The sequence below is a fragment of the Haliotis rufescens genome, unplaced genomic scaffold (assembly GCF_023055435.1).
Source record: "Haliotis rufescens isolate VD_foot unplaced genomic scaffold, xgHalRufe1.0.p SCAF_18, whole genome shotgun sequence".
NCBI lineage: Eukaryota > Metazoa > Mollusca > Gastropoda > Lepetellida > Haliotidae > Haliotis > Haliotis rufescens.
In genome coordinates this window covers 10,879,893-10,984,899 of record NW_025963868.1, presented here as the reverse complement: position 1 = coordinate 10,984,899, position 105,007 = coordinate 10,879,893, and the positions used below count along the sequence as shown (strand labels likewise).

At 43.0% G+C, this 105,007-nt stretch overlaps 4 protein-coding genes across 9 annotated transcripts; 3 read left to right on the top strand and 1 right to left on the bottom strand.

The window, feature by feature from the left end:
- Window positions 1-5,956: 5,956 nt before the first annotated feature.
- On the bottom strand, window positions 5,957-15,563 carry LOC124119125. Of its 2 annotated transcripts, XM_046481535.2 has the most exons (5): window positions 15,393-15,563; window positions 12,231-12,315; window positions 10,480-10,773; window positions 9,385-9,690; window positions 5,957-8,221 (listed from the first exon to the last, which is right to left on the bottom strand). In XM_046481535.2, exons 2-5 carry the CDS (start codon window positions 12,313-12,315, stop codon window positions 7,977-7,979), a joined length of 930 nt encoding a protein of 309 aa, XP_046337491.2. In that variant the 5' UTR covers window positions 15,393-15,563; the 3' UTR covers window positions 5,957-7,976. The 2 variants fall into 2 exon arrangements, with proteins under 2 accessions (XP_046337491.2, XP_048254162.1); XM_048398205.1 differs by lacking the exon at window positions 15,393-15,563 and having other exon boundaries at window positions 12,231-12,376.
- Window positions 15,564-16,999: 1,436 nt separating this feature from the next.
- LOC124119118 lies at window positions 17,000-71,532 on the top strand. The gene is made up of 5 exons (XM_048398204.1): window positions 17,000-17,422; window positions 31,881-34,171; window positions 35,303-35,326; window positions 37,346-42,680; window positions 70,428-71,532. Exons 2-4 carry the CDS (start codon window positions 32,071-32,073, stop codon window positions 42,613-42,615), a joined length of 7,395 nt encoding a protein of 2,464 aa, XP_048254161.1. The 5' UTR covers window positions 17,000-17,422; window positions 31,881-32,070; the 3' UTR covers window positions 42,616-42,680; window positions 70,428-71,532.
- On the top strand, window positions 29,529-30,299 carry LOC125381600. Its single transcript, XM_048398668.1, has one exon. The coding sequence runs from the start codon at window positions 29,529-29,531 to the stop codon at window positions 30,297-30,299; it is 771 nt and encodes a 256-aa protein (XP_048254625.1).
- On the top strand, window positions 51,128-97,542 carry LOC124119133. Of its 5 annotated transcripts, none has more exons than XM_048398200.1 (4): window positions 51,128-51,466; window positions 58,881-61,724; window positions 62,848-62,871; window positions 64,891-71,532. In XM_048398200.1, exons 2-4 carry the CDS (start codon window positions 58,985-58,987, stop codon window positions 70,332-70,334), a joined length of 8,208 nt encoding a protein of 2,735 aa, XP_048254157.1. In that variant the 5' UTR covers window positions 51,128-51,466; window positions 58,881-58,984; the 3' UTR covers window positions 70,335-71,532. The 5 variants fall into 5 exon arrangements, with proteins under 5 accessions (XP_048254157.1, XP_048254156.1, XP_048254159.1 ...); XM_048398199.1 differs by lacking the exons at window positions 62,848-62,871; window positions 64,891-71,532 and adding exons at window positions 88,966-88,989; window positions 91,000-97,542 and having other exon boundaries at window positions 51,138-51,466; XM_048398202.1 differs by lacking the exons at window positions 58,881-61,724; window positions 62,848-62,871; window positions 64,891-71,532 and adding exons at window positions 86,739-88,380; window positions 88,966-88,989; window positions 91,000-97,542 and having other exon boundaries at window positions 51,144-51,466.
- The last annotated feature ends 7,465 nt before the right edge of the window (window positions 97,543-105,007 follow it).

Below are 105,007 nucleotides of genomic sequence, written 5' to 3'. Positions count from 1 at the left end.
ACTGTAACCGTGAAGAATCGGGGAGACAATAGGTCTTCAGCAACACAAGCTTGCCGTGAATGGCGACTATGCTTGTCGTAAGAGGCGACTAACGGGATCGGGTGGTCAGGCTCGCTGACTTGGTTGATGCATGTCATCGTATCCCAGTGTTAATGATGTCAATAACTGAATTGTCTGGTCCAGACTCGATTATTTACAGTACTAGCTGAATTATTGCTGAGTGCGGCGTTAAACAACAAACAAACAAACTACATTAATTTCTTAATCAAAGAGTGAGTTGGATTTAACACCGCTTTTTACAGTAATCCAGTTACGAGTATATCACGGCGTGTCAGCTTATTGTGGGAGAAAAGCCCGATGTGATGCAGGTCTCAGACGTTTACCACTTCGATGAAACCCACGAGCATAGGGATGGTGCTGACAAACCTAGAAACATAATCGGGGCGAACCGGGATTCGAACCCACAATCACAGGTTTCTGGCGTGGCCAAGGGACGCAACTCTGCACAGCGACTGACGTGTCCCCATCAAATAATACCACATACAAGTTGAGAATCGGAAAAAAACATGATTCTAAAAAAATCAAAAGATCTGATTTAATTGTTGCAATCTCAGCACCAAGTTCAATAATTTCAAAATATTCGACACCAATAACCCACATCACAAACTTAATAGAAAACTTCAATCCTTGATCGATGACATCTTACGTTTGCTGAGAAAAAAGTATGCGAAATTTTGGGATCCCCATGGGCCACCGGTGGGACAGGCTACGCTCACCCCTTCGATACATCTGTATCATCACTAGACCGCCTCCGTGGTCTTGTGGTAAAGCGTCCGCCCGGAGAGCGGAAGGTCCAGGGTTCGATTCCGGGCCGCGTCATACCAAAAGACGTTAAAAGATTGTACTTGTTGTCACCCTGTTTGGCGCTCGGCATTAAGGGGCTAAATCAAGGACTGGTCGTCTCGGAGTCAGCATACTGTGTCTGAGTGGGGTATTCATGTTAAACTGCGGCATGGTATCTCAGTGAGCTAGCACTATAAATCGGCATCAGTCCGGACTAGTACAAGCAGCCACACACACACATACACGTGCATGCACGTCGCTATATAAGTGTAATAATCTTGGACGCGACGTTAAACCCAATTTCACCTCACCTCATCTGTATCATCTGTATCATCACTGTTGATAGTGATTCGTTAACACAAGCTCATGGTATTGTCGGAATCGTATAATGGACTTTTAGTAGAGATTTCTTAAGATTATGGAAATGGGTTTTGTCGTTTTTATTAAGCACTGGGTACCCTGCAACCTATGTTGCTCGTAAGACGCGTCCAAATGGATCATGCTCGCTGAGTTGGTTGATAGGTCTTCAGCAACCCAGGAATGCCGTAAAAGGCGACTATGCTTGTCGTAAAAGGCGACAAACTGGATCCGGTGGTCGGGTCACTGGATTGTCTGGTCCAGAGTCGATTATTTACAGACCGCCGTCATATAGCTGGAACATTGCTGAGTTCGGCGTTAAACAACAAACCAACCAACAGTTATCGTATTCCGACGTCGTGGAGCGTTGCTCATATCAATCACTGGATTGTCTAGTCCAGACTCGAGTATTTACAGTCCAATGGATCATTGCTGAGTGCCGCGTAAATCAACAAACAAAAGTGCATAGGGACAGAGATTCCCAGTCTTTAACAATAGAACTTATCTATATCCCGACAGGAAATGAGTCCTCGATAAAAGGCGCGACTTCCATTCCTATGTCTGTAAACTTCCGCTGCACTATCTAGAGTGACGTCACATGTTTTCGCACACCTGATTGGTGGGTACTTTAGCGGCCTTTGCGTGAAAGAACAGCTGTGTTTCGTGCACAATTCTCAACATATTTCTTGCAGGTTGGCACTAAACCTCCAAAAGTAAGTTTGAAACCTGTTAATAAAATCTTAATGGTTGTCAAGTATTACACATTTTTATCAGAAATGTTCACACTATTCAACTCTTCGTTTTCGCCATGACAGCGACACCGACATATTGAATGATTTGTTTTCACTACTTTAAATGGAGTTCTGACAGGTCATCTTCCCGAGTCAAGGGAGTTAACTGACTGTAAAAGTCCAGTGTCCACCCTTGTCGAACTGGGCTGGAAATTCTAGGCTTGAATGGCTATTACGAGTTATGCAGGTATCAGACGTTTACCACTTCGGTGAAACCCACAAGCACGGGTATGGTGCTGACAAACCTAGAAACATTATTGGGGCGAACCGGTATTCGAACCCACAATCATAGGTTTCTGGCGTGCCCAAGGGACGCAACTCTGCACATTGAATCGCGGCGTATTAGGCCATCCGTGCCCCCGTCAGGAAAATAAGGGAACATTCACCCGCTGAAAGGGTAAGCATAAACTCCGAAACGTTGTGTTCCTCAGAATAAAGAAGGGTCATCCAAGACGGGTGGCCCAGTCGTCTAAGGCGCCGCGATTCGCTGTGCAGTGTTGCGTCCCTTGGGCGAGCCAGAAACCTATGATTGCCCCGACTATGTTTCTAGGTTTGTCAGCACCATACCCGTGCTCGTGGGTTTCACCGAAGGGGTAAACGTCCGAGACCTGCATCACTTCAGGCTTTCCTCCCACATTAAACTGACACGCCGTGATAAAACTGGAATACTGTTAAAAGCGGCGTTAAACACAACTCACTCACTCACTCACACGCGTTGGACGTCCAATCGCCATGTGTTTTGGCTTGTGTTGACTTGTGAGGATGTCACTTCAGTCCTTTTATGAGTGCTTTATTAAATTCTCCACTTTCTTTGGTTTGTCCTGGTTTGGTCAGTGCATGGCCAAACACGTGGATGTAAACAGAATAGTTTGTTTGTTTGTTTAACGCCGCACTCAGCAATATTTCAGCTATATGACGGCGGTCTGTAAATAATCGACTCTGGACCAGACAATCCACTGATTAATATCATGAGCATCGATTCACGCATTTGGGATCGATGACATGCATCAACCAAGTCAGCGAACCTGACCACCCGATCCCGTTACTTACGACACGTATATGGGTTGATGAAGACCTATTCTACACCGGATCTTCACGGGTCCAGTTTATAAGAATATGGTGTGAACATATAATTTATGAACTTCTTTTTGAAAGAATTTTCTGTTTAATACGTTCCGGTTTCATTTTTCCTTTCGTTGCGTCGTATGTTTCCTGGTGAGTTATTGTGTATGAAAGACATGCAACTGTGAAGTGACAGAAGGGGACATGACCACGGTCACGGAACATGAGATATACTTAATTAACTGCAGCCACGCTGACCACAAGTTCTGCAGAGAAGCTATGTCAGTTGGAGCGCTGCAAGTTTACGACATGTCCGTGTCCCTTTATGGTCTTAGATAATATGCTTGTTGGTTGTGTTACACCGCTCTTACCAGTATTCCAGTATATGACGGCGGTCTTTAAATAATCCAGTCTGATTCCAGTACATGACGGCGGTCTTTAAATAATCCAGTCTGATTCCAGTACATGACGGCGGTCTTTAAATAATCCAGTCTGATTCCAGTACATGACGGCGGTCTTTAAATAATCCAGTCTGATTCCATTATATGACGGCGGTCTTTAAATAATCCAGTCTGATTCCAGTATATGACGGCGGTCTTTTTAAATAATCCAGTCTGATTCCAGTATATGACGGCGGTCTTTAAATAATCCAGTCTGATTCCAGTAGATGACGGCGGTCTTTAAATAATCCAGTCTGATTCCAGTACATGACGGCGGTCTTTAAATAATCCAGTCTGATTCCAGTACATGACGGCGATCTTTAAATAATCCAGTCTGATTCCAGTATATTACGGCGTTCCTAAAATAATCCAGTCTGATTCCAGTATATGACGGCGGTCTTTAAATAATCCAGTCTGATTCCAGTACATGACGGCGATCTTTAAATAATCCAGTCTGATTCCAGTACATGACGGCGGTCTTTAAATAATCCAGTCTAAATTCCAGTACATGACGGCGATCTTTAAATAATCCAGTCTGATTCCAGTACATGACGGCGGTCTTTAAATAATCCAGTCTGATTCCAGTATATGACGGCGGTCTTTAAATAATCCAGTCTGATTCCAGTATATGACGGCGGTCTTTAAATAATCCTGGCTAATTCCAGTTCATAACGGCGGTCTTTAAATAATCCAGTCTGATTCAAGTATATGACGGCGGTCTTTAAATAATCCAGTCTGATTCAAGTACATGACGGCGGTCTTTAAATAATCCAGGCTGATTCCAGTATTTGACGGCGGTCTTTAAATAATCCAGTCTGATTCCAGTACATGACGGCGGTCTTTAAATAATTCAGTCTGATTCCAGTATATGACGGCGGTCTTTAAATAATCCAGTCTGATTCCAGTATATGACGGCGGTCTTTAAATAATCCAGTCTGATTCCAGTTCATGACGGCGGTCTTTAAATATTCCAATCTGATTCCAGTATATTACGGCGATCCTAAAATAATCCAGTCTGATTCCAGTACATGACGGCGGTCTTTAAATAATCCAGTCTGATTCAAGTATATGACGGCGGTCTTTAAATAATCCAGTCTGATTCAAGTATATGACGGCGGTCTTTAAATAATCCAGTCTGATTCCAGTAGATGACGGCGGTCTTTAAATAATCCAGTCTGATTCCAGTACATGACGGCGGTCTTTAAATAATTCAGTCTGATTCCAGTATTTGACGGCGGTCTTTAAATAATCCAGTCTGATTCCAGTATATGACGGCGGTCTTTAAATAATCCAGTCTGATTCCAGTTCATGACGGCGGTTTTTAAATAATCCAGTCTGATTCCAGTATATTACGGCGATCCTAAAATAATCCAGTCTGATTCCAGTACATGACGGCGGTCTTTAAATAATCCAGTCTGATTCAAGTATATGACGGCGGTCTTTAAATAATCTAGTCTGATTCCAGTATATGACGGCGGTCTTTAAATAATCCAGTCTGATTCCAGTAGATGACGGCGGTCTTTAAATAATCCAGTCTGATTCCAGTAGATGACGGCGGTCTTTATATAATCCAGTCTGGATCAGGACCCGTGAGGATCCTGTGTAGAATAGGTCTTCAGCAACCTTCAGTTAAAGGCGACTAACGGGATCGAGTGGTCAGGCTCGCTGACTTGGTTGATGCATGTCATAATATGCCAATTGCGTGTATCGTCATATAGCTTGAATATTGCTGAGCGCGGCGTTAATCAACAAACAAACAGTCTGGATCAGACAGTCCGGTGACTAACATCATGAGCATCGATTTGCATTGGGATACGATGATATGCATCAACCAAGTCAGCGAGTCTGACCACCCGATCCTCGTACGATAAGCAGTGTTGATGAAGACCAATTCCCCCCGGATCTTCAGGGGGAATAAAGACAAGTATAAGTGAACGTCGACATGGATCCCAATTAAATCCCTACACGAATCCTACATCTACATGGAAAACTTTGCAATTAAAGGTTGACTATAGCGCAGAGATTATGTGTTATGTAAATTGCTGCAACAGTCTGGATTTGCCCTACTCATAACAGATCGATGCTCATGATACCACTATGCTTGTCGTAAAAGGCGATTAACGGGATCGGGTGGTCAGGCTCGCTGACTTCATTGATGCATGTCATCGATCCCAATTGCGTGGATCGATGCTCATGATATCAATCACTGGATGGTCCGGTCCAGACTCGATTACTTACAGACCGCCGTCATATAGCTGGAATATTGCTGAGTGCGGCGTTAAACAACAAACCAACCAACCTACTCATGATATCAATCACTGGATTGTCTGGTCCAGACTCGATTATTAACAGACCGCCGTCGTATAGCTGGAATATTCCTGTGCGGCGTTAAACAAACAAACAAACAAACAAACAAATACTCATAACAACCCCAAGATATTTACTGGAACAAAAAAAGGAACTCACAATCATGTCTCATAATGTGTCCGAACGTGTTTATTCACATGTTGATATAATATTCCAAGGAAAATCATGAAAAAGAAAAAGAAAAATGTGACCAGGTGATGATGATTACTATTGATATATTGTGTTAATATATCTTAATGTCTCACATTGGGCCTCATGCACACCTTACCCTGATGTTCGGAGAGTAGCGATGGGGAAATCGTCTTCGTTGTAAGTTTGCGCGTCAGACCCGGGTTCGATTCCCCACATGGCACACAATGTGTGAAGCTAATTTCTGGTGTCAGTTGTGATATTGCTGCAATATTGCTAGAAGCGGCGTAAGACCATACTCATTCACTCACTAACAAGTACTCTTAAACAAGTAGCTACTATTAACTATAACTATACTCACTCACTCATTCACTAACAAGTACTCTTAAACAAGTAGCTACAATTAACTATAACTATACTCACTCACCCACTCTCTAACAAGTACTTTTAAACAAGTAGCTACTATAAACTATAACTATACTCACTCACTCACTAACAATTACTTTTAAACAAGTAGCTACAATTAACTATAACCATACTCACTCACTCACTAACAAGTACTTTTAAACAAGTAGCTACAATTAACTATAACTATACTCACTCACCCACTCTCTAACAAGTACTTTTAAACAAGTAGCTACTATTAACTATAACTATACTCACCAACTCTCTAACAAGTACTCTTAAACAAGTAGCTACAATTAACTATAACTCTACTCTCTCACTCACTCACTCACTCACTAACACGTACTCTTAAACAAGTAGCTACTATAACTTTAACTATACTCACTCACTCACTAACAAGTACTCTTAAACAAGTAGCTACAATTAACTATAACTCTACTCACTCACTCACTAACAATTACTTTTAAACAAGTAGCTACAATTAACTATAACTATACTCACTTATTCACTCACTAACAAGTACTCTTAAACAAGTAGCTACTATTAACTGTAGCCATACTCACTCACTCACTCACTAACAAGTACTCTTAAGCAAGTAGCTACTATTAACTATACCTATAATATTAATCACTCACTCACTCACTCACTAACGAGTACTCTTAAACAAGTAGCTACTGTTAACTATAACTATACTCACTCATTCACTAACAAGTACTCTTAAACAAGTAGCTACTATTAACTACAACTCTACTTACTCAGTAACAAGTACTCTTAAACAAGTAGCTACTATTAACTATAACTATACTCACTCACTCACTCACTCACTTACTAACTAACAAGTACTCTTAGCAAGTAGCTACTATTAACTATAACTATACTCACTCACTCACTCACTCACTAACAAGTACTTTTAAACAAGTAGCTACTATTAACTATAACTATACTCACTCACTCACTAACAAGTACTCTTAAACAAGTAGCTACTATTAACTATAACTATCTCACTCACTAGCAAGTACTTTTAAACAAGTAGCTACAATTAACTATAGTCATACTCACTCACTTACTAACTAACAAGTACTCTTAAACAAGTAGCTACTATTAACTATAACTATACTCACTCACTCACTCACTCACTCACTAACAAGTACTTTTAAACAAGTAGCTACTATTAACTATAACTATACTCACTCACTCACTAACAAGTACTCTTAAACAAGTAGCTACTATTAACTATAACTATCTCACTCACTAGCAAGTACGTTTAAACAAGTAGCTACAATTAACTATAACCATACTCACTCACTCCCTCACTAACAAGTACTTTTAAACAAGTAGCTACTATTAACCACTTACATATTCATCAAAGTGGTTATGGACGCTCGTACATTTTAACAGATTACTTATTCCTCCGCAATAACTCTTACAATTTATGCTGACATTAGTAAACTCGACGCAAAAGAAATAATTCCATTTTCAACATCTTCGTATTAACGAGTCAACGCTTGACCCATAAGGCTCCTTCGCCGCCCGGAACTTGACGAATGCCTTACTATCCACGTGACAGAGAAGGTTGTGCTCTCTACGGCTTAGGTGCGTGCATTACAATGTTAGCTAAAGGAATCTCCTCAGGTTTCTCCTCAGGAGTCTCAGAGTTCCGGCGCTTACGTCTCCTGTAGACGATTACAGTGATTACAATGGCGATGACAACTACAATCGCAACTGGAATCCCAACTGCAATCCCAACTGTACTATCCGTGTCCCCGGGAGAACCATCTGATGAAGAAGTCACTGCGGACTGTGTGGAGGTTGTCGGCATGTCAGTACCTTCAAGGGAGTAATAGGAAATATCATTGGAGGTTAGAATACTAGTAATCGTTTGTAACTATTCGATATTTGCACACGTGTATTTTAGCGATTCTTAATAGTGATTGGTCAGCTAAAGCCCTAATACGTCACAGCGCTTCATTGCCGAGAACAATATGATATGACGTCATCCATTGTTCAAGAGGTCACAAAATGATTGCAGACGTCATCTGAACAATAGGCTTCATAAGCTTTTCTTCATTTTCTCTCTTACACTGTCAATGAGTAATATCTGGAATTATCTACTTGAATCTCGGAATTAAGTCTCTTGCCAAAGGCTCGACCGTGAAGATCCGGGGTTGAATAGGTCTTCAGCAACCCATGCTTGCGTAAAAGGCGACTATGCTTGTCGTAAGAGGCGACTAACGGGATCGGGTGGTCAGGCACGCTGACTTGGTTGATGCATGTCATCGATCGAAATTGCGTGGATCGATGCTCTTGATGTCAATCACTGGATTGTCTTGTCCAGACTCGATTATTTACAGACAGCCGTCATATAGCTGGAATATTGCTGAGTGCGGCGTTTAACAACAAACAAACCATACCGAAGCCAAAGGCTCGAGATTAACACAATTCATTCACTTGTGACAGATGCTCCGGAAGTCCTCGAAGCTCGTTGGCTATTCTCTCAAGACTCTACTCAGTTGGGATGGATTTAATGTTCTGGTGGTATTAGCATATAACCGAAATAATTAACATGTTTATTTGAGGATGCAATTATAGATATGGAGTGCTTGGAATGATGCATTGTGGAACTAGCACAATACGAAAGTGAGTGAGTGAGTGAGTTGGGTTTAACGCCGCTTTTAACAATATTCCAGTTATATCACGGCGTGTCAGCTTGCTGTGGGAGGAAAGCCCGAAGTGATGCATGTCTCAGACGTTTACCACTTTGGTGAAACCCACGAGCACGGGTATGGTGCTGACAAACCTAGAAACATAATCGGGGTGAACCGGGATTCGAACCCACAATCATAGGTTTCTGGCGTGTCCAGGGGACGCAACTATGCACAGCGAATCGCGGCGCCTTAGACGACTGGGCCACCCGTGCCCCCCACAATACAAAGACAGAACAAAGTTGTAGACACCAATCGTTCTTGCCCTGTGATGACATTTGTTCTTACCTTCAGCCAGCTTGTGTATACCCTCACAGGACACGTTCCTACTGCTACTACTACACGAGTAGACCAGACTGACCTCCCCGAAATGTGAGCTTGTCACGTTGAACTGTGTGGTCTCATTGAACTGTGTGGTCTCATTGAACTCTGTGGTCTCATTGATGAGAGTGGTGTTGATGCGTCCTGTCGTCAAGACAACCAGAGACGACTCAGAGCAGTAGCGTCTTGAAAGGCTCACTGTCAGTATTAGTTTATCTCCCTCATTGAGTGAGCTGGTGTTGGTGTCGCTCGTTATGTTACACGTTGGTGTCTCTGAAAATTATCATGTAAATAATGAACGAAAACGTGAAACAAACAAAACTCACCTTATAAACTGAATACTTAAACCTATATTAACATTGTCTGAATCTTCTTATTGGCATCTGGTGAATTCAGCAATGTATTAGAAGCAAGTTGATGATTTATTGTGGATGTAACAAGTCAACAGTTGAGAAAATGTTCCTCATTCATTATTTCAAGTAGACTGTATGTGATCAGGATTTGTTGGTACCTGTGATGCTTCTAGTGAGTGAGTGAGTGAGTGTGTTGTTAAACGCCGCTTTTAGCAGTATTCGAGCAGTACCACGGCAAGGGACACCAGACACAGACTTCACACTTTGTACCCATGTGGGGAATCGAACCCGGGTCTTCGGCGTGACGAGCGAACGCTTTACTTACGCCACTGTCCCCTTATTTAGAGAGACACGCTTCCATAAGTTCTAGGTATGTATTTTATTAACTTATAATGTAATTAAGTGAGTGAGTGAGTATGGTTTAACGCCACTTTTAGCAATATTCCAGCAATATCACGGCGGGGGACACCAGAAATGGGCTTCACACATTGTACCCATGAGGGGAATCGAACCCGGGTCTTCGGCGTGACGAGCGAACGCTTTAACTACGCCACCTCTCCCCCTTTTTTAGAGATACTCGGTTCCATAAGTTCTAGGTATGTATTTTATTAATTTATAATGTAATTAAAGCACTATTCAATACTTATGAGACAAAATAATGACCTTGGACTATGTTTATGATTGAGTTGAAACGCCAGTTCATACTTACTGACAACAGTCACGTGACAAGTCTCAGGGCGTGGATTATTTGTACCGTTCACACATTTCCAGTCACCCCCATGGGACTGCAGAGCACTGGGTATAGTGAGAACACTGCATGTATTGGTGATGACAGATGCGTTACCATGTGGTATACACTTTCCATTTGATAGATCACACATTGCTGCAATAGCTCCACCGGGTGTTAGGTAGGAAGTGGCATTATAGCTACTTTCAAGACAACAGGTCAGATTCACCGACGAGCCCAATTCAACGACTTCTGGACAGCGAAAACTGGGTGTACCTTTGTGAAAATATGTCCAGATTTGACACACGCTATTTGGAGACATTACCGCTTGGATAGTACACTGATCAGTGTAGCAGGGTGTCGCTGATTTTACGCAGGCAAAGCTGACAAAGCTACAAACTCTGGGCCAACTCGACCTCTATAAAATAATTTATGTTATGGTCTACCTTCGTACGGAAGCCTTTTAGGGCCATTTGTTTTTTTAATTTTTTTCGATACTATCTTGAAATTTCAAGATATTAAGTTGAAATTTCAAGATACTAAGTTGAAATTTCAAGATACTAAGTTGAATACTAATTCAAGATACTATATTGAAATTTCAAGATACTAAGTTGAAATTTCAATATACTATGTTGAAATTTCAAGATACTAAGTTGAAATTTCAAGATACTTTCTTGAAATTTTAAGATACTAAGTTGAAATATCAAGATACTAAGTTGAAATTTCAAGATACTTTCTTGAAATATTAAGATAATAAGTTTTTAACATCCTAAGATGTAAAAATACGTTTGAAGTGAATAATCTTGAATTATCAACTTCTCTATCTTGAAATTTCAACTTAGCATCTTGACATTTCAACTTAGTATCTTGAAATTTCAACTTAGTATCTTGAAATTTCAACTTAGTATCTTGAAATTTCAAGATAGTATCTTGAAATTTCAAGATAGTATCTTGAAATTTCAACTTCTCTATCTTGAAATTTCAACTTAGTATCTTGACATTTCAACTTAGTATCTTGAAATTTCAACTTAGTATCTTGAAATTTCAACTTAGTATCTTGAAATTTCAACATAGTATCGAAAGAATTAAAAAAAACAAATGGCCCTAAAAGACTTCCGTACCTTCGTGCCTTAAATAAATCTTTATTATGCTTAGTCTGTATATATATATATATATATATAATCAATAGAGGATGGGTATATAATGAAATATGGGATGGATAAATTATATTTTAAATGAATATATGATGAGAGGCATTTAGACGTTGGAGTACTAAGTAAGGATAAGATATATGGATGGACAACTTCTTTATTACAATTAGGAACCACGTTTCGGTGTAGGTTCTAACACCGTCATCAAGCAAGCACCATATATCTTATCCTTACTTTCTATAAAGTGGTTCATTTTATGGGCTCCTTTCGTCCCTTAAATAAATCTATATAATACGTAGTCTGTTTGTATTGGTTTGTTTGTTGTTAAACGCCGCACTCAGCAATATTCCAGCTATATGACGGCGGTCTGTAAATAATCGAGGCTGGACCAGACAATCCAGTGATTAATATCATGAGCATCGATCGTTAGTCGCCTCTTACGACAAGGATAGTCGCCTTTTACAGCAAGCATGGGTTGCTTTAGACCTATTCTACAATCAATAGAGTATGGATATATAATTTATGAAGGGGTGGATAAATTATATTTATATGAATATAAGATGAAAGAAGAACATAACCTACAGTTGACGGTTTTCATCAAAAGGGAAATCAAGATGAAAGAACGCATGTATCCATCACATCGGCTGCTCCTATGGGGAACTGACATCTGTAAACACGAAGGTCAATGTGGTGCACATTAAAAGCGGTAATAGTTTTTTTGGTTTGTTTTTTAACGCCGCAATATTCAAGCTATATGACGGCTGTCTGTAAATAATCGAGTCTGGACCAGACAATCCAGTGATTAATATCATGAGCATCGATCCACGCAATTAGGATCGATGACATGCATGAACCAAGTCAGCGAACCTGACCACCCGATCCCGTTAGTCGCCTTTTACGACAAGCATGGTCGCCTTTTACGGCAAGCATGGGTTGCTGAAGACCTATTCTACCCCGGAATCTTCACGGGTCGGTAATATGAGTGAGAGAGCGACGTTTAACACCGCTATTAGCAATATTCCAGCAATATCACGGCGGGGGACACCAGAAATGGGCTTCACGCATTGTACCCATGTCGGGAATCGAACCCGGGTCTTCGGCGTGACGAGCAAACGCTTTAACCACGAGGCTACCCGACCGCCCGAGTAGAAGCAGAAGTAGTAACAGAAGTAGCAGACGTAGTAACATGAGTGACAGAAGTAGCGCTATCATACAGCTGAAATATTGCTGAGGGCGGCGTTAAACAAGAAACAAACAAACAAGAAATAGCAGAAGTAGCGACGGGCAGCACAAGGAGTAATAGAAGTAGTAGCAGAAGTAGTAACAGAAGTAGAAACAGAAGTAGCAGGAGTAGCAACAGAGGTAGCAGAAGTAGTAACAGAAGTAGCAGGAGTAGAAACAGAAGTAGCAGGAGTAGCAACAGAGGTAGCAGAAGTAGTAACACAAGTAGCAGAAGTAGTAACAGAAGTAGCAACAGAAGTAGTAACAGAAGTAGCAGACGTAGTAACAGAAGTAGCAGGCGTAGTAACAGAAGTAGCAGGAGTTGTAGCAGAAGTAGAAACAGAAGTAGTAACAGAAGTAGCAGAAGTAGTAACACAAGTAGCAGAAGTAGTAACAGAAGAAACAGAAGTAGTAACAGAAGTAGCAGAAGTAGTAGCAGAAGTAGCAGAAGTAGTAGCAGAAGTAGTACCAGAGCAGTAGCAGAGTAGTAACAGAAGTGGTAGCAGAAGTAGTAACAGAAGTAGCAGAAGTAGTAACAGAAGTAGTAGGAGTAGAAGCAGGAGTAGCAACAGAAGTAGCAGGAGTAGCAACAGAAGTAGCAGGAGTAGCAACAGAAGTAGCAGAAGTTGTAACACAAGTAGCAGGAGTAGCAACAGTAGTAGCAGCAGTAGCAACAGAAGTAGCAGGAGTAGCAACAGAAGTAGCAGGAGTAGCAACAGAAGTAGCAGGAGTAGTAAGACAAGTAGCAGGAGTAGCAACAGAAGTAGCAGAGGTTGTAACACAAGTAGCAGGAGTAGCAACAGTAGTAGCAGGAGTAGCAACAGAAGTAGCAGAAGTAGTAACAGAAGTAGTAGGAGTAGAAGCAGGAGTAGCAACAGAAGTAGCAGGAGTAGCAACAGAAGTAGCAGGAGTAGCAACAGAAGTAGCAGGAGTAGCAACAGAAGTAGCAGAAGTTGTAACAGAAGTAGCAGGAGTAGCAACAGTAGTAGCAGGAGTAGCAACAGAAGTAGCAGGAGTAGCAACAGAAGTAGCAGAAGTAGTAACAGAAGTAGCAGAAGTAGTAACACAAGTAGTAGGAGTAGAAGCAGGAGTAGCAACAGAAGTAGCAGGAGTAGCAACAGAAGTAGCAGAAGTTGTAACACAAGTAGCAGGAGCAGCAACAGAAGTAGCAGAAGTTGTAACATGAGTACAGAATAGATAGAACTGGTGACAAGAGTAGCAGACGCTGTAGAAGAAACATACCAGCAGAGGTAGTAGGGCAGTGAATGAGTGGAGTGAATCTTGTTTTACGGTGCAGTAAGCAGTATACTAGCTGTGTCACGGCGGGGTGTAACGGGGGTGAAGCCAGTGGTTGAACCATGTTTGCGCTGGGTTCGATGACACATGTTCGATTACAAATAGCCGAGACTTGAAATATGTGAGCCTCTGTTTATCTTCGAAATTCATTCTTCCAACTTTCCCAGTTTCCAAACATTCGTAACCGGCGTCCTGGGGGGAAATGAGGTGAGGTGAGGTGAAATGGGGTTTAACGTCGCGTCCAAGATTATTGCACTAATACAGAGACGTGCATGCACGTGTGTGTTTGTGTGGCTGCTTGTATTATAATAGTCCGGACTGATGCCGATTTATAATGCTAGCTCACTGAGATACCATGCCGCAGTTTAACATGAATACCCCGCTCAGACACAGTATACTGACTCCGAGCCGACCAGTCCTTGTTTTAGCCCCTTAATGCCGAGCGCCAGACAGGGTAACAACAAGTACCATCTTTTAAAGTCTTTTGGGATGACGCGGCCGGGGATCGAACCCCGGACCTTCCGTTCTCCGGGCGGACGCTCGACCACTAGACCACGGAGGCGGTCGTCGGGGGAAATGATGCAGCTAACCAGCTTCAGTAGCTTAGACATTTGTCATGTCAATTGATTGTGACGGCATGGTACCCAAAGATGTCACAATGGTCTAAAAGGCAATGTAAAGCAATTCTATTTCCTCACAGCGATATCTACCGTGTAAGTCTGTCTTGGCCACACAAAATTATACTGTTGCCTATACAGTAAACTACGGATATAACGAACTCAAAGGGACCACTAATTTGAATTCGTTTTAACCGTAGTTCGGTATAAGCATATATACAGCATATATGCAGCAAATGAGTGAGTGAGTGAGTATAGCTTTAAACCGCTTTTAGCAATATTCCAGCAATATCACGGCTGGGGACACCAGAAATGGGCTTCACACATTGTACCCATGTCGGGAATCGGGTCTTCGGCGTGACGAGCCAACGCTATAACCACTAGGCTACCCGACCGCCCCTGCAGGAAATGAACGGGACCCCAACACAGTTCGTTATATCCGTCCGTTCGCAAAAGGGTTTCATTATAAACGTAGCTTAATGTATTTTCCATCAGGAGCAAGTGGAAAATTAGGAAATGTAGGACCAACATTAATAACAGTATCTGAAGGTGTACATGCTACAGAAATGCGAGATGTGAATATTTGAAACTTTATGAAAGGTATACATACATCAGGTGTTAACGGTGACAATACCAAGGCTCCTTTTCTTGCAACAGCTGCAAACGTCGGGTAAATCTGAATTTGTCCACTAAATATTCGATCGATAGTGTAAAATATTTCCTGGTTATTTACTGTTCATGGTACATTGTTAACATACTTCACACTCTCTGTTATCAGCTGTCTGGCACTTTCAGTTCACAGTGACCCGTTAGGAAATAGGAAAACATCGCCTCATGTATAACTGAATGTTATTCGGATGTGATAATGACAATGTTGTATCAGCAGTATTTTAATTTCTGAGGTTACTGCACGAGTCGAACTGTAGTATGGTTTGGTTGGGTTTGTTGTTTTACGCCGCACTCAGCAATATTCCAGCTATATGACGGCGGTCTGTTAATAATCGAGTCTGGACCAGACAATCCAGTGATTGACATCATGAACAAAAATCCACGCAATTGGGATCGATGACATGCATCAACCAAGTCAGCGAGCCTGACCACCCGATCCCGTTAGTCGCCTTTTACGACAAGCATAGTCGCCTTTTACGGCAAGCATGGGTTGCTGAAGATCTATTCTATCCCGGATCTTCACGGGTCAGGGTATGATCGTGTTTTGGGGTTGAGGTTAGGTGTTGGGTAGAGATCGAGGTAAGGGGTTATTGGTAGAGGTAAAAGTAGATGTTTGTTTGTTTGTTGTTTAACGCAGCACTTAGCAATATTCCAGCTATATGACGGCGGTCTGTAGATAATGGAGTCTGGACCAGACAATCCAGTGATTGACATCATGAGCATCGATCCACGCAATTGGGATACGATGACGTATATCAACCAAGTCAGCGAGCCTGACCACCTGATCCTGTTAGTCGCCTCATTTACGGCAAGCATGGGTTGCTGAAGACCTATTCTACCTGTGATCTTGACGGGTCATATGATATAAATAAACAATCATATTTATTACTGAATATAAAAATATGATCGTTTTTTCACATCCTGTTGTAACCAATTTTTACAGAAAACTGACTTATTGCTAACAGTAGAGTTGAACTGCAAGGCATCATAAACATGTTTAAATATTAATTCTTGACATATATCACATCCGCAGTGGAGCCCCACTGCGCAATAAAACTTTTGGGAAAAGGTAAATGCGGAAGTTAAAACGGCTTACAAACTAACACGCATTCATGTTTTAAACTGATAACATTTGTACATTTCATACCTGTGTGCAAGCAAGTCCAGACCCGATTACTTACAGCCCGCCGTCATATAGCTGGAATATTGTTGAGTGCGGCGTTAAACAACATACAAAAAAACGAACAAACAAACACACAAGCTAAAAAACTGGATGTGGGTGTGGGTGTAGTTTGTTTTTCTTTGATCTTTTTTTTCGTGTGTGTAACTGTGTGTTGAAGGGGGTGGGAGGTGGGGGGGGGGGGGGGGGGGGGTGTGGGTAGTTATGGAGTACATCAGTAATGTACGTTTTTCTTCCGACCTGTTTCAACAGTATACGTGATAGTGAGGACGTAAGTGGCTTATGAGGAGACATTCAGAGGCTCTTGGTGTCGCATATGCACTCAACGGCTTTTTGAACGAGATCGGACCGTTCTGCGCAGTGCTGGTGCAGACCCACAGCTATATATTTAGCACAGTTTTGTCCCAGCTGCATGCCGGTTGTACAGTGTGGTTACTGATAGCAACAGGCTGCGACTACCGCGTGACATGCACCCCTTTCTGTTTCGACAGATATTACTTCCTGGTCGTATTGACTCGGGGCTCACCACACACAATAGACAGCTGCTGGGCGATTCCTCTCACATCAAACAGGGGCTGTGTACTCGCGGGCAGATGACCACGGAGTAGGCTGACCACTGTGTCGGATTAACGAGACTGATTAATGAGTGACTTCGGTAATTCGTTGCAAATTAGGTGTGTCGGAGTCGGAGTGCGAGACTGTCGGAATAACGGGTCAAGATGGGACTGATCGGCTCGGTTCCCGACAGTCGTGGCGGATAAACCCGATTGTCGGATTAACGTGACTTGAATGTAAGTGGATTATACTTATTTGTAATCATCACATGATCACTATTCCATGTCGGCTTGCATTTGGGATTAAATAGGACAGTGTGTAGTCTGATATAGACGCAGTCCCGGTGTAACTTGATAAGGACAGTGTAACAGTGTGGCAGTACTAATTATGTTTGTTGGGTGCCGTGTTACAGAATGGCGAAGTTCAGCAGGAAAAAAATAATTAAATCAAGGGTATTGTAGTGATCGTAGGTTTCCGGAGGTCTTCGGAAAGGTTCGAGTTGGTCGTCCCGTGGCTGACCGCGGGAGACCCCAGATTCAGTGAGTTGTCAGCCATCGTTGTGAGTAAACCAGGTCGAGAACCCAGCTCAATGCAGTATTGACTTAGATACTGACTTGACGAACTGACAGCCCTTGTACGTGAGTAGAAAACAAGGTTTGTGAAACCGAGATATCGTTTTCACAACAGTGGCGCTGTGAACACATCGAATTTTCTCGGGAAAATATTTTTTTCCGAATTCGTCGACTGCTCGACATTGCCCCCACGCCGTCGCCATCTTGCTTTTCTTGGCTACAGTTGGTTGGTTGGTTTGTTGTTTAACGCCGCACTCAGCAATATTCCAGCTATATGACGGCGGTCTGTAAATAATCGAGTCTGGACCAGACAATCCAGTGATTGACAACATGAGCATCGATCCACGCAATTAGGACATGCATCAACCAAGTCAGCGAGCCTGACCACCCGATCCCGTTAGTCGCCTTTTACGACAAGCCAGCATGGGTTGCTGAAGACCTATTCTACCCCGGAATCTTCACGGGTCTTTTGGCTACAGGGACAAGAGGGATATTTGGCTAAAGTTGAATGAAACTTTAGCATTTTGCGACGATTGGAAACATTTTTCGCCCGGTTAGTACCGTGCGACTTTGTAGTAGTAATTTCTTTTCACAGCCTGTTCCGTATCGGCTGGTAAATTTATAGTTCACCGCACGTGGAAATCAGCGTGCGTTGATCAAGTACGTCCGTTTTCGTGGCTGTGCACAATAATTAATAATTAGGGAACAGTAGCGTATCAGAAATTTATGTTCTTATATCAATTTTGACCCTTTCACATGCGTAGTTGTGTGTGACAATTGGTGACAGCTCGTAACGGATGTTTGTTGACATTGCCTCGAGAGTGTCACCCGTTTTCGTCACGGACGTATAAGTTCGTGAGTTGGTATGTCATAACAGTGAGTGAGTGAGTATGGTTTTACGCCGCTTTTAGCAATATTCCAGCAATATCACGGCGGGGGACACCAGAAATGGGCTTCACACATTGTGCCCATGTCGGGAATCGAACCCGGGTCTTCGGCGTGACGAGCGAATGCTTTAACCACTAGGCTACCCGACCGCCCCTTATGTCATAACAAATAGCGTAGGTGTTTAGTGTAAGGGGAAGTAGGAATAGTATTGTTATTTTCATTAGGATTCAGGGCAAATAGTTGTCTGGATATATTGTATTATTGTTCATTGCTCGGTGTGATTTTCCAAAGTATTCTACACACTGTTGGAAGATGGAGGATAAGGGGGTGAGAGTCAATTATGCCACTTGGTCTCAACTATGTGAAATCCAAGGGATTGATATAGGACTGGCGCAGATGATCATAGACCGGAGAAGTGTGGTGGGCAATCTCATCCTGGATGATGTCCGCAGTTTAGAGGGATTTGATGACAGTGACGAGGTGGTGAGCCAGTTAGACTTTGCCATAAACCCCGAACATGGCAACAGGCGAAGGAACCATACCGAGAGGATGGAGGATCAGCATGTGCAATCCATACGACTGGATGCAGGAGGGTGGAGATGACCAGGCCGAAGGGGGAATGTCACAGACCCAGACACATCCGAGGGGGTGGGAAGTTATGGAGAGACTGTTGGACCATCAGAAAAACATGGCAGAGGCTCAGGAAAGGAGACTATCAGAGATGCTGGCAGCCCAGGCTGAAACTAGCTTGCAGATGAGTCGGGAACAGATGAACGAGATAGCTAAGCTCCAGGCTGAAACTGGCTCGCAGATAGTCAAGGCTTTCGCTAATAGTCAAGGCTTTGGCTAATTTGGCTCCCACACTACAAGGCCCGGGAAAGAGTAACTCGGGCCTGCAGCAAGACAGGCCGGCACTTATGAGTCCGTCGCGGGAAATAGTTTCCAGTATCCAAAGGGGACCGCGGGTTCACCCGGAACCGAGGTTGGACGACAGCCCACAAAGACAGTACCACCCTTCTTCAAGAGCAGAGGGGAGCGAGTATAGTGGGGAGGCGGTTTCTCCCGGGAAAGCACCGCCAGTAAAAAATGAGCCTGTAACGCCGATCCCACCGGTGCCGAGGGAACAGGACTACAGATTGCCGCCACCTGTGGTCTCGACTTACAGCACTGTAGGGGGTGGAGAGGGGGCGCGAATCAAGGACACACAACACAAGCAATTGTTGCAGAGTGTGGATTATCTGACCACGGAGCAGAACCGGAAACATGCTCGAGGATCGCCACAGGGATGTACTCCCCAGTTTCAACTACAAAAACGGTTTGAACGCAGTGAACTTGCGGAGACGGCACAGATACGATTCCCTACCATGAGGCAAGAGGGGGGAGAGACATAAGATGACTGGGCGCAGCTATTATTGGCCACGGCTGTGGTAGCTTTCAGGGATTCTCCAGACCAGTTCATCGATCGTCAGGTGATAATGCGTCTCTGCCATGGATGCGAAAACAAGGAGGCTGGACAATTCATCTCTAACATGAAACCAGGGACCCTGGAGGTCGCCATTGCAAGCTTGTGCCAATACCAGCATAACACACAGGCAGTGCACAGCAAAAAAAATGCAGTTTCCGGTATCCGGATACCTGCCGGATACCACCGGACACTTACCCAAAACGCGTCCGGGTATCCGGTGGCAGATACCTTGCCGGATACCAGATCCGTGGTATCCGGCATGGACACCTCACCTGAAAGTATGCCACCTGGAATCCGGGTATCCGGCACCGGATACCTCACCGGATACCGCAATCTGGGTGTCCAAGGATCCGCACCGGATACCAAGAATCCGGCACCGGATACCTCATTCTGAGTTTCCAAAAACATGTCACAATTTGGGGGTGCATTTTGTTCAATTAAGTGTGAAACATCTAAATATATATTGGAAACTAACCATGAAAATTGAACATTGCTGAAGGTATCCGGCAGGTATCCGGATGTAATTTTTCGAGATGTCTTATTTCTGGTAAATAATGTTAGCCTGGGCATATCAGATAGCTGTAGTAATATTCTGTGTCATTTTAGTTGTAAATATCCCCTTAAAGTTGAGATCTATGGGCATGTACTTTTGGAGAAGACAATTTTTTTCAATTTCATCTATAATTCTTTTTAGATGTTAAGCTGTTTAATGAACAAACATCAGTTCTAATACATGTATGATGATATCCTTAAATTTCATGTTCAGACTTCCAGATTATTCTGAGTGAAAGTATAAACTCATCGACTGTGTGGTCACTTGGGCCTTTGGTCCTAGTGAGATGATAATATGATTATTTGTAAAGGTACAAGTACTTGTTATGAGCATACCAGCTTCATTTAAGTTTGAAACACAATATGCCTCACTCTGAGGGTGACATGTACCAGATTTCATCTCACTACAGAGAGCTGTTCCTCAGTTACTGTGAACATTTTTACTGAAAGACATTGAAAGCTAATTTGACCTTCAATATCAGTTGCGACTATTTCAAAAACAATTGTAAAGTGCTTCATTCAGTGTCTGTCTGTAAAGTAACCACTAGTGCATTTCTGTATGTAATGAGTCAACAGTTGAATGTTCTTTAAGAAGCATACATTGTTTACCCACAAAAGATCCACCATGGTCGCATCCATATGAATGCCAAGTTTCGATCAAATACATTGAATGTTTTTCGAATTCTGCCCCAGAAATGAACCTCATCCCCAATTGAGTCTATGTCCAACTTGATTCCATTAAAAAAAAAAAAAATAAAAAAATTAGAAAAATCCCAAAATTTGAAAGGCACCACTTCAGTATGTGCATGATAGCTTTGCCAAGTTTCGATCAAATACACTGAATGGTTTTCGAATTCTGCCCCGGAAACGAACCCCATCCCCAATTGAGTCTATGTCCAACTTCATTCCATAAAAATTTTAAAAAATAAAAATTAGAAAAATCCCAAAATATCAAAAGGCACCACTTCAGTATGTGCCTGATAAGAGTTGCCAAGTTTCGATCAAATACACTGAATGGTTTTCGAATTCTGCCCCGGAAACGAACCCCATCCCCAATTGAGTCTATGTCCAACTTCATTCCATAAAAATTTTAAAAAATAAAAATTAGAAAAATCCCAAAATATCAAAAGGCACCACTTCAGTATGTGCCTGATAAGAGTTGCCAAGTTTCGATCAAATACACTGAATGGTTTGGGAATCCTGCCCCAGAAAAGGAAATGATTACGGACGGACAGACAGGCTGATCACTATATCCCCCGTATTATATGCCGGGGGATAAAAAGTAAGTGTATGACCTGTTGCCAACTTCTATCCCTGCCCTAAGGAAGAGTTTGGCCATTAACAATTTTTTTGTCTGGCTGTGACATTGACCTTTGACATAGCAGATCAATGTGTTATTCCAAAGATGTCCAAGCAATGCATGGTTTTATACGATAACTGTGGCTATCAAACTGAGGCAAAATATTGGAAAATCCCCATTTACACAGCTGGCTAAAGAAACAAACAACAAACAAATTATCAATTTCTTTTATTTATATGCATATATCACACATTGAACAGTGTTCATATAATGGTTCCTGATGCAGTATGCACTTTCCTCCTATTCTTCAATACTCATAACAGAGCGGGATAACTGTTCGCTTGAAAGCATCAGCAGACCATGCTCACCAGTTCAGAGTTACTTGCCCTCAAACATCCTTTTCCTTCTATATTGCCATGGAAAAACAGGAACCAGGATGAGGGGAGGCCAGATGGGCTCTATCCCTGTTGCATTGTGTTAGTAGAATTGTGAACATTCTATTTGGTGTTTGGGTCCACATTTATAGACAAGTAGTCGCAAACATCATTCCTTTCAAGTGATTACCACATGGCCAAAGACAATAATTTCTTCAACGTCCTTGAAGGATCCCACTCCGACTTGGCATTGGTTGGTCTTCTCACATTTGCCTGACCACCCTTTGTGAGTGTGTCCCAGTGTCAATTGGCATATAACTTCTCGGTAGGCTCCCATTGAAATAACAGGACTCTCCTCATCGCTGTCTGCCAATCACTTCGGATATCTGGAAGGGTCCTTCCAGACTGTCAACCTGTGATCCGGGTATCTCAAGCTGGACTTCAGTTTCTGCAAAATTATGTATAAAGATTGTAGCAAAAGAAAAGAATTGTTGCAACATGTACTTACAGATAAAAGGCAGCAAATTCACTTAATTTATCATCTTTGAGTTTTGTTATATACCAAACATTTGAGATATATATTGTTCCATGCTGATGAGTTGAAACAATCATTAACTGACATCTCTTAAAAATGTTCCTAGCAACCTATGCTTGCCATACAAGCCAAAGTAATAGATGAGGTAGCAAGTGGGCTCATTGAAAGCTCGTAATCGTACCCAATAACATGGGATGTTGTCCATAACAGTCATCATCGGTGCGTCTGGATCGAGCTCATAACATTAATCTCTGGTTTGTCTAGTTGAGATTTGAGATTTGATTAATTTATAATCCTTGTCATTTAGCCGAACTATTGCTGGATGTGGTGTTAAATGAGTGAATTGGGTTTAACGCCTCTTTGAACAGTATTCCAGTTATATCACGGCATGTAAGCTTGATGTGGGAAGAAAGCCCGAAGTGATGCAGGTCTTACATGTTTACCACTTTGATGAAACCCACAAGCAAGTGTATGATGCTACCCTCGATTCAAACCCACGACCATCGGTTTCTGTCAAGCCCAAGAGATGCAACTATGCACAGCAAGTTGTAGTGCCTTTGATAATTAGGCCATCCATGCCAACAGGTGATAAAGAACAAGCAAACTGAAGAAATATTTGCAGAATAGCTACATGAACATGATGAACCAAACAGAATAATTTCAAATGTTTACCACTCACTGCTACTCTTCTCTTGTTCCTCATTGCTTCCCTTTTTCCATTGATGCTGTGCAGATGACTGACTCATTCATTCATCCAGACATTCTGCAAACATAAGTAGCATTCACATTAGAGAAATATCCAAACTGTACATGCTGTACATTGAATTCAATTGAAAAGGCCCCAGTTGAGTTTCCAACTTAGAACTGTCCTTATTAAAATATTTCATCCCAAACATTCAGAGATAAAACATAACCCCATATTTAACAACTGTCAAACAATTATTTGACAACAAAGCCAGGGTCATTCAACATACACTTTACATAAGGAATCACTTGTTGCAAAAAAGATCCTCGCCAAGGTCAGAGTCATTCCATGAAATATTGAATGATTAAGTTATGAAGCTTATACAAAACAAGGACATAACAGTGTAATTATAACAATATCCTAAGCGTAAAAAAAATAAAGTCTTTGGTGGCCATTATTGCAAATTATAATCTGTATTAGCATCCCACGAAAGTTAAGAGTTAATAATCGTTCCTAGATCTTGGTACTTTTCTTCATTATCTATAAAAAAGCGGATCTAATTTGGATCATCTTGTTTTGACCACAAATCCATTACGCCTCTTATGCTAACAAACAGTTGACCATAATACTAAAAAAAGGACTCTTGGCGTTTACGGTAAAGTATGTAGAGCAGGAAAATATCTACATAAATCCGTTCCATAAGATCTCTGCACAGAAATCATAAGGCCTCGAAGCCCTGCTACGTACCTGGCAATGCCAATCGCCTTTCCAAATACTGTTGACTTCCGCGTTGTGGATGGCTGAGAGGAACTTCGGCCGGCATTTCCGTGGTGGAGGTGAATGAGAACAATGTATCGATACACGAGGTAAACTTATCGTAATCAAGAATCACAGTGTATATCGATACACGAGGTTTGTTTACATCCATGTTCTAAAATGGCGCCCTGGACCGTGGGGAATATGGGTAAAATGGCTTGTTCCGGGTTAACACTAAGCTGGGCCCCGTCTCTAATATCACATTATTGTTTGGCGCAAGTTGACGACGCGCATAGGGAGCCGGGAACCAGGTTAACACGACATAAGCTGGTTCCCGGCTCTCTATGCGCGTCGTCAACTTGCGCCAAGTTATATTAGAGACGAGGCCCAGCTTATACACTGAACACGATCGGTCATTTCGTCAAAACTGGCCAAATATTGAGATTGCAGCTGAGGTCATGCTGGCAGCTGAAGTGACACATTAAGGTAAGGAATATGTGAATATTACAATGATCACGTATTAAAGTAATTTACCACATGTTAGCCTGTCACATGTGACACATTAACTTTTATAGCCAACATGTAAGTAAATGTATAATTATATTTTTATATGACAAGTAGCCTGTCCATCATATGTTAGTATTTGCTTATGTATATAATGTAGAAATATGTTTACTTTAACTGGATAATTTGTATGCTAATGTGACTCACTGTCTTATTTCATATACTCCCTGTACTCTGTGAGAATGATTAATAGCCTCAACATATTTTTCCAGATGTGAAGAATCAAGAACAGCTTTAATAACAGGGAAGTTTTGCATCAGAGATCATCGTGAAGTGGAAGAAAAGACATTTTAAGGGTATGAACATTTTCACTTGAACTAGTTGAACAATAACCATGATGACAACTTTATCATGGGGGAATTTTTGGTGGTGGGGTAGCCTAGCGGTTGAAGCGTTCACTCTTCGTGATGAAGACCCAGGTTTGATTCCTGCCACATAGCTGCGATATTGCTGAGTGTGGCGTTAAACATCAAACAAAGCTAACAGCCGCATACTTACTCACGTGGGGATTCCAGGTTGAAGTTAGTCCCCATCAACATGATCAACCTATGCTAGTTGTGAGAGATAACTTAATGGGTGATCAGGCTCCCTGACTTGGTTGATCCATGTTATTGTATCCCAATTGTGTGGATCGATGCTCATGATGTCAATCACTGTATAGACTGGTCCAGACTTGATTATTTACAGACCGCCGTCATATAGCTGGAATATGGCTGAGTGCAGAGTTAAACAACAAACACCAACATGATTCTACAACCTGCTCTTGTGGATACCATTTTGAAGATCCTACACATAACTTCTTTTCGGGTCTTAACTATTGCAATATGTTCTACTACATGTGTTTTAAACATATATTTTTTTTATAGTGAACTGGATTTGCAAACAAGCCGATGGCTTATCTAAATGATGCTGAAATACAAAATAAGTATTAATAAAATACTAATTCTATACTATTGCAAACTATCAGTTGAGCAATAATGTAATCATCTGATTATAAGTAGATAATGAAGGAGAAGTCCATATTGATTAAATCTACCAGATTCTGAGATAAATGCACGTATTGATTGATTTATTTCAATGTTTTCTTGTACATAATTTTCAACAATTCCATATAAAGCTTTCTTATATCATATCCATGCTGTATAATAATACCTATTATTTCTAATAATAGCATAATTTGGACACACAAATAAGTAATGAATGGTATTTTTATAACAGGTCCCACACATGCGGGATAGGTCATTTGACATGAATCAGTTTTATGTGAATTTAAATCACTACAAGCTGATCTGAGTCATGAAAGGATATGCCTTCGATTCTGTGAAAATGGAAATGCTAAAACATCTCCCAATATTAACCATGCTATTACAGAATCTGTTCACTTGTTTTTGTATGTAAAATATTTTTGAACGATTACATCCATCTAATGATTGTTTGTATGTGTGATATGCCAGTAGAGGTATATGTGTACAAGCATGTGCATACACATAAAAAACATTATGTTTGTTTGGCTAGGTACCAGTATATGAATAGGTTGTTTAGTGCGACTTGTATATTAGCATCATCATAGTTTCAACAGACAGTTTATGTATATCAAATGTTAAATGTCTTTGTAGGGAGAATTGCATATCAAAACTGTCATTATTTTATTACTTATGAGTAGAACTTTTTAAGTATCTGGCATGATACATTTCCTTGGTCCACAGACACATGTTACCAGTAAACTGACTTGATAAGTAGCATAACAGTCAGTGTGGTTGGAAACTAATTAAGCCGTCACTACTCAATTAAGTAATTAACAGACAATTGCAAGTGATAATACCCACCTGACACTAATTGCCCTGTTAATCCCTAATCCACCATGAGTTGACATTGAGCTCATCTTGCTAATGAGCTGTTGTGAGCGTAACGAGATGATAAACATCAAAGGTGGGGCAGGCTTTGATCAAGTGTTCTGTAGAAGAGATTATGTCACTTGTTTAATGTTTATTTAGGATTAGCTACATCCCTTGATGCGACCAAGACCATACTTGAGGTTATCAGACAGTTTGTCTGGATACAGCCTGATGTCTCAACTGTACTTATTGGATTCTGCCTTGTAGCAAACTATGTGTGTGACAAGGACTTTGACCACTCTGTGCAGATGCATAACAATGCATAATGAACTTGGGGTATGATTCAATTATGTCACACAAGTCAAAGATAGGTTCCACTGTATTTAGAAACAGACGATAGATGCAATACTGTGTAACTTTATAACAATCAAATGATTTACAATTACCCTTGAAAAGTTCCAAAACCAAATAGAACTACTTAAATTATGATAACACTTGACCAATATATTTGGCAGTTTTTGCCGTTATTGTTAATCTGAATTAAAGATAGGATAAATGATAAAAATATGATAATGCATATCACACACAAGTGTGTATTATACGCAAATAAATAAGTCTTGTATACATTGATTAATTGGAAAGGGTCCTAATTGGGATTGTTCACTAGCCAATATATTAGCAAATATTCCCATGGGCGCTTATTAGATTGAGGCGCTTATTACGTCAAATACTTTAGTTCTGTTTTTATGTATAAGAACCTATTTTATGCAATTTGCATTGCCTCGTTTACCTTTCCTTATGTTTTGATGTAATGCAAACATTTGAGAAAAATTCAGGTGAGCCTGCCTTATGGCACTACAGGAATTGTTTTCAGAAGATCAATTACAATTTTGTATTTTCTGTACAATTTACTGTTTGCTATGGCTTTTTTACATTGGTTAACATGGTTTGGTTAACAGTTGCTTGATAAATTGTCATTACCTTACTCATTGAGAAACCAAATTTTTACCCTTTGTCAATATATGTGTGTTTCTTATATTTTTAATAACAAGCTTTTAAAGATGTTATAAATTGTTTCAGGCACCTGGATTTCACAATGACACCAGATCAGACAAGTCATACAAAGGACTCTCCGGATGATGAATAATCCTCCCCAGAACAACTAACAGGTTCACCTCAGAAAGTGATGATTCTGAATGAATAATGCCACATCAGTGTGATTCTGTAGGTTGTTTTATTACGACATTAATCAAGTCTAAAGGAATCAATACCACAGCAGTGAGACTGTTTATGTGGTGTACACTGACGCTGACTATACAAATCTGAATGACTTTTGTGGTTTACTGCACAAACATAATTGACTTTAGATATTCTTCTACCTTGAAATTCTTCTGAGATTTGACTAATTTGTTTATTTAGAAAATGGCATTGAAGCATCTGTTTCTGTTTTTTGAATGTTCTTGCAAACACCTCTGGTTACTGAACCAATGAAATGTCATAAAATCAATAAATATGATTTTTTATCTTAACAAGTTTTTTGTTTTGCTTCTTTAAAGAAATATGATATTGATCATTCATAACATAGGTGCTAACATATATCAAATATACTAATGCCCTGAATGTTTTCCTACAATTAATACAGCTCACTGAACGAAGTTTTTAGTTCCATGTCAGTAGAAAAGTTACATTGATATTTTTATGTACCAGTACTTTATTAGGTGTTTTCTGTGGATGCCATTAGTCTTATGCACCCATTTGGGTTAATGATATTCTGTTTCGAACTTCAATGAAACTCGTCTGTCAAGATGTAACAAGTATTGATACAGTTCCAAAATAAACTTTTAATCTCACCAGGAACAAAGGCCCAAGTGAGCACATAGCCAATGACTTTCATTTTTTTGTCAGAGTGAGTATGGTGTTATGCCACTTTATGAGCAAAATTCAAACGATATTATGATGGGTGACACCAAGCAATGTACCGATGTGGTGAATCGAATGCTTCAACCACTAGGCTAAAACAAACTGGGAATATGAAGACGATATGTAAGGATACCATCATACCAGGACTGAATGCTTTTCATTTAATACGCTGAACATCCAAATTGAAATATATATGAACTTGAAAAATGTTTTCACCAAAAGTACATGCCCATAGATCTCAACTTCAAGGGGATATTTACAACTAAAATAGCACAGAATATTACTACAGCTATCTGCTATGCCCAGGCTAACATTATTTACTAGGAGAAAGACATCTCGAAAAATTGCATCCGGATACCTGCCGGATACCTGCCGGATACCTTCAGCAATGTTCAATTTTCATGGTTAGTTTCCAATATATTTTTAGGTGTTTCACACTTAATTGAACAAAATGCACCCCCCAAATTGTGACATGTTTTTGGAAACTCAGAATGAGGTATCCGGTGCCGGATCCCTGGACACCCAGATTGAAGTATCCGGTGAGGTATCCGGTGCCGGATACCCGGATTCCAGGTGACATACTTTCCGGTGAGGTGTCCATGCCGGATACCACGGATCTGGTATCCGGCAAGGTATCTGCCACCGGATACCCGGACGCGTTTTGGGTAAGTGTCCGGTGGTATCCGGCAGGTATCCGGATACCGGAAACTGCATTTTTTTTGCTGTGGTGTATGGAAGGGCCCGTCGGGAGATACGACAGGTCGCTACAGACACATCACTACCACCAGAAACACGGGTGAAGGTGGTTCAAGCCTCGAGTCCCAAGTCATCGGGTAGTTCTGGTGATTCTGGCACAGAGAGGTGGGGGGGGGGGGGGGGGGGGGGGAAATGTCCCAATGATCATCACACCGCGAGAGGGCAAGGTGTGCCTTGTCTTTCTTACCTCCGCTGTTGTACTGAAGCCCCAGACTGTCACACGGGTAACGGGACGATTGGAGAAAAAAATAGAACAATACATCGTGGAGCCTGTCCTGGGAGTCCTGGTACACGCCCTGATACCTCGGACCATACACCAGGGGGGAGCAGAGCCAGTTGTGTGCCTCATCAACGCCTCTGATAGACACATTAAGTTCTTCCACGGTCAAAAAGTGGGTGTAGTGTCTGAAGCTGAGGTTATTGTGCCGGAATATGAGACAACAATGACATGGTGTAGAATGGATAAGAGTCCGTATCAGTGCAGAGTCAAAGGGATAGGGGATCCAGTGGAAGAGATGGGAGTGCCAGTGGTCCCACCTCGTTTGACAGACTTATTTGAACGTTCCAAGGTTCATTTGGAGGATGACGATAGGCGCCAGTTGGCAGAACTTCTGATTGAATTCCATGACGTGTTCGCCCGGGACGAGCTTGACCTGGGTGACTTCTCAGCCAGAGAACATTCCATAGACACCGGGGATGCCAAGCGGTTGAGACGCACAGCTCTCGGTTTTGCAGAAGAAGAGGAGGAACATCTCAAGAAGATGCTGAAGGGAGGCATCATCCAGCCTTCAAGCTCGGAGTGGGCCTCGGCGCCAGTGTTAATCCGCAAGAAATGTGGAGGTGTGCGCTGGTGCATAGATTTTCGCTCGCTTAATGCCAGGACTCGAAAGACGTCTTCCCTCTGCCCTTGATCGACGAGTGCCTCGACACATTAGCAAACAGCACTTGGTTTTCGAAATTACTTGCCAACTCTGCCTACTGTCAAGTCAGGATTAAAGAGGAAGACAGGAGGAAAACCGCATTTGTCACGAAATACGGCCTCTACGAGCACATAAGGATGGGTTTCGGATTGTGCAACGCTCCAGCCACCTATGCCCGGGTGATGTCACTTATACATGGAGGGTTGAGTTGGGACATAGTCCTAGCATTCTTAGATGACGCAGTGGTAAATGGCATCACCATCCCTCAGCACTTTGAGAATCTACGGACTGTTTCGAGACGATTCCGAGAATACCGCCTAAAACTGAAGCCAAAGAAGTGCGAACTCTTCCAGCAGAAAATAGAGTTTCTAGGGAGAACCGTCAGTCGTGATGGAGTGGAGGTGAACAACGCTAGTCTGGGAGTAGTCGTGGAATGGCCAGCCCCTAAGACGACAAAGGAAACAGAGAGCTTCCTGGGATTTGCGAACTACCACAGAAACTTTATCAAGGGTTATGCCAAGGTAGCGGCCCCTCTGTATTCAATCACTGGGAAGAAGCCCTTCAACTGGGGACCAGATCAGGAGATTAGCTTTGAAACCCTCAAACAGGCTCTGTTGTCTACACACCTAATTAGGAGGGAGGGGTGGTCACAACCTCCTCACCTCAGCCTACACCCCATAAATTCACCAGCTTGTCTAATGTACTGGAGGGTGTTGGCATTGCTCATGAATGCACTCACCCCATCCCAGGTTGACGTGTTCCGGACTTTCCTACTGCCCGTGGCATCCAGAGCCATTCCAAAACCCTTGGAAACAGCCTCAAAACCGGAGTCCTCGGACAATTGGGACCAGGAACTTTCCAGTACCGGTGAAGAGGTGTGATTTCTCATGGATCTGGAGCCCCAGAGTGGAAAGAGACGGGTGAGGGCACTGTACAGACAATCGTGTCTTCCGACTATACTTGGGGATGGGAGTCCAGCATGTCACCCACAGAAGAGGGCACAGCAATATCACGGCGGGGGACACCAGAAATGGGCTTCACACATTGTACCCATGTCGGGAATTAAACCCGGGTCTTCGGCGTGACAAGCGAACGCCTTACCCACTAGGCTACCCGACCACCCCAGTATCCATTTAAGGTTTCATAATATATACAGTAGTTACTGAACATCGAATATATATCTCGATAAATATAATCTATATACTGAAACCAACATCATAAATCGATTAATGCAAATAACTTCTGGTTGCGGGTTCTGAAATGATGTGGGTATACACATCAGGCCTATCTTATAATCGTCCACCTACGGGTCATTGCAATTGACCCTTACTTACGGGTTACATTTGGAGGTTGACCAATCGTTGGGGCATGAGTGAGTGAGTGAGTTGGATATAACGCCGCTTTTAACATTATACCAGTTATATCGTGAAATATATAGCTGTACATATATTTTTATATCTTAATACAATTGCATGATAATGCCAAAAGAAATTATGATGATGAGGATCGTGATGACGATGATGATGGGGATGATGGTAATGATGATGATGATGTCCTTTCTATTTACTTCAGAACTGACGACAACTGTAAAGTCAGGGTGCAGTGATAAACTATGGCTGGCTGAACAATTGGGAGTGTGTGTCAAAGAGAGTAGAACTAGCCACTGACCGAAGACAACTTTGAACAATGGACTCTTCAGGTGACACAAATAGGGAAGAGAGACCTGAACCCCTGACATGATCCACGACTGAAGAGAGACATAATGAGGATGATCCTGCCGATGAGCACCATGGACAGAACAACAGATAACCTGACTGGTGAAAGTGATACCATGGACAGAACAACAGATAACCTGACTGTTGAAAGTGATACCATGGACAGAACAACAGACAACCTGACTGGTGAAAGTGATACCATGGACAGAACAACAGACAACCTGACTGGTGAAAGTGATACCATGGACAGAACAACAGATACCCTGACTGGTGAAAGTGATACCATGGACAGAACAACAGATAACCTGACTGGTGAAAGTGATACCATGGACAGAATATCAGACAACCTGACTGGTGAAAGTGATACCATGGACAGAACATCAGATAACCTGACTGGTGAAAGTGATACCATGGACAGAACAACAGATAACCTGACTGGTGAAAGTGATACCATGGACAGAACAACAGATAACCTGACTGGTGAAAGTGATACCATGGACAGAACAACAGATAACTTGACTGGTGAAAGTGATACCATGGACAGAACAACAGATAACCTTAATGGTGAAAGTGATACCATGGACAGAACAACAGACAACCTGACTGGTGAAAGTGATACCATGGACAGAACAAGAGATAACCTGACTGGTGAAAGTGATACCATGGACAGAACAACAGACAACCTGACTGGTGAAAGTGATACCATGGACAGAACAACAGATAACCTGCATGGTGAAAGTGATACTATGGACAGAACAACAGACAGCCTGACTGGTGAAAGTGATACCATGGACAGAACAACAGACAACCTGACTTGTGAAAGTGATACCATGGACAGAACAACAGATAACCTGACTGGTGAAAGTGATACCATGGACAGAACAACAGACAGCCTGACTGGTGAAAGTGATACCATGGACAGAACAACAGACAGCCTGACTGGTAAAAGTGATACCATGGACAGAACAACAGATAACCTGACTGGTGAAAGTGATACCATGGACAGAACAACAGACAGCCTGACTGGTGAAAGTGATACCATGGACAGGTCAACAGACAACCTGACTGGTAAAAGTGATACCATGGACAGAACATCAGACAACCTGCATGGTGAAAGTGATACCATGGACAGAACAACAGATAACCTGACTGGTGAAAGTGATACCATGGACAGAACAACAGATAACCTGACTGGTGAAAGTGATAACCTGGACAGAACAACAGACAACCTGACTGGTGAAAGTGATACCATGGACAGAACAACAGATACCCTGACTGGTGGAACTGATCCTATGGACAGAACATCAGACAGCCTGACTGGTAAAAGTGATACCATGGACAGAACAACAGACAACCTGCATGGTGAAAGTGATACTATTGACAGAACATCAGATAACCTGCATGGTGAAAGTGATACCATGGACAGAAAAAAAGATAACCTGACTGGTGAAAGTGATACCATGGACAGAACAACAGACAACCTGACTGGTGAAAGTGATACCATGGACAGAACAACAGATAACCTGACTGGTGAAAGTGATACCATGGACAGAACAACAGATAACCTGACTGGTGAAAGTGATACCATGGACAGAACAACAGATAACGTGACTGGTGAAAGTGATACCATGGACAGAACAACAGATAACTTGCATGGTGAAAGTGATACCATGGACAGAATATCAGACAACCTGACTGGTGAAAGTGATAACCTGGACAGAGGAGTGGTAAACCTTGCCGAGATCGAGAGAAGAGGTCACACTGTCCATAGTGCCAATCTGTCTTCTGACGATCAAGCCTCTCCCCGCCAAGCAGTCATTGAAATTGGAGAAAATAGTTTGACCGTTATTGACCCTGGGTCTTCTGGTTTAACGGTCATAGAACCAAATCAACAGCCCAGAGAACGATGTCTCACCAATACCAATCTTCCAATATCAAACACGTTAGCAAACTCACAGGTGCCGTCTCTCCATGCTTCAAGGAAACATGTTCCAGGTTTTCAGACATCACATATCACTAAAACAAAGGAGGGAGCTTCACTGACGACTGCAGGCCTTTCATTCATAAAAGCTCCATCATCTAGCCAAACAACACACGAGAAAAAACCGAGGCGTCAGCCTGTGCCATCAGAAAATCAGGGAGCAATAGGTGGGAAGATAATGCTTCTGCAGTCGATATTAGTTATTGTAGTATTTCTGAAGTCATATTCATTCATCTTCCCTAGGAAAGAGAGTTAACTGACTTTTAAAGTCCAGTTTCCACCCTTGCCGAACTGGGCTGGAATTCCTCGGCTCGATCGTAGCGCCAGCAGTGGCTATTACGAGTTATGTCCTTTCTATGCCTCTCCTATTGACCAATCAGATTCAACCTCTCGTATCACTTGCATTTGCTTTAAACAAAACGGTGGCGCCCAGTCAAGACGGTCTGATTAATAATCAAGATCTATATTGTGATAAAACGAGTCTTACATTGCCAAGTGCATCAAATCACGTGAGCACCTTGATTAAAAGCATGACAAGATTTAGAAAATGTCTGTTGACAAGGAGTTAGCGGTGCACATGCTTTCCTGCAGTCGACCGAAATCTGCATGACACTTTACAAACCAGATTTCGATTTCGGTGCACGATTTTGATTGGACTATGCATAGACTCGTTAGTCCAGCCAAAATGTAACTCAATAATACCAGCCTAGTTCGGCAAGGTTGAAACTGGACTTTTATAGTCAGTGAACTCACTTGCCTCGGGGAGATGTATTCATTTTGTTATCTGACATACATGTGCTCAAAGGACAAAGGTTATATTTTTGGCAATTATTTGTATTAACCCGCATTACCGTTTGCTCAAACCATACAAAAACACAGCTTAAAAGGCGTGCATTGAAATAGGGTTTTATGCCCTGTAGTATAACCTCATTTGACTTAAATGTCAATTCTTTATCTGGAGGTTTTGATTAATGTCATATGTGAAATCGAGAGACTACCTCTGTTTAATATACGATATGTATTGCAGGATTTCTGTGTTTGAAATAACTTGCCGGGACTACAAGTACAAACTGATTAAAGTCTAGTTCCATTTAACAAGTACTAGTATTTCAGCATTGACATAACAACCTTATTTGTTTCGTTAAATGCTTTATTACAAATACGTAACAATACATCTAGTCATGATTTGTCTGTAGAATTTTACATATTTACATATAGAATGCTTAATTCACAAATACGTTTCACATCTCAACACATCTCATTTGTCTGTAATATTTATTTTTTTCATTTGCTTCCAGATCAACGTTTTATGAACATCTGTGGTGAGTAGTTTCAAAGTGTGTGAGTGAGTTGAGTCTAACGCCACTTTCCGTGACAGTATTTTTTTTCACCGTGTGTCAAGTTAACCAAAGTAATGCAGATCCTAGACATTTACTACTTTGAAAAACAGTTGAACCTGGTTATAGTGCTGACAAACCAAGACTTATGTCGGTGGCGAATCTCGGATTCGAACCAACGCTCATAAGATTGAATCTCTATGCTAATTTGAGCAGTGGATGTTGAAAGTATTTTCTCAGAAATGTAAAGTGTTTTTGTTTTGGTTTGTTTGTTGTTTAACGCCACACTCAGCAATATTCCAGCTATATGACGGCGGTTTGTGAATAATCGAATCTGGACCAGACAATCCAGTGATTGGTATCATGAGCATCGATCCACGCAATTGGGATATTGCTAATGTCAAAGCCAAAATCAATTAACACAACCTTAATATTGTAATATCATAGAATGATCAATGTACCATGTCCAGGGGCCGTAGTTATAAACATCCTCAGAATTAAAAGTTACACGTGAATGAAGAAACAAATGATGATACCAAATCCTAATCTCAGCCTGAACAGCACTCGAAGTTTTAAATATAGCACAGGTTCCCCCTGGTTACAAGAAATGTCCAAACTAACAGTCATCTCACAGCTGTTACAATAAAAGCAACAAGAAACGTTCTACATTCAAAATAAATCTCTCAGGGTATCACGATTCCGACTCTATCATGAGCATGATTCACAATCAAATAAAGATAACTACACTTCTGGGTGTAGCATTAAGCAATAGTCTTAGAGGGTTAAGAGTATTTTTAAGGATAGTTTGAGAATGTTTCTGACTACAGCTCCAGGAATCATTCACCCACTCCCCTCTTTATCAGGACACAACAGTTGTTGTAAAATCGTCTAAATACATCTACTACCGGAATTTGAAACTGACTTGAGTTACCCCTCACAAAGACACTATCCTGGAAAACTAAACCACTGGGCAAAAGAAGCTTATCACTTGTCAATTAAGATTTATCTGAGTTAAACTACAACGTTATCAGACAACGATACCGATCTTGAGTGGTCTTATGTCTGGCCTGTTTGCTGATAACGGCTCAACAACTTGTAGATACTGGTTTGACTGCAGCTCAAGGTTGTTGCAATCTGCTGTTAAGAGGCCCTCATATCGGCCATACCAATAGCTCAGTCACGTTCCTCTTGTGTGAGCCTCGACCAAGGGTCACAACGCCAGTTGAAGATCGCTACATCTGGACAATCCACCTGCGGAATCGATAGTTGACGGCGACGGCATTTGGACACCCCATCGCCAGACGAACAGGCAAGGACTGTAAGTCGATGCAGCGGCGTGATTGGGAAAGGGTACTGTTCACAGACGACAGTCAATTTTACTTGTTCCCAAATGGTGGCCTAGTCCACGTTTATTGACGTAGGAGAGAGCCACTGGCACCTAACTACATCATAGATGAACACCCTTATGGTAGAGGCGGCGTCATGGTATGGTGCAGTATTTGTGGTCAGCGGACAACAAAGCTTATCATTACACGTGGGAACCTGACTGGCCAAAGATACAGAATTTTTTATTTTGTCTCCTCCACTCGGCCTTATGGCATGTGCATTACCGATGTCATTGCAATGTTGTAAAGACATCGATAAGTGTATTTTGCCCTGTGATGTTATTACCTTATTTTGTAATTGTTGTAATAAGTTTATTGGAAAAGACCAAAATGTTTGTTCAAACTATTTCTTATGAGGTAGGATAGGATAACTGTTTGAAGTGTGCCAGAAACACAACGTAATTACACAATACTTAAACTGATAACACCATGTAAGTGACATTTATTCATCTAAGTTGATTGCCATACCTGTCCTCTTAATGAAAATGATCTGGTCATGTATAACAATAGACTACTGTCCGGATGAATGTCTTAAGAAGGCTTCATTTCCAAACATATGCGCCAGATACGCTGGGCTTTAACTGTACATGAATTAGAGTGATCTATATTCTTTTTCCAGAAACAACACAGGCAATGATAGGACAGCATGACACAGTGTATGTATCAACGTATGGCGAGAGGATGGCCTTAAAACATCTACAGCAGCGTGGTGCCATATTTATGAAAGGACGACCTGGCTCTGGGAAATCTAGATTAGGGTTAAAACTTCTTGCTGACGTCTCAAGGCTAACAGACAGGAAACCCGTAGTGTTGACATCGGCAGAACAGTGGAGAGATATCCCTCAGAAACAAAATGATGAAGAATCTGGAAAACCAGCGAATAGGTATGTTGTCATGATAGATGACATTTTCGGATCAACGAATTTTGTTGAGTCTCGCTTTGATGAATGGACTGGAGTGTTTGATGTCATGCATCCTTCTGTTGAATCTGGCCATGTAATGCTGGTTCTTGCATCTCGGCCAGACATTAGTGACCAATGTCAGGCCCGACTGAACAAATACAAACTCACTCGTCATATGTTCTATCTTACCTTAGATGAAGATGAGTTGACACTCCGACCTAGGGAAAAGATGATGTTGCTGAAAAGCATTTGTGAAACAAAAGTGAAGTTTACTAAACATGAGATAAATGAAATAGTACAGTTAAAGACAACACTTGGATTCCCTCAATGTTGTCGATATTTCGCAGGAAGTAAGGAAGCCCAGGCTCAAAGGGTCAGATTCTTCCAAAAACCAAACGAATATGTGCTGGAGGAAGTACGCTGCTTGCAAGAAAGTGATGGGCTTGGCTATCTTGTTCTATTGATTGTGTTGTTTGGCAAAGGATATCTTGATACCAAGAATCTTCAACCTCACAAAAGTCCACAAGAGATTAAAAAAATGTTAGATGACTTGACAAAGTTATGCTCAAAGATTCCTAACAATCGAAGTCTGTATGAGATCAAACAGAAGGCTGATTCACTTTGTGGTTCATACCTTTGGCACACTGAAAAGGGATATGTTTTCCAGCACCAGTCAATATTCGACGCAGTTTTCATAAACATATCACAAGTGTATCCTGACATTTACATTCATTTGTGTCCCGCTAACATATTTGTAGAATTTGTCAGAACATCAGAAAGGGAGAGTGAGAATAGAAGAAACCTAGTGCTCTTGAATGAGGACCATTATGAAGCATTTGCCGATCGAATAATTCAATTGATGGTCAGTGAAGAAGCGGTCACCATTTTGAAACACCCATCTCTTCATAATGAAACATTTGTAAATCACGTAGTAGATAGATGGTTTTCACAACAAAATGTTGGGGATATAGTTTCTCATAAATTTGAAAAGTCAAGGGAAGTGATCAAATTTGCATCTCATTATCTTTACACACAGAATTTAGAAGTCAAAACGTTGTTGGAGCTTTTCGTTCTTAACAAACATTCTTTCATGCTCTCCACCCTATTAGAAAAGTGCCGCCTTTCCACCGATGTGTTGCAGGATTGTTTGCCCTGTGCTATCTATGTAGGGAGCAACCTACTCATAGAGACACTTTTAGCCCAAGGAGTTAAACCAAATGGGAGCTGCTTCAGCGCCCTTTGTGTTTCAAGAGGCATCGACACAAACACCACTGAAAGACTGTTTACCAACATTTGGGATGACGTTGAAAAGATACAAGCACAGTGGGCCAAGGCTAACGCGGGTCTTGTGCATATGTTCAACTGGACACCATTTTCATTGGCAGTACTAAATGGGAACTATACCGTTGTGAAACTGCTAACAGATAAACTGAAGCACGAGAGAAAAAACAACATCATATTTGAAGATTCTTTAAAAGCTTTATTGTGTGAGCTGCAGACAACAAACCCTTATCCTGTGTTCAAACCATACGACATGGACAACTTGACAAAGATAATGAAGCTTCTACTGAACGATTATCATGCCAACGATACTGGTTATCTGTGCTGGTTAGCATCGGCACACTCTGATGCATCAGCTCTGAAGCTGATTCTTGAATTCATCAAGACTGTTAAAGTTGCATTGAATACCTCACGTATTACACAGTGCATACAACCAGATTATGGAGGTCCATTTGATCAGGCTGCAGCATATGGTGGGGCAGATTGTTTGGAATCACTGTTAGAACTTAACAGAGATCCATTCATAAATCCAAGTAAGGAAAGGAATGGGTCCTTGCTTCACATTTCAGCCAAACATGGAAACAAAAAGTGTGTTGAGATGTTGCTGAAGTTGGGTCATCCTGTTATGTCCAAGGACAGCATTGACCTCCAGTACTTTCTGTCAGGACTTCTACCCTCAGTTCAGAAATTGCTTCCTTCGTATGTTGGATGCAAGGAGACGTTACTTCATGCTGCTTGCAGACATGCTGACGTGGATATGGTCCAATTTATATGTGAAATTGGAGCCAGCGTTGATGCAGTTGACACGGATGGGGAAACAGTTGCACATGCAGCCGCAGCATCACACACTGGTGGAGTAGAAAAACTTCAATATCTGTTTAATGTGAAACATGCTCCTCTTCATAAAACAGACAATGAAGGAAGAACAGCTCTGTTTCCAGCTGTTATATCAGCAGTAGAGACAGGCGATCTGGAGCTTGTTACGTTTCTTATAGACCAAGGACTAAGTGTTAACTGCAAGGATAACTCCAACAGAAATTTGGCGATGCAATCTGCTGCACTTACAGGTGTAAGGCATAAGTACCTCTCAGAAACTGTAACACATCTTTTGAATGCACATCTTGATATCAATCTGCAAGATCTTGAAGGTCGAACAGCGCTTCACTTTGCTACAAGACATACAAATATCGACTGTGTTTTGGTACTGCTTCAAAAAGGTGTTGCATTAAATATAAAAGATAAACAAGGTATGACAGCACTCCACTATGCTGCAAAAGAAGTCAATTCAAGGGACGAGAAGATGGTCCTTGGAATTATGAAGCTGCTTCTAAAACAGGAAACTGAACAGGAAACTGGTATTGAAGCACAAGATATTTTGGGGATGACACCACTTCACCATGCTGTTAAGTCACGGAAAATTGATAGAGTAATGTTGTTACTGCAACAGAAGGTGAATCTCAATTTACAAGAAACCAATGGGAAAACCGCCCTCCATTTTGCAGCAACGTTTCAATCGTGGCCAATTGCTTCACGCCTCTTAGATGCAGGGTGTGATGCCAATATGCGAGATCTTGGGGGCAAAACAGCATTACATTATGCTTCAAATAATGACTGCATCTTCAATATTCTTCTTCTCCTCGAGAAAGACGTCGATATACACGTTCAAGATAACAAAGGACAGACAGCTCTTCACATTGCTGTAGAACATGAAAGGGAAAAATTTGTTGAATTGCTTTTAGAGGAAGGCATAGATCCCATGATTCAAGATAATGACGGAATGACTGTGCTTCATAAGGCGGTTACTATGTCGAACACCAGCAAGAATAATAGCATTGTGAAACTACTGCTTGCAAATGGCGACTCTCAAGGTGTACAAGGACAAAATGAGAACACAAATAAAGGCAATTACTCAAGAACGGTTGATAATAAAGGGAGGACAGCCCTCCACTGTGCTGCAATTCGTGTGAATAAAGATTATGTAGGAATGCTCCTAAATAGAGGCGTGGACCCAAATATACAAGACCAACACGGCATGACAACACTTGCATTTGCTACAGAACGTTCATCAGTCCAGAGCATTAAGTTACTCTTCGATAAAGGGGCAGATCCTAACTTACGTGACAGTGAGGGCCGTACATTGTGGTTCTATGCACGGTCAATAGATGTATGGGAACTACTGATGGAACAAGGAGTTGATCCAACTGTAACAGATGGACAAGGGAGGACAATACTTCACTATGCAGCACGTTTATGTGGTGCGGACGCAATTAAACTGGCGTTACAAATAGATATCGATCACACGTTGAAAGACGACACAGGTAGAACAGCCCTTCACTATGCTGCTGAGACAGGATCTGAAGAGACAGTTCAACTTCTCTTGGAGAAAGGTGTTGATCCAAGCATCAAAGACAAAACAGGGAGTGTGGCTCTCCATTATGCTGCAAGGAGAGATTCCAGTGGGGGTGTAAAACTGCTGTTAGAAAAAGGTGATAACATAGCTGTGAAAGACAACACTGGCAGAACGGCTCTTCACTATGCTGCACAGGAAGGAATAACTGACAGTGTTAGGTTACTCTTAGAGAAAGGATTTGACCAAAACGAACGAGATAGTCAGGGAAAGGTGGCACTTCATTATGCTGCAGGGGGATTCGGGGAGGGCGTTTTGAAACTGTTGATCGATAAAGGGACCAACCCAAGTGTAGAGGACCAAAGTGGCAGGACAGCCCTTCACTATGCGGCAATGGAACGAAGAGATGACAGTGTTATGGCTCTTTTATTGACAGTTGTTGACCCAAACAAACAAGATGAGCAGGGGAAAACAGCCCTTCACTATGCTGCAATGTACGGAACAGCTGACAGTGTTAAGGCTCTTTTACTGAATGGTGTTGACCCAAATGCTCAAGATGAAGCAGGGCAGGTGGCACTCCATCATGCTGCAAGGAGATATTCCAGTGGTAGTTTAAAATTGCTGTTAGATAAGGATGTTAACCTGACTGTAAAAGACAACACTGGCAGGACAGCTCTTCACTGTGCTGCACAGGAAGGGCTATTTGACAGTGTTAGGTTGCTCTTAGAGAAAGGCTTCGACCCAAACGAACGTGATAATCAGGGAAAGGTTGCACTTCATTATGCTGCACAGTCATCTGACAATCTGAGACTTTTCATCGATAAAGTGCCCAATCCCAGTGTAGAGGACAATAGTGGCAGGACAGCCGTTCACTATGCTGCAATGAAAGGGTTGGCTGCAAATGTTCTGCATCTTTTACTGAAAGGTATTGACCCAAACAAACAAGATGATCAGGGGAAAACAGCCCTTCACTACGCAGCAGGGCCAGGATCTCACTTAATGTGCAGAGCGACTGTCCACATACTCTTACAACGTGGCAGTGAAGTCAATATCAGAGATACGAGGGGCATGACAGCCCTCCATCATGCTGCAGAGGCTGGCAAACAGGATATCATGGCACTGCTTATCGATAATGGTGCTACTATTGGTATGCAAGATCAACAGGGAATGACCGCCCTCCACTATGCAGCAGAACGAGATAATATCCAGTGTTTCGAGCTTCTGCAGAAAGGCATTGACACTAGCATTCAAGAAAATGAGGGTAGGAAACCTTTTTTTAGGGTTGGAGATGAACTGGAAGAATATTTAATTAAATTGCTTACCAAATTGAAACAAGACATTTCCAGCACGCCACAGTGATAAATGTAAATCCATCTGTGACAAGAAGCAAGTACTATCACATCAATCACTCAAAGTGTTAAAATCTTCCCCGGAAAGACATGAACCCCAGTATTCAGGGTCACAACAGACATAGCTCTTGTCTGTGCTGTAGATGAGGATTGGGGCAGACAGACAGACGGACACATGCAGACGGAAACATTGCCATCCAAAACGAGTTCCTGTCTGTTGAACTATTTTAGCGTTACATATAAATCCTAGTCATAAGCTACAGGTACATAATCTGATGCAAGTAATTGTTTGTTATTAATATATGACAACGATCTAGGTGTAGAATGTTTCAAACTATATGTTTCAAACATGTATGTATGTATGTATGCATGTACTTATTTACTTATTTATTCATTTATGGAAGTTGTTGTTCTATCTTAAGATAACTAGGGTGTATCTGCTCAATGAGCAAAACTGATTATTTATGAAGAAATTCCACTGTCTAAATGTATATGATTGTAATGCATAAATGAGCACTTTTGAGTGAATTTTGGTGTTTATTCAGTATGTCACTTATATCGTAGTGTGGTAGATTAATGTTGGAGAAAGCAGGTGATGCAAGTATTGGCAGTTAACCTAGTTTCAGAGCACAGGAATGGCACTGACGTTAAAGTCAGGGCGAATATTGATTCAAAACTGAAATATATTGTTAGCGGTGGGTAATTCTGCTTCATATATATCATCTACATGCAGTTTCGAAAGGTACCCTGCATCGTGTCTGGTAATGTTACGTACAGTTTGTTGTTTACAGTTAATGTAAATCAGAATTATTTCATAGGTACATGTACTCCATTGTTGCACTGTCATCTTAGTAGCTATGTCCATAGTATACATGATGATTAGGACCCTTGAAGATCCGGTGTAGAATAGGTCTTCAGCAACCCATGCTTGCCGTAAAATGGTGACTATGCTTGTTGTAAGAGGCGACTAACGTGATCGGGTGGTCAGGCTCGCTGACTTGGTTGATGCATGTCATCGAGCCCAATTGCGTGGATCGATGCTCGATATATCAATCACTGGATTGTCTAGTCCAGACTCGATTATTTACAGACTGCCGGCATATAGTGCGGCGTTAAACAACAAACAAACATTTGGGGAAATGTAATGTTCACGAGTTGGCCAGAACCGTTTATATTGTTCTGCATGGTACTGATGGAAAAATACATATAAAATATATTCAAACATTTTATCTAGAATACTGTTTACCTTAAGGATAAGATGGCCAATAAATAGTTTGGCCCACAGCAACGTGCAGCATGGCTGACGCCATTTTTCGCAAATGCAAAAACACGAAAGCTCCAGGTTGTAATAAGAGTGACCTCCTTTTCCTATATGAACCACAGGTGATGTGGATTCGCCCTCTAAGCCATGTGAATAATTTGCACTCTGTGACAGGAGTAACAGACATAAGGGTTATGTCTAAATTGAGTGAGTGAGTGAGTCCTTACCGCAGTGGTTTTTATTTCTTTTTTAATGGTATAACATTGTCTTCATTACTGTCTTGCAAGGGTCCTCTAATACAACATCTAGTGGTTTTGTACATACATCATGCGTTTGTGTTATGAAGTGAATTGTTACTTTGACTTTTTTATCTTATAAAATATGGTTGGTTGGTTGGTTTGTTGTTTAACGCCGCACTATTACAGCTATATAACGGCGGTGTTATTTAACTCCGTTGTATATGGGCATGTGGCCTTTCATACAATAAAGAGAGTGAGTATGGTTTTATGCCGCTTTTAGCAAAATTCCAGCAATATCATGGGCTTCACACATTGTACCCATGTCGGGAATCGACAAGCGAACGCTTTAACCACTAGGCTACCCGACAGCCCCTACATGTATGTCCAAATTGAAACGCAGAGGTTAAAGAAATTGTTTCGCACAGACCTGAATTGTGACATCAGTAAATGACCACCCAAAATCAATCTATAATTCCGTGATCCCCCTCCCTGGTCTAGTGGTAGAGCGTCCGCCCGGAGATCGGAAGGTCCGGGGTTCGATCCCCGGCCGCGTCAGACGTTAAAACATGGTACTTGTTGATACCCTGTTGGGTATTCATGTTAAACTGCGGCATGGTATCTCAATGAGCTAGCACTATAAATCGGCATCAGTCCGGACTAGTACAAGCAGCCACACAAACACCCACACGTACATGCACGTCGCTATATAAGTGCAATAATCTTGGACGCGACGTTAAACCCCATTTCACCTCACCTCACCTCACAGATTAATGCGGGTGTATGGTATTAGACAATATCTAGCTCATGATGTCAATCACTGGTTATTGCTGAAATACTGCTGCATGCGGGGTTGAACAACATAAAACAATATAAGTACAATAAACAATAATTTTCTAAAAGTATAATTATTCAAACATGCGAACGAATGATTATGATTGACATACTTCTGAACACTAATCTACATAAGACTAAAACGGTGGAAGTATGGAACATTACCCTTTGGTCCTGTATGAAGCTCGGCAATACTGCAGACATATGACTCAATTACTTAAAATACCCGTGACTGACTGAGTATGGTTTTACGCCGCTTTTAGCAATATTCCAGCAATATCAAGGCGGGGGACACCAGAAATGGGCTTCACACATTGTACCACTGTGGGGAATAGAACCCGGGTCTTCGGCGTGACGAGCGAACGCTTTAACCACTATGCTACCTGACAGCCCCTACATATCCGTGAAGATCCGGGGTACAAAAGGTCTTCAGCAACCGATGTATGCCCTCAAAAGCGCCTGCATGTCGTAAGAGGCGACGCTAGCTGGTTACGCTAGCTGACATGGTTGAGGCATGTCATGGTATCCCAATTACGTGGATCGATGCTCATGAAGTCACTCGTCGTTAAAGCGTTCGCTCTTCACGCCGAAGACCCGGGTTCGATTCCCGACATGGATACAATGTGTGAAGCCAATTTCTTGTGTCCCCCGCCGTGATATTGCCGGAATATTGCTAAAGGCGGCGTAAAACCAAATTCACTCACTTACCCACTCTGGCTGAGCCATTCTTGAAGCACTCGAGAAGTGAATAAGTAACAGGAGTAGCAGAAGTAGTAACAAAAGTAGCAGGAGTAGCAGAAGTAGTAACACAAGTAGCAGGAGTAGCAGAAGTAGTAACACAAGTAGCAGGAGTAGCAGAAGTAGTAACACAAGTAGCAGGAGTAGCAGAAGTAGTAACACAGGTAGTAGGAGTAGCAGAAGTAGTAACACAAGTAGCAGGAGTAGCAGAAGTAGTAACACAAGTAACAGAAGTAGCAGAAGTAGTAAGATAAGTAGCAGAAGTAACAGAAGTAGCTGAAGTAGCAACAGAAGTAGCAGAAGTAGTAACACAAGTAACAGAAGTAACACAAGTAGCAGAAGTAGTAACATAAGTAACATAAGTAGCAGGAGTAGCAACAGAAGTAGTAACACAAGTGGCAGGAGTAGCAACAGGAGAAACACAAGTAGCAGGAGTAGCAACAGAAGTAGCAGAAATTGCAACAGAAGTAGCAGAAGTAGTAACACAAGTAGCAGGAGTAGTAACACAAGTAGCAGACGTTGTAACACAAGTAGCAGGAGTAGTAACACAAGTAGCAGGAGTAGTAACACAAGTAGCAGGAGTAGTAACACAAGTAGTAACACAAGTAGCAGGAGTAGTAACACAAGTAGCAGGAGTAGCAGCAGGAGTAGCAAGAGTAGTAACACAAGTAGCAGGAGTAGCAGGAGTAGTAACACAAGTAACAGGAGTAGTAACACAAGTAACAGGAGTAGCAACATAAGTAGCAGGAGTAGCAGGAGTAGTAACACAAGTAGCAGGAGTAGTAACACAAGTAACAGGAGTAGTAACACAAGTAACAGGAGTAGCAACAGGAGTAGCAGGAGTAGTAACACAAGTAGCAGGAGTAGTAACACAAGTAACAGGAGTAGCAACATCAGTAGCAGGAGTAGCAGGAGTAGTAACACAAGTAGCAGGAGTAGTAACACAAGTAACAGGAGTAGTAACACAAGTAACAGGAGTAGCAACAGGAGTAGCAGGAGTAAAAACACAACTAGCAGAAGTAGTAACACAAGTAGCATGAGTAGTAACAGAAGTAGCAGAAGTAGTAACACAAGTAGCAGGAATAGTAACAGAAGTAACAGGAGTAGCAACACAAGTAGCAGGAGTAGTAACACAAGTAGCAGGAGAAGCAGCAGGAGTAGCAGGAGTAGTAACACAAGTAGCAGGAGTAGCAACAGAAGTAGCAGGAGTAGTAACAGAAGTAGCAGAAGTAGTAACAAAAGTAGCAGGAGTAGCAACACAAGTAGCAGAAGTAGTAACACAAGTAACAGAAGTAGTAACACAAGTAGCAGGAGTAGCAACATGAGTAGCAGGAGTAGTAACACAAGTAACAGGAGTAGGAACAGGAGTAGCAGGAGTAGTAACACAAGTAGTAGAAGTAGTAACACAAGTAGCAGGAGTAGCAACACAAGTAGCAGAAGGAGTAACACAAGTAGCAGAAGTAGCAACAGGAGTAGCAGGAGTAGTAACACAAGTAACAGGAGTAGCAGAAGTTGTAACACAAGTAGCAGAAGTAGTAACACAAGTAACAGGAGTAGCAACAGCAGTAGCAGGAGTAGTAACACAAGTAGCAGGAGTAGTAACACAAGTAGCAGGAGTAGTAACACAAGTAGCAGGAGTAGCAACATGAGTAGCAGGAGTAGTAACACAAGTAACAGGAGTAGTAACACAAGTAACAGGAAAAGCAGCAGGAGTAGCAGAAGTAGTAACACAAGTAGCAGGAGTAGCAACACAAGTAGCAGAAGTATAAACACAAGTAACAGGAGTAGCAACACGAGTAGCAGGAGTAGTAACACAAGTAGAAGGAGTAGTAACACAAGTAGCAGGAGTAGTAACAGAAGTAGCAGGGGTAGCAACATGAGAAGTAGGAGTAGTAACACAAGTAACAGGAGTAGCAGAAGTAGTAACACATGTAGCAGGAGTAGTCACATAAATAACCGGAGTAGCAACAGGAGTAGCAGGAGTAGTAACACAAGTAGCAGGAGTAGTAACACAAGTAACAGGAGTAGTATAATAAGTAACATGAGTAGTAACACAAGTAGCCGGAGTAGTAACACAAGTAGCCGGAGTAGCAACAGGAGTAGCAGGAGTAGTAACACAAGTAGCAGAAGTAGTAACACAAGTAACAGAAGTAGTAACACAAGTAACAGGAGTAGTAACACAAGTAAAGGGAGTAGCAGAAGTAGTAACACAAGTAGCAGGAGTAGCAACAGGGGTAGCAACAGAAGTAGCAGGAGTAGAACAGAAGTAGCAGAGGTAGTAACACAAGTAGCAGGAGTAGCAACAGAAGTAGCAGGAGTAGCAACAGAAGTAGCAGAAGTAGTAACACAAGTAGCAGGAGTAGCAACAGAAGTAGCAGGAGTAGCAACAGAAGTAGCAGAAGTAGTAACACAAGTAACAGGAGTAGCAGAAGTAGTAACACAAGTAGCAGGAGTAGCAACAGAAGTAGCAGAAGTAGTAACACAAGTAGCAGGAGTAGCAACAGAAGTAGCAGGAGTAGCAACAGAAGTAGCAGAAGTTGTAACATGAGTACAGAATAGATAGAACTGGTGACAAGAGTAGCAGACACTGTAGAAGAAACATACCAGCAGAGGTAGTAGGGCAGTGAATGAGTGGAGTGAATCCTGTTTTACGGTGCAGTAAGCAGTATACTAGCTGTGTCACGGCGGGGTGTAACGGGGGTGAAGCCAGTGGTTGAATCATGTTTGCGCTGGGTTCGATGACACATGTTCGATTACAAATAGCCGAGACTTGAAATATGTGAGCCTCTGTTTATCTTCGAAAACTCATTCTTCCAACTTTCTCAGTTTCCAAACAGTCGTAACCGGCGTCCTGGGGGGAAATGAGGTGAGGTGAGGTGAAATGGGGTTCAACGTCGCGTCCAAGATTATTGCACTTATATAGCGACGTGCATGTACGTGTGTGTGTGTTTGTGTGGCTGCTTGTATTATACTAGTCCGGACTGATGCCGATTTATAGTGCTAGCTCACTGAGATACCATGCCGCAGTTTAACATGAATACCCCGCTCAGACACAGTATACTGACCCCAAGCCAGTCCTTGTTTTAGCCCCTTAATGCCGAGCGCCAGACAGGGTAACAACAAGTACCATCTTTTAACGTCTTTTGGTATGACGAGGCAGGGGATCCAACCCCGGACCTTCCGCTCTCCGGGCGGACGCTCGACCACTAGACCACGGAGGCGGTCTTTGGGGGAAATGATGCAGCTAACCAGCTTCAGTAGCTTAGACATTTGCCATGTCATTTGATTGTGACGGCATGGTAACCAAAGATGTCACAATGGTCTAAAAGGCAATGTAAAGCAATTCTATTTCCTCAAAGCGATATCTACCGCGGAAGTCTGTCTTGGCCACACACAATTATGTTATTACCTATACAGTAAACTACGGATATAACGAACTCAAAGGGACCACTAATTTGAATTCGTTTTAACCGTAGTTCGGTATAAGCATATATACAGCATATATGCAGCAAATGAGTGAGTGAGTGAGTATAGTTTTACACCGCTTTTAGCAATATTCCAGCAATATCACGGCTGGGGACACCAGAAATGGGCTTCACACATTGTACCCATGTCGGGAATCGGGTCTTCGGCGTGACGAGCCAACGCTATAACCACTAGGCTACCCGACCGCCCCTGCAGCAAATGAACGGGACCCCAAAACAGTTCGTTATATCCGTCCGTTCGCAAAAGGGTTTCATTATAAACGTAGCTTAATGTATTTTCCATCAGGAGCAAGTGGAAAATTAGGAAATGTAGGACCAACATTAATAACAGTATCTGAAGGTGTACATGCTACAGAAATGCGAGATGTGAATATTTGAAACTTTATGAAAGGTATTCATACATCAGGCGTTAACGGTGACAAAACCAAGGCTCCTTTTCTTGCAACAACTGCAAACGTCGGGTAAATCTGAATTTGTCCACTAAATATTCGATCGATAGTGTAAAATATATCCTGGTTATTTACTGTTCATGGTACATTGTTAACATACTTCACACTCTCTGTTATCAGCTGTCTGGCACTCTCAGTTCACGGTGACCCGTTAGGAAATAGGAAAACATCGCCTCATGTATAACTGAATGTTATTCGGATGTGATAATGACAATGTTGTGTCAGCAGTATTATAATTTCTGAGGTTACTTCACGAATCGAACTGTAGTATGGTTTGGTTTGTTGTTTTACGCCGCACTCAGCAATATTCCAGCTATATGACGGCGGTCTGTTAATAATCGAGTCTGGACCAGACAATCCAGTGATTGACATCATGAACATAAATCCACGCAATTGGGATCGATGACATGCATCAACCAAGTCAGCGAGCCTGACCACCCGATCCCGTTAGTCGCCTTTTACGACAAGCATAGTCGCCTTTTACGGCAAGCATGGGTTGCTGAAGATCTATTCTATCCCGGATCTTCACGGGTCAGGGTATGATCGTGTTTTGGGGTTGAGGTTAGGTGTGGGGTAGAGATCGAGGTAAGGGGTTATTGGTAGAGGTAAAAGTAGATGTTTGTTTGTTTGTTGTTTAACGCAGCACTTAGCAATATTCCAGCTATATGACGGCGGTCTGTAGATAATGGAGTCTGGACCAGACAATCCAGTGATTGACATCATGAGCATCGATCCACGCAATTGGGATACGATGACGTGTATCAACCAAGTCAGCGAGCCTGACCACCTGATCCTGTTAGTCGCCTCATTTACGGCAAGCATGGGTTGCTGAAGACCTATTCTACCCGTGATCTTGACGGGTCATATGATATAAATAAACAATCATATTTATTACTGAATATAAAAATATGATCGTTTTTTCACATCCTGTTGCAACCAATATTTACAGAAAACTGACTTATTGCTAACAGTAGAGTTGAACTGCAAGGCATCATAAACATGTTTAAATATTAATTCTTGACATATATCACATCCGCAGTGGGGCCCAAATGCGCAATAAAACTTTGGGGAAAAGGTAAATGCGGAAGTTAAAACGGCTTACAAACTAACACGCATTCATGTTTTAAACTGATAACATTCGTACATTTCATACCTGTGTGCAAGCAAGTCCAGACTCGATTACTTACAGCCCGCCGTCATATAGCTGGAATATTGTTGAGTGCGGCGTTAAACAACATACAAAAAAACGAACAAACAAACACATACGCTAAAAAACTGGATATGGAGTATATCAGTAATGTACGTTTTTCTTCCGACTTGTGTCAACAGTATACGTGATAGTAAGGACGTAAGTGGCTTATGAGGAGACATTCAGAGGCTCTCGCTGTCGCATATGCACTCAACGCCTTTTTGAACGAGATCGGGCCGTTCTCCGCAGTGCTGGTGCAGACCCACAGCTATATATTTAGCACAGTTTTGTCCCAGCTGCATGCCGGTTGTACAGTGTGGTTACTGATAGCAACAGGCTGCGACTACCGCGTGACATGCACCCCTTTCTACTTCGACAGATATTACTTCCTGGTCGTATTGACTCGGGGCTCACCATACGCAATAGACAAAACACGGGCTGTGTACTCGCGGGCAGATGACCACGGAGTACGCTGATCACTGTGTCGGATTAACGAGACTGATTAATGAGTGACTTCGGTAATTCGTTGCAAATTAGGTGTGTCGGAGTCTGAGTGCGAGACTGTCGGAATAACGGGTCAAGATGGCACTGATCCACTCGGTTCCCAACAGTCGTGGCGGATAAACCCGATTGTCGGATTAACGAGTGTCGGATTAACGAGACTTGACTGTAAGTGGATTATACTTATTTGTAATTATCACATGATCACAACTCCACGTCGGCTTGCATTTGGGATTAAATAGGACAGTGTGTAGTCTGATATAAACGCAGTCCCGGTGTAAAATATGATTGTGAAAACGAAACTTGATAAGGACAGTGTAACAGTGTGGCAGTACTAATTATGTTTGTTGGGTGCCGTGTTACAGAATGGCGAAGTTCAGCAGGAAAATGAAATTAAATCAAGGGTATTGTAGTGATCGTAGGTTTCCGGAGGTCTTCGGAAAGGTTCGAGTTGGTCGTTCCGTGGCTGACCGCGGGAGACCCCAGATTCAGTGAGTTGTCAGCCATCGTTGTGAGTAAACCAGGTCGAGAACCCAGCTCAATGCAGTATTGACTTAGATACTGACTTGACTAACTGACAGCCCTTGTACGTGAGTAGAAAACAAGGTTTGTGAAACCGAGATATCGTTTTCACAACAGTGGCGCTGTGAACACATCGAATTTTTAGGGAAAATATTTTTTTCCGAATTCGTCGACTGCTCGACATTGCCGCCACGCCGTCGCCATCTTGCTTTTCTTGGCTACAGTTGGTTGGTTGGTTTGTTGTTTAACGCCGCACTCAGCAATATTCCAGCTATATAACGGCGGTCTGTAAATAATCGAGTCTGGACCAGACAATCCAGTGATTGACAACATGAGCATCGATCCACGCTGTTAGGATCAAGGACATGCATCAACCAAGTCAGCGAGCCTGACCACCCGATCCCGTTAGTCGCCTTTTACGACAAGCATAGTCGCCTTTTAAGACAAGCATGGGTTGCTGAAGACCTATTCTACCCCGGAATCTTCACGGGTCTCTTGGCTACAGGGACAAGAGGGATATTTGGCTAAAGTTGAATGAAACTTTAGCATTTTGCGACGAGTGGAAACATTTTTCGCCCGGTTAGTACCGTGCGACATTGTAGTAGTAATTTCTTTTCACAGCCTGTTCCGTATCGGCTGGTAAATTTATAGTTCAACGCACGTGGAAATCAGCGTGCGTTGATCAAGTACGTCCGTTTTCGTGGCTGTGCACAATAATTAATAATTAGGGAACAGTAGCGTATCAGAAATTCATGTTCTTATATCAATTTTGACCCTTTCACATGCGTAGTTGTGTTTGACAATTGGTGACAGCTCGTTACGGATGTTTGTTGACTTTGCCTCGAGAGTGTCACCCACTTTCGTCACGGACGTATAAGTTCGTGAGTTGGTATGTCATAACAAATAGCGTAGGTGTTTAGTGTAAGGGGAAGTAGGAATAGTATTGTTATTTTCATTAGGATTCAGGGCAAATAGTTGTCTGGATATATTGTATTATTGTTCATTGCTCGGTGTGTTTTTCCAAAGTATTCTACACACTGTTGGAAGATGGAGGAAAAGGGAATGAGAGTCAATTATGCCACTTGGTTTCAACTATGTGAAATCCAAGGGATTGATATAGGACTGGCGCAGAGGATCATAGACCGGAGAAGTGTGGTGGGCAATCTCATCCTGGATGATGTCCGCAGTTTAGAGGGATTTGATGACAGGGACGAGGTGGTGAGCCAGTTAGACTTTGCCATAAACCCCGACCATGGCAACAGGCGAAGGAACCATACCGAGAGGATGGAGGATCAGCATGTGCAACAGCTGGAGACAAATCCATACGACTGGATGCAGGAGGGTGGAGATGACCAGGCCGAAGGGGGAATGGCACAGACCCAGACACATCCGAGGGGTTGGGAAGTTATGGTGAGACTGTTGGACCATCAGAAAAACATGGCAGAGGCTCAGGAAAGGAGACTATCAGAGATGCTGGCAGCCCAGGCTGAAACTAGCTTGCAGATAGTCAAGGCGTTGGCTAATTTGGCTCCCACACTACAAAACCCGGGCAAGAGTAACTCGGGCCTGCAGCAAGACAGGCCGGCACTTATGAATCCGTCGCGGGAAATAGTTACCAGTATCCAAAGGGGACCACGGGTTCACCCGGAACCGAGGTTGGACGACAGCCCACAAAGACAGTACCACCCTTCTTTAAGAGCACAGGGGAGCGAGTATAGTGGGGAGGCGGTTTCTCCCGGGAAAGCACCGCAAGTAAAAAATGAGCCTGTAACGCCGATCCCACCGGTGCCGAGGGAACAGGACTAAAGATTGCCGCCACCTGCGCTCTCGACTTACAGCACTGTAGGGGGTGGACAGGGGGCGCTAGTCAAGGACACACAACACAAGCTATTGTTGCAGAGTGTGGATTATCTGACCACGGAGCAGAACCGGAAACATGCTCGAGGATCGCCACAGGGAGGTACTCCCCAGTTTCAATCGGACAGTTCTGGCGAGTATGGGAACTCAAGCCTGTACCAGCACAAAGGGACCCCAAACAAGGGAGCCAATTGGGGCCACAGCTCACCCTCTAACTCCCGGCGAGCTTGGATGCACATGGTGTGAATCCATCCACTTGGGATTACCCTTTGCCCAAGCAAGTGAACAGCTACCAATCAGCAACTGACCACAAGGCGCACCGGATCCCAAGGTGGTCAAGCAGGAACCAACTGATAGTGAGAAGACCACGCGGGACAGAGGACTTAACAGAAGAGGCCCCGATAGAAGAGATTCGGATGGTCGGGGCGACCAGGACCGGGCCACCGTGGATAGGTATCAAGCAGAGGAAAGTGACGTGGATGAGCGAGAGGACCATCGAGAACCTAGCCGCAAGGGTGATGGAGTTAGACGGGATAGGGGCGTGAATAGAGGTCCAGTTCGCAGAGGCTCCGAACGACGGGAAGGAGCAAGAGACCAGCCCCAACGCCATAGTACCCCTAACCTAACATATGACGGAAGATCTGGTTGGTCAGGTTTTTACCTCAAATTCCAAACATTGGCCCGCAGAGAGGGTTGTTGGGAACAGGAGAAAAAAGATCAACTCACGTTAGTGATGCGAGACGTGGCAAGTGACTATATTACTATGTGCCTGGACCGGGACCCGGACTTGTCCTTTGAGGATATGGTGTTTAAACTACAAAAACGGTTTGAACGCAGTGAACTTTCGGAGACGGCACAGATACGATTCCCTACCATGAGGCAAGAGGGGGGAGAGACATTAGAAGACTGGGCACAGTGATTATTGGCCACGGCTGTGGTAGCTTTCAGGGATTGTCCAGACCAGTTCATCGATCATCAGGTGATAATGCGTCTCTGCCAAGGATGCGAAAACAAGGAGGCTGGACAATTCATCTCTAACATGAAACCAGGGACCCTGGAGGTCGCCATTGCAAGCTTACGCCAATACCAGCATAATACACAGGCAGTGTATGGAAGGGCCCGTCGGGAGATACGACAGGTCGCTACAGACACATCACTACTACCAGAAACACGGGTGAAGGTGGTTCAAGCCTTGAGTCCCAAGTCATCGGGTAGTTCTGGTGATTCTGGCACAGAGATAACAGGGAGACTGGAAGCTGTGGAACAGAAAGTCAGTAGCCTCACCCTGTTTGCAGAGGAAACCAGGACCTTTATGAATGAAACCAGGACCTCTATAAAAGAGATCAGGACTTCTATGGAGGAAATCAAGACTATGGTCACGAAGCTGGCGGAGAATGTGAACAGTAGAGGACGTCAAAGGTCTCCGAGCCCAAGCGGACGCACTAAGGGATGCTTTATCTGTGGAGTTGAGGGGCATTTCAAGGCAGATTGTCCCCGCAAGAGCCCCAGCGAGCAGAGAAAGGTGTCCTTTGTAGAGCCGTCTGGGGGCGTGACTTAAATCATGTACGGGGAGGGCGGACAGGCCAGAATCCCTCCCCCACATCTCACGCAGGTCGACCAGACACCAAGGGACCACCTCCATGGCCACCAGACACAACAATAGAGCCGGCGCTGCTGGTTCATGACATACCGGATGGGGAACTTAAGCAGGTGAGAACCAGCAGCTTATCTACAATGCCTCATTGGACATTCGACAGGGACAGACCACCTCCATGGCCACCAGACATAGCAATGGAGACGGTGTCACTGGTTCATGACACACCGAGGGGAACAAACAGAGTCTCCACATTGCCTCATAGGACATTCGACAGGGACAGACCACTTCCCTGGCCGGCGCCAACAGCAAACAAGCCGGTGCCTCTGATGCACAAATCACCGGACAAAGAGCACAAGCCGGCAAGAACCAGCCAAGACTCACACAGTGAGCCGGTACAATTGAAGCCAGGAGAATCACCCAGACTTAGCAAAGGCAGAGAGATTGACATAGAGACAGGGCTTCCAATGATTACAATCCATGCCCTTAACCAAGGCGCCTCCTACACGATCAAAGTGGATTTTCAAGGTGTGAACACAGTGGGAATAGTGGACAGTGCGGCTGATGTAACCCTTATTGCGGATACTTTCTTTGATGGGCTATCAGACAAACCAGTCCTAGTGCAGGAGGTCATGGTAAACAATGCAGGGAGAGACCTGAGGATGAGAGGATGGGTAACAGAGCCGGCCAGGCTGCGAATTCACGGCAGGACGTATAGGCAAGAAGTCTTGGTAGCCCCAATCGGAGACTCGCTAATCTTGGGAACAGACTTCCTGATGAACAACTGCACTAATATCAGTTTCGAGTATCAAAACATCACCATCGGGGGAAATGTCCCAATTATCATCACGGGACGATTGGATAAAAAAATAGAACAATACATGGTGGAGCCTGTCCTGGGAGTCCTGGCACACGACCTGATGCCTCGGACCATACACCAGGGGGGAGCAGAGTCAGTTGTGTGCCTCATCAACACCTCTGATAGACACATTAAGTTCTTCCACGGTCAAGTGGGTGTAGCGTCTGAAGCTGAGGTTATTGTGCTGGAATATGAGACAACAATGACAAGGTGTAGAATGGATAAGAGTCCGTATCAGTGCAGAGTCACAGGGATAGCGGATCCAGTGGAAGAGATGGGGATGCCAGTGGTCCCACCTCATTTGACAGACTTATTTGAACGTTCCAAGGTTCATTTGGAGGATGACGATAGGCGCCAGTTGGCAGAACTTCTGATTGAATTCCATGACGTGTTCGCCCGGGACGAGCTTGACCGGGGTGACTTCTCAGCCATAAAACATTCCATAGACACCGGGGATGCCAAGCGGTTGAGACGCACACATCTCGGTTTCGCAGAAGAAGAGGAGGAACATCTCAAGAAGATGCTGAAGGGAGGCGTCATCCAGCCTTCAAGCTCGGAGTGGGCCTCGGCGCCAGTGTTAATCCGCAAGAAATGTGGAGGTGTGCGCTGGTGCATAGATTTTCGCTCGCTTAATGCCAGGACTCGAAAGACGTCTTCCCTCTGCCCTTGATCGACGAGTGCCTCGACACATTAGCAAACAGCACTTGGTTTTCGAAATTACTTGCCAACTCTGCCTACTGGCAAGTCAGGATTAAAGAGGAAGACAGGAGGAAAACCGCATTTGTCACGAAATACGGCCTCTACGATCACATAAGGATTGGTTTCGGATTGTGCAACGCTCCAGCCACCTATGCCCGGGTGATGTCACTTATACATGGATGGTTGAGTTGGGACATGGTCCTAGCATTCTAAGATGACACAGTGGTAAATGGCATCACCATCCCTCAGCACTTTGAGAATCTACGGACTGTTTCGAGACGATTCCGAGAATAACCGCCTAAAACTAAAGCCAAAGAAGTGCAAACTCTTCCAGCAGAAAATAGAGTTTCTAGGGAGAACCGTCAGTCGTGATGGAGTGGAGGTGAACAACGCTAGTCTGGGAGTAGTCGTGGAATGGCCAGCCCCTAAGACGACAAAGGAAACAGAGAGCTTCCTGGGATTTGCGAACTACCACAGAAACTTTATCAAGGGTTATGCCAAGGTAGCGGCCCCTCTGTATTCAATCACTGGGAAGAAGCCCTTCAACTGGGGACCAGATCAGGAGATTAGCTTTGAAACCCTCAAACAGGCTCTGTTGTCTACACACCTAATTAGGAGGGAGGGGTGGTCACACCCTCCACGCCTCAGCCTACACCCCATAAATTCACCAGCTTGTCTAATGTACTGGAGGGTGCTGGCATTGCTCATGAATGCACTCACCCCATCCCAGGTTGACGCGTTCCGGACTTTCCTACAGCCCGTGGCATCCAGAGCCATTCCAAAACCCTTGGAAACAGCCTCAAAACCGGAGTCCTCGGAAAATTGGGACCAGGAACTTTCCAGTACTGGTGAAGAGGTGTGAATTCTCATGGATCTGGAGGCCCGAGAGTGGCAAGAGACGGGTGAGGGCACTGTACAGACAATCGTGTCTTCCGACTATACTTGGAGATGGGAGTCCAGCATGTCACCCACAGAAGAGGGCACAGCAATATCACGGCGGGGGACACCAGAAATGGGCTTCACACATTGTACCCATGTCGGGAATCGAACCCAGGTCTTCGGCGTGACGAGCGAACGCCTTACCCACTAGGCTACCCGACCACCCCAGTATCCATTTAAAGTTTCATAATATATACAGTAGTTACTGAACATCGAATATATATCTCGATAAATAAAATCTATATACTGAAACCAACATCATAAATCGATTAATGCAAATAACTTCTGGTTGCGGGTTCTGAAATGATGTGGGTATACACATCAGGCCTATCTTATAATCGTCAACCTACGGGTCATTGCAATTGACCCTTACTTACGGGTGACATTTGGAGGTTGACCAATCGTTGGGGCATGAGTGAGTGAGTGAGTTGGATATAACGCCGCTTTTAACATTATACCAGTTATATCACGGCGTGCCAGCTTTACGTCGGAGGACAGCCCGAAGTGATACAGATCTCAGCCGTTTACCACTTCGGTGAAACCCACGAACACGGGTATGGTGCTGACAAACCTAGAAACATAATCGGGGCGAACCGGGATTCGAACCCACAATCATAGGTTTCTGGCATGCCCAAGGGACCAACTCTGCAAAGCGAATAGCGGTGCCTTAGACGACTGGGTCACCCGTGCCCCCTACGAATTGTACATTATGAATATATCAATAATTGAAGTACACATATATCAATGGAAATATTAAACATAGGAATATATTTTTATATGTACATATCTTCAGTAGGGTGGAAACAACAACAATAGATTAATTTGTGGAAGGGGGGAATATCACTTGAATTGGTATTGCAATACCAATACTGTTTTGATCCTCGGAGAAAACAGTGCTTTTCAAAACATTTTCTGATAAGATCAGGTAATCAAATGAATGCATCAAACAGCAGCCTGTGAAATATATAGCTGTACATATATTTTTATATCTTAATACAATTGCATAATAATGCCAAAAGAAATTATGATGATGAGGATGGTGATGACGATGATGATGGGGATGATGGTGATGATGATGATGATGATGATGATGTCCGTTTTATTTACTTCAGAACTGACGACAACTGTAAAGTCAGGGTGCAGTGGCTGGCTGAACAATTGGGAGTGTGTGTCAAAGAGAGTAGAACTAGCCACTGACAGAAGACAACGTAGAACAATGGACTCTTCAGGTGACACAAATAAGGAAGAGAGACCTGAACCCCTGACACGATCCACGACTGAAGGGAGATATAATGAGGATGATCCTGCGGATGAGCACCCGCATCAAGGAGTGATCCGGCCTCCATGTCCTGGTACTGGAGAAACAGGTGCTCAACTGCAGGGAACACAGCCGTCAACATTGAGACGAGTTATACAATTTGTGCTACCAGCTGTCCTCTGTGGAGCTCACAGTGTCCTTACAGATGCCTTGCCACCTTTTATACCACATGTCAATGTCACAGAAAACTGTATCTCTAATGACCAGCACCGTAGGCCTGATGAAAGTCATAAAGTGGACAGAACAACAGATACCCTGACTGGTGAAAGTGATGCCATGGACAGAACATCAGACAACCTGACTGTTGAAAGTGATACCATGGACAGAACAACAGACAGCCTTACTGGTGAAAGTGATACCATGGACAGAACAACGGATACCCTGACTGGTGAAAGTGATACCATGGACAGAACAACAGATACCCTGACTGGTGAAAGTGATGCCATGGACAGAACAACAGACAACCTGACTGTTGAAAGTGATACCATGGACAGAACAACAGACAGCCTGACTGGTGAAAGTGATACCATGGACAGAACAACAGATACCCTGACTGGTGAAAGTGATACCATGGACAGAACAACAGATACCCTGACTGGGGAAAGTGATAACCTGGACACAACAACAGACAACCTGCATGGTGAAAGTGATACCATGGACAGAACAACAGAGAACCTGACTGGTGAAAGTGATACCATGGACAGAACAACAGATAACCTGACTGGTGAAAGTGATACCATTGACAGAACAACAGACAACCTGACTGGTGAAAGTGATACCATTGACAGAACAACAGACAACCTGACTGGTGAAAGTGATAACCTGGAGAGAATATCAAACAACCTGACTGGTGAAAGTGATACCATTGACAGAATAACAGACAACCTGCATGGTGAAAGTGATACCATGGACAGAACATCAGACAACCTGACTGGTGAAAGTGATAACCTGGACAGAACATCAGATAACCTGACTGGTGAAAGTGATACCATGGACAGAACATCAGATAACCTGACTGGTGAAAGTGATACCATGGACAGAACATCAGACAACCTGACTGGTGAAAGTGATACCATGGACAGAACAACAGACACCCTGACTGGTGAAAGTGATACCATAGACAGAACAACAGACAACCTGACTGGTGAAAGTGATACCATGGACAGAACAACAGATAACCTGACTGGTGAAAGTTATAACCTGGACACAACAACAGGCAGCCTGACTGGTGAAAGTGATACCATGGACAGAACATCAGACAGCCTGACTGGTGAAAGTGATACCATGGACAGAACAACAGACAACCTGCATTGTGAAAGTGATACCATGGACAGAACAACAGACAACCTGACTGGTGAAAGTGATACCATAGGCAGAACAGAAGACAGCCTGACTGGTGAAAGTGATACCATGGACAGAACATCAGACAGCCTGACTGGTGAAAGTGATACCATGGACAGAACATCAGACAACCTGCATTGTGAAAGTGATACCATGGACAGAACAACAGACAACCTGACTGGTGAAAGTGATACCATAGGCAGAACAGAAGACAACCTGACTGGTGAAAGTGATACCATGGACAGAACAACAGATACCCTGACTGGTGAAAGTGATACCATGGACAGAACAACAGACAACCTGACTGGTGAAAGTGATACCATGGACAGAACAACAGATAACCTGCATGGTGAAAGTGATACCATGGACAGAATATCAGACAACCTGACTGGTGAAAGTGATAACCTGGACAGGTCAACAGACAGCCTGACTGGTGAAAGTGATACCATAGACAGAACAACAGACAACCTGACTGATGAAAGTGATACCATGGACAGAACAACAGACAACCTGACTGGTGAAAGTGATACCATAGACAGAACAACAGACAGCCTGACTGGTGAAAGTGATACCATGGACAGAACAACAGACAACCTGACTGGTGAAAGTGATACCATGGACAGAATATCAGACAACCTGACTAGTGAAAGTGATACTATGGACAGAATATCAGACAACCTGACTGGTGAAAGTGATAACCTGGACAGGTCAACAGACAGCCTGACTTGCGGAACTGATACCATGGACAGAACAACAGACAACCTGACTGGTGAAAGTGATACCATGGACAGAATATCAGACAACCTAACTGGTGAAAGTGATAACCTGGACAGGTCAACAGACAGCCTGACTGGTGGAACTGATAACTTGAACAGAGGAATGGTTAAATTAGCCGAGATCGAGAGAAGAGATCACACTGTCCGTAGTGCAAATCTGTCTTCTGACGATCAAGCCTCTTCCCGCCAAGCAGTCATTGAAATTGGAGAAAATAGTTATAGAGACACTGGGTCTTCTGCTTTAAAGGTCATACAACCAAATCAACAGCCCAGAGAACGATGTCTCACTAATACCAATCTTCCAATATCAAACACGTTAGCAAACTCACAGGTGCCGTCTCTCCATGCTTCAAGGAAACATGTTCCAGGTTTTCAGACATCACCTATCACTGAAACAAAGGAGGGAGCTTCACTGACGACTGAAGGCCTTTCATTCATAAAAGCTCCATCATCTAGCCAAACAACACCAGAGAAAAAACCGAGGCGTCAGCCTGTGCCATCAGAAAATCAGGAAGCAATAGGTGGGAAGATAATGCTTCTGCAGTCGATATAAGTTATTGTAGTATTTCTGAAGTCATATTCATGGAAGGAAAGAGAGTTAACTGACTTTAAAAGTCCAGTTTCCATCCTTGCCGAACTGGGCTGGAATTCCTCGGCTCGATCGTAGCGCCAGCAGTGGCTATTACGAGTTATGTCCTTTCTATGCCTCTCCTATTGACCAATCAGATTCAACCTCTCGTATTACTTGCATTTGCTTTAAACAAAACGGTGGCGCCCAGTCAAGACGGTCTGATTAATAATCAAGATCTATATTGTGATAAAACGAGTCTTACATTGCGAAGTGCATTAAACCACGTGAGCACCTTGATTAAAAGCATGAAAAGATTTAGAAAATATCTGGTGACAAGGATTTAGCGGTGCACATGCTTTCCTGCAGTCGACCGAAATCTGCATGACACTTTACAAACCAGATTTCGATTTCGGTGCACGATTTTGATTGGACTATGCATAGACTCGTTAGTCCAGCCAAAATGTAACTCCATAATACCAGCCTAGTTCGGCAAGGTTGAAACTGGACTTTTATAGTCAGTTAACTCACTTGCCTCGGGGAGATGTATTCATTTTGTTATCAGACATACATGTGCTCAAAGGACAAAAGTTATATTTTTGGCAATTATTTGTATTAACCCGCATTACCGTTTGCTCAAACCATACAAAAACACAACTTAAAAGGCGTGGATTGAAATAGGGTTTTATGCCCTGTAGCATAACCTCATTTGACTTAAATGTCAATTCTTTATCTTGAGGTTTTGATTAATGTCATATGTGAAATCGAGAGACTACCTCTGTTTAATATACGATATGTATTGCAGGATTTCTGTGTTTGAAATAACTTGCCGGGACTACAAGTACAAACTGATTGAAGTCTAGTTCCATTTAACAAGTACTAGTATTTCAGCATTGACATAACATCAATATTTGTTTCGTTAAATGCTTTATTACAAATACGTAACAATACATCTAGTCATGATTTGTCTTTAGAATTTTACATATTTACATATAGAATGCTTAATTCACAAATACGTTTCACATCTCAACACATCTCATTTGTCTGTAATATTTAATTTTTTCATTTGCTTCCAGGTCAACGTTTTAAGAACATCTGTGGTGAGTAGTTTCAAAGTGTGTGAGTGAGTTGAGTCTAACGCCACTTTCCGTGACAGTATTTTTTTTCACCGTGTGTCAAGTTAGCCAAAGTAATGTAGATCCTAGACATTTACCACTTTGAAAAACAGTTGAACCTGGTTATAGTGCTGACAAACCAAGACTTATGTCGGTGGCGAATCTCGGATTCGAACCAACGGTCATAAGATTGAATCTCTATGCTAATTTGAGCAGAGGATTTTGAAAGTATTTTCTCAGAAATGTAAAGTGTTTTTGTTTTGGTTTGTTTGTTGTTTAACGCCACACTCAGCAATATTCCAGCTATATGACGGCGGTTTGTGAATAATCGAGTCTGGACCAGACAATCCAGTGATTGGTATCATGAGCATCGATCCACGCAATTGGGATATTGCTAATGTCAAAGCCAAAATCAATTAACACAACCTTAATATTGTAATATCATAGAATGATCAATGTACCATGTCCAGGGGCCGTAGTTATAAACATCCTCAGAATTAAAAGTTACACGTGAATGAAGAAACAAATGATGATACCAAATCCTAATCTCAGCCTGAACAGCACTCGAAGTTTTAAATATAGCACAGGTTCCCCCTGGTTACAAGAAATGTCCAAACTAACAGTCATCTCACAGCTGTTACAATAAAAGCAACAAGAAACGTTCTACATTCAAAATAAATCTCTCAGGGTATCACGATTCCGACTCTATCATGAGCATGATTCACAATCAAATAAAGATAACTACACTTCTGGGTGTAGCATTAAGCAATAGTCTTAGAGGGTTAAGAGTATTTTTAAGGATAGTTTGAGAATGTTTCTGACTACAGCTCCAGGAATCATTCACCCACTCCCCTCTTTATCAGGACACAACAGTTGTTGTAAAATCGTCTAAATACATCTACTACCGGAATTTGAAACTGACTTGAGTTACCCCTCACAAAGACACTATCCTGGAAAACTAAACCACTGGGCAAAAGAAGCTTATCACTTGTCAATTAAGATTTATCTGAGTTAAACTACAACGTTATCAGACAACGATACCGATCTTGAGTGGTCTTATGTCTGGCCTGTTTGCTGATAACGGCTCAACAACTTGTAGATACTGGTTTGACTGCAGCTCAAGGTTGTTGCAATCTGCTGTTAAGAGGCCCTCATATCGGCCATACCAATAGCTCAGTCACATTCCTCTTGTGTGAGCCTCGACCAAGGGTCACAACGCCAGTTGAAGATCGCTACATCTGGACAATCCACCTGCGGAATCGATAATTGACGGCGACGGCATTTGGACACCCCATCGCCAGACGAACAGGCAAGGACTGTAAGTCGATGCAGCGGCGTGATTGGGAAAGGGTACTGTTCACAGACGACAGTCAATTTTACTTGTTCCCAAATGGTGGCCTAGTCCACGTTTATTGACGTAGGAGAGAGCCACTGGCACCTAACTACATCATAGATGAACACCCTTATGGTAGAGGCGGCGTCATGGTATGGTGCAGTATTTGTGGTCAGCGGACAACAAAGCCTATCATTACACGTGGGAACCTGACTGGCCAAAGATACAGAATTTTTTATTTTGTCTCCTCCACTCGGCCTTATGGCATGTGCATTACCGATGTCATTGCAATGTTGTAAAGACATCGATAAGTGTATTTTGCCCTGTGATGTTATTACCATATTTTGTAATTGTTGTAATAAGTTTATTGGAAAAGACCAAAATGTTTGTTCAAACTATTTCTTATGAGGTAGGATAGGATAACTGTTTGAAGTGTGCCAGAAACACAACGTAATTACACAATACTTAAACTGATAACACCATGTAAGTGACATTTATTCATCTTAGTTGATTGCCATACCTGTCCTCTTAATGAAAATGATCTGGTCATGTATAACAATAGACTACTGTCCGGATGAATGTCTTAAGAAGGCTTCATTTCCAAACATATGCGCCAGATACGCTGGGCTTTAACTGTACATGAATTAGAGTGATCTATATTCTTTTTCCAGAAACAACACAGGCAATGATAGCACAGCATGACACAGTGTATGTATCAACGTATGGCGAGAGGATGGCCTTAAAACATCTACAGCAGCGTGGTGCCATATTTATGAAAGGACGACCTGGCTCTGGGAAATCTAGATTAGGGTTAAAACTTCTTGCTGACGTCTCAAGGCTAACAGACAGGAAACCCGTAGTGTTGACATCGGCAGAACAGTGGAGAGATATCCCTCAGAAACAAAATGATGAAGAATCTGGAAACCCAGCGAATAGGTATGTTGTCATGATAGATGACATTTTCGGATCAACGAATTTTGTTGAGTCTCGCTTTGATGAATGGACTGGAGTGTTTGATGTCATGCATCCTTCTGTTGAATCTGGCCATGTAATGCTGGTGCTTGCATCTCGGCCAGACATTAGTCACCAATGTCAGGCCCGACTGAACAAATACAAACTAACTCGTCATATGTTCTATCTTACCTTAGATGAAGATGAGTTGACACTCCGACCTAGGGAAAAGATGATGTTGCTGAAAAGCATTTGTGAAACAAAAGTGAAGTTTACTAAACATGAGATAAATGAAATAGTACAGTTAAAGACAACACTTGGATTCCCTCAATGTTGTCGATATTTCGCAGGAAGTAAGGAAGCCCAGGCTCAAAGGGTCAGATTCTTCCAAAAACCAAACGAATATGTGCTGGAGGAAGTACGCTGCTTGCAAGAAAGTGATGGGCTTGGCTATCTTGTTCTATTGATTGTGTTGTTTGGCAAAGGATATCTTGATACCAAGAATCTTCAACCTCACAAAAGTCCACAAGAGTTTAAAAAAATGTTAGATGACTTGACAAAGTTATGCTCAAAGATTCCTAACAATCGAAGTCTGTATGAGATCAAACAGAAGGCTGATTCACTTTGTGGTTCATACCTTTGGCACACTGAAAAGGGATATGTTTTCCAGCACCAGTCAATATTCGACGCAGTTTTCATAAACATATCACAAGTGTATCCTGACATTTACATTCATTTGTGTCCCGCTAACATATTTGTAGAATTTGTCAGAACATCAGAAAGGGAGAGTGAGAATAGAAGAAACCTAGTGCTCTTGAATGAGGACCATTATGAAGCATTTGCCGATCGAATAATTCAATTGATGGTCAGTGAAGAAGTGGTCACCATTTTGAAACACCCATCTCTTCATAATGAAACATTTGTAAATCACGTAGTAGATAGATGGTTTTCACAACAAAATGTTGGGGATATAGTTTCTCATAAATTTGACAAGTCAAGGGAAGTGATCAAATTTGCATCTCATTATCTTTACACACAGAATTTAGAAGTCAAAACGTTGTTGGAGCTTTTCGTTCTTAACAAACATTCTTTCATGCTCTCCACCCTATTAGAAAAGTGCCGCCTTTCCACCGATGTGTTGCAGGATTGTTTGCCCTGTGCTATCTATGTAGGGAGCAACCTACTCATAGAGACACTTTTAGCCCAAGGAGTTAAACCAAATGGGAGCTGCTTCAGCGCCCTTTGTGTTTCAAGAGGCATTGACACAAACACCACTGAAAGACTGTTTACCAACATTTGGGATGACGTTGAAAAGATACAAGCACAGTGGGCCAAGGATTACGCGGATCATGTGCATATGTTCAACTGGACACCATTTTCATTGGCAGTACTAAATGGGAACTATACCGTTGTGAAACTGCTAACAGATAAACTGAAGCACGAGAGAAAAAACAACATCATATTTGTAGATTCTTTAAAAGCTTTATTGTGGGAGCTGCAGACAATAAACCCTTATCCTGTGTTCAAACCATACGACATGGACAACTTGACAAAGATAATGAAGCTTCTACTGAACAATTATCATGCCAACGATACTGGTTATCTATGCTGGTTAGCATCGGCACACTCTGATGCATCAGCTCTGAAGCTGATTCTTGAATTCATTAAGACTGTTAAAGTTGCATTGAATAACTCATGTGTTACACAGTGCATACAACCAGATGATGGAGGTCCATTTGATCTGGCTGCAGCATATGGTGGGGCAGATTGTTTGGAATCACTAATAGAACTTAACAGAGATCCATTCATAAATCCAAGTAAGGAAAGCAATGGGTCCTTGCTTCACATTTCAGCCAAACATGGAAACACAAAGTGTGTTGAGATGTTGCTGAAGTTGGGTCATCCTGTTATGTCCAAGGACAGCATTGGCCAGACTCCATTACACTTGGCGGTGTCACACAATCAGACAGAATGTGTAAAACTGCTGATAGAACAAGGATCATCTGTTGCTATGCGGGACAATAATGGACAGACACCACTGTTGCTGATACACACATCCTCACGCACAAACATAGATATTATAAAAAATATACTGAAGTCAAAAAAACATATGAAAGATGAAGAACGCAAAATGCTTGTTCATAAGGCAGTTGCTTGTGGGGACATGGGATTGTTGAGGTTATTGTGTAGTAGAGGCGTTGATGTAAATATGGATATGGAAAAATACCACAAGTACTTTCAGTCAGTTTTTCAAATCTCATTTGTGATATTGCAACGTTCGTATTTTGGATGCAAGGAGACGTTACTTCATGCTGCTTGCAGACATGCTGACGTGGATATGGTGCAATTTTTATGTGAAATTGGAGCCAGCGTTGATGCAGTTGACACGGATGGGGAAACAGTTGCACATGCAGCAGCAACATCACACACTGGTGGAGTAGAAAAACTTCAATATCTGTTTAATGAGAAACATGCTCCTCTTCATAAAACAGACAATAAAGGAAGAACAGCTCTGTTTCCAGCTGTTATATCAGCAGCAAAGACAGGCGATCTGGAGCTTGTTACGTTTCTAATAGACCAAGGACTAAGTGTTAACTGCAAGGATAACTCCAACAGAAATTTGGCGATGCAATCTGCTGCACCTACAGGTGAAAGCTATAAGTACATCTCAGAAACTGTAACACATCTTTTGAATGCACATCTTGATATCCATCAGCAAGATCTTGAAGGTCGAACAGCACTTCACTTTGCTACAAGACATACAAATATCGACTGTGTTTTGGCACTGCTTCAAAAAGGTATTGCATTAAATATAAAAGATAACCAGGGTATGACAGCACTCCACTATGCTGCAAAAGAAGTCAATTCAAGGGACGAGAAGATGGTCCTTGGCATTATGAAACTGCTTCTAAAACAGGAAACTGAACAGGAAACTGGTATTGAAGCACAAGATATTTTGGGGATGACACCACTTCACCATGCTGTTATGTCACAGAAAATTGATAGAGTAATGTTGTTACTGCAACAGAAGGTAAATCTCAATTTACAAGAAACCAATGGGAAAACCGCCCTCCATTTTGCAGCAACGTTTCAATCGTGGCCAATTGCTTCACGCCTCTTAGATGGAGGGTGTGATGCCAATATGCGAGATCTTGGGGGCAAAACAGCATTACATTATGCTTCAAATAATGACTGCATCTTCAATATTCTTCTTCTCCTCGAGAAAGACGTCGATATACACGTTCAAGATAACAAAGGACAGACAGCTCTTCACATTGCTGTAGAACATGAAAGGGAAAAGTGTGTTGAATTGCTTTTAGAGGAAGGCATAGATCCCATGATTCAAGATAATGACGGAATGACTGTGCTTCATAAGGCGGTTACTATGTTGAACACCAGCAAGAATAATAGCATTGTGAAACTACTGCTTGCAAATGGCGACTCTCAAGGTGTACAAGGACAAAATGAGAACACAAATAAAGGCAATTACTCAAGAACGGTTGATAATAAAGGGAGGACAGCCCTCCACTGTGCTGCATTTCATGTAAATAACGATTATGTAGGAATGCTCCTAAATAGAGGCGTGGACCCAAATATACAAGACCAACTCGGCATGACAACACTTGCATTTGCTACAGAACGTTTACCAGTCCAGAGCATTAAGTTACTCTTCGATAAAGGGGCAGATCCTAACTTACGTGACAGTGAGGGCCGTACATTATGGTTCTATGCACGGTCAAAGGATGTATGGCAACTACTGATGGAACAAGGAGTTGATCCAACTGCAACAGATGGACAAGGGAGAACAACACTTCACTATGCAGCACGTTTACGTGGTGCGGACGCAACTAAACTGGCGTTACAAAAAGATATCGATCACACGTTGAAAGACGATACAGGTAGAACAGCCCTTCACTATGCTGCTGACACAGGATCTGAAGAGACAGTTCAACTTCTCTTGGAGAAAGGTGTTGATCCAAGCATCAAAGACAAAACAGGGAAGGTGGCTCTCCATTATGCTGCATACAGCGATTTTCTTGGTGGTGTAAAACTGCTGTTAGAAAAATGTGATAACATAGCTGTAAAAGACAACACTGGCAGAACGGCTCTTCACTATGCTGCAGAGGGAATCGCGGGGGATGTTCTGAAACTGTTGATCGATGAAGGGACCAACACCAGTGTAGAGGACCAAAGTGGCAGGACAGCCCTTCACTATGCTGCAATGTCCGGAACAGCTGACAGTGTTAAGGCTCTTTTATTGACAGGTGTTGACCCAAACAAACAAGATGAGCAGGGGAAAACAGCCCTTCACTATGCTGCAATGTACGGAACAGCTGACAGTGTTAAGGCTCTTTTATTGAAAGGTGTTGACCCAAATGCTCAAGATGAAGCAGGGCAGGTGGCACTCCATCATGCTGCAAGAAGATACTCCAGTGGTAGCATACACTTGCTGTTAGATAAGGATGTTAACCTGACTGTAAAAGACAACACTGGCAGGACAGCTCTTCACTGTGCTGCACAGGAAGGGCTATTTGACAGTGTAAGGTTGCTCTTAGAGAAAGGCTTCGACCCAAACGAACGTGATAATCAGGGAAAGGTGGCACTTCATTATGCTGCACAGTCATCTGACAATGTGGACATTTTGAAACTTTTCATCGATAAAGGGCCTAATCCCAGTGTAGAGGACAATAGTGGCAGGACAGCTGTTCACTATGCTGCAATGAAAGGGTTGGCTGCACATGTTCTGCATCTTTTACTGAAAGGTATTGACCCAAACAAACAAGATGATCAGGGGAAAACAGCCCTTCACTACGCAGCAGGGCTAGGATCTCACTTCATGCGCAGAGCAACTGTCGATATACTCTTACACCATGGCAGTGAAGTCAATATCAGAGACAGGAGGGGCATGACAGCCCTCCATCATGCTGCAGAGGCTGGCAAACATGATTTCACGGCACTGCTTATCGATAATGGTGCTACTATTGATCAACAGCTAATGACTCACCTCCACTATGCAGCAGAACGAGATAATATCCAGTGTTTCAGGCTTCTCGTGCAGCAAGGCATTGACACTAGCATACAAGATAATGAGGGTAGGACAGCTTTTCTTTGTGCTGGAAATGAACTGAAAGAAATATTAATTAAAATTGGTTACCAAATTTAAACAAGACATTTCCAGCACGCCACAGTGATAAATGTAAATCCATCTGTGACAAGAAGCAAGTACTATCACATCAATCACTCAAAGTGTTAAAATCTTCCTCGGAGAGACATGAACCCATGTCTGTGCTGTAGATGAGGACTGTGGCAGACAGACAGACGGACACATGCAGACGGAAACATTACCATCCAAAACGAGTTCCTGTCTGATGAACTATTTCAGCGTAACATATAAATCCTAGTCATAAGCTACAGGTACATAATCTGATGCAAGTAATTGTTTGTTATTAATATATGACAACAGTCTAGGTGTAGATCGTTTCAAATTGTACGATTGATAGTGTTTATAACATACGTGATATTTGCCAACAGAAATGTGTGTGTGTGTGTGTGTGTGTGTGTGTGTGTGTGTGTGTGTGTGTGTGTGTGTGTGTGTTCATTTATTAATTTTTTGAAGTTGTCATTCTATGTTAAGATAACTAGGGTGTATCTACTCAATGAGCACAACTGATTATTTATGAACAAATTCTACTGTCTAAATGTATATGATTGTAAAGCATAAATAGCACTTGTGAGTGAATGTTGGTGTTTATTCGGTGTGTCACTTTTATCGTGGTGTGGTGGATTAATGTTGGAGAAAGCAGGTGATGCAAGTATTGGCAGTTAACCTATTTTCAGAGCACAAGAATGGCACTGACGTTAAAGTCAGGGCGAATCTTGATTCAAAACTGAAATATATTGTCAGCGGTGGATAAATTCTACTTTATACATATCATCTGGCAATGTTACATACAGTTTGTTGTTTACAACTAATGTAAATCAGAATTACTTCATAGGTACATGTACTCCATTGTTGCACTGTCATCTTAGTAGCTATGTCCATAGTATACATGATGATTAGGACCCGTGAAGATCCGGGGTAGAATAGGTCTTCAGCAACCCATGCTTGCCATAAAATGGTGACTATGCTTGTCGTAGGAGGCGACTAACGTGATCGGGTGGTCAGGCTCGCTGACTTGGTTGATGCATGTCATCGAGCCCAATTGCGCGGATCGATGCTCGATATATCAATCACTGGATTGTCTGGTCCAGACTCGATTATTTACAGACCGTCGTATAGCTGTTCACGAGTTGGCAAGAACCGTTTATATTGTTCTGCATGGTACGGATGGAAAAATACATATAAAATATATTCAAACATTTTATCTAGAATACTGTTTACCTTAAAGATAAGATGGCCAATTAATAGTTTGGCCCACGACAACGTGCAGCATGGCTGACGCCATTTTTCGCAAATGCAAAAACACGCTAGCTCCAGGTTGTAATAAGAGTGACCTCCCTTTCCTATATGAACCACAGGTGATGTGAATTCGCCCTCTAAGCCATGTGAATAATGTGCACTCTGTGACAGGAGTAACAGACATAAGGGTTATGTCCAAATTGAGTGAGTTAGTGAGTACTTACCGCAGTGGTTTTTATCTCATTTTAATGGTATAACATTGTCTTCATTACTGTCCTGCAAGGGTCCTCTAATACAACATCTAGTGGTTTTGTACATACATCATGCGTTTGTGTTATGAAGTGAATTGTTACTTTGACTTTTTTATCTTATAAAATATGGTTGGTTGGTTGGTTTGTTGTTTAACGCCGCACTATTACAGCTATATAACGGCGGTGTTATTTAACTCCGTTGTATATGGGCATGTGGCCTTTCATACAATAAAGAGAGTGAGTATGGTTTTATGCCGCTTTTAGCAAAATTCCAGCAATATCACGGCGGGGGACACCAGAAATGGGCTTCACACATTGTACCCATGTCGGGAATCGACAAGCGAACGCTTTAACCACTAGGCTACCCGACAGCCCCTACATGTATGACCAAATTGAAACGCAGAGGTTAAAGAAATTGTTTCGCACAGACCTGAATTGTGACATCAGTAAATGACCACCCAAAATCAATCTATAATTCCGTGATCCGCCTCCCTGGTCTAGTGGTAGAGCGTCCGCCCGGATATCGGAAGGTCCGGGGTTCGATCCCCGGCCGCATCAGACGTTAAAACATGGTACTTGTTGATACCCTGTTGGGTATTCATGTTAAACTGCGGCATGGTATCTCAATGAGCTAGCACTATAAATCGGCATCAGTCCGGACTAGTACAAGCAGCCACACAAACACCCACACGTACATGCACGTCGCTATATAAGTGCAATAATCTTGGACGCGACGTTAAACCCCATTTCACCTCACCTCACCTCACAGATTAATGAGGGTGTATGGTATTAGACAATATCTAGCTCATGATGTCAATCACTGGTTATTGCTGAAATACTGCTGCATGCGGGGTTGAACAACATAAAACAATATAAGTACAATAAACAATAATTTTCTAAAAGTATAATTATTCAAACATGCGAACGAATGATTATGATTGACATACTTCTGAACACTAATCTACATAAGACTAAAACGGTGGAAGTATGGAACATTACCCTTTGGTCCTGTATGAAGCTCGGCAATACTGCAGACATATGACTCAATTACTTAAAATACCCGTGACTGACTGAGTATGGTTTTACGCCGCTTTTAGCAATATTCCAGCAATATCAAGGCGGGGGACACCAGAAATGGGCTTCACACATTGTACCACTGTGGGGAATAGAACCCGGGTCTTCGGCGTGACGAGCGAACGCTTTAACCACTATGCTACCTGACAGCCCCTACATATCCGTGAAGATCCGGGGTACAAAAGGTCTTCAGCAACCGATGTATGCCCTCAAAAGCGCCTGCATGTCGTAAGAGGCGACGCTAGCTGGTTACGCTAGCTGACATGGTTGAGGCATGTCATGGTATCCCAATTACGTGGATCGATGCTCATGAAGTCACTCGTCGTTAAAGCGTTCGCTCTTCACGCCGAAGACCCGGGTTCGATTCCCGACATGGATACAATGTGTGAAGCCAATTTCTTGTGTCCCCCGCCGTGATATTGCCGGAATATTGCTAAAGGCGGCGTAAAACCAAATTCACTCACTTACTCACTCTGGCTGAGCCATTCTTGAAGCACTCGAGAAGTGAATAAGTAACAGGAGTAGCAGAAGTAGTAACAAAAGTAGCAGGAGTAGCAGAAGTAGTAACACAAGTAGCAGGAGTAGCAGAAGTAGTAACACAAGTAGCAGGAGTAGCAGAAGTAGTAACACAAGTAGCAGGAGTAGCAGAAGTAGTAACACAAGTAGCAGGAGTAGCAGAAGTAGTAACACAAGTAGCAGGAGTAGCAGAAGTAGTTACACAAGTAACAGAAGTAGCAGAAGTAGTAAGATAAGTAGCAGAAGTAACAGAAGTAGCTGAAGTAGCAACAGAAGTAGCAGAAGTAGTAACACAAGTAACAGAAGTAACACAAGTAGCAGAAGTAGTAACATAAGTAACATAAGTAGCAGGAGTAGCAACAGAAGTAGTAACACAAGTGGCAGGAGTAGCAACAGGAGAAACACAAGTAGCAGGAGTAGCAACAGAAGTAGCAGAAATTGCAACAGAAGTAGCAGAAGTAGTAACACAAGTAGCAGGAGTAGTAACACAAGTAGCAGACGTTGTAACACAAGTAGCAGGAGTAGTAACACAAGTAGCAGGAGTAGTAACACAAGTAGCAGGAGTAGTAACACAAGTAGTAACACAAGTAGCAGGAGTAGTAACACAAGTAGCAGGAGTAGCAGCAGGAGTAGCAAGAGTAGTAACACAAGTAGCAGGAGTAGCAGGAGTAGTAACACAAGTAACAGGAGTAGTAACACAAGTAACAGGAGTAGCAACATAAGTAGCAGGAGTAGCAGGAGTAGTAACACAAGTAGCAGGAGTAGTAACACAAGTAACAGGAGTAGTAACACAAGTAACAGGAGTAGCAACAGGGGTAGCAGGAGTAGTAACACAAGTAGCAGGAGTAGTAACACAAGTAACAGGAGTAGCAACATCAGTAGCAGGAGTAGCAGGAGTAGTAACACAAGTAGCAGGAGTAGTAACACAAGTAACAGGAGTAGTAACACAAGTAACAGGAGTAGCAACAGGAGTAGCAGGAGTAAAAACACAACTAGCAGAAGTAGTAACACAAGTAGCATGAGTAGTAACACAAGTAGCAGAAGTAGTAACACAAGTAGCAGGAGTAGTAACACAAGTAACAGGAGTAGCAACACAAGTAGCAGGAGTAGTAACACAAGTAGCAGGAGAAGCAGCAGGAGTAGCAGGAGTAGTAACACAAGTAGCAGCAGTAGTAACACAAGTAGCAGGAGTAGCAACAGAAGTAGCAGGAGTAGTAACAGAAGTAGCAGAAGTAGTAACAAAAGTAGCAGGAGTAGCAACACAAGTAGCAGAAGTAGTAACACAAGTAACAGAAGTAGTAACACAAGTAGCAGGAGTAGCAACATGAGTAGCAGGAGTAGTAACACAAGTAACAGGAGTAGCAACAGGAGTAGCAGGAGTAGTAACACAAGTAGCAGAAGTAGTAACACAAGTAGCAGGAGTAGCAACACAAGTAGCAGAAGGAGTAACACAAGTAGCAGAAGTAGCAACAGGAGTAGCAGGAGTAGTAACACAAGTAACAGGAGTAGCAGAAGTTGTAACACAAGTAGCAGAAGTAGTAACACAAGTAACAGGAGTAGCAACAGCAGTAGCAGGAGTAGTAACACAAGTAGCAGGAGTAGTAACACAAGTAGCAGGAGTAGTAACACAAGTAGCAGGAGTAGCAACATGAGTAGCAGGAGTAGTAACACAAGTAACAGGAGTAGTAACACAAGTAACAGGAAAAGCAGCAGGAGTAGCAGAAGTAGTAACACAAGTAGCAGGAGTAGCAACACAAGTAGCAGAAGTAGTAACACAAGTAACAGGAGTAGCAACAGGAGTAGCAGGAGTAGTAACACAAGTAGAAGGAGTAGTAACACAAGTAGCAGGAGTAGTAACAGAAGTAGCAGGGGTAGCAACATGAGAAGTAGGAGTAGTAACACAAGTAACAGGAGTAGCAGAAGTAGTAACACATGTAGCAGGAGTAGTCACATAAGTAACCGGAGTAGCAACAGGAGTAGCAGGAGTAGTAACACAAGTAGCAGGAGTAGTAACACAAGTAACAGGAGTAGTATAATAAGTAACAGGAGTAGTAACACAAGTAGCCGGAGTAGTAACACAAGTAGCCGGAGTAGCAACAGGAGTAGCAGGAGTAGTAACACAAGTAGCAGAAGTAGTAACACAAGTAACAGAAGTAGTAACACAAGTAACAGGAGTAGTAACACAAGTAACGGGAGTAGCAGAAGTAGTAACACAAGTAGCAGGAGTAGCAACAGGAGTAGCAACAGAAGTAGCAGGAGTAGAACAGAAGTAGCAGAGGTAGTAACACAAGTAGCAGGAGTAGCAACAGAAGTAGCAGGAGTAGCAACAGAAGTAGCAGAAGTAGTAACACAAGTAGCAGGAGTAGCAACAGAAGTAGCAGGAGTAGCAACAGAAGTAGCAGAAGTAGTAACACAAGTAACAGGAGTAGCAGAAGTAGTAACACAAGTAGCAGGAGTAGCAACAGAAGTAGCAGAAGTAGTAACACAAGTAGCAGGAGTAGCAACAGAAGTAGCAGGAGTAGCAACAGAAGTAGCAGAAGTTGTAACAGAAGTAGTAGGAGCAGCAACAGAAGTAGCAGAAGTTGTAACATGAGTACAGAATAGATAGAACTGGTGACAAGAGTAGCAGACGCTGTAGAAGAAACATACCAGCAGAGGTAGTAGGGCAGTGAATGAGTGGAGTGAATCGTGTTTTACGGTTCAGTAAGCAGTATACTAGCTGTGTCACGGCGGGGTGTAACGGGGGTGAAGCCAGTGGTTGAACCATGTTTGCGCTGGGTTCGATGACACATGTTCGATTACAAATAGCCGAGACTTGAAATATGTGAGCCTCTGTTTATCTTCGAAAACTCATTCTTCCAACTTTCTCAGATTCCAAACAGTCGTTACCGGCGTCCTGGGGGGAAATGAGGTGAGGTGAGGTGAAATGGGGTTCAACGTCGCGTCCAAGATTATTGCACTTATATAGCGACGTGCATGTACGTGTGTGTGTGTTTGTGTGTTTGTGTGGCTGCTTGTATTATACTAGTCCGGACTGATGCCGATTTATAGTGCTAGCTCACTGAGATACCATGCCGCAGTTTAACATGAATACCCCACTCAGACACAGTATACTGACTCCAAGCCAGTCCTTGTTTTAGCCCCTGAATGCCGAGCGGCAGACAGGGTAACAACAAGTACCATCTTTTAACGTCTTTTGGTATGACGCGGCAGGGGATCCAACCCCGGACCTTCCGCTCTCCGGGCGGACGCTCGACCACTAGACCACGGAGGCGGTCTTTGGGGGAAATGATGCAGCTAACCAGCTTCAGTAGCTCAGACATTTGCCATGTCATTTGATTGTGACGGCATGATAACCAAAGATGTCACAATGGTCTAAAAGGCAATGTAAAGCAATTCTATTTCCTCAAAGCAATATCTACTGCAGAAGTCTGTCTTGGCCACACAAAATTATGCTGTTGCCTATACAGTAAACTACGGATATAACGAACTCAAAGGGACCACTAATTTGAATTTGTTTTAACCGTAGTTCGGTATAAGCATATATACAGCATATGTGCAGCAAATGAACGGGACCCCAAAACAGTTCGTTATATCCGTATAAAGGTTTCGTTATAAACGTACCTTACTGTATTTTCCATCAGGAACAAGTGGAAAATAAGGAAATGTAGGACCAACATTAATAACAGTATTTGAAGGTGTACATGCTACAGAAATGCGAGATGTGAATATTTGAAACTTTATGAAAGGTATACCTACATCAGGCGTTAACGGTGACAAAACCAAGGCTCCTCTACTAGCAGCAACTGCAAACGTCGGGTAAATCTGAATTTGTCCACTAAATATTCGATCGATAGTGTAAAATATATCCTGGTTATTTACTGTTCATGGTACATTGTTAACACACTTCACACTCTCTGTTATCAGCTGTCTCGCACTTTCAGTTCACAGTGACCCGTTAAGAAATAGGAAAACATCGGCTCATGTATAAGTGAATGTTATTCGGATTTGATAATGACAATGTTGTATCAGCAGTATTATAATTTCTGAGGTTACTGCACGAATCGAACTGTAGTATGGTTTGGTTTGGTTTGTTGTTTTACGCCACACTCAGCAATATTCCAGCTATATGACGGCGGTCTGTTAATAATCGAGTCTGGACAAGACAATCCAGTGATTGACATCATGAGCATCGATCCACGCAATTGGGATCGATGACATGCATTAACCAAGTCAGCGAGCCTGACCACCCGATCCCGTTAGTCGCCTTTTACGACAAGCATAGTCGCCTTTTACGACAAGCATGGGTTGCTGAAGATCTATTCGATCCCGGATCTTCACGGGTCAGGGTATGATCGTGTTTTGGGGTTGAGGTTAGGTGTGGGGTAGAGATCGAGGTAAGGGGTTATTGGTAGAGGTAAAAGTAGATGTTTGTTTGTTTGTTGTTTAACGCAGCACTTAGCAATATTCCAGCTATATGACGGCGGTCTGTAGATAATGGAGTCTGGACAAGACAATCCAGTGATTGACATCATGAGCATCGATCCACGCAATTGGGATACGATGACGTGTATCAACCTAATCAGCGAGCCTGACCACCTGATCCTGTTAGTCGCCTCATTTACGGCAAGCATGGGTTGCTGAAGACCTATTCTACCCGTGATCTTGACGGGTCATATGATATAAATAAACAATCATATTTATTACTGAATATAAAAATATGATCGTTTTTTCACATCGTGTTGTAACCAATAGTTACAGAAAACTGACTTATTGCTAACAGTAGAGTTGAACTGCAAGGCATCATAAACATGTTTAAATTTTAATTCTTGACATATATCACATCCGCAGTGGAGCCCCACTGCGCAATAAAACTTTGGGGAAAAGGTAAATGCGGAAGTTAAAACGGCTTACAAACTAACACGCATTCATGTTTTAAACTGATAACATTTGTACATTTCATACCTGTGAGCAAGCAGGTCCAGACTCGATTACTTACAGCCAGCCGTCACATAGCTGGAATATTGTTGTGTGCGGCGTTAAACAACATACAAAAAAACGAACAAACAAACACACAAGCTAAAAAACTGGATGTGGGTGTACATGTGGGTGTAGTTTGTTTTTCTTTGATCTTTTTTTCGTGTGTGTAACTGTGTGTTGAAGGTAGGGGGTGGGGGGTGGGTGGTGGCTGTGGGTGGGTGGGTGGGCGGGTGGGGTGGGGGATGGGGGGGGGGGGGCAGTTATGGAGTACATCAGTAATGTACGTTTTTCTTCCGACCTGTTTCAACAGTATACGTGATAGTGAGGACGTAAGTGGCTTATGAGGAGACATTCAGAGGCTCTCGGTGTCGCATATGCACTCAACGGCTTTTTGAACGAGATCGGACCGTTCTCAGCAGTGCTGGTGCAGACCAACAGCTATATATTTAGCTCAGTTTTGTCCCAGCTGCATGCCGGTTGTAGAGTGTGGCTACTGATAACAACAGGCTGCGACCACCGCGTGAGATACACCCCTTTCTACTTCGACAGATATTACTTCCTGGTCGTATTGACTCGGGGCTCACCACACACAATAGACAGCTGCTGGGCGATTCCTCTCACATCAAACAGGGGCTGTGTACTCGCGGGCAGATGGCCACGGAGTAGGCTGACCACTGTGTCGGATTAACGAGACTGATTAATGAGTGACTTCGGTAATTCGTTGCAAATTAGGTGTGTCGGAGTCGGAGTACGAGACTGTCGGAATAACGGGTCAAGATGGGACTGATCGGCTCGGTTCCCAACAGTCGTGGCGGATAAACCCGATTGTCGGATTAACGAGACTTGACTGTAAGTGGATTAAACTTATTTGTAATCATCACATGATCACTATTCCATGTCGGCTTGCATTTGGGATTAAATAGGACAGTGTGTAGTCTGATATAAACGCAGTCCCGGTGTAACTTGATAAGGACAGTGTAACAGTGTGGCAGTACTAATTATGTTTGTTGGGTGCCGTGTTACAGAATGGCGAAGTTCAGCAGGAAAAAAATAATTAAATCAAGGGTATTGTAGTGATCGTAGGTTTCCGGAGGTCTTCGGAAAGGTTCGAGTTGGTCGTCCCGTGGCTGACCGCGGGAGACCCCAGATTCAGTGAGTTGTCAGCCATCGTTGTGAGTAAACCAGGTCGAGTACCCAGCTCAATGCAGTATTGACTTATATACTGACTTGACGAACTGACAGCCCTTGTACGTGAGTAGAAAACAAGGTTTGTGAAACCGAGATATCGTTTTCACAACAGTGGCGCTGTAAACACATCGAATTTTCTCGGGAAAATATTTTTTTCCGAATTCGTCAACTGCTCGACATTGCCGCCACGCCGACGCCATCTTGCTTTTCTTGGCTACAGTTGGTTGGTTGGTTTGTTGTTTAACGCCGCACTCAGCAATATTCCAGCTATATGACGGCGGTCTGTAAATAATCGAGTCTGGACCAGACAATCCAGTGATTGACAACATGAGCATCGATCCACGCAATTAGGATCAAGGACATGCATCAACCAAGTCAGCGAGCCTGACCACCCGATCCCGTTAGTCGCCTTTTACGACAAGCATAGTCGCCTTTTACGGCAAGCATGGGTTGCTGAAGACCTATTCTACCCCGGAATCTTCACGGGTCTCTTGGCTACAGGGACAAGAGGGATATTTGGCTAAAGTTGAATGAAACTTTAGCATTTTGCGACGAGTGGAAACATTTTTCGCCCGGTTAGTACCGTGCGACTTTGTAGTAGTAATTTCTTTTCACAGCCGGTTCCGTATCGGCTGGTAAATTTATAGTTCACCGCACGTGGAAATCAGCGTGCGTTGATCAAGTACGTCCGTTTTCGTGGCTATGCACAATAATTAATAATTAGGGAACAGTAGCGTATCAGAAATTCATGTTCTTATATCAATTTTGACCCTTTCACATGCGTAGTTGTGTGTGACAATTGGTGACAACGGATGTTTGTTGACATTGCCTCGAGAGTGTCACCCATTGTCGTCACGGACGTATAAGTTCGTGAGTTGGTATGTCATAACAAATAGCGTAGGTGTTTAGTGTAAGGGGAAGTAGGAATAGCATTGTTATTTTCATTAGGATTCAGGGCATATAGTTGTCTGGATATATTGTATTATTGTTCATTGCTCGGTGTGATTTTCCAAAGTATTCTACACACTGTTGGAAGATGGAGGAAAAGGGGGTGAGAGTCAATTATGCCACTTGGTTTCAACTATGTGAAATCCAAGGGATTGATATAGGACTGGCGCAGAGGATCATAGACCGGAGAAGTGTGGTGGGCAATCTCATCCTGGATGATGTCCGCATTTTAGAGGGATTTGATGACAGTGATGAGGTGGTGAGCCAGTTAGACTTTGCCATAAACCCGGACCATGGCAACAGGCGAAGGAACCATACCGAGAGGATGGAGGATCAGCATGTGCAACAGCCGGAGACAAATCCATACGACTGGATGCAGGAGGGTGGAGATGACCAGGCCGAAGGGGGAATGGCACAGACCCAGACACATCCGAGGGGGTGGGAAGTTATGGTGAGACTGTTGGACCATCAGAGAAACGTGGCAGAGGCTCAGGAAAGGAGACTATCAGAGATGCTGGCAGCCCAGGCTGAAACTAGCTTGCGGATGAGTCGGGAACAGATGGACGAGATAGCTAAGCTCCAGGCTGAAACTGGCTCGCAGATAGTCAAGGCTTTGGCTAATAGTCAAGGCTTTGGCTAATTTGGCTCCCACACTACAAGGCCCGGGCAAGAGTAACTCGGGCCTGCAGCAAGACAGGCCGGCACTTATGAGTCCGTCGCGGGAAATAGTTTCCAGTATCCAAAGGGGACCACGGGTTCACCCTGAACCAAGGTTGGACGACAGCCCACAAAGACAGTACCACCCTTCTTCAAGAGCAGACGGGAGCGAGTATAGTTGGGAGGTGGTTTCTACCGGGAAAGCACCGCCACTAAAATGAGTTTGTAACGCCGATCCCACCAGTGCCGAATGAACAGGACTACAGATTGCTGCCACCTGCGCTCTCGACTTACAGCACTGTAGGGGGTGGACAGGGGGCGCGAGTCAAGGACACACAACACAAGCAGTTGTTGCAGAGTGTGGATTATCTGACCATGGAGCAGAACCGGAAACATGCTCGAGGATCGCCACAGGGAGGTACTCCCCAGTTTCAATCGGACAGTTCTGGCGAGTATGGGAACTCAAGCCTGTTCCAGCACAAAGGGACCCCAAACAAGGGAGCCAATTGGGGCCACAGCTCACCCTCTAACTCCCGGCGAGCTTGGATGCACATGGTGTGAATCCATCCACTTGGGATTACCCTTTGCCCAAGCAAGGGAACAGCTACCAATCAGCAATTGACCATCAAGGAGCACCGGATCCCAAGGTGGTCAAGTAGGAACCAACTGATAGTGACAAGACCACGCGGGACAGAGGACTTAACAGAAGAGGCCCCGATAGAAGAGATTCGGATGGTCGGGGCGACCAGGACCGGGCCCCCGTGGATAGGTATCAAGCAGAGGAAAGTGACGTGGATGAGCGAGAGGACCCACGAGAGCCTAGCCGCAAGGGTGATGGAGTTAGACGGGATAGGGGCGTGAATAGAGGTCCGGTTCGCAGAGACCAGCCCCAACGCCATAGTACCCCTAACCTGACATATGACGGAAGATCTGGTTGGTCAGGTTTTTACCTCAAATTCCAAACATTGGCCCGCAGAGAGGGTTGTTGGGAACAGGAGAAAAAAGATCAACTCACGTTAGTGATGCGAGACGTGGCAAGTGACTATATAACTATGTGCCTGGACCGGGACCCGGACTTGTCCTTTGAGGATATGGTGTTTAAACTACAAAAACGGTTTGAACGCAGTGAACTTTCGGAGACGGCACAGATACGATTCCCTACCATGAGGCAAGAGGGGGGAGAGACATTAGAAGACTGGGCACAGTGATTATTGGCCACGGCTGTGGTAGCTTTCAGGGATTGTCCAGACCAGTTCATCGATCATCAGGTGATAATGCGTCTCTGCCAAGGATGCGAAAACAAGGAGGCTGGACAATTCATCTCTAACATGAAACCAGGGACCCTGGAGGTCGCCATTGCAAGCTTGCGCCAATACCAGCATAATACACAGGCAGTGTATGGAAGGGCCCGTCGGGAGATACGACAGGTCGCTACAGACACATCACTACCACCAGAAACACGGGTGAAGGTGGTTCAAGCCTCGAGTCCCAAGTCATCGGGTAGTTCTGGTGATTCTGGCACAGAGATAACAGGGAGACTGGAAGCTGTGGAACAGAAAGTCAGTAGCCTCACCCTGTCTGCAGAGGAAACCAGGACCTTTATGAATGAAACCAGGACCTCTATAAAAGAGTTCAGGACTTCTATGGAGGAAATCAAGACCATGGTCACGAAGCTGGCGGAGAATGTGAACAGTAGAGGACGTCAAAGGTCTCCGAGCCCTAGCCAACCCACTAAGGGATGCTTTATCTGTGGAGTTGAGGGGATATTTCAAGGCAGATTGTCCCCACAAGAGCCCCAGCGAGGAGAGAAAGGTGTCCTTTGTAGAGCCGTCTGGGGGCGTGATTTTAATCATGTAGGGGGAGGGCAGACAGGGCAGAATCCCTCCCCCACATCTCACGCAGGTCGACCAGACACCAAGGGACCACCTCCATGGCCACCAGACACAACAATAGAGCCGGCGCTGCTGGTTCATGACATACCGGATGGGGAACTTAAGCCGGTGAGAACCAGCAGCTTATCTACAATGCTTCGACAGGGACAGACCACCTCCATGGCCACCAGACATAGCAATAGAGACGGTGTCACTGGTTCATGACACACCGAGGGGAACCAACAGAGTCTCCACACTGCCTCATAGGACATTTGACAGAGACAGACCACTTGCCTGGCCGCCGCCAACAGCAAACAAGCCGGTGCCTCTGATGCACAAATCACCGGACAAAGAGCACAAGCCGGCAAGAACCAGCCAAGACTCAAAACAGTGAGCCGGTACAATTGAAGCCAGGAGAATCACCCAGACTTAGCAAAGGCAGAGAGATTGACATAGAGACAGGGCTTCCAATGATTACAATCCATGCCCTTAACCAAGGCGCCTCCTTCACGATCAAGGTGGATTTTCAAGGTGTGAACACAGTGGGAATAGTGGACAGTGCGGCTGATGTAACCCTTATTGCGGATACTTTCTATGATGGGCTATCAGAGAAACCAGTCCTAGTGCAGGAGGTCATGGTAAACAATGCAGGGAGAGACCTGAGGATGAGAGGATGGGTAACAGAGCCGGCCAGGCTGCGAATTCAGGGCAGGACGTATAGGCAAGAAGTCTTGGTAGCCCCAATCGGAGACTCGCTAATCTTGGGAACAGACTTCCTGATGAACAACTGCACTAATATCAGTTTCGAGTATCAAAACATCACCATCGGGGGGGGGGGGGGGGGGGGGGGGGGAAGAAATGTCCCAATGATCATCACACCGCGAGAGGGCAAGGTGTGCCGTGTCTTTCTTACCTCCGCTGTTGTACTGAAGCCCCAGACTGTCACACGGATGACGGGACGATTGGATAAAAAAATAGAACAATACATGGTGGAGCCTGTCATGGGAGTCCTGGTACACGACCTGATGCCTCGGACCATACACCAGGGGGGAGCAGAGTCAGTTGTGTGCCTCATCAACACCTCTGATAGACACATTAAGTTCTTCAAGGGTCAAGTGGGTGTAGCGTCTGAAGCTGAGGTTATTGTGCTGGAATATGAGACAACAATGACAAGGCGTAGAATGGATTAGAGTCCGTATCAGTGCAGAGTCACAGGGATAGCGGATCCAGTGGAAGAGATGGGGATGCCAGTGGTCCCACCTCATTTGACAGACTTATTTGAACGTTCCAAGGTTCATTTGGAGGATGACGATAGGCGCCAGTTGGCAGAACTTCTGATTGAATTCCATGACGTGTTGCCCGGGATGAGCTTGACCTGGGTGACTTCTCAGCCATAGAACATTCCATAGACACCGGGGATGCCAAGCGGTTGAGACGCACACCTCTCGGTTTTGCAGAAGAAGAGGAGGAACATCTCAAGAAGATGCTGAAGGGAGGCGTCATCCAGCCTTCAAGCTCGGAGTGGGCCTCGGCGCCAGTGTTAATCCGCAAGAAATGTGGAGGTGTGCGCTGGTGCATAGATGTTCGCTCGCTTAATGCCAGGACTCGAAAGACGTCTTCCCTCTGCCCTTGATCGACGAGTGCCTCGACACATTAGCAAACAGCACTTGGTTTTCGAAATTACTTGCCAACTCTGCCTACTGGCAAGTCAGGATTAAAGAGGAAGACAGGAGGAAAACCGCATTTGTCACGAAATACGGCCTCTACGAGCACATAAGGATGGGTTTCGGATTGTGCAACGCTCCAGCCACCTACACCCGGGTGATGTCACTTATACTTGGAGGGTTGAGTTGGGACATAGTCCTAGCATTCTTAGATGACGCAGTGGTAAATGGCATCACCATCCCTCAGCACTTTGAGAATCTACGGACTGTTTCGAGACGATTCCGAGAATACGACCTAAAACTGAAGCCAAAGAAGTGCGAACTCTTCCAGCAGTTTCTAGGGAGAACCGTCAGTCGTGATGGAGTGGAGGTGAACAACGCTAGTCTGGGAGTAGTCGTGGAATGGACAGCCCCTAAGACGACAAAGGAAACAGAGAGCTTCCTGGGATTTGCGAACTACCACAGAAACTTTATCAAGGGTTATGCCAAGGTAGCGGCCCCTCTGTATTCAATCACTGGGAAGAAGCCCTTCAACTGGGGACCAGATCAGGAGATTAGCTTTGAAACCCTCAAACAGGCTCTGTTGTCTACACACCAAATTAGGAGGGAGGGGTGGTCACAACCTCCTCGCCTCAGCCTACACCCCATAAATTCACCAGCTTGTCTAATGTACTGGAGGGTGCTGGCATTGCTCATGAATGCACTCACCCCATCCCAGGTTGACGTGTTCCGGACTTTCCTACAGCCCGTGACATCCAGAGCCATTCCAAAACCCTTGGAAACAGCCTCAAAACCGGAGTCCTCGGAAAATTGGGACCAGGAACTTTCCAGCACCGGTGAAGAGGTGTGAATTCTCATGGATCTGGAGGCCCCAGAGTGGAAAGAGACGGGTGAGGGCACTGTACAGACAATCGTGTCTTCCGACTATACTTGGGGATGGGAGTCCAGCATGTCACCCACAGAAGAGGGCACAGCAATATCACGGCGGGGGACACCAGAAATGGGCTTCACACATTGTACCCATGTCGGGAATTGAACCCGGGTCTTCGGCGTGACGAGCGAACGCCTTACCCACTAGGCTACCCGAACCACCCCAGTATCCATTTAAAGTTTCATAATATATACAGTAGTTACTGAACATCGAATATATATCTCGATAAATATAATCTATATACTGAAACCAACATCATAAATCGATTAATGCAAATAACTTCTGGTTGCGGGTTCTGAAATGATGTGAGTATACACTTCAGGCCTATCTTATAATCGTCAACCTACGCGTCATTGCAATTGACCCTTACTTACGGGTGACATTTGGAGGTTGACCAATCGTTGGGGCATGAGTGAGTGAGTGAGTTGGATATAACGCCGCTTTTAACATTATACCAGTTATATCGCGGCGTGCCAGCTTTACGTGGGAGGACAGCCCGAAGTGATGCAGATCTCAGCCGTTTACCACTTCGGTGAAACCCACGAACACGGGTATGGTGCTGACAAACCTAGAAACATAATCGGGGCGAACCGGGATTCGAACCGACAATCATAGGTTTCTGGCGTGGCCAAGGGACCAACTCTGCAAAGCGAATAGCGGTGCCTTAGACGACTGGGTCACCCGTGCCCCCTACGAATTGTACATTATGAATATATCAATAATTGAAGTACACATATATCAATGGAAATATTAAACATAGGAATATATTTTTATATGTACATATCTTCAGTAGGGTGAAAACAACAACAATAGATTAATTTGTGGATGGAGGGAATATCACTTGAATTGGTAATGTAATACCAATACTGTTTTGATCCTCGGAGAAAGCAGTGCTTTTCAAAACATTTTCTGATAAGATGAGGTAATCAAATGAATGCATCAAACAGCAGCCTGTGAAATATATAGCTGTACATATATTTTTATATCTTAATACAATTGCATAATAATGCCTAAAGAAATTATGATGATGAGGATGGTGATAATGGGGATGATGGTGATGATGATGATGTCCGTTTTATTTACTTCAGAACTGACGACAACTGTAAAGTCAGGGTGCAGTGATAAACTATGGCTGGCTGAACAATTGGGAGTGTGTGTCAAAGAGAGTAAAACTAGCCACTGACAGAAGACAACGTAGAACAATGGACTCTTCAGGTGACACAAATAAGGAAGAGAGACCTGAACCCCTGACACAATCCACGACTGAAGAGAGATATAATGAGGATGATCCTGCGGATGAGCACCCGCATCAAGGAGTGATCCGGCCTCCATGTCCTGGTACTGGAGAAACAGGTGCTCAACTGCAGGGAACACAGCCCTCAACATTGAGACGAGTTATACAACTTGTGCTACCAGCTGTCCTCTATGGAGCTCACAGTGTCCTTACAGATGCCTTGCCACCTTTTATACCACATGTCAATGTCACAGACAACTGTATCTCTAATGACCAGCACCGTAGGCCTGATGAAAGTGATAACGTGGACAGAACAGCAGATAACCTGACTGGTGAAAGTGATACCATGGACAGAACAACAGATACCCTGACTGTTGAAAGTGATACCATGGACAGAACAACAGACAGCCTGACTGGTGAATGTGATAAATTGGACAGAACAACAGATACCCTGACTGTTGAAAGTGATACCATGGACAGAACAACAGACAACCTGACTGGTGAAAGTGATACCATGGACAGAACAACAGATACCCTGACTGTTGAAAGTGATACCATGGACAGAACAACAGACAACCTGACTGGTAAAAGTGATACCATGGACAGAACAACAGATAACCTGACTGGTGAAAATGATACCATTGACAGAACAACAGACAACCTGACTGGTGAAAGTGATACCATGGACAGAACATCAGACAACCTGACTGGTGAAAGTGATACCATGGACAGAACATCAGATAACCTGACTGGTGAAAGTGATGCCATGGACAGAACAACAGCCAACCTGACTGGTGAAAGTGATACCATGGACAGAACAACAGACAACCTGACTGGTGAAAGTGATACCATGGACAGAACAACAGACAGCCTGACTGTTGAAAGTGATACCATAGACAGAACAACAGACAGCCTGACTGGTGAAAGTGATACCATGGACAGAACAACAGATACCCTGACTGGTGAAAGTGATACCATAGACAGAACAACAGACAACCTGACTGGTGAAAGTGATACCATGGGCAGGTCAACAGACAGCCTGACTGGTGGAACTGATAACTTGAACAGAGGAGTGGTTAACCTAGCCGAGATCGAGAGAAGAGATCACACTGTCCGTAGTGCAAATCTGTCTTCTGACGATCAAGCCTCTCCCCGCCAAGCAGTCATTGAAATTGGAGAAAATAGTTTGACAGTTATTGACTCTGGGTCTTCTGGTTTAAAGGTCATACAACCAAATCAACAGCCTAGAGAAAGATGGCTCACCAATACCAATCTTCAAATATCAAACACGTTAGCAAACTCGCAGGTACCATCTCTCCATGCTTCAAGGAAAGATGTTCCAGGCTTTCAGACATCACATATCACTAATACAAAGGAGGGAGCTTCACTGACGACTGGAGGCCCTTTATTCACAAACGCTCCATCACCTAGCCAAACAACACCAGAGAATAAACCGAGGCGTCAGTCTGTGCCATCAGAAAATCAGGAAGCAATAGGTGGGAAGATAATGCTTCTGCAGTCGATATTAGTTATTGTAGTATTTCTGTAGTCATATTTATTTTGTTATCTGACATACATGTGCTAAAAGGGCAAAGATTATATTTTTGGCAATTATTTGTATTAACCCGTATTAACGTTTGATCAAACCACAAAAAAACACAACTTGAAAGACGTGCTTTGAAATAGGGGTATATGCTCTTAAGCATAACCTTATTTGACTTAAATGTCAATTCCTTATCTGGAGGTTTTGATTAATGTCATATGTGAAATCGAGAGACTACCTCTGTTTAATGTGCGATACTTATTGCAAGATTTATGTGTTTGAAATAACTTGCCGGGACTACCAGTACAAACTGATTGAAGTCTAGTTCAATTTAACAAGTACCAGTATTTCAGCATTGACATAACATCAATATTTGTTTCGTTAAATGCTTTATTACAAATACGTAACAATACATCTAGTCATGATTTGTCTGTAGAATTTTACATATTTACATATTGAATGCTTAATTCACAAATACGTTTCACATCTGAAAACATCTCATTTGTCTGTAATATTTATTTTTTTCATTTGCTTCCAGATCAACGTTTTAAGAACATCTGTGGTGAGTAGTTTCAAAGTGTGTGAGTGAGTTGAGTCTAACGCCACTTTCCGTGACAGTATTTTTTTTTCACCGTGTGTCAAGGTAGCCAAAGTAATGCAGATCCTAGACATTTACCAGTTGAACCTGATTATAGTGCTGACAAGCCAAGACTAATGTCGGTGGCGAATCTCGGATTCGAACCAACGGTCATAAGATTGAATCTCTATGCTAATTTGAGCAGTGGATGTTGAAAGTATTTTCTCAGAAATGTAAAGTGTTTTTGTTTTTGTTTTGTTTGTTGTTTAACGCCACACTCAGCAATATTCCAGCTATATGACGGCAGTTTGTCAATAATCGAGTCTGGACCAGACAATCCAGTGATTGGTATCATGAGCATCGATCCACGCAATTGGGATATTGCTAATGTCAAAGCCAAAATCAATGAACACAACCTTAATATTGTAATATCATAGAATGATCAATGTACCATGTCCAGGGGCCGTTGTTATAAACATCCTGAGAATTAAAAGTTACATGTGAATGAAGAAACAAATGATGATACCAAATCCTAATCTCAGCCTGAACAGCACTCGAAGTTTTAAATATAGCACAGGTTCCCCCTGGTTACAAGCAATGTCCAAACTAACAGTCATCTCACAGCTGTTACAATAAAAGCAACAAGAAACGTTCTACATTCAAAATAAATCTCTGTCAAAAACAGATTCGATTGTACGATTCCGACTCTATCATGAGCATGATTCACAATCAAATAAGGATAACTACACTTCTGGGTGTAGCATTAAGCAATAGTCTTAGAGGGTTAAGAGTATTTTTAAGGATAGTTTGAGAATGTTTCTGACTACATCTCCAGGAATCATTCAACCACTCCCCTCCTTATCAGGACACAACAGTTATTGTTAAACCGTCTATATACATCTACTACCGGAATTTGAAACTGACTTGAGTTACCCCTCACAAAGACACTATCCTGGAAAACTAAACCACTGGGCAAAAGAAGCTTATCACTTGTCACTTAAGATTTATCTGAGTTAAACTACAACGTTATCAGACAACATCTTCCCGATCTTGAGCGGTCTTGTGTCTGGCCTGTTTGCTGATAACGGCTCAACAACTTGTTGATACTGGTTTGACTGCAGCTAAAGGTTGCTGCAATCTGCTGTTAAGAGGCCCTCATATCTGCCATACCAATAGCTCTGTCACGTTCCTCTTGTGTGAGCCTCGACCAAGGGTCACAACGCCAGTTGAAGATCGCTACATCTGGACAATCCACCTGCGGAACCGATACTTGACGGTGACGGCATTTGGACACCCCATCGACAGACGAACAGGCAAGGACTGTAAGTCGATGCAGCGGCGTGATTGGGAAAGGGTACTATTCACAGACGACAGTCAATTTTACTTGTTCCGAAATGGTGGCCGAGTCCATGTTTATTGACGTAGGAGAGAGCCACTTGCACCTAACTGCATCCAAGATGAACACCCTTATGGTCAGCGGACAACAAAGCTTATCATTACACGTGGGAACCTGACTGGCTAAAGATACAGAATTTTTTATTTTGACCCCATGTGTCCTCCGCTCGGCCTTATGACATGTGCATTACCGATGTCATTGCAATGTTGTAAAGACATCGATAATAGGTTCCTTTCATTACAATAATCATCATTTAGAGAACACCTTTTGTTTCTTTTTATAGAGGTATTGAACAAGGTGATAAGTGTCTTTTGCCCCGTGATGTTATTACCATATTTTGTAATTGTTGTAATAAGTTAATTGGAAAAGACCAAAATGTTTGTTCAAAATATTTCTTATGAGGTAGGATAGGATAACTGTTCGAAGTGTGCCAGAAACTCAACGTGATAAAATCACAATAATGAAACTGATCTTGTCTTGTATAACAATATACTACTGTCCGGATGAATGTCTTAAGAAGGCTTCATTTCCCAACATATGCGCCAGATACGCTGTGCTTTCATTGTACATGAATTAGAGTGATGTATATTCTTTTCCAGAAACAACACAGGCAATGATAGCACAGCATGACACAGTGTATGTATCAACGTATAGCGAGAGGATGGCCTTCAAACATCTACAGCAGCGTGGTGCCATATTTATGAAAGGACGACCTGGCTCTGGGAAATCTAGATTAGGGTTAAAACTTCTTGCTGACATCTCAAGGCTAACAGACAGGAAACCCGTAGTGTTGACATCGGCAGAACAGTGGAGAGATATCCCTCAGAAACAAAATAATGAAGAATCTGGAAAACCAGCGAATAGGTATGTTGTCATGATAGATGACATTTTTGGATCAACGAATTTTGTTGAGTCTCGCTTTGATGAATGGACTAGAGTGTTTGATGTCATGCATCCCTCTGTTGAATCTGACCATGTAATGCTGGTGCTTGCATCTCGGCAAGACATTAGTGACCAATGTCAGGCCCGACTGAACAAATACAAACTAACTCGTCATATGTTCTATCTTACCTTAGATGAAGATGAGTTGACACTCCGACCTAGGGAAAAGATGATGTTGCTGAAAAGCATTTGTGAAACAAAAGTGAAGTTTACTAAACATGAGATAAATGAAATAGTACAGTTAAAGACAACACTTGGATTCCCTCAATGTTGTCGATATTTCGCAGGAAGTAAGGAAGCCCAGGCTCAAAGGGTCAGATTCTTCCAAAAACCAAACGAATATGTGCTGGAGGAAGTACGCTGCTTGCAAGAAAGTGATGGGCTTGGCTATCTTGTTCTATTGTTAGTGTTGTTTGGCAAAGGATATCTTGATACCAAGAATCTTCAACCTCACAAAAGTCCACAAGAGTTTAAAAAAATGTTAGATGACTTGACAAAGTTATGCTCAAAGATTCCTAACAATCGAAGTCTGTATGACATCAAACAGAAGGCTGATTCACTTTGTGGTTCATACCTTTGGCACACTGAAAAGGGATATGTTTTCCTGCACCAGTCAATATTCGACGCAGTTTTCATAAACATATCACAAGTGTATCCTGACATTTACATTCATTTGTGTCCCGCTAACATACTTGTAGAATTTGTCAGAACATCAGAAAGGGAGAGTGATAATAGAAGAAACCTAGTGTTCTTGAATGAGGACCATTATGAAGCATTTGCCGATCGAATAATTCAGTTGATGGTCAGTGAAGAAGTGGTCACCATTTTGAAACACCCATCTCTTCGAAATGAAACATTTGTAAATCACGTAGTAGATAGATGGTTTTCACAACAAAATGTTGGGGATATAGTTTCTCATAAATTTGAAAAGTCAAGGGAAGGGATCATATTTGCTCCTGCATCTCATTATCTTCACATACGGATTTTAGAAGTCAAAACGTTGTTGGAGCTTTTCGTTCTTAACAAACATTCTTTCATGCTCTCCACCCTATTAGAAAAGTGCAGCCTTTCCACCGATGTGTTGCAGGATTGTTTGCCCTGTGCTATCTATGTAGGGAGTAACCTACTCATAGAGACACTTTTAGCCCAAGGAGTTAAACCAAATGGGAGCTGCTTCAGCGCCCTTTGTGTTTCAAGAGGCATCGACACAAACACCACTGAAAGACTGTTTACCAACATTTGGGATGACGTTGAAAAGATACAAGCACAGTGGGCCAAGGCTAACGCGGGTCTTGTGCATATGTTCAACTGGACACCATTTTCATTGGCAGTACTAAATGGGAACTATACCGTTGTGAAACTGCTAACAGATAAACTGAAGCACGAGAGAAAAAACAACATCATATTTGAAGATTCTTTAAAAGCTTTATTGTGTGAGCTGCAGACAACAAACCCTTATCCTGTGTTCAAACCATACGACATGGACAACTTGACAAAGATAATGAAGCTTCTACTGAACAATTATCATGCCAATGATACTGGTTATCTGTGCTGGTTAGCATCGGCACACTCTGATGCATCAGCTCTGAAACTGATTCTTGAATTCATCAAGACTGTTAAAGTTGCATTGAATACCTCACGTATTACACAGTGCATACAACCAGATTATGGAGGTCCATTTGATCAGGCTGCGGCATATGGTGGGGCAGATTGTTTGGAATCACTGTTAGAACTTAACAGAGATCCATTCATAAATCCAAGTAAGGAAAAGAATGGGTCCTTGCTTCACATTTCAGCCAAACATGGAAACACAAAGTGTGTTGAGATGTTGCTGAAGTTGGGTCATCCTGTTATGTCCAAGGACAGCATTGGCCAGACTCCATTACACTTGGCGGTGTCACACAATCATACAGAATGTGTAAAACTGCTGATAGAACAAAGATCATCTGTTGCTATGCGTGACAATAATGGACAGACACCACTGTTGCTAATACAAACATCCTCAGGCACAAACATAGATATTATAAAAAATATACTGAAGTCAAATAAACATATGAAAGATGAAGAACGCAAAATGCTTGTTCATAAGGCAGTTGCTTTTGGGGACATGGGATTGTTGAGGTTATTGTGTAGTAGAGGCGTTGATGTCAATATGGATATGGAAAAATACCACAAGTACTCTCGGTCAGTTTTTCAAATCTCATTTGAGATATTGCAACCTTCGTATGATGGATGCCGGGAGACGTTACTTCATGCTGCTTGCAGACGTGCTGACGTGGATATGGTCCAATTTTTATGTGAAATTGGAGCCAGCGTTGATGCAGTTGACACGGATGGGGAAACAGTTGCACATGCAGCCGCAGCATCACACATTGGTGGAGTAGAAAAACTTCAATATCTGTTTAATGTGAAACGTGCTCTTCTTCATACAACAGACAATGAAGGAAGAACAGCACTGTTTCCAGCTGTTATATCAGCAGCAGAGACAGGCGATCTGGATCTTGTTACGTTTCTAATAGACCAAGGACTAAGTGTTAACTGCAAGGATAACTCCAACAGAAATTTGGCGATGCAATCTCCTGCACCTACAGGTGTAAGCTATAAGTACATCTCAGAAACTGTAACACATCTTTTGAATGCACATCTTGATATCCATCAGCAAGATCTTGAAGGTCGAACAGCACTTCACTTTGCTACAAGACATACAAATATCGACTGTGTTTTGGCACTGCTTCAAAAAGGTATTGCATTAAATATAAAAGATAACCAGGGTATGACAGCACTCCACTATGCTGCAAAAGAAGTCAATTCAAGGGACGAGAAGATGGTCCTTGGAATTATGAAGCTGCTTCTAAAACAGGAAACTGAACAGGAAACTGGTATTAAAGCACAAGATATTTTGGGGATGACACCACTTCACCATGCTGTTAAGTCACAGAAAATTGATAGAGTAATGTTGTTACTGCAACAGAAGGTAAATCTCAATTTACAAGAAACCAATGGGAAAACCGCCCTCCATTTTGCAGCAACGTTTCAATCGTGGCCAATTGCTTCACGCCTCTTAGATGCAGGGTGTGATGCCAATATGCGAGATCTTGGGGGCAAAACAGCATTACATTATGCTTCAAATAATGACTGCATCTTCAATATTCTTCTTCTCCTCGAGAAAGACGTCGATATACACGTTCAAGATAACAAAGGACAGACAGCTCTTCACATTGCTGTAGAACGTCAAAGGGAAAAGTGTGTTGAATTGCTTTTAGAGGAAGGCATAGATCCTATGATTCAAGATAATGACGGAATGACTGTGCTTCATAAGGCGGTTACTATGTTGAACACCAGCAAGAATAATAGCATTGTGAAACTACTGCTTGCAAATGGCGACTCTCAAGGTGTACAAGGACAAAATGAGAACACAAATAAAGGCAATTACTCAAGAACGGTTGATAATGAAGGGAGGACAGCCCTCCACTGTGCTGCAATTCGTGTGAATAAAGATTATGTAGGAATGCTCCTAAATAGAGGCGTGGACCCAAATATACAAGACCAACACGGCATGACAACACTTGCATTTGCTACAGAACGTTCATCAGTCCAGAGCATTAAGTTACTCTTCGATAAAGGGGCAGATCCTAACTTACGTGACAGTGAGGGCCGTACATTGTGGTTCTATGCACGGTCAATAGATGTATGGCAACTACTGATGGAACAAGGAGTTGATCCAACTGTAACAGATGGACAAGGGAGGACAATACTTCACTATGCAGCTGGTTTATGTGGTGCGGACGCAATTAAACTGGCGTTACAAATAGATATCGATCACACGTTGAAAGACGATACAGGTAGAACAGTCCTTCACTATGCTGCTGAGACAGGAGTTGAAGAGACAGTTCAACTTCTCTTGGAGAAAGGTGTTGATCCAAGCATCAAAGACAAAACAGGGAAGGTGGCTCTCCATTATGCTGCAAGGAGAAATTCCAGTGGGGGTGTAAAACTGCTGTTAGAAAAAGGTGATAACATAGCTGTGAAAGACAACACTGGCAGAACGGCTCTTCACTATGCTGCACAGGAAGGAATAACTGACAGTGTTAGGTTGCTCTTAGAGAAAGGATTTGACCAAAACGAACGAGATAGTCAGGGAAAGGTGGCACTTCATTATGCTCCAGGGGGATTCGGGGAGGGCGTTTTGAAACTGTTGATCGATGAAGGGACCAACCCAAGTGTAGAGGACCAAAGTGGCAGGACAGCCCTTCACTATGCGGCAACGGAACAAACAGATGACAGTGTTATGGCTCTTTTATTGGCAGGTGTTGACCCAAACAAACAAGATGAGCAGGGGAAAACAGCCCTTCACTATGCTGCAATGTACGGAACAGCTGACAGTGTTAAGGCTCTTTTATTGAAAGGTGTTGACCCAAATGCTCAAGATGAAGCAGGGCAGGTGGCACTCCATCATGCTGCAAGGAGATACTCCAGTGGTAGCATACACTTGCTGTTAGATAAGGATGTTAACCTGACTGTAAAAGACAACACTGGCAGGACAGCTCTTCACTGTGCTGCACAGGAAGGGATATTTAACAATGTTAGTTTGCTCTTAGAGAACGGCTTCGACCAAAACGAACGTGATAATCAGGGAAAGGTTGCACTTCATTATGCTGCACAGTCATGTGACCATGTGGACCTTCTGAGACTTTTCATCGATAAAGTGCCCAATCCCAGTGTAGAGGACAAAAGTGGCAGGACAGCCCTTCACTATGCTGCAATGAAAGGGTTGGCTGAAAATGTTCTGCATCTTTTACTGAAAGGTATTGACCCAAACAAACAAGATGATCAGGGGAAAACAGCCCTTCACTACGCAGCAGGGCCAGGATCTCACTTAATGTGCAGAGCGACTGTCCACATACTCTTACAACATGGCAGTGAAGTCAATATCAGAGACAGGAGGGGCATGACAGCCCTCAATCATGCTGCAGAGGCTGGCAAACAGGATATCATGGCACTGCTTATCGATAATGGTGGTACTATTGGTATGCAAGATCAACAAGGAATGACCGCCCTCCATTATGCAGCAGAACAAGATGATATCCAGTGTTCCAGGTTTCTCATGCAGAAAGCCATTTACACTACCATACAAGATAATGAGGGTACGAATGCTTTTCTTTAAGCTGGAAATGAACTGAAAGAAATATTTCTTAAATTGTTTACCAAATTTAAACAAGACATTTCCAGCACGCCACAGTGATAAATGAAAATCCATCTGTGACAAGAAGTACTATCACATCAATCACTCAAAGTGTTAAAATCTTCCCTGGAAAGACATGAACCCCAGTATTCAGGGTCACAACATAGCTCTTGTCTGTGCTGTAGATGAGGATTATGGCAGACAGACAGACACATGCAGACGGAAACATTACCATCCAAAACTAGTAACTGTCCGATGAACTATTTTAGCGTTACATATAAATCCTAGTCATAAGCTACAGGTACATAATTTGATGCAAGTAATTGTTTGTTATTAATATATGACAACGATCTAGGTGTAGAATGTTTCAAACTGTATGTTTCAAACATGTATGTATGTATGTATGCATGTACTTATTTACTTATTTATTCATTTATGGAAGTTGTTGTTCTATCTTAAGATAACTAGGGTGTATCTGCTCAATGAGCACAACTGATTATTTATGAAGAAATTCTACTGTCTAAATGTATATGATTGTAAAGCATAAATAGCACTTGTGAGTGAATTTTGGTGTTTATTCAGTATGTCACTTATATCGTAGTGTGGTAGATTAATGTTGGAGAAAGCAGGTGATGCAAGTATTGGCAGTTAACCTATTTTCAGAGCACAGGAATGGCACTGACGTTAAAGTCAGGGCGAATATTGATTCAAAACTGAAATATATTGTTAGCGGTGGATAAATTCTACTTCATACATGTCATCTACATGCAGTTTCGAAAGGTACCCTGCATTGTGTACATGTCTGGCAATGTTACATACAGTATGTTGTTTACAGTTAATGTAAATCAGAATTATTTCAAAGGTACATGTACTCCATTGTTGCACTGTCATCTTAGTAGCTATGTCCATAGTATACATGATGATTAGTACCCGTGAAGATTCCGGGGTAGAATAGGTCTTCAGCAACCCATGCTTGCCATAAAATGGTGACTATGCTTGTTGTAAGAGGCGACTAACGTGATCGGGTGGTCAGGCTTGCTGACTTGGTTGATGCATGTCATCGAGCCCAATTGCGTGGATAGATGCTGAACATATCAATCACTGGATTGTCTGGTCCAGACTCGATTATTTACAGACTGCCGGCATCTATCATATAGTGCGGCATTAAACAACCAACAAACATCTGGGGAAATGTAATGTTCACGAGTTGGCAAGAACCGTTTATATTGTTCTGCATGGTACGGATGGAAAAATACATATAAAATATATTCAAACATTTTATCTAGAATACTGTTTACCTTAAGGATAAGATGGCCAATTAATAGTTTGGCCTACGACAACGTGCAGCATGGCTGACGCCATTTTTCGCAAATGCAAAAACACGCTAGCTCCAGGTTGTAATAAGAGTGACCTCCCTTTCCTTTATGAGTGAGTGAGTGAGTGAATATGGTTTTACGCCGCTTTTAGCAATATTCCAGCAAAATCACGGCGGGGGACACCAGAAATGGGCTTCACACATTGTACCCATGTCGGGAATCGAACCCGGGTCTTCGGCGTGACGAGCGAACGCTTTAACCACTAGGCTACCCGACCGCCCCTTTTCCTATATGAACCACTGATGATTTGGATTCGCCCTCTAAGCCATGTGAATAATGTGCACTCTGTGACAGGAGTAACAGACATACAGGTTAAGTCCAAATTGAGTGAGTGAGTGAGTTCTTACCGCAGTGGTTTTTATCTCATTTTAATGGTATAACATTGTCTTCATTACTGTCCTGCAAGGATCCTATAATACATCAAGTGGTTTTGTACATACATCATGCGTTTGTGTTATGAAGTGAATTGTTACTTTGACTTTTTTATCTTATAAAATATGGTTGGTTGGTTGGTTTGTTGTTTAACGCCGTAATCTTACAGCTATATGACGGCGGTGTTATTTAACTCCGTTGTATATGGGCATGTGGCCTTTCATACAATAAAGAGAGTGAGTATGGTTTTATGCCGCTTTTAGCAAAATTCCAGCAATATCACGGCGGGGGACACCAGAAATGGGCTTCACACATTGTACCCATGTCGGGAATCGACAAGCGAACGCTTTAACCACTAGGCTACCCGACAGCCCCTACATGTATGTCCAAATTGAAACGCAGAGGTTAAAGAAATTGTTTCGCACAGACCTGAATTGTGACATCAGTAAATGACCACCCAAAATCAATCTATAATTCCGTGATCCGCCTCCCTGGTCTAGTGGTAGAGCGTCCGCCCGGATATCGGAAGGTCCGGGGTTCGATCCCCGGCCGCGTCAGACGTTAAAACATGGTACTTGTTGATACCCTGTTGGGTATTCATGTTAAACTGCGGCATGGTATCTCAATGAGCTAGCACTATAAATCGGCATCAGTCCGGACTAGTACAAGCAGCCACACAAACACCCACACGTACATGCACGTCGCTATATAAGTGCAATAATCTTGGACGCGACGTTAAACCCCATTTCACCTCACCTCACCTCACAGATTAATGCGGGTGTATGGTATTAGACAATATCTAGCTCATGATGTCAATCACTGGTTATTGCTGAAATACTGCTGCATGCGGGGTTGAACAACATAAAACAATATAAGTACAACAAACAATAATTTTCTAAAAGTATAATTATTCAAACATGCGAACGAATGATTATGATTGACATACTTCTGAACACTAATCTACATAAGACTAAAACGGTGGAAGTATGGAACATTACCCTTTGGTCCTGTATGAAGCTCGGCAATACTGCAGACATATGACTCAATTACTTAAAATACCCGTGACTGACTGAGTATGGTTTTACGCCGCTTTTAGCAATATTCCAGCAATATCAAGGCGGGGGACACCAGAAATGGGCTTCACACATTGTACCACTGTGGGGAATAGAACCCGGGTCTTCGGCGTGACGAGCGAACGCTTTAACCACTATGCTACCTGACAGCCCCTACATATCCGTGAAGATCCGGGGTACAAAAGGTCTTCAGCAACCGATGTATGCCCTCAAAAGCGCCTGCATGTCGTAAGAGGCGACGCTAGCTGGTTACGCTAGCTGACATGGTTGAGGCATGTCATGGTATCCCAATTACGTGGATCGATGCTCATGAAGTCACTCGTCGTTAAAGCGTTCGCTCTTCACGCCGAAGACCCGGGTTCGATTCCCGACATGGATACAATGTGTGAAGCCAATTTCTTGTGTCCCCCGCCGTGATATTGCCGGAATATTGCTAAAGGCGGCGTAAAACCAAATTCACTCACTTACTCACTCTGGCTGAGCCATTCTTGAAGCACTCGAGAAGTGAATAAGTAACAGGAGTAGCAGAAGTAGTAACAAAAGTAGCAGGAGTAGCAGAAGTAGTAACACAAGTAGCAGGAGTAGCAGAAGTAGTAACACAAGTAGCAGGAGTAGCAGAAGTAGTAACACAAGTAGCAGGAGTAGCAGAAGTAGTAACACAAGTAGCAGGAGTAGCAGAAGTAGTAACACAAGTAACAGAAGTAGCAGAAGTAGTAAGATAAGTAGCAGAAGTAACAGAAGTAGCTGAAGTAGCAACAGAAGTAGCAGAAGTAGTAACACAAGTAACAGAAGTAACACAAGTAGCAGAAGTAGTAACATAAGTAACATAAGTAGCAGGAGTAGCAACAGAAGTAGTAACACAAGTGGCAGGAGTAGCAACAGAAGTAGCAGAAATTGCAACAGAAGTAGCAGAAGTAGTAACACAAGTAGCAGGAGTAGTAACACAAGTAGCAGACGTTGTAACACAAGTAGCAGGAGTAGTAACACAAGTAGCAGGAGTAGTAACACAAGTAGCAGGAGTAGTAACACAAGTAGTAACACAAGTAGCAGGAGTAGTAACACAAGTAGTAGGAGTAGCAGCAGGAGTAGCAAGAGTAGTAACACAAGTAGCAGGAGTAGCAGGAGTAGTAACACAAGTAACAGGAGTAGTAACACAAGTAACAGGAGTAGCAACATAAGTAGCAGGAGTAGCAGGAGTAGTAACACAAGTAGCAGGAGTAGTAACACAAGTAACAGGAGTAGTAACACAAGTAACAGGAGTAGCAACAGGAGTAGCAGGAGTAGTAACACAAGTAGCAGGAGTAGTAACACAAGTAACAGGAGTAGCAACATCAGTAGCAGGAGTAGCAGGAGTAGTAACACAAGTAGCAGGAGTAGTAACACAAGTAACAGGAGTAGTAACACAAGTAACAGGAGTAGCAACAGGAGTAGCAGGAGTAAAAACACAACTAGCAGAAGTAGTAACACAAGTAGCATGAGTAGTAACACAAGTAGCAGAAGTAGTAACACAAGTAGCAGGAATAGTAACACAAGTAACAGGAGTAGCAACACAAGTAGCAGGAGTAGTAACACAAGTAGCAGGAGAAGCAGCAGGAGTAGCAGGAGTAGTAACACAAGTAGCAGCAGTAGTAACACAAGTAGCAGGAGTAGCAACAGAAGTAGCAGGAGTAGTAACAGAAGTAGCAGAAGTAGTAACAAAAGTAGCAGGAGTAGCAACACAAGTAGCAGAAGTAGTAACACAAGTAACAGAAGTAGTAACACAAGTAGCAGGAGTAGCAACATGAGTAGCAGGAGTAGTAACACAAGTAACAGGAGTAGGAACAGGAGTAGCAGGAGTAGTAACACAAGTAGCAGAAGTAGTAACACAAGTAGCAGGATTAGCAACACAAGTAGCAGAAGGAGTAACACAAGTAGCAGAAGTAGCAACAGGAGTAGCAGGAGTAGTAACACAAGTAACAGGAGTAGCAGAAGTTGTAACACAAGTAGCAGAAGTAGTAACACAAGTAACAGGAGTAGCAACAGCAGTAGCAGGAGTAGTAACACAAGTAGCAGGAGTAGTAACACAAGTAGCAGGAGTAGTAACACAAGTAGCAGGAGTAGCAACATGAGTAGCAGGAGTAGTAACACAAGTAACAGGAGTAGTAACACAAGTAACAGGAAAAGCAGCAGGAGTAGCAGAAGTAGTAACACAAGTAGCAGGAGTAGCAACACAAGTAGCAGAAGTAGTAACACAAGTAACAGGAGTAGCAACACGAGTAGCAGGAGTAGTAACACAAGTAGAAGGAGTAGTAACACAAGTAGCAGGAGTAGTAACAGAAGTAGCAGGGGTAGCAACATGAGAAGTAGGAGTAGTAACACAAGTAACAGGAGTAGCAGAAGTAGTAACACATGTAGCAGGAGTAGTCACATAAGTAACCGGAGTAGCAACAGGAGTAGCAGGAGTAGTAACACAAGTAGCAGAAGTAGTAACACAAGTAACAGGAGTAGTATAATAAGTAACAGGAGTAGTAACACAAGTAGCCGGAGTAGTAACACAAGTAGCCGGAGTAGCAACAGGAGTAGCAGGAGTAGTAACACAAGTAGCAGAAGTAGTAACACAAGTAACAGAAGTAGTAACACAAGTAACAGGAGTAGTAACACAAGTAAAGGGAGTAGCAGAAGTAGTAACACAAGTAGCAGGAGTAGCAACAGGGGTAGCAAGAGAAGTAGCAGGAGTAGAACAGAAGTAGCAGAGGTAGTAACACAAGTAGCAGGAGTAGCAACAGAAGTAGCAGGAGTAGCAACAGAAGTAGCAGAAGTAGTAACACAAGTAGCAGGAGTAGCAACAGAAGTAGCAGGAGTAGCAACAGAAGTAGCAGAAGTAGTAACACAAGTAACAGGAGTAGCAGAAGTAGTAACACAAGTAGCAGGAGTAGCAACAGAAGTAGCAGAAGTAGTAACACAAGTAGCAGGAGTAGCAACAGAAGTAGCAGGAGTTGTAACAGAAGTAGCAGAAGTTGTAACATGAGTACAGAATAGATAGAACTGGTGACAAGAGTAGCAGACACTGTAGAAGAAACATACCAGCAGAGGTAGTAGGGCAGTGAATGAGTGGAGTGAATCCTGTTTTACGGTGCAGTAAGCAGTATACTAGCTGTGTCACGGCGGGGTGTAACGGGGGTGAAGCCAGTGGTTGAATCATGTTTGCGCTGGGTTCGATGACACATGTTCGATTACAAATAGCCGAGACTTGAAATATGTGAGCCTCTGTTTATCTTCGAAAACTCATTCTTCCAACTTTCTCAGTTTCCAAACAGTCGTAACCGGCGTCCTGGGGGGAAATGAGGTGAGGTGAGGTGAAATGGGGTTCAACGTCGCGTCCAAGATTATTGCACTTATATAGCGACGTGCATGTACGTGTGTGTGTGTTTGTGTGGCTGCTTGTATTATACTTGTCCGGACTGATGCCGATTTATAGTGCTAGCTCACTGAGATACCATGCCGCAGTTTAACATGAATACCCCGCTCAGACACAGTATACTGACCCCAAGCCAGTCCTTGTTTTAGCCCCTTAATGCCGAGCGCCAGACAGGGTAACAACAAGTACCATCTTTTAACGTCTTTTGGTATGACGAGGCAGGGGATCCAACCCCGGACCTTCCGCTCTCCGGGCGGACGCTCGACCACTAGACCACGGAGGCGGTCTTTGGGGGAAATGATGCAGCTAACCAGCTTCAGTAGCTTAGACATTTGCCATGTCATTTGATTGTGACGGCATGGTAACCAAAGATGTCACAATGGTCTAAAAGGCAATGTAAAGCAATTCAATTTCCTCAAAGCGATATCTACCGCGGAAGTCTGTCTTGGCCACACACAATTATGTTATTACCTATACAGTAAACTACGGATATAACGAACTCAAAGGGACCACTAATTTGAATTCGTTTTAACCGTAGTTCGGTATAAGCATATATACAGCATATATGCAGCAAATGAGTGAGTGAGTGAGTATAGTTTTACACCGCTTTTAGCAATATTCCAGCAATATCACGGCTGGGGACACCAGAAATGGGCTTCACACATTGTACCCATGTCGGGAATCGGGTCTTCGGCGTGACGAGCCAACGCTATAACCACTAGGCTACCCGACCGCCCCTGCAGCAAATGAACGGGACCCCAAAACAGTTCGTTATATCCGTCCGTTCGCAAAAGGGTTTCATTATAAACGTAGCTTAATGTATTTTCCATCAGGAGCAAGTGGAAAATTAGGAAATGTAGGACCAACATTAATAACAGTATCTGAAGGTGTACATGCTACAGAAATGCGAGATGTGAATATTTGAAACTTTATGAAAGGTATTCATACATCAGGCGTTAACGGTGACAAAACCAAGGCTCCTTTTCTTGCAACAACTGCAAACGTCGGGTAAATCTGAATTTGTCCACTAAATATTCGATCGATAGTGTAAAATATATCCTGGTTATTTACTGTTCATGGTACATTGTTAACATACTTCACACTCTCTGTTATCAGCTGTCTGGCACTCTCAGTTCACGGTGACCCGTTAGGAAATAGGAAAACATCGCCTCATGTATAACTGAATGTTATTCGGATGTGATAATGACAATGTTGTGTCAGCAGTATTATAATTTCTGAGGTTACTTCACGAATCGAACTGTAGTATGGTTTGGTTTGTTGTTTTACGCCGCACTCAGCAATATTCCAGCTATATGACGGCGGTCTGTTAATAATCGAGTCTGGACCAGACAATCCAGTGATTGACATCATGAACATAAATCCACGCAATTGGGATCGATGACATGCATAAACCAAGTCAGCAAGCCTGACCACCCGATCCCGTTAGTCGCCTTTTACGACAAGCATAGTCGCCTTTTACGGCAAGCATGGGTTGCTGAAGATCTATTCTATCCCGGATCTTCACGGGTCAGGATATGATCGTGTTTTGGGGTTGAGGTTAGGTGTGGGGTAGAGATCGAGGTAAGGGGTTATTGGTAGAGGTAAAAGTAGATGTTTGTTTGTTTGTTGTTTAACGCAGCACTTAGCAATATTCCAGCTATATGACGGCGGTCTGTAGATAATGGAGTCTGGACCAGACAATCCAGTGATTGACATCATGAGCATCGATCCACGCAATTGGGATACGATGACGTGTATCAACCAAGTCAGCGAGCCTGACCACCTGATCCTGTTAGTCGCCTCATTTACGGCAAGCATGGGTTGCTGAAGACCTATTCTACCCGTGATCTTGACGGGTCATATGATATAAATAAACAATCATATTTATTACTGAATATAAAAATATGATCGTTTTTTCACATCCTGTTGCAACCAATATTTACAGAAAACTGACTTATTGCTAACAGTAGAGTTGAACTGCAAGGCATCATAAACATGTTTAAATATTAATTCTTGACATATATCACATCCGCAGTGGGGCCCAAATGCGCAATAAAACTTTGGGGAAAAGGTAAATGCGGAAGTTAAAACGGCTTACAAACTAACACGCATTCATGTTTTAAACTGATAACATTCGTACATTTCATACCTGTGTGCAAGCAAGTCCAGACTCGATTACTTACAGCCCGCCGTCATATAGCTGGAATATTGTTGAGTGCGGCGTTAAACAACATACAAAAAAACGAACAAACAAACACATACGCT

What these genes read in the sequence shown, in the direction of transcription:
- LOC124119125 (XM_046481535.2), bottom strand. Translation starts at nt 12,315, where the DNA reads ATGTCAGTTCCCCATAGGAGCAGCCGATGTGATGGATACATGCGTTCT. An exon ending in TTTGATGAAAACCGTCAACT is followed by an intron (nt 10,774 to 12,230) that starts GTAGGTTATGTT and finishes ATTTTCACAAAG; the next exon opens with GTACACCCAGTTTTCGCTGT. An exon ending in TATACACAAGCTGGCTGAAG is followed by an intron (nt 8,222 to 9,384) that starts GTAAGAACAAAT and finishes ACTCCCTTGAAG; the next exon opens with GTACTGACATGCCGACAACC.
- LOC125381600 (XM_048398668.1), top strand. Translation starts at nt 29,529, where the DNA reads ATGATCATCACACCGCGAGAGGGCAAGGTGTGCCTTGTCTTTCTTACC.
- LOC124119118 (XM_048398204.1), top strand. Translation starts at nt 32,071, where the DNA reads ATGAGGATGATCCTGCCGATGAGCACCATGGACAGAACAACAGATAAC. An exon ending in AGAAAATCAGGGAGCAATAG is followed by an intron (nt 34,172 to 35,302) that starts GTGGGAAGATAA and finishes ATTTGCTTCCAG; the next exon opens with ATCAACGTTTTATGAACATC. An exon ending in ACGTTTTATGAACATCTGTG is followed by an intron (nt 35,327 to 37,345) that starts GTGAGTAGTTTC and finishes TTCTTTTTCCAG; the next exon opens with AAACAACACAGGCAATGATA.
- LOC124119133 (XM_048398199.1), top strand. Translation starts at nt 58,985, where the DNA reads ATGGACTCTTCAGGTGACACAAATAAGGAAGAGAGACCTGAACCCCTG. An exon ending in AGAAAATCAGGAAGCAATAG is followed by an intron (nt 61,725 to 88,965) that starts GTGGGAAGATAA and finishes ATTTGCTTCCAG; the next exon opens with ATCAACGTTTTAAGAACATC. An exon ending in ACGTTTTAAGAACATCTGTG is followed by an intron (nt 88,990 to 90,999) that starts GTGAGTAGTTTC and finishes ATTCTTTTCCAG; the next exon opens with AAACAACACAGGCAATGATA.